Here is a 144,179-nt window from a genome sequence, read left to right as displayed (position 1 = left end):
GGTAGGGAAGACCTGCACTGCTCTCTTTCTTTTGGAGAAATACGTAACTGAAAATAGATGGAAGAACAACATCAGAGTAAGAAAATAGAGGAAAGTTGATGAGTTTAAAATCATAAAGAAAGCATCGTGTTAGGGATGGGTTTGTCTCGACGATTGCTCAAGCGAAGATTAGAGGAATCTAGTTGGTAAGAACCAAGTTACGTATTGATAAGCACCATTGAAATCAGATTCATCTGGCAGTTGTGAAGGTGGAGTTAATAATAGGAATGTCTGGCAGTGTTATTTCAAGTCCTTTGAGTTTTCCAGGAATAATTAGATCGAAATGATAAGACAGTGGCACTGGATTCTCATTCCTTGCTTTTCTTCAACAACAAAATGGGAAGACTGTTTTCCCGTAAAATCCATATTAAAAACAGAATTCTGTGTGAGTCAAGTGCAATCACCTTTGCAACTGTAGCCATGATGAGTCACCCTTCTAAATTACTTGTCAACTCTCAAAACCCTGCAGTTGCTATGAATGACATCGCCTTTCCTGGAGCATGCCTCGGAGATAGTCAGCCCCAAAGAGCACCATTTTCTCCCTGCCTTTGAAGAGGCCAGGCGTTCACAATGCACTTTTCCTTTGTGCACCTGCAGTTTTGAGTCAACAAAATTTGCCAACCCAGAGTGATAAGCTCCATATAAATAATTAATGACACGGAACTAATTACTCCTGCATTAGGCCACCTGCACCCGCAAAGCTCCAGAGTCCCAGGTGTGAAAATTGCAGGGGCCACTAATTGTAAGCTGCATTTCATCAAGTAAACCCTGCAGAGGAGGCCCTGGCTGTTTCTGCTCAGGTCTTTTCAGGGTTCAGTGAGCTGAGCACGGGTGGGACCGGCTGCCGTTGTAACTATCTGAGAAGGCAAACCAGACAACACAGTGACTTGAAAACTGAGCCCTTAGAGGCCACCAGGAGGTAATAGGGATTAGGTTTAATTAGAGGAAAATATGCCTTGAAGGATATGCTTGGAAATTGTCCCTTGAGGTATGTGAAACCTCCTATAACAGCCCTAGGTGAGAAGGCTGCACTAGGAGCTATCAGACTTCTATTCGATTGTCCAAGTAAATCCAACCAGAGGACTTCAGCATTTCAGTCTCCAAATATGAGAATTAAGTGGCATACCTATACATCCGAAGTTTCATAAATGGGCTTCTTCTTGTTGGGGATCTTTGTGTGAGCGCAGTGGTGCTGGGGGTGTGTGTGTGAGAGATGTAGAGTTCTCCAACCAAGATCTTAAAATCTTGTTTGAAAGAAATCTAAAGCAAAGAACTGTACGCTGATTTAAACACCAGGAGAAGTTCTCAGGCTGTCTCGTAGCGTACTCATTATTATTTTGTGTTGGCTTTGGAGTGAGGAAGAAAAGGAAAAATAATGACTGAAGTTACTACCTCTAGCAACTTCAAATTCACTGTTTGGGATTTTGTTTGATACAAAGTATGGTCTGAAGATCCAGCTCCTCGTTTAATGATAGTTTCTTACTATTCTTATTACTATCTCATGGTTTGAAGGTGAGTTGAGGAAAGGACCATTTATGAAATGATAGAATTAAGCATTCTAAAGGTACTTGGAAAAATACTAGTTGAGTTTATCCAACTCTGTATCTTCCCTTCTATATGTGCATGCGCACACACACACGATTTTAGATGAATTAGATCATAGAATGCCTATTGTTTTCATCTTGTAAGCTTAAAAATTAAAAAAAACCACTTTTTTTTGGTTTAGCTCTCTTATCCACTTCTCTTCTGCCTTTTAAACCTGCAACTGAGGTTAACAGCATACAATTTTCTCTGTGCTCATTGTTATATTTAAATTTATGTTTAAATAAATATATAGTAGTCTCTAATCATTTTTTTTAAATTGTAGACTGTTTTTGGGAGCAGTTTTAGGTTTACATAAAAATCGAGTGGAAAGTACAGGGAGATTGCATAAACTCCTCAACTCCCCTCCCCAGTTTACCTGAGTATTAACATCTTGTATATTACATTTGTTACAATTGATGAGCCAGTATTGATATATTGTTATACATTATTATTAACTAAAATCCATAGTTAGTGTTCTCTCTTGTGTTGTCCATTCCATGGGGTTTGACAAATATATAATGACATGTATCCACCATCACAATATCACACAGAAGAGTCTCATTGTCCTAAAATTTCTAATCACGTTTTTACAAAAATTGGATGTGTTTTACATCTTGCTTTTCTCTCAATATCTTCCAGTCAATTGACTGGGTGGATCTACATCATTCCTTCTAATGGCTGTGTTTTCCATGATACAACTATGACACAGTTGATTCAACGTTTCCCCTGTGCACTAGAATTCACATTATACCCTTGTGCATATTATGCTTTTACACCTACAGGATTAACGCCCAGGAGTAGGTCTGCAAGGTCAAAGGCTATGTGTGCTATTAATTTTAATAAGCATTGTCACATGGCTTTTAAAGATAGCTGCATCAAGTGACATTTCCATGAGCAATATGTGAGTACTTTTTTTTATTCCAATCCCCACCAAGAACAGGTGTTGTTTTTTTTTTTTTTAGATTTTATTTTTTTCCTTTTTCTCCCCAAAGCCCCTTGGTACATAGTTGTATATTCTTCGTTGTGGGTCCTTCTAGCTGTGGCATGTGGGATGCCGCCTCAGCGTGGTTTGATGAGCAGTGCCATGTCCGCGCCTGGGATTTGAACCAAAGAAACACTGGGCCGCCTGCAGCGGAGCACACGAACTTAACCACTCAGCCACGGGGCCAGCCCCTACAGGTGTTTTTTTTTAACAGTTGGTATTTTTGAACACTTGGTAATTTTTGTTTGAGAAGGACACATAACACAGTAGTTGCTTATGTTGGCTCTGAATTCTGATTCGGTTGGAGTTCCAGCTCTATCATTTTCTGGTCAGTGACCTCAGGCAAGAAGTTCACTTCCCAGTGCCTCAGTTTCCTAAGAGTAAAATACGTATGGTAATGATTCTATTTGATTGGTGTATTAGACAAAAAATGAAGTTAATAGGCTTAGCCTGTGCCTGACCTAGACTAAGCACTCAATTAATGATAGTTTTTATTATTAGAATGTTACAGATTGATCATCAGACCCTTTGAGCGATATCCAGGAATACTGCTTTGTTGTAATATTCCCGGATGAAGTGCAGAATTCTACCAAATTGGATGATAATTAGGTGAGACACAAAGCCGGTGCAAACAATCCCTTAATGCCAATCCACAGAATATAGTGCCCCCGGAACAGAGGGCCACCTCTGATCATCTTCCTCTGTATATGTGCAAAAAACAATTACATAAAATCCAGGATATTATAGAACTTTGCTCTGTATAAGCATAAACCTTTGGTCAGAGTTGAAGCTACCATCTTGGCGTTTGAAATTTATTCGCGCTATTTCTTCCATATTTAAAAATAAAAGAAAAGCTGTCACTATTAAATTATTAAGTAGCCCCTTTCTCTTCAGAGTTCATTTTAAATCCTATGTCTAGGCAGCCTGGAGACTGGACCTCAGGGCCCATTACATGTTCCCTGTTGTCCTTTGGGCCTAAGACTGTTTCTCTGACTCTCACCCTATGCCATGCTATTTTTGCTACTCGGTCAACAGGCCCTGCCCCTTTGGCCCTTATTTCTGAATCCAGAGTCAGCGCGTGCTGTCTGACATAGGAGTTTTCATTAGCTGCTGAGAGTAAGGCCAAACATTAAAATTTCCAAGACCTTTTCACTATTTTATGGGCTTTGTGGAAGAAAGTAATCAAAATTAGTATTGACTTGAAAAATCAATGAAATGCAGTTTCTGGACAGTAAAATTGACAATAAGTTGTGTTTTTTTAAAACAGAAATTATAGACAATTTGTGTAGGGCTACATACCAAAAAGCAATTTATGCCCTAAATATTTTAAATTATTAGTTCAGTAACACCCACTGAATGCCAATAGTATGTAAAAAATGAGCAACGAAAGTCTAAAAGGCCTGATCTAACTTGCCTCTAAGTTTATCATCCAGAATGGGAAATACAGCACTTGCCAGTAATTTCAACACACATAAAGCTCTGAGCGAGAAGAACTGACCCTAACTGAGTGTGAGAAGAAGAAACAACTTCTGCGTGAAGGTCAGCAACAGCGTCACGTGGGCAGAGAAACGGGGTTCAGGCTGCGAGTGATGGGTACAGATTCCTACATCTTCAGTGAGAGGGAGACTTCCTAAGCAATGATGTGTAGGCTGAGTGTGAGGAATGTTCTAGAAAAAGCGAATAGATTGGTTTGGATCCCAGATGTGTGTGGCCAGACAATTTCAAATATTCCCTTTTGTTGTCTTTTCATCCAAATAAATTTGTGAATCAATAAAAACAAAAACCCCTTGTCACACCATGCGTCTCCACCCTGGACTGGCAAAGTCTGTTCACCCAAATCCAAGAAAAATGGTGGGTAGTAACTCAAATTGTGGAAGGACTCTAATGCTGAGTGTCTTGAACAACAGTTAATAAAAAAAAGACTTCCATTCTCGAGTCCACAGGGAATTATTAAAATGTGTTGAGTAGACATAGTGGTGGAATTGTCAAAGATGAGACAGTCCCCAAGAGATTCAGAGGAAAAACAAGACTTGCAAATCATTTATATGAAAGGGACAATGAAATGGGAGAAACCAGAGAGGAATCTGAGGTTTTGGGTTGTGCGTTGATTGAAAGGTAATACAATGATTAAATGCTTGAGCTGTGGAGTACACAGCTATAGCTTGAATCTCATTTTCTTCACTTCCTAAGAGTGTAATTTTGGTGAAGTTTCCTTATCTTTAAATAGAAATCCTAATAAAACCCGTTTTATAGAGTTGCCTAAACAAATCTGTGCTCCAAAAATTTTGGTTATTTATATTATCAGGAAAATTTTTTAGGCAAGAAAGCCTAGACATTCTCAATGACTGCCCAAGTCTCTTCCATTTGCTGGAGTCAGTATATCAGAGGCAGAAATCAAAATTGGCATGAAATAGTGGATAGGATTTTGCCTTGTTTTCCCTTTTGTAAATTGCCTGTAGAATGCCGAGGATGATTTATAGATGTTCCAGTAGTGAAGGACAGAGAGAAAAAAGGAAGGATTGGAATGGAAGGGTGGGACATCCTGAAGCAAGGCAGAGAATTATTACCAGGAAAATGACGTGTGATGGGGGGATGGGAAGCTGGCAGGAGGAAGCCTGGACCGTGTGTGTACTCATTACACTGCTTATTTTGGAAAAGATGTGGAAAATTGCATGCAGAGCTCGAAAATGACTGTCCCAGCTATGATTCACGAAAGAAGTCACTCTCAGCCTCATCGACCTTGGCATTTTTTCAGAGGTCATGTTTACACATAATTTATAAAGTTAAAACATGCGGTTGAAACTTTCTCTGGCATATTTAGAAATGTCAAGGAGGGCAGGTCTCCCTATTGCACTCTGCCTGCCTTCGGTCTCTGCCTATATTTTAATTCAATAAGTATTTATTGTGCTTAGAGCAAAGAGGGGCTCTGGTTTTGTGTGCTGTGAACTGCAAATCTGGAGCCCTCTGGAGATTTAGTTTCTGTTGTGTCTGTCACTTCGTTCTCACCTGGTCAGTTTTAAACAATGAAGAAATGTCTGTGCCGTGGACTCTGAGAGCATCGTTCATCTGGCCCCTCACATTGCTCCTCTTCATTTTCTGGGTCGTAACTGGGGTGGTTTTTAAAATGCTTTGAAGAAAAGCCATGAGCTCGGGGATAATATGGAATCCCACCTGGCTGCTCCTTTTCCTTGTGGCTTGATACCTTGAAAGGGAGGTCCCTTCTCCAAAGGGCCTGTCTCATTCCTAGGCAGTTCCAGCTGCTAACATGCTCTTCCTTAAAAACCACATCTATTGAATATTCACATATTGCTTCTGGAGCTAATTAGAATAAATCTATTCTCTCTTTTTCATTAAGAGAGGTTAATTTGGAGGCTATCATGTTTCCACATCTCTCCTTGTTTTTTTTTCCTTTTACAAGCCAAGCCTACCCCAGTCTCTTCAATAAATTCTCATGTGACATGGTCAACACTGCTTTATATTTTCTCTTTTTAATATTTGAAGTCTGTTCCATCAGTAACGAACAGTGTAGTATTATGTCTTCAGGATAACGTATTTGATGGGTGTACTAGGATTTCACATAGATGAGCAACGAACTTTTAAAATTAATTTCCCTCTGAAAGATAACACGTTGACTTGTGGAGCCGATAATTTCAATTACTTGACCAATTTCCTAAGGAAAACTCCTTTGGCCTAATTTTGAGGGTTTGCCACTCTGCCTTCCAAGGAAGTGTCTGGTGACCAGGTCAGATTTAGACATGCTTCAAAATTTTTAAGAAGGAGTTTCTAGCTTTGGAGGCAAAATTGTTTCATGTTATTAATTCCTTTACAGCAATATCAAAGTGGGCCCCTTCATTCTTTTGTTTATTAAACATTTACTGAGTGCCTGACACACAGTAGGTTAGAGGTTGTAAAAGATGAATAACATTCTCGCCAGTCATCAAAAGCTCTCCTGATCTTAGTTGGCTTTGCTCTTCCATCAAGAAAGCTCATTCTGGTGTTCAGAGCGCTTTCATGTGCACAATAGTGTTGGGAGTGTGGACTCTGGAATCTGAAGGAGCAGAGAAGCCAGGGCTCTCTCCCTTAGTTGAGAGCTCAGGTACCTCAAGCCCGGAGCGGTAAGTCATTTGACCTTTGTGCCACCCTGTTCACCAGGCTCTGCAAACAGATAAACATAAAGTCACCAAAGCCAACTGGGAATTGAACAACATTGTCCTTACTTTGAAACCAAAAGTGGTGTGAGAAGGTTTAAGAATTACAAAGGAGTTATTTTTCACATTTCTGAGTGGAATATGTTACTCTCCATGGATCTTAGAGACTATTTCTGGTGCTAACTGGAAAAGGAAAGCTCTCAGGGAAATGTTTAGAGGCCATTATTAAACTTCCTGATACCTCTGAGATAATAGCACATATTTATTGTGATTTAGCAACAGATCTATCTCTAGGACTTTTTTCTAGCCACCTCAACTTCGGGAACAAAGACAAAAACCCAGAGGGAATCATAAAAATTCTTTGAGCGCCAAACAGATGTTACAAGTTCTATAATTGAGTTTTAACAAGAGGATTTTAGAAATTCAAGAAATAGCTAGATGTTGTTTATACATTATCTTTAGGATGGCAGGGAAGAATTTAATCAACTTTAGAAAGATGGCTAACAGATATACCTTTTAATGACATCAAAAGTGGAAATCTTCAATTATGCGGAAAAATTACTAGCGTGGAATGATATTGGATACATGAGATATTACTATGAGCTGTTTAGCGGAGCACAAAATGTTGGATTTGAAATTGAAGGCGATTTTGGAAAGACAGCGATTAACACAGGCCCAGGAGGTTTTTTTTTCTTTAGGTAATATTGTTAAGTAAAAGGATATTTGAACGTAAGCCTTGAGAATGTTCCCCAACCCTTTGAAGCTGTGATTTCGGCTCGCGGCTATGTGATGCATGTCTTTTACCTCCATTTCATTACCGTCTTTGGACCCCATCATTAAGCACATTATTTAGCAGTGTAGGTCAAATTCTTCTCAAACAAATGGCACTAAAATGCAAAAAAGATTCCCAAATGTCACTAATTTTACATGGCATTGCATACAATAAAATTCCAGAACTATAAAATAACTTGGTTAAACTTGAGAGCTTATTGTATAAGAGAACTTGGACTGTGCCCAAGTTATCTGAAGTGTAATACTGTTATCCACCTGGGTTGAGCCTGACTTCCCATGAGCTTTGGCACTGAGGTAGGGGGTCTTGAGCTAATTAGTCACTTCTTGCCAGAGGCCAGGGATTAAATCATGTTTCCTGGAAACTGTATAGTTGTATAGATCTGTTTTCAAAGTCTTGTACTTCTCAACAGTGTCACCCATCTGCAAAGTTTCATGGTATTTTTCCACCAGTATTTGACTGTCTGGGTGTAAAAGGAGAGAAAGCGTATGGTTGGATTGATCTAGGGTTTGAGGGGCAGTAAAAGGGCAAGACAATAAGGAGTTAAAAGGTAAAGTAGAAGCTGAAACGACAAACCAGGATGGCTAGACTGCTTACAAAAGGAAGCCAGGAGGAGGATCCTGGAATGGAGGGCAAGGGAGGCAGCTAGGTCTGGAGGACTTAGTGAGGGAAGGAATGAACGACTGAGGAAGACGGAAGAATGTGCTCAGAAGGAAGGGTATTTGGAACTAAAATGTCAGAAGTGGAACAATCCTGAAATTCAGGATATGGCCAAGGAAGTAGATTAGCAATAGCAGTAGAAATTTTAGTGATTGGGGTCAGGCAGACAAAGCATCATAGGTATCTGATAATGGCTGCATTGTTTACTTGGTTGTTGCGTGTTGGCAAGAGCTATAGTGATTCAAGAAGGCTGTGATCCAAGTACCAAAGTCTTCAGGGGTTGGAGGGAGTGTTCTAGGAGTGAAAGGTATCAACCCTGTGGAGGGACAGAGAATGATGGAGTTAGGTGTCATAAGGCTTCATGGAAAGGGGGTGTTACAGGAGGTTGGAAGGTAATGAGGAGCAAGAAGAATGCTGCTGTTGAACTCGTCCACGCGTGGTGGGAGAATGAACAGTCTGCGCTTAGGAAAGTTGCAAAGGGGAAAGGAGCGAACTTAGGAAAGGGCTGGTTTGGGTTAGCAGGGGACACAGTTTGATCTCCAGCTTGCTTAATCCATGAAACTCTTAGGATCCACCACATTAGGTTTCTCACCATCCTCTATGGCAGAGTGGGCAGTGCTTCAACCTGCACATGGAGAGATCTGGTGGCTTGGTTTTAACACCTTGTTTGAAAATCAGCAGCCTGAATCTGCAAGCCTCATCCTCCCCCTGTACTATCCCACAGCTGTGAATTCTCCAGTTAATTATATGTTGGGTAATGAGGATTGCTTTTATCTGTACTAAAGTTCAGTTTTAAGCTTTATTAATGGGCTTTCATTTTGGCACTTGTGGGAAAAGGGCAGTGAAGAGACCTATTAAATTTTCTCTTGGGTTTTTATATATCTTCCTTCCTTCAAGATAGAATAGTAAAAATTTGCTTCTTTTCTTCTCCTGTAACATTCTCTTCATCTATTTTAACCCAGACACCCCCTCCACCATTTCTGAATCCCAGGTGTGCCACTTATTAGTGCTTGAGCTTCTCTGTGCCTCAGTTTCCTCATTTGTAAATTGATGATAATAATTTTATTTACCTGAAAGATTTGTTATGAGGTATAAGTAAAGCAACATTTGCAAAGCAATAAGGACAGTGTCTGGCAATAACAAGCCTGATAAAAAGTGTTTGTTAGATAAAAATACTGCGTGTATGTGTGATGTTTTTTGGTAATTGTTTAGTAGTAAAACTTGCTGTGAAATCGGCCGCAGAAAACAGCAGCATAAAGCTATTCACTAAAGTTGTCCTCTTTTAAAGATGAACTTTTTCCCGGAGCTTCCCCTGTGGTTCTGCAGACTTGTATATCTGTAGTAGAATCTCGTGAATAGACACATCCTCAGGAACAACTTCATAACTTCCTCTGCCTCTATCACCACGGGCCATTTATCTCTCTGCTGTCTCACACTTGTTCCAGCCAAAGATTAGGACTTTCAATCAAAGCCTTAGCAGTGGATTAGAAAAGCCTTCTTCTGCTTTGGTGCGCTATTCCTCTCAAGGCAAGTGGTTGGGCCATTAAAAGGCCTGAGCTGAACTTAATTGTCAGCCCACTTCCTAACCAAACCTCTAACTCAATTAGCACTTATTTGACTGTCTAAATCTTCGGCTTGAAGCACCCTGCCAGTTTGGGTGGGAGCTTTTGGTATGAAAGACACCCTTTTCCTGGGAACTCAGCCCAGACTAACCAATTCATTTCACACTTCTTTCCAACCGCCTACAAATGGAAAGCAAATCTTCATCCCAGTTCATCTATCGGGCTTGCAGCCAGCAAGCTGATAGATCCCCTCGGCCCGTCTCTTAGGTTACCTGCTCTTTTCATACTTAGAATGGCTTTTGAGTGATACCTTTGCTTTGAATAATCATTCATTGACAGGCTTCTTGTGCTCACTGGCAGTTTCTTTGAGGAGAGCATCATTTTTTAAGATGATATTTGTGTCCCTCCTAATGCCATTTTATAGCTTGAGCGTTAAAGATTGTTAAGCAAACAAGTACAGCCTTCGGTTTTGTACTAACATTTTATGACTGGTGAATTCAGTGACCTTCTACTTCGGCTTTGATCTTAATTATTTTAAATATCATAGGGTCTGATTCACAAGGCAGTAACGGCAGGTCATTATTCCTGGCATGATTAGTCTAGGTTAGAAATTAGCTTTGAGGCCCCCGGCACTATGCTCTAATACTTTCTGAAATGGAACACCTGTGTAATGGCTGCACAAATCATTTGGTTAAATCAGTCTCTAATTTAATGAGCTCTGACTTCACATTTGTGTTGTGATCTTTAAGAGTTAAATATGTGTACATAGTTTTGAATTTGCCATGTTATACAATTATATGCATGCTCAACTCGTGTATCTTACTGCTACTAATTTGTGTAAGAAACCTGTGCATAGATAAGCATCTGTAAATTGAAAATCAGCCTTTACTTTAAAAAGAACAGAATAGAAATCTATAGCAGTCTATCTCCATGTAAACCTACTTGCCAAAATGTAAAGAGCAGCAATGGAATGTCTTTATGACTTATCCTCAGAAACTTTGGATGAAGTCAAAAGTGAATATGAGATTTTTAGTATCTACACCAGAGGTTCAAGATTGTACATGACCAATTGCTATTTAGGAAGTTACTCTTTCATTCTGTGGTCTCTGGACCATCACATCACCTGGGAACATAGAAATGCAGAATCTCAGGCCCCAACCCAGGTCTACTCAATCAGAGTCTGCATTTTAACAAGATGCTCAAACGATTTGTAGGTACAATGAAGTTTGAGAAGCACTAATTAGCTCACTCTCCTTAAGCTGATATTGAATTCTTCCCCCATTGTTGGTAGTTAGGGGCAAACTTCCTAGAGAGATCAAGTCAAACAACATAACCAGGCTAATATGATGTGGATTTCCAGCAACATTAGGAAATCCTGAATCCAGTCACATCTCACCAAGGCCACCCTACCATCCTTTTCTAAGCCCCATCACCTCTTGCCCAGATTATTGCAAGAACCTCCTAATTACTCTTCCTGCTTCTACCCTACCCCTGCAACTCCCTCCAACTTCACCACTTCATCATAATCTGTTCTCCACACTGCAGAGTAATTCTTTTAAAACTTGAGTTAGATCCATCCTTCTCTGCCTGAAACTTTCCATTGGCTTCCCACGTCACTCAGAGTAAAAGCTGCTGTTACACGTAGATATGGTCTGCTCAAGCATTTTGAGCCAATGAACACTCTTAGAGTCATGTGAATTCTTCCTGGAGTGGGTGGATACTGGGCATCATAGGGTGTCCACTTCTCTAATCATATTTCAATATAGTCACTTTTCACTTCCCTAAATCTTTGAAACCACAAGGATTTATGTCACTGAGCTTCCTTCACTGAACAAGGGAAGGGATTGCTAGTGGCTGACCAATTCTCCGTGCTCAGAATTCTAGGAAATCAGGCTTGTGGGAAGGGAATGTGGCATGCTGAAAGAGACTGTGTTGGAGATGTGATGTCTGAAATTTGGAAGCTGCTCAAAAAACGACCTTGTGTTTTGCTGATAAAATTGCCCATCTTGCCCTTCCCTCTTGCTGCCTTTCTTTCCTTCCCTCTTGCTGTATAATTTCTCTTTCTTCTCATTTTCTGTCTTTATTTTTCTTCTTCTCCACTTTCCTTCATACCTTCCTCATGTTCCTTTGACAACTGAATCATACTATGAATTGCTGACTTTCAATTCAAATGTCTTCATATTCAAATATCTTCATATTCCTTTTCTGATTTTAAAGATAAATTGAATTGTTATTGTTCATATTTCTTTAAATATATCCTCCAGCACTCAGAGATCAAAAATTTTTATGGAGCATTTTAATGGATCTCAAAAGAGGAAAACCCATACCTCAGCTCTGAATGTTCATCTGCATTTGAGCAACACTATTCAATTAGTTCACCTGGAAATACCTCTCTGTGGCTGATACTTTTTACCGGCCAAACTTTTGCAATCTGTTTCATGGAAATCATTTGAAATTTGTGCAGATTGTATTTTTCTAGGTGGCAGCTATGAGATCTCCATCCCACATGTTCTGGAATCTTGACAATCTGTCATCAAGCGCTAAAATCTATATCCACTCTCCTTGAACCTAGATGGGCCGTTGTAATTGTCTCAACAAATAAAGTAAAACGAAAGTAAGCACTATGTGACTTCTGAGGCTAGGTCATAAAAATGTGTACTTCAGACCATCTGGAATGTTCATGCTGTGAGGAAGCCCAAGCTGCCCATGGTGAGGCCATTTTGAGAGGAACCACAGCCCCCAGCCCCTAGCCCCAGCTAAACTCACAGCCAACATCTAGCACAAAGTGAGCCAGCCATGGGAGCCAGCCATCTCAAAAATGGGTCCCCCAGGCCCTAGTTGAGTCACATGGAGCAGAGATGAGCAGTCCCCTCATCTCAAATCTTTAATTCATGAGCAAAATAAATAATTGTTATTATCTTAAGCTACCAAATTTTAGAGTGACTTGTGATGTAGAAATAGATAACTAACCTATATACAGTTTAGAAATTCATTTTTGGATTTAGCCAAAGAGTTTGAAAAACATTTAATGATCAAATGGTACAACCACCTTTTTTAAAACCGGGACCATCTACAGTGAATAGTCATTGTCTTACCTTTTCTGAAGCTTTTACTTTGTCCCTGGGCCATGATTTGAATACAAAAAATCTTTGGAACTCTGCCCAGGATTAGTTTAATTTTCTAACAACTTATCATATTAGGAAATGACATGCTACTATTCTTGGGCCTATTTCAGACTTCTAGAAACAGCGATGGATGAATCCTGAGAGGTTTCACATCAGGAATGAAAGCAGCAAGTGTGAATTCCATGTTTAATCACAACCATCATTTGGGAAGCCTTCGCTTTGTCAAGGGGCAGGAAGTGCCTTAAATAAGATGTGATGTAAAAAGGAGTGAGTTTCCAAGGAGGGGTAAGATTGAGGCTAGCAGGACTGAGCTGCTCTCCAGGGCTGGCCCCTAAAGAACTTGGACAGCAACTTATTTGAGAGAAGGGTGGTATTTTAAGAACCATCTTGACAGTCCTTAGTAGCCCAGGGATCCAACCTACCAGGTGTGGATGTAGTGTTGGGACCATCTGGGCAGAGGGAGTGCTCAGTGCCAGGCAACGGTAAGCAGAGTCCCTCCACGTAAAGGCAATGCCCTCCCCAGTGTCTGCAGTCCCCCTTTTGTTGGAGAGGGGCCACCAGGGTCAGGCAGCCTGTCTGCGCTGTGGGTCAGAACAGCACTCTCGGTGCGAAGGCGAACTGGATCGCCAGCCAGTGAGGAGGCTGGACAGAACTGGCTTCCCCACAGGGGCTACTTGTACTATTGTTGGTCTGTTTATTGCATAACACTGTTCAGAATATTTCTCAGGTGATGAAAAGCAAAATGGAGATGTATATTGGTCCATAACATTGTCAGCTATTTCCCAAGATGTTTGCCTTGACTGTCAACATTTTTCTTAGCGTTCTGCTGATTTCAACACAAGCTCTCAATCACTTATTTGGCCCAGCAAATTGCATAGACCCATCTTAATTATGGATCCACAAAAACTTGAGAGAGGTCATCCCTGGGGTAAATGGGCCCTTCTGCCAGTTCACAGAGGTGGTGATGGGGAGGCAGCAGGCAAGAAGCAGGGTGCTGAAAAGAGGATTACCTGTGATTTTATGGCAGGAAGAGTCATGGGAAGGGGGCCTGAGAACACCAGGCAAACCCTACAATGGCAATTTAGGGCAGTGTGGTTCTCCTGTAGAAGAAAATAAAAATTAAAAAAAAGTTCATACAGGCCAATCCTGTGCCATAGTGGTTAAGTCCGTGTGCTCTGCTCAGGCGGCCTGGGGTTCATGGGTTTGCATCCTGGGTGCGGACCTACACACCACTGACCATGCCATGCTGTTGTGGTGTCCCACATACAAAATAGAGGAAGACTGGCACAGATGTTAGCTCAGGGACAATCTTCCTCACCAAAAAAAAAAAAAAAAAGAAAAAGAAAAAGAAGAAGCTCATGTATGTATTTGTTTTATTTACTGTTGTAGCTCCAGAAATTAGGGAACTCCTGGCATGTAGTAAATATTCAAAAATATTTCCTGCAAGAAACACAAACACACAAACTCTACAGCTCCCCCAGCACATCTCTGGGGTAAACACAGGCCATTGTCCCTAAGTTTTCAGCCCCTGCAACCATCTTCCAGAGTCTCTTTTGCTTCTTCCTTTAAAATTACTAATGATGATAGAAGAGCAAAGCCCTTTTTTTCAGAGTCTTGTCAATCTTAGGGAAGAATAAATGCCTTTGACTGTCCTCTGATTCATTAATTGGATCTTCCAAATGCAATGGGGTGAAGACTACATATTCTAAGGCATAAAAATCAGACAAATGTTCCCAGCTCCCTGCCTCTCCCAGAAAGCCCTTTTATTTCCTGCTGAAAGTAATGCCAGTTATAATCAGGCACTATTGATGTGGGATCCTTAGCCTTTGCTGGGGAGGCGTCTTCCTCTTGTTTTAAATGTCCAAAGAGTAGAGACCTGTCCCACCCCTCCCCCTCTTAAATAAAGAAAAACAGAAGTTAATTCACCGGAGAGATCTGTGGCCATGGCCAGGTTACAGCTTCCCGGGGGCAAGGAAACCTGAGTCTCTCTTTAATAAGCAGATGGTTGACCTTGGTGACATCCACTTACCACTTTTCCTTTCTCATTTGAGGCCCTGGGAGGTGGGCTTCCTCTCTTCTCTAACAGACACATTATGAAATTCCAAGCATACACAATTTCAGGACACAGAGTCAGGTATTGAAATGAAGCAGAGCGTTCTACGCTTCAGGTTCTTTTACACGTTGTAATATTTACAGATCATCTCCTTGAATGAAATGGCCCTGGCCTTATGGTCCCAGATTCCAGGAATAAGAGTGTCTGTTTATCAAGCTCCTTTTACCCCAGGTCCAGGGAGATTCTAATGTGTAGGAGTTAGTGTCGTACCTCACACCGCATTCCCTCTGAAGACCTTGATTTCAGCTGTAGCACATTCTGAGCCGTTCATCCAAGGGTCCCCATCAGATGGAACCCTCCATTGCCCACAGTGGAAACAGACCAATTCTCCTTTTAAGTGGCTTTCCCTCGTTCCTTATTTCATTCTCCTGGAATCATTCCAGCTTCCTATGGAATCACCTTTCAGAGAGGCTCCCTGCACCTAAGTCCTTATCTCAGGCTGTTCTTTTGGGAGAACCCGAACTAAGACAAACTGTCACATGTAAGGGCACAGACAATATTGCAACTTTTATATGACCCACACAGACAGTGGTGTGCTGGTTATCAGCTCTCTCAAAGAGAAACTCCTGATTTGTAGCATTTGCTGATTTCTGTGGTGTAAATACTCCCAGGATGGCCAATTTGAAGCTACCAACATGATATTACTAACCTCAGAATGAGATGAGATATGCGCCACCAGCTCTCCGAGTGCAAGCTGGCTCCATCCAGCACGTCACTGCCAGAGCCCAGATCAATACACTTCACATAACTGAAGATCAAGAAATATCAATTAAGAGTGTAGGTACTATTAACGTTCTCTTTTCTTTTAGGTGCCCTAACACATTGCACTGCATATTGCTTTGTTTATTTTAATCATTAAAAATGCATATTTTTGTCCACATACTTCTATTCAGAATGCAAGTCACTGATATTTGGAACTGTCTTTGTGTAATCATGTTGCAAAAAAGCAGTTCCCATCTCCCCAGAGGTAAACAGGGGGCACGCTCATATTGGGATAATTTGAGGAGAGTTTAGTAATAGAGCTATTTACCAAGGAGTAGGCAAGGTGCAGAAAAAGTAGGACTTGTGCAGTATCTCTGGGTCTATGTTATTAATCCTAGGCCTGGGGGTGCAAAGGGAAGCTATAGTTATCAGAACTGAGGACAGAGAGGGCTGTGAGGGACAGGCCAGCCAACAGGAGTTAAAAGTTTGCAAAAGCCATAGCCTGCCCGCCGTAACCTGCCAGGAGGCTGCAGTGTTAATTATCCCGGCAGCTCTCTTCTCCTTCCTTCCAACCTCCTATTCAGGGAACCCATCGGCAAAACTCTCTCTGCCCTCGAGAAGCTTACAGTCCACTTCTAGCAGGGTCTGTACACTCGTATGAGCCTCAGAAGTTTCACTATGTTGGCATAAGAACATGTTTTCACAAAATGAACTAATTGAGGCCATAAAGAATTAGGTTCTAATAAAGGTACGTTGCAAAATGAAATAATAGTAGCACTCGCGCTGCTTGGAATGATGAGGGGAAGTGGAATCAAATGTGGTGCTGATCTGTTTGCTGGGAAAGCTGTACTTTAACTAATGAAAGTACCACAATCGAAGTTGGAAGAGTGGAAATTTACGAGTCAAGTATGCCAGGGAACGTTCTGAAGGAAATCCAAGGGAAAGGTGTCTAGACAATATTAAGGAGTGGCTGGACAACGCCGTCAGTTGGTGACACAAATAACTATCTGTAAAGTTAGCAGCTCAAAATGGTTGCCATAGATACCCCTGGAATGGAACAATAGGGTTTCTAGCAATGCTTTCTTTCCAACATATTAAAATGTTTGAAGGAAATCTCCTTGATTTTATTTTTTAATTCTTAACTATTGACCTGTCCATGTGGAAAGCCCCAGGTTTTAGAATATGGGCCTGGGAGCAATATTCTACCCTGACCTAGATTTTGACCTCATTTTCCTTTTCGATCTTTGGTCAACAGGTTTCAGAGAAATTACGAAGTCCAAGACTTGGATTTTGATCTTCAGCATTGCTTTCCACTAGTAAGAATTTGGGGGTAGGGCGAGGTGGAGGAAGAGTGGCTTATGGGAAGAATTTTTCGGAAGACATTCAAAGAAATGAACTAGTGCTAGTGATCTTTAACTTGGAGTCACTGGACTCCTGGCAGCTGAGGTTTCTATTTGAGCTTCCATCAGTGTTGCTTATAGGACATACAACATCCTGCAGCTTGAACGATGCATGCTTCGCTGTCATACTGCACAGCCTCTCCTTCCTGGGACCACAGCGTTGGTATGACATTTTTCTGGGGGGCACTCAGAATGTGGTTTAAGCTCATCTTTATAACAAAGAAGGAAGGGAAGAGATGGTTATGTGCTGAACGAAAGAGCAAGAGAGATTATCAGCATGCTTTGGCTTGCAATTAAGAGAAGACCCAACCTAAACTGGCTTCAACAACATGGAGTTGTCTTGGTTTCTACATCTGGAAAGATCACAAGCCTAAAGCCTGGTTTGTTTAGAGTTCAGACTCCTCTTCTCAGTGAGTTTCTCACTTCAGCCTTCTTCTGTGTGCTGTTTTTGTTGCTCGGGGTACCAAAAGAGCTACCATGGCACCACATTCACAGCCTATACCACCCAGAGCATAAGAGTCACTGTCCCAGAATCCTTAGGGAATTCCCAGAAGTCACTATGATTAGATGGACTTAGTTCACACATCCACCCCAGATTAACTCTATGCTAGGAGCAATAGAGAGAGTGTATCTTCTCCATCCTCAGTCTGTGCTTCTGGAACCACATTCACACGAAGGGAGGCATGGAAGGACGACAGAGAGATGACCATGGTACCCACTGCAAAGAGTGAATGTGGGAGAGAGAAGAAAGAAAGGCTTAAAGGAGAGTTTGACAGTAACAAGGCTAATTTTATTCTGCAGCTGACTCAGCCTACATCAAAACTGTTTGAATCAAAGTGAGTATCACTGAAATAAGTTAAGTGGTTGCATCAAACAAGAGGAAAAATTGTAGTCCCGTCACCCCTACTCTATCTGGTTTTGGGTGGGTTGGTTTATTTTTCTCTCAATTTTTTTAACTATATGATATGGATAATAATTACTATTGTGCAGGGTTGTGTTGATAATTAACTAAGATGTGTTTCTCAAGTCTTTACTATAGGACGGTGCCTAAAATAGGCACAAAATATTTAGTAGAATTAATGGCCAAAATTATACCAATAATTTATTGCTACTAAATTTAGTTCATTTTATGTACTCTCAAGGTGGTAGTTACTATATTTTAGAGTTGTTTTGATAATTATAAAAGATACTGTTGCTAAAGGATTTGGAATAAGTGGAGAGAGAGTTAATATTAGAATTAATAATTAATAAATAATAAAATTAATATTTTATTTATTATATAACATAATTATTATCTATCCATAATAATTTATTACTAATTTTATGTTTTCTATAATTCCAAGGTGCTAATTTGAAGGACAGCACTCTCTTGAATATTTAAATTTAATAATAGTAGCTTATAAGATTTGTCTTCTTACTACATGGCTCCATATCATAGTCATTGCAAAAGGCCAACAAATAAAAATGCTGTAGTGGTGGTCATGATTCATTATTATTATTCACTAGTAGTTATTATTAAAAGGTTAACTCTTAATATGTATTCATTTGTTTACAATGCCATATAATTTACCCCTTTTGATAGTCAACACCTAGAGTGTTCAATGATACCATTTTGAGAAAACAAGGTACAGTTGGCTATGACTGGATTCAGGGGGCGAGGTCGACTGATGGCCATGCCTTGCTGGGTTGTACTTTGTTATATTTCCAATGGCTTATCTCCAGCAATCTTGTTCTCATAAGCTGCTTTTACAAACTCAGGAGTCTTAAGCAGCAGATCAGATGAAAGCTGTGCATCCTGGCAGCATTTAATGTATTTATGTTTTGAATTGTTTTGCCTTGCAACACTCAAAGCGGTAACATATTTCTCAAATTATACTCTTCCATATTCACTACCGCTTGTTGATTATTCATCTCTGGTACTTTTCTTGTTTAATTCCTATGGTAATCTTGTTTTTAGTAACAACTGCTGTCTTCCTTCGAAGGTTTTTATCATAATCAGTGGTTAATTTCAGTCTTATGATCCATGTGATTTTTCCTAATCATTTCCTAATCTTTTCCTAATCTTTCCTGAGCATTTCTTTCTTGACTTCTCTGGGTTCTTTTCCAAGTTTCAACCATTTTAATACATCCTAAAACATTTAACCTTTGCTTAAGTCTCAAAAACACATACAATTATTTGATGAAGTAACTAAATGATTAGAAAGTCATAGGATTCTTAAAAATATCTTATGTGCTATATTAAATGTCAAATGAGAGACACTAGTTTGCTATTAGACAATATGAGAAATTCTAAATTACTTTCAAAGATTGAGTAAATAAATCTTCAGAAATGCATACAATTCTTATTAAAGGCCATTACCTGTCACCTTTAAGCATTGGCATTTATCAATTAATAGACTTGTTTTATCAATCAATCACTATGTACTTGGACATTGTTTTGCTGGCATCGTCAGGTGAAGATCACTCCTACTGAATCTTAAGGACACATACATACGTGTACACACATTCCCCTTATAGGTCATAGATGAGAGGAGAGATGATTTGCATTTAGAGATGCACCATCAAGTGCATTTACTTTTCTTGGAATTTGATCACCAGTTAAATGAAACTTTGGGGCTTTTTGATACTAGGAAGTAATAAAATGTGTTATCAAAGGATGATAAGTTCCTTGCAGAGGGTAAATTTTAGAGTGGGGTATGCCTTACAAAGCTGTAAAATTTAATTCTAGGAGAAGTAAAAACATCCTAGTGCTGATGAAATGGTGGCTGCAAAAAGCATAAGTGCTTTAAACATGACTAACCACAAATTATTTACAATTAGGAAAAAAAGGGACTAGTAGGAAAAAATTCTTTGGTCAAGGCCTCCAAACTTACGGAGGAGGACCAGGTTTTTACCTAAAAAAATCTGTAAAGACTCCACTTTGAATCTGATGCATTTGATGAAGGATACGCTTTTATTCTCAAATTTATTTCAGTAAAATTGGAGCAATATAGAAAGTAAAGTATTAATAAAATTAAAATAAAATAATTGAAATAAAATTAAAATAGCCTTTATCTAGCATATCATGTATATTACATGATATACAATTTCATATACTTGAAACCAGAACTGTCTTGTTTAATCAATTTAGATGCATCTGGGGCTGGCCCCGTGGCCGAGTGGTTAAGTTCGCGCGCTCTGCTGCAGGCGGCCCAGTGTTTCGTTGGTTCGAATCCTGGGCGTGGACATGGCACTGCTCATCAAACCACCCTGAGGCAGTGTCCCACATGCCACAACTAGAAGGACCCAGAATGAAGAATATACAACTATGTACTGGGGGTTCTGGGGAGAAAAAGGAAACTAAAATCTTTAAAAAAAATTTAGATGCATCTTAAAATGTTTTATACTTAGAGCACATAAGTACCATATTTATGGCTGGTGGCATTTGGCATCAGACCCCTTACTACACTAGTGTTTGATGGGAAAATAAATTATGAATTACAAGCTCACTCTGCTGAGTACCATTTTAAGGAATACAATGCGCCTTGGGTAACAGGATTGTATTTATTCATTCACATCCACTGCTATCAGATGTGTGTTGACCAATTTGTAAATATTAAGGAGAAGTTTTGTCTCTATGAGCTTGACATAAACTACAGTACTTAAGTGGTAGGTTTGTGGAAATCTCATGTTCTTTCTTCCATTTGCCAATGGATTGAGTAGAAAGACTACTAAAGGGTTCTGTGTTTTTTGCTGTGTGACTGTGGCCAATCGCTTTGCCTCTCTGAATCTCAGTCACTTCATCTGTAAAACGAAAGGGTTGAAGTAGATCATCTTTAAAATGTCCTTCTATTTCAAATTTTAATCTCACAGGGTGAATTAGCCAAGTAGAAGTTACTCAATGGTGGCACATTCATATGGGACAGGTAACGAATATGGGACCCAACTGTGTACCTCTTGTCTCAATCCAGCGCATGGAGATGCAATTCCTTTGGTTTGTAGGTAATTACTGGCCATGAAGGAGCACAACTCAGGTAAGCCTACACGGAATTAGAAGACAGTAAGCTCTAGGTTCTTTCTGGAGCTTTCTCCAAGTGGAATGATATATCTGAGTCTCCCGGTGAGCCAGTAACAATAAGGACAGAAAACCCAATTAACTTTGAACTCTCCATCCTCAGACAACCTTCACTCAGCAAAGCATAATCACCGTAGGTATTTGACCGAAATTTTACAAACGTCCATAGAGTTTTAGAACTTTTCTTCAATGTTAACCTCAGCTTTCATTTATGTATTTCTGCCCAAACTTTTTATATATAAATTATTCCTATGGGAACCTTGCCCTCAATTTTTATTCTTCCCAGAACATTCCTGAGGATTTTTCCTACCAATTTTTCTTTATCCCAATCCTGGCTCTTTTTCTTTTACAATGTTTGCATTTGTTTCGTTTCGGTGTTTTCACTCATTTTTTTCAGTTTTCCCCATTAGAAAAGAATTTCCATGAAGACAGAACCTTTGCTGTCTCGTTATTCTTATATACCCAGGGCCTGACACTTAAAGAAGCATAATAAACATTTGGTGAATGAATGAAATAAAGTTTATTGTGTGCAGTGTCCCAGGAGAACAGTGTGTTAAGGATTGTCTATGTCCTCCCATAATTTTGAGGTAGGTTAAGTTATGATCTCCTTTTTGACAGATGAATGGACTAAGATCCAGAATAAATGCAGATAGATTAAACTCTCCTATAAAAAATTATTAGCTTGGATATTTAAAACAAGTATATAACTAGAATAAAAAACAACCAAGTTTGTAATATTTTATGAGAGACAAACTTTAAGCAAAACGATGAAACAGGTTGAAAAGCTGAGAAATGGAAAAACATCCCCCGGAAACTACAAGAAAAGAATCCACAATCACGAAAGGATATTTTTCTGCACTTCTCGCAGAAACTGACAAATCAAACCAGCAGAAGATTATTATGGATACAAAATTTTCAACAATTATCAAGCTTGATATTAACTTTACCCTCCAACTTGGTTGTGGCTTCTTCTCTGTTATTCTCTTTCTTTAAATAGATTTTATTGAAGTGTATTTTCCTAGGGTAAAATGCATAGATCTTAACTGCACTGTTTGATGCACTTTGACAAATGTATACACACAAGTAACAATCGCCCCAATTAAGATTAGAGTATTTCCATTGCCAGAATGTTCTCTTGTGACACCTTCCAGTCAACTCTCAAACCCAACCCTCCAGAGGCAACCCTGGTCTGATTTCTATCAATAAAGATTAGATTTTCTGTTCTTGAGCTTCATATAAATGAACTCATATAGTATATTCTTTTACCAACTGGGCTCCTTTCACTAAGCATAGTTTTTGAGATCATCGATGTTGTACATATCAGTGGTTCCTTCCCTTTTATGGCTTGGTAGACTAGTACGGATTTACTACAGTTTGTTTCTTTCTTCACTTATTGATCAATACTTACGTTGTTTCTAGGTCTTGGCTATTAGGAATGTCTCTATGAACATATAAATACTAGTCTTTTCGTAGACATATGTTTTCACTTCTTCTGGGTGAAGACCTAGGAGGGAAGTTGCTGGATCATATGACAAGTGTAAGCTTAACATTATAAGAAACTGCCCAACTGTTTTTCAAAGCGATTGTGTTATTTTACATTCTGACCAGCAATACATGAGAATTCCAGTTGTTCTACATTCTTACCAGCCTTCTTTTAACCATTATAGTGGGTGTGAAGTAGTATCTTACTATAGTTTTAATTTGCCTTTCTCTAATGGTGAATGATTTTGACGATGTTTCCATGTGCTCATTCAAATGTTGTATCAAAATATTCAATTTTCCCCTTTAGAAAAAAACTGGGTTGTTTGTCTTATTATTTAGTAGCATGGGATTTTCATATATTCTGGATGTAAGTCTATGGCAGGCAGAATGGCTCCCCAAAGATGTCCATGCCCTAATTCCTGGATTCTATGCATATGTTACTCTATGGCAAAAGGGATTTTTCGTACAGAATTAAGGTTAGGGACCTGAAAATAGGGAGATTACTTTAGATTATTTGCGTGGACCCAATCTCATCTAGGAACCCTTAAAAGCAGAGAACTTTCTCTGTCTGGAAGTGAAGAGATGAGGCAGAAGGAAAAGTCAGATTGATTTGAAGCGTGAGAAGGATTTGACACATCATTGCTGGCTTAAATATAAAGGGGACAATGTGACAAAGAATACAGGTGACCTAAAGTTGTTGAAAGAGGCTCCTGGCTGACAGCCAGCAAGGAAATGAGGACTTCAGTTTAAAAGTCTCAAGGAACTCAATGCTGCCAACAACCCGAATGAGTTTGGAAGTGGATTCTTCCCGAGAGCCTCCAGTAAGAGCCCAGGATGGCCGACACCTTGATTTTGGCCTTCTGAGACCCGGAGCAAAGGAACGGGTCCAGCCCACCTGGACTTCCAGCCTGCAGAGCTGCGCTGTAACACATTTGCGTTGCTTTAAGTAACTAAGTTTGTGGCAATTTGTTAAAGCGCCAATAGAAAACTAATGCAAGACTCGATATTTGTCAGATAAATGCATGGTGATTATTTTCATGAGGTCCTTGGTTTGGCTTTTCATTTTCTTCATGGTGTCTTTTGATGAGCAGTTTTAAATTCAGGTGAAGTCTAATTTTTATCGTTTTTTCCCTTTCATCCCCAGTGCTCCTTACTTTGTTCTCAGGAACTTATCTCTTATATCAGGTTTCCTTTTTCAGAGGGCTTTGGACGTTCTCAAAGTTGTTAAGGTTCGTCCTGCAGCTCCCAGTATTTCCCAAGAACAATGAAAATATGTCAGATCATTGGTTAACCGGGATTCTAAATATCACACCCACATTTATGGGCCAAAGGTTCCCTATATACAGAATCATTCATTCTTATTTCATTCAATTGATTTTGATCCATTTTCCCCAAACCATTATCTTCCCCTATAATTTCATAATGAGCTGTTTCAATTCTAGTGGAACGTAAACTATCTTCAGTGCTTGTTTTCCTTAGCTCCCATTTACTGAGCCCCGTGATGTGGCAGGTCCCTACTGGGAACATGATATCTCTCCAATCTTCACAAGGACCCTGCAAGGTAGGTATTATTGACGCCACTTTTAAAAATAATATTCAGCTTTGCATTTAAAGGAAAACACTAACATTCTGAAAATCTATCGCTTTGGGTTTTGTCATTTTTCAACTCTGATCCCCATTAGGATATTAATCTATGTCCATAAACTTCCATTCAGAGTAGAAGTTTACAAGTTTTTACTCTGTAAGTAATATCATTCTGATAACATTTCGTTTTGGATGGACTCTAAGATCTTTGTGTTTGAATATTGAAGCACAAAAGATATCAGGAAGTTTAATGAGGAGGAGGAGGGTAGTAACATGGTCTTAAAGTGCCCCCCTTTTAGACAGGGAGAAAAATATTCAGTACATAGTGGAGAAATCAGTTAACACCTTAGTGTGTGATCACAAGTAACCTTTTAGGGGCCGGCCCAGTGGCGCAGTGGCGAAGTTCGCACATTCTGCTTCAACGGCCCCGGGTTCACCAGTTCAGATCCCGGGTGCTGACATGGCACCACTTGGCATGCCATGCTGTGGTAGGCGTCCCACATATAAAGTAGAGGAAGATGGGCATGGATGTTAGTTCAGGGCCAGGCTTCCTCAGCGAAAAGAGGAGCGTTGGCAGCAGTTAGCTCAGGGCTAATCTTACTCAGAAAAAAAAAAACCAAAAACCTTGTAAATGCGGGTGGATGGACAGTGTATGTCCTCCGGGTGTGATAGTCTGAGAAAGACGCACACCGTCTGCAATATTCCAAGTGGGAACACATAAACTGCATGTAAACACGAAGGAATATCAGACAAACCCCCAATGAGGAACGTGAATTTTTTCAAACAAAGAAAAATATTCCTTAAAAACGTCAATATCCTAAAAGATAAAGACAGACTGAGGGACTGTTCCAGATTAAAGCAGACTAAAGAGACTGGCAGTCAGCTTGCACTGTTTTGCAACAGCCAATTTTGCATATCTTTTTCCAGCCGCACATTCAGTGATATCATTTTGATAGCTTGAAATTGGTTACAGTGAGAGTATTTACATCACAGAAATGACAAATATTACAAATGGGGATATTTGTCGACTGGAGCACTGATTGTTAAACATTTACCAGCACACCACTGGAGACTTGATAACTAGGCACAATACGTGACCTAGATTGGATCCTGAATTGGAGGGGAAAATATGCTATAAAGGACATTACTGGGTCAACTGACAAAATTGGAATATAGATGGTAGAGGAGGAGGGGTATTGTATCAACGTTAAATTTACTCAAGTTGGTAATTGACTGTGGTTACTTAAAAGAATATTTTTGTATTTTTCTTCTTAGGAAATACACATTGAAGTGTTTAGGAGTAAAGGGCTGTGATGTATGCAACTTACACTGATGTATTTTAGAAAAAAAGTATATAAAAGAGCAAATAATAAAGCAAATGAGACAAAATACTAACAATATATAAAATGGATAAAGAGTATATGGTTTTTCTTCTAACTCTTCTTGCAACTTTTCTATAGGCTTAAACTTATTTTTAAATAAAAGTTAAACATCCTAAAACATAAAAAAAAGCTCCACGTTGAGAATGCATTTAAAAATCAGAGGACCTGCATATACATTTTATTTCATACCATTCTTTTTTAAGACAAGGCATTATTCTCCTGAGCCACACATGTAAAAGAAAGGGAATTTTGCCACCTGGAAGTTTTACCTCCCTTTGTACGTTCCTTCTTTTGGCAAGATTAGGATCTCCTGAGCTACGTGCCCTGGCTGTTGTGGTTTTCGTATATCTATACCACCTGGATCAAAGATGGCTCAGAATCTCACCTGCGTTGGGCAAACACTGCTACATGAAACTCAATCCACTGTAACTCATTCTCTTGAAATCTTTATAAAGAAGTCGCAAGGGAAATGCATGGATAATTACTGTTTATGCTCAAGGACCAAATTTACCCCTTTCATTGGATTTGAAGGAGATGATAATGAGCTTCTTTTGTGCCCCTGCCATTCACCAGAAGACAGCTCTTTCAAGCTGAAGGCCGCTGTAATTCTTTCTCACTGAATAGCATTTCAGTTGGGGTGCCAGGGGTATTTTATTTTTGTTATTTTTTCAGTAAAAGTATTACACGCAAATGTTAAAAAAATCAAAGTGTACAGAAAGGAACAATATGAAAAATAGCAATTACATTCCACTCCCTGCACCCTTAACCCCATAGCCATTATTAACTCTTTCTTGTATATTTCTGGGGAAGAGGATATACACACATACCCAAACGCATGCTCTTTGAAATATACAAATAATTCCTTACTCTATACAGTACTTCGCATTTTTTCTCTATAATAATATATCTTACTTTTCTCCCCCCTAATAATATATCTGAGACATCTTTTCTATTAGGCTGAACTATAGGAAATTGCTGTTTTGGTGGTTTGATCTAATATCTCAGGATACAGATGTCGCTTATTCTCTGGACCAGTGCTATAGAGGTCTCTCGTACAACAGATAAACAAAAGTGTGTTTAGTCAGTCCCTCTTACTGGACATTCAATTTACCTACATTTTTTTCCTATTATATACAATGATAAAATGAATATATCTTGGGATACTTTTGTGACTTTATCTGTTTGATAAATTCTTAGTAGGAGAATTTCTAGGTTGAAGAGAATGTAAATTTTTAACCTCAATTTTGTCACATTTCCCTCCAAAACTGTTGTATCATTCACAGGGACCCCAGCAGGGCAGGACTTCGTGTAAACACTGTGGCAACTGACGAATTTTAATTTTTGTCAATCTTATTGGTAAAAATTTTATTTTTGTTTCGTTGTTTTGATTGACTTTTTTACGATAAATGGTTTTGAACATCTTCTAGTTTAATTTGCTTTTTGTATTTCTTTTTCTACAAAAGTTGCTCTTTTTGTATCTTTTAAAGGTCATTGTTTGGCTCATTTCCATTGATTTGTGGTGACTGTGTAAATTCAGGAAATTATTTGTCATGTTTTGCGAGTATTGAATGCTAGTGAGGAGCATGAATAAAATGATACCATGGTAAAAGTAATTTTGAGGCTATGTCACAGCTTACATATAGGAGTTTTTTCTTTCTTTTTTGCAGTTCAATTTTAATTTTTTAACTAAAATTCTGTTAATTTTTTAAACATTTTTAAATTGTTTATCAGCTTTAACAATGTTTTTCTTTGTGGCTTCTGTATTCTTTGTCTGACTTAGAATGCTTTCCTGCTCCAAAATTATTTAAAAAATCACACCTATTTGTTCTAAAATTTCTAGGATTTCCTTGTTTACCTCCAAAGAAGTGCATCTGTCTCTGTTCTGATGATAAATATTCCATCTTAGTATCAGATAGGTCACCAGAATTAAATTTAGAAAAAGTACAACTATTTCCAGTAACTCTAGTTACTACAACATAGCTGTGTCATGCTCTGCATTGATTAAGCATCTCTCAAAACTGTTTGTACTTGTTCCTCCAGCTCCTTCCTGGCTCATGCTCCCAAAACAACTTTCCAATCATTATTTCGGTTTTCTGGAAGGTAACACTCTGCAGTAGGAAGGTAGCTAGGATCCCACCTGCACAGAATGAATGTATTCTCATGTGAAGCAACGTTTTCTGAAAGCCAGATTTCCCCTTAACATTCCAGACTTGCCAAGATGAGACCCAGCTCACGCTGGAAGCTGGAGGAAGAGTGACTTGGAATTACAGGTTAAGGAAGGGGTAAGAGCCTGTTCCTAATTTAGGTTCCCATCTGAAAGATGGCTCAGATACTTGACCCATACATAAGCCAAAAAACAGTGTCCAGGTAACAAGACCTTCCCCAGGGCAAGAAAAGGGAAACAGAGTCCGGGGGTGGGGGCGCCCAATGTTGTTGTTTTTGTGTGTTTTGTTGTTTGCTGACTTGTCTTTTCCAGGAGTTCGCTGGACCTCGGCAGTTCAGCTTTCATTTAAAGAAAGGTTTGTGGGCGTCCTGTGGGCTTCGCTTCATAAGCCTCTGCACTCCATCTATGACTTGCAAAAACAACCATGTGGGATGCTAATTCAGTCTTTGGTTTCTTTTTCATATCAAATACTGCCAACTTGGCCTTAAATGTGTGCCAGATGCGCTATGGTTTTATGATGTGATACCGTTAGGAAGTCTGGGTTAAGTATGGATGTGAGCTGGCTTCTGCTCCTGGAGCAGTTCCTGTCGCTGATGGCGACAGCACAAGCTTGGAAGTCCAAGAGCTTTGCTAGGTACCTTGGCGCGAGTGCCTGGCAGTGAACAGTTGTCGAGTCCTTGGTGACAACTGCAAGTTCTCTGGTTTGTTCTCTCCTCTCTGATGGCCGGATTTTTGAGTCCTATGAGGACTTGCAGCATTCTTGCCTGTGAGAGAGCTTCAAAAGCCTCACTGGAGTGCAATACACATTGTCAAAGCTTGTCACAAATATCCCTGGGTAACCTCCTGCTATGCACAGCTAGGGCACTGTCGCCTTTCCAATGTATATATGTGTATTTGTTTTTTGCAGGGAAAGATTGGCCCTGAGCTAACATCTGTTGCCAATCTTCCTCTTTTATTTTTCCTCCCCAAAGCCCCAGTACATGGCTGTATATCCTAGTTGTAAGTCCTTCTAGTTCTTCTATGCGAGCCGCCACCAAAGCATGGCAACTGACAGATAGATGGTGTGATTCTGAAACCGGGAAATGAACCTGGGCCACCAAAGTGGTGAGAACACTGAACTTTAACCATGAGGCCATCCAGGCTGGCTCTCCAATGAACATTTAAAGGATGTTGTCATTGCTGATGGGCAGGGAAACTGGAACATATTGAATTTTTGAGTAGGAATTGAAAACATGAAGAGAGAGAGAGAGACCCACTGGAAAAAAAAAATATAACTAGGAATTTTAAGGAGAAAGATGATTTGAATTGAAATGGACTCTTGGAGACTGAAATATATGGAGAATTTTCCCAGTTCTATACATACATTTTACAGAAGACGTATTTCAGACAAATGTGACTGTACATTATTATCATTCACATTTTTCCTTTTCCTTCTATTGCTCACAGTCAGGTGAAACAATGGCTACAGTTTGGTACTTTGTTTCTGATTTTGACCAAACCTGATCTCTCTCATGCCTAACTGATCAAAGATGTACTACTGAGTGGCGTTAAAATATTGTACTCTTAGAAAACTAACCAATGTTAGGAATCAATGAAATTTTAACATTTTTAAATCTTGAAAATCCAAGGGTAACTTGCAGGTTCTACTGGTCACTAGGCAGACTTGGATGTTGTATTTCTGAAACCCATTTGCTTACTCTGCCTGTATTCAGAGTAAATTAGAGTGACCAGAATATTTAGTGGTACTGATAATAGTAATCACAAATGCAAGGAAATCATAGAAGAAGGCAGTGATGTATCTTGGACGTTATTTCCATAATAAGATATTTACAAAATGCAGAGCAATGAGGGGGATTTTTACATTGAGTCAAAATGAGGTACCAAAGACCAATTTGTTTTCAGGATGTGGCAGGCAGCGACTCCCATTTCCTGTAATAGGGTCATAACCTCTTGCTAACAGCCTACCTTCTCTCACACCTTGTAGCTCCAAAGAGATTTATGATCTTTGCTGTGCAGAGTCGTATTTAGTGAGGGCAGCATGTACTTGTAAACTTCGAGTAGAGGCAAAGAAGATAATCCATTCCCTTCATTTCCCTCTCCATTTTTTATAACACTTGTCCTAGGGCAGAGCTGTCCAATAAAACTTTCTGAGATGATGGAAATATGATATAATATGATATAGTATAATATGTATATAATATAGAATAGGTAATATGATATTTATATAATAATATATAATATAGATATTATCATATCTAATATGATAGCCAGTGGCCACATGTGGCTATTGGGCACTTGAAATGTGGCTAATGTGACCAAAATTTAGATAGGCACCTCTGGCTAGTAGCTGCTGCTTTGGATAGTGTAGCCCTAGACTAGAGCTTAAATAATTTTCCCAGTGAGGATTGACTTGGGGAAGACAGCACTAGCCAGCACCTCCTAAATAACAGCACAGGTGAAAAAAATTGAAGTAAATGTTTACATTTTCCAGAATTTAACTTACGCAAGATTTCATAGGACCCCAGTTCTCCTTCAAGGGTTTAGGGAAAAGTCATTGATTATATAAAAAAAGAAGCTCCAATACCAATTTCTAAAATATTCAAACAAAAATGCACAATTTGATATATAAAATCTATCTCTTGGATCTTTCGGATTTTCTTCCTCTCTGAAATATGTTATATTGTTCCAAAGTGACTTACGTCAGGTTAGTGTAAATTTCGAAGCCTCTTGTATTTATCCTAAATGATAGGATAAATTTCTCAATAGAAATCTTATGTGATAGCATTTAGAGAGGAACACCTTTCTTTCTACACTTTGGTGCTCTGTGCTTGTCTTCTTTTAAATCATGGGGGAGTGAGGAATGCATGAAATTACTCTAAGAAAAATATTCTGCAACTGGATTTGCTTCATAGCTCTGGGGAGAGCAAAGTTTTGTTTCTGTATGATCCCAGATGACTGATATCTTCCCAAACAGTGTATCACCCAACGTAAGCCTTCTATTCCCAAATGAGTGATTTTTAAATATGTAAACCAGCAGTCACAAGGAGCATGATCTGTGCTGTGATTTTCCTATAAGGGACATGATATGATAAAAGGTGATACCAAGTCTTGGCAGAGAGGTTAAGAGATAGTGAGCATCTGGGAGCAAAGGTACAGGCAATAAATTTAATTTGACTTTCTGGGCACTGATTTTGTTCATTAACATACCTTGTCATACAGACATGTTCTTACTTCTTTATTGGGAAATGTCTGGGCAGGAAAGAGAGATTTAGGAATAATGCTGGCAAGTTATCCACATATGAGCAATGATGGACTAGGACCATCGACTTGTAAAAGAAGTCAAAGGAAAAGGAGCCCAGGAAGGATACAGAGAAGGAATAGGTGGTGGTGGTTGGGGCAGAGGAGAGAAGGAGGGGGAACTAGAGTATAGCCTCATGGATAGGAAAGAGGTAGTTTCCAGAAGTCATCATGGTAAACATGGAAGATAGTGGAGATGGAAAACATCCAGTAGACTATTTATATTACACATGATGAGCGTCTCGACCCTCCGTTGACTGTTTTTCCCTATCTTTGACTCCTCTCCACGCTATACCCCTGCAGATTCTCCTACGCATCCCTTAAAACTTAGAGGCATTGCCGCCTTAAAGGCAGGCAAACTTTCCTGACTCGATGCCCCATGCATCTACACTACAGGAGGAACTTCTCCATTTGCCTCTATGGCTCTAGTGCCGACCTCTGTCGTTGTATGGACAGTCCCTACATGTTTACTTCCTTCTCTATACTGAAAGCTCTTCAAAGTCATTGTGGTAGACTGATTTGCATTAAGGACTCCACTTTTTCATGTTTCTCTGTATCTGTTCCCTTTGGTAGTGCCCTTGCATACTTGGACTTGACTATGTGTCTTATTTGGGCCAATGGAATAGTAGCAAACTTGAGGTGAACAGCGGCTTGAAAAGAACTTATGTATTTTCACTTCCTCAGATTCCTGCTCCCACAGGGCTAACCCGCTGGAGGAAGAAAGTTTCCTTGGAACAGAAACAAGTCATCCTAACCAAAGCCATCCTGTACCATCCAACCCCTATCCGACTCTACCTGAATTCACAAGTGCAAAGTTTTGGGGTGATTTGTTACACAGCAATGCCTGACATGATTAAAAATTGTGCCTTACACATCTTTTTTATTCTCGCACATTAACTGCATTCTTAACACATAGTGAGTGGTCTGGAAATATATGTTGAACTGAAAAGCATAGAAGAAATGGAATGAAAATTTCAATCTGTTGCAAAGCATTTTTTCTCTCCTCTCTTTCTACCAAATGTCATGACTACGCCCCCAACTTTGTCCCTTACTCTTACCTCCGAGATCTCAGGAGCTAAGACGGTAGGGGTGGCTGTGGGAATTCCAGCATGCACTGTGTGGTTTGAAATCCACAGACGAGGGAGCATGGCTTCCTTCCTTGGCCTGCTGCCCCCACGCGCGGTGAGCAGAGCAGCCAAGCCAAAGTGGCAGCCGCAGTGTGGGAGCCCAGCTCTGCTGCCATAAATTACCCAGGGACAGGAAGGAGCAGTGAGAGTCAGCGGTTTCAACTACCTAGTAGTTCATTTTTGTTCTTGTTTTTCAGTTAGCAATCTGTAAAATTTATTGCAGAATTAAGCTCCCTGCTCCAGAGTCAATAATATTCCTGGTGCCAGGTGGTGTAATAATTCACAGAAAGGGCAGGAGTTGGAGGGAATGAGACTGATTTAGGAAGTAGACTTCCAAGCCTTATTTGCTGCTGCCTCCTCCCTGCTGCTAAAGGTCAGGTAAGTAGAGGGCTAAGATTACAGCCTCATAATATCCTTGGAGGTCTAGAATTTCTATTGGGTTTGAAATTTAAAACAAAAACTGTTTCTTTTGCATGATGGATTCCTTTCATCTTTCCCACCTCTGTTTCCATTTTAGCATAAAAATAGAAACGTTCAATTTCAGATTTTGTTTCTGGCATCTCATGGTAGAGGTACTGTAAAAAAACTTGGCCCTATGCAGGCTTCTTATAGTGCTTTCTAATATCCTAAGTAACATCAATCTCTCTGAACTGGAGGGGCCACTGGAGAGACCCTATTGTTGCATCTTCATTTATAGACGCAAACACTAAGTCTCGATGTAATTAATGATTGTTCATGTCCTGCCCAGCTACCCACCTGGGACTAGAATCTAGTTCTGATTCCCAGGTCAGGCCCCAGCTGCTTCATGCGACATTCTGCCACCGAGAGGACTTCAGTTTATCACTTTAGTCTTTACTGATTATGCATAATTCTTTAAAAAGTCGTATCTTCATCTCCTAGCATTTCTTTTTTTTTTTTAAAATGATCACTACAATGTCTCGTTACTATCATTACAATATTGTTATTATAAGTTGTATTATTTCTTAAAGAGTCTAAATCATGTGTCTGATTATCCAAAGGGATCAGAAAGCCGCATTTTCATTCCAGCTGCAAGGCACAAGCTGTTATCATTAATTTGCTTTTAGTTAGTTATCTTTACAAAGTAACTCCCTGAAAGACAATGATTGAAATGTTATATGTGGTTATTCCTCATGGTGTTTTCCATGAAATGCCTACAAAATCATCTTTGCAATCTGGGGTGCAAGTTTGGTATTTCTTAGGGGACATTTAGCAATTGGGAATTGTATCCTACAGGTTAGGTGTCTATGAATTTCTTGTTCAACATCCCCATCTACTCTTTTAGAAAATTTCGATGGAATTTCTTTCTTTTGAATCCTCTGTTCTTCTTTATTGGTGTCGGAGCTTTAGCCCCTGCTCGGGACTGGCTATAAGGCTTAGATTGGAAGGAATTGCTTTGATGTTTTTCAAAGTCAAGAAAGAATTTTACACCTCTGCGAATATCCCTTGACTGCAGGTAAAGAATGTACCTCTCTGGAGAGGTACCAATTAGAGCTAATTGTATATGACCTGATTGATCCATGGAGCGCTTAGAGTTTCTAATTGAATTTGCTATTGTCTTCATAAAATGAAGATTTGGTTTAGGACAAGTTGTGGATTGGAAAAACTGCTGCATTCTCTCTCTAACCGCAATGATACTGTGGACACAATGACCTAAAGGGGGCTGTGCAAATCCACCCTTGTCACAAAATTCCTCCCCTATTACCCTTGTAAATCAAACATGGTGTAGGAGAGCTGGTTCCCGGCATCTGCATCTGGGAGGGAATGCCAGTCCCACCTCTCAAGAGCTGACACTTTTTCCCAGATACTTGCCTGTGGGGTAGGGGTGGGAGGGGTATGGAAACTCCACTGTGTGAAACTTTTGTAACCTGACCTGGGACTGAGCAAGAGGAGCCTGGCTTCAAGCTTCACCAAGACCTTGAACCTTAGCCCAAGCTGATTAAAACTCTCAAGGTTGTGAGTCTTTTCAAGTGCACTAATTTTGTTACGTTGTGGATGGAAACCATGAAAATGGGTGTTTTGAAAGTCTCCAGCCTGGGGTGAATTTTACTTCTAAGATGACTAAACATCTGTTCAATTCTGAGATTTGGGTCAAAAATCAAGTAAATGAACAGTTGGAAAACAAATTAAACAGGCATAAGCAGTCAATAAAATGAATATACACTCTCGTGACATTTATTCTCATCGAGTTATAATTAAATGCTTAAAATTGGTATCATGTTTTCAATTCTATCCACTGGTATGTTCAAAACATAACTGAATGGTTTTTTTAAAAGTTGGATATGATACTTACTGGATATTTCAAGTCGTTTCAAAATAGGAATTGCCGGTACTTAAACTTTCTTAAGTTTACTTTTTCTTTGTACTATATATCTAGTGAGCATTCTATGATCTTCCATTGGAAACAAAATTAAATGTAAGTTTATCATCCCCCCTTTGCAAAAGAGTGTTTAAAATTTCAAACTCAATTGCCTTCCTTACCTCACACCCACAGACACACTTCATCCATCCATCTACCAAGCACCCTAGACATTAAGTTTCCAAGTGTCAGCTTTCTAAAATCCATGTTACACAATCAAGCACAAAAAAGGGAAAAAGGAAGCATTTCTTTAACCAACCATTTTTCCCTCCATTTGCATAACAACAAATTATCTACAATTGATAGTACCTGGAGTAGACGCACAGGCAGTGTATAAAGTTGTGGTGAAAGGTGTGTACTTTGAAACTAGACTGCCGAGCTCAGATTCCTGCTCTGCCACTTATTAGCTATACGACTTAGGGCAAATTATTTAAACTGTTTGAGGCCCAGTTGGCTCATCTACAAAGTAGGATAATAATTCCACGTATCTCAAAGGATGTGAGTGAAACAAATCAATCTACACATCATTTTTAAAATAGTACCTGGGTGCTATTACACTTACATATGCAGTATACATGTTTCTTTTGTAACACCCTAAATGTCTTAGGAATCTCGTATTTGTGAATTCAAGCAGTCATGAAGTAGGTTATCGTTCAGTTATGCAAGATGTGCCTAATTAAAGTGCTCCAATTTGAGGTCATTTGGAATCCACATGTCACTCTTCCCTTGAAATCAAGGATGTTTTGCTTGTGGCTCAGAGCCCTTCTGCTTGTAAAATACACATATTAGTAATTTAAAAGCCTCTGAGTACACCTTTGGAGATTTTTAAATAGTTTCTTTTCCTTCTTTTTCTCAAGCTTATAAAAATTTTATTATTCTTTTTATTTTGTTTTTGGTGAGGTAGATTGGTCCTGAACTAACATCCATTGTCAATCTTCCTCTTTTTGCTTGAGGCATATTGTCCTTGAGCTAACCTCTGTGCCACTCTTCCTCTATTTTGTGTGTGAGATACTGCCACAGCATGGCTTGATGAGCAGTGTGTAGGTCTGTGCCCAGGATCCGAACCCACGAATCCCAGGCCACCAAAACACAGTGTGCGGACTTAACCACTATGCCACTGGGCCAGCCCTAAAATTTCATCATTCTTATTGTCATGAAGAAGAAAAGCTGATGGGGATGGAATAGTTTTAGTTAGGGAGTGAATGGAAATCAACTGGCTTTAGCTGACTTCACTCTCTGGCTTCTGCTCACCCTCCATACAACCACTTAAATAGTAAAATGCTACTTTTCTAGAGTCCTTCTTATTGGGAAAAGTTTTTAAAGACCTTCTTGGAAGCTCATGGTGCTCAGGGTGCTGAGGTTTTCCTGGTTTAGGGATTTGTTTCAGGTTGTGACATAAGTCAACAAGCGTACTGCTTTCTCTGTTCCTCTTCATGGTCCTGATGGCGCCTGAGCCATTCCTTAACTTGAAGTTTATATAAGATACAAAAGAAAGGAAAGGAAAGGAAAAGAAAATAAGGGAACAGAAACTAAGCCCTCAGATTTTAAGGAAACCCATCTACTTACTCAGGCTCTATTCTCCAGGCTCTCTCTAGAACAGATGAACTTGATTAAGGTGCCTCTCTGTCAGGCAACAGGCTGAATAAATGCTCAGGTTTTCATGTCACAGGACTTTTATTCTTTCATATAATGCAAAATGGATGAATGGCCTCCTAATCCTTTTTTGGAGGTGTGAACTTTTCAATTTTGACCTAAAACATGGTTTTTCTTCTTGTACAGATCCTGGCTCCATTTGTTGACTCTGTTTTGAAGTTTGTCCTCTGTAAAGCCAGGTATGTGTAATTGTTTCTACTTTACTTCAATAGCCTTTGGTAACGTCATCAATTTGCTGGATGGCAGCTCTAAGGATACATGAAATATATGCCAAAAGAATTCAGATAAGAGTCTGTTAATCCTTGTTTGCTTTCGCTTCTACTGCACAAAGCTAGAAACTTCTCATCAAGATAGTGTCAAAACATCACTAGGTCTGAGATAACCAGTCATTAATAATGATAGTTCAAGAAGAGACCATTGACATGCATAAGAAGAGACACATTATTTGTGTAAGAAGAAAGTATTTTAAAAGAGTTTATAACGTCTTACCCCAACAGACATCCTGTCTAAAATTTCTTAATCTTTCCCTGACTCTGACTATGGGTCATTCTTTCCCAGAAGCTAGAGAGAAATTCCCAATGGCTGCTGACTTATCAGACAATATGCTTTTCCATTGCTTGAGTCTTGATTTCCTGAAAGCAGTCCCATCCTAAAGAGCCAAAATAATCTATGTGTGGAACACATTTGCAGAAAGTCATCTGGCTTTATGCCTCATCACTGGGTAGCCCATTAGTGGAGTCATTCTATAATTTATCATTAAAACCAGGGCATTTTTTAGAGTGAAAGGAAGAGCTACTAATAATTATTCAGGACAGAATAAACTGGGATTATCTCACACAAATTGGGCTGAATTGTTAAGGAGTAACTGGACAGCAAATAAAAACTTACTCAGTGATTGATTTTTGAAAAGAAAAAGGGAAAATCAAAGTCGGATTTTTTTCTTGCTATAATGTTTAGAAACTGTACTGTGTATTTAATATCCATTAACCCATTACAGTAACTCGGTTAGAGGGCTATCATTATTCTTATTTTATGGATGAGAAAACCAAGGCTCTAGGAAGTACAGTCATTTGCCCAAGGCCACAGCATATTACATGTGAGGGGTAGCATTGACTTTAGAGAAGTTAGAAATTATGAAAGTGACTGACTGACTGAATAAATAAATAAAATAATAAAAACAGCCCAGCATAACTCACTCATGAGATGAAAAGAATCCTGTGCATATTACCATCTGGGTTTTCAGAAATCTGCCAATTTGAAAATATTCTTAGCTATTGTACACTTCCTGCACCTATTTTACTTTTACAGCATCATAAAGTTGGTAGCAAGTCCCAGCAAGTGAGAAAGCTCAGGACCATTGCTGTGGATAATTTCTCCAAATGGGAAAACAGAAATACCTTGCCAGTCATAGATCTGACTAGCTGAAAAGAGTTCTTACAATTTTACTTAGCAATTGCACTTCTAATCATGTATTTTGTGGAAATAGAGCTGGGCCTCCATACCCCTTGCAAGCACCAGACGTTGGATGCAGGCTGCCCTGAGGTGGGGTTGAGACCCGCAGCTGGAGGCTTTGTTCAGCCTAGAGCAATCGCTAGACAGGGACTCAGGAAGCTGTATGACTTTGAGCAAATTACTTTATCCTCTCTGGTTCTCTGCTCTCTCATGTTAATAATAACCACTTTGTTTACTGTGCATGATAGTTATCGTGTGAATCAATGAAATGTCACTGTATCTCAAAGCACCTCAAAACATAAAACGTGAAATATGAGACGTGTTGTCAGTCCTATAGCCATGAATGAATTTTGTCTTCCAGTTGGACTGTTTGTGAGGACCTGATCTTTTTAAAGACGGTCCTTCAGTGTCACACTTTATCTTTGGAAAAGGCAGGCCATGTTGAACATATTTCTTCTCTTTATGTTCTGTGAGACACTATTTTTAGAAAGGTAAATGTGATTGGTGACTATCCATCATAAATTGGATGTGACAAACAGATTCTGAAATGGCTACCAATTATCTCCACCTCCTGGTCTTCATGCCCACATGTAATTCCCTTCCCTTGATTGTAGATAGGAACTGTGATTTGCTCCTAACCAATAGAATTGGGGAAAGAGGACGGTTTGTCACTTATGTGATTATGTTACATTATACTGTAACTTCCATGTTGTTAGCAGACTTTCTCCGTTGACTCTCTTCCTTGCTGGCTTGATGAAGTAAGCTGCGATGTTGGGGAAGGCCACATAGCAAGAAACTGAGGACAGCCACTGTCCAATAGACAGCAAGAAACTGAAGCCCTAAGTCTGATAGTCTACAGGGAGCTTAATTCTGCCAAGAAGCATGTGAGTTTAGAAGCAGATCCTTCCCCAGTTGAACCTCAGATGAGAATGCAGCCCTAGCTGCTGCCTTGATTGAGCCTTGCTAGATGCCCCAGTTAAGCTATGGATTTCTGACCAATAGAAACTGAGATAATAAATATGTGTTGTTTTAAGATGCTGAGTTTGTGATAATATGATTAAATAGCAATAGATAACTAGAGGCTGGCCCTGTGGCCGAGTGGTTAATTTTCCCGTGCTCTGTTTCGGCGGCCCAGGGTTTCACCAGTTCAGATCCTGGGCACGGACATGGCACCACTTGTCAAACCATGCTGAGGCGGCATCCCACATAACACAACCAGAGGCACTCACAACTGGAACATACAACTGTGTACTGGGGGAGAGGGGGCGCACTTTGGGGAGAAGAAGAAAAAAAAAGAAGATTGGCAACAGGTGTTAGCTCAGGTGCCAATCTTTAAAAAAAGAACAGATAACTAATACTCTAGCTAATAATTATTATACGCTTTCAGAGGCATATATTCCTGAGTTATTCCTCAGAAATAGGCATTTTATAAACTAAGCCAATTATTTATTCCCTCTCAAATTGTGCCCACATCACTGACCACTAGTACAAGAAAGTTCACTCCCACAGTTTTGGGGAAAGATGCAGTGAAGTCACACCTGGGAATGAATTCCATCTACAGTACTTCTTAGCTGTGTATCTCTGAGAAAGTCGCATAACCATTCTGGGCTATAGCTGCTTTATATTTATTGTGAGATAAGATTTACCTTACAGGATTTTGTAAGAATCAAATGACACGATGCATGTAAAGTGTCTGACATAGTGGTCCTCAATAGATTCCAGTTTCTTACATTTCTTTCAAAGGTTGAATGGAATTTAAGTGAACTGACACACCCTTGATAGACATGGCAGAGAAGAGCGTTCATTCATGAAACTGAGAGAAACTAACATCAGGAGAGGATGATATTGCCCTTATTTCATTGTGATTAGATTAGTCAAGTTAGCTGGACACTGGCTAAGTTGGTCTTGTCTACTAAAACTAGGTATTGCTAATAAAAGTGATAAATGGCTTGGAAATAAAATTCTAGGGGCCATTCAGGCTTCTGAAAGGTCTAAAGGGATGCCATGCTAGTGACTCCAATGTGAAAGTTGTCTATATAGAAAGTGTTTTTAGTCATTTAACAAATATTTGTTGGGTAGCTTTTACATGCCAGGCACTCTCTGTGATGTTAAAATTTTAATTTTATTTGCATATCTGGATATATAACTCTTCATTAAAGATCAACAGATTTAAACCTTGAGGGACAGGCATTCATTAGCCTGTGTTTCATGAGATCACTTTTTTAAAGTCGGGATTTTTGAGGTATGTATATAGAATGGTATACTATTCAGCAGTGAAAAGAAGAAACCAGTGATATATGCAACAACCTGGATGAATCTCAACATTATTATGCTAAGGGAAAGAAGCCAGACAACAGGTGGTACATTTTGTATGGTTCCATTTATATAAAATGCCATAAAGTGCAAGCTAACCGGTAATGGGTGCCCAAGAATGAGGGTGGAGAGAGATAGATAGAACGGAGATTGAAGAAATTTTGGAAAGTGGTGGAAATATTTGGTATCTTGATTGTGGTGATGGCTTCACAGATGTATAGATATGTCAAAATTCATCAGATTTTACGCTTTATCTATGTAGTTTATCGTTATCAATAATGCCTCAATAAATTTGTAAAAATGTTTCTGGAGCCCTTGAGGGCTATGTGAAATAAGGTTCCTTAAGTTACCTGATACATAATCTATATCTAATCTTATCTAATACTATTCTTATAGTGGGATTTTAGCAGAATCTAGGACAGGGAAGGAAAACACAATATTTCTTTTTGACTGCAAATCGTGGAAACTGCTAAGAGATTTGCTGTGAACACAGTGTGCAGAATTACCAAAAGACACGAAATATTCTTACTGGGGGACAGATGTTTCTCATGGACATTTAAAATGTTTCTCTTGATTTTAGGAAATGAAATGTCCTACCATCAAAGTTTGGCTGGCGACTGAATGCAGAAACGTAAGCAGGGTGATTTCGTAGAATCTATAGTAATTATAAACCAATTTTAAATCTTTCTATTCTACCATGATTTCTCTTGAGGATTCATGAAAAAACAAAAAGCAACACCTTTTTGTGTCCCATTCAGGAAAGTCTTCTTTCACTGAACATGTTTTGAGTTTACAGTTGAGATTAAAAAGATGTGTGAACATCTGAGTGAGCTGATAAACTTAACCTAGCGAAGGCAAAGCGTGGGCATGAAAAATTTAAATAGTCTTCATTCACATGTTTTGGAATAAATTTATAGTTCTACTTTTGCATACTTGCTTTTCTTTAGATGACAGATGAGTAATATTTTATAGAAATCTTTTTACAATAGAGAAATAACTTATGTGATGTGACCACTTGACTTCAGAAAAGAAACCATCAAAATAACTTAGAAGTGATTATTGTTCATTATCTATACCCTTCAGAATGACTTACTTTTTCCCACCTGTTTTTTTTATGCTTTCCATTTCTTTATCCTTCCCTTTATGTTATGAGAAAACATCTCATGATTATCTTCTAATTCAGTTAATTGATTTTCTGCAATATCCAACCTGCTTTTCACTGTTTCCAATGACTTTTGGTCAGTTTCATTTCTCATCCTGAAGGACCCTCTACTGTCTTCAGAGTGATACCTTTACATGACTGCTGGTTCTTGTCTGACGGATATATTACTCTTGGCAATACAATTAGGTTATAAGTTCGAGAGCTTTAAGATTTTCTCCCTTTATTGCACTGTGTTTCATAAAGTGATAATTATTCTACCTTCTTGGCTTCATCCTTTCCCTTCTACATCCGAGTTATTTCTTCTCAGTCTGTTCTATGAATATTACACAAGTTATTTCTCCATTCTACTATTAGTGGACCTTTGAGTTTCTTCTAGTGTGGGGCTGTTACAATGATGGTACTATGGCTATTCTTTTAATGACTATTCTGGTTCACGTAAACTAGCTTATCTTGGTTATATAAAAGGGAGTAGGACTGTGGGATCATGTGTATGCACATCTTCAACCGTGCTAGATAATGCCCATTGATTTTCCAAAGCAGTTGTGCTATGCTACAGTCATACCAGTAATATATGTCTTCAACTGGCAGACTCTGTAGCAGACATTGTTGGTGCCCCACCCACACACTCTGGCACTCACCATTTTCATGCATGACCAAATCAAGGGCTTTGAACTGCAAACACCTGCAACTCTTTGCCTGAAGGCTTTCTTTTACTGCCAGAGCCCACTTAGCTCACAAGTGGAGCAGTCTGGAAATACCCAGGAGTTAACTTTCTCCCCCACACACCCCTGGAAGCTGCCCTCAACAAAGCACTAACTAAAATTGTGTATAATAACTCCAAGTCTCTCTTCCCACTACTGGGATAACTCTGAGAGGTGTTTACTACCTCCTGGTGATTTTCAGGGGATCAATCTCTATTTGCTCACAGTGATAACTTGCTCTATGGTAATACTTTATTGGCTTTCTTCTCTTTCCTATCTCACTTCTCCACTACCATGTTAATGTTTCCTAGGATCATCTCCTAAATGAACTATTTGAACTTGAATCTTTACGGACACTTCTCACGTTTGTGGAATGAGCCTCCCTCCTGTCTTCCCACACAGCCTTGAGGCCTCACTGTAAACACTTGTCACCCTGCATTGTCTTCCATGAGGAATGTAAGCTCAATGAGGGCAGGGACTTGACTGTTTTCTCCGTTGCTAATATCTAGCACAGTTCCTGGTATAGAAGGTGCTCGGTATTTCCTAGAGGAATGACTGTCTCCAACAGTAATGGGGCCGTGAGGAAGCAGGGAAAGGTGACAGTGAATATAAGGAGGTGGTGGCGTTGAAACATCTTAGAGAATATCTCTAAGGAGGAACATTTGACTTCAGTGAAGCATACGAGCAAGTTGTGCAGATATCCGGGGGGAAAGCATTCCAGAAGATTGTGTGCAAAGGTTCTGAAATGGAAACATGCTTGACACATTTGAGAATAAGCTTATAAGCTCATGTGGCTAGAGCAGAATAAGGCGAGAGTGATAGGAAACGAGGTCGGAGAAGCAGTCAGTGATAAATATAAAGTGATAAATGAATGAATAAATGAATAAACAAATGCACAGGATAAATATCTGAATGGATATATGTGTGATAGGCAGGAAGGTACAGTGAAAAGATCATAGATTTGAATTAGACAGACTTAGCTCTTCTTGTGAATAAATTTCTTAATTTGTAATGTGAGAATATTAATGTTTAACATAGAGGGGTTGAGCTTGTTGCCTAGTTAGAATAGGCTCTCAGTGAGAATTTAGTAGCAGTAGCAGCAGCAATAGAAGAAGCAATAGAAGAAGTAGCAGTGACCATTCTCGTGCAGAGGTAGTGTTAATGTTCTCTGGTAATTGTGGCAGGAATAGCTAATTTTCCCAAGCAAAAGGAGGGTCAAAGGCACCTACTGAGAGCAGCTAATATTTTAGCCCAGTCATAAGGAATAAAAAGAAATTGTGAAAATATACTGGCCAAAAAAGAAGAATGGCATTCTAGAGATTAAATTTTGCCCTTGTAAACAGTTAAAATCATTTCTGTTTTCCTCATTGGTACTGATGAATCACTTTGATTCCATGAGCCAGCCTTGGATGTGTCAAATATATGTGCTTAAGTTAATTTAAGTCGGAATCCAATATTTTCAACATAATAACCTAGATAATGTATACGGTTTACAACAGAAATTCAGGAAGAGAAATTCACAAATAAAGTACAACATAGTAGGCCCTTTGAAAAAATTATCCAGAAATGTAAAAAATGTTCGATAACATTGGGGTGAAATATTTTATATAAATTGCTCAGAAAATTAGAATCTCTGTCTTTCCTACTAATCTCTTCTGCCTGCCTCCATTATAGCCACTCCAACACGTGGATTATATAAACATTTCACTCCAAGTATTACCTTTGCACTGCACACATGTTATTAATATTGTTAAGGTGAGCTGAGTGTTATCTGCTAGTTCTGAATGCCTACCTGCATTTGGGGCTCTTTGCCGGCTCACAAGTACATTGACACAGAATGCCAAATGAAAACCACTTGGCGCTTGAGTAGAAGAGAGACAGGCTGATGAATTATGTATAAGTTAATTCTTCAGGAGTCCATATATCACCAAACCGATGGCATATGGAAGACATCACTATTCTACAAGTTTAAAAAATCCTGCATCCATCCTTAGCTATTGTTTACAAAATGCAATTAACATATGAGTGAAAAAATTAGCTGCACAGGTGATGGAAGAGCCAAGAAGCTAAACGTTGGATGTTGAGATAACTCAGACAGTAGCAACAACAGGAAGCCATTACCACCCCAATGGCTGGAAGAGCAAAGAGAGGAGGTGATACTACCAGAACCCAGAGACGAGGTTCCCACAATAGAAGCTAGAACCATGGTGGGCTTGCCTGATAGGGGCTGGAGTCATGAAGGAGATATAGCCACTGCCATAGATGTCACCTGAGGCAGGAGAAGTGGGCATGGCCAAGGAGAGAGACTGCTTTCTCCATCACATTCCACCCTCTCCCCCCCATTCTTCCATCAGTGCCTCCTATTGGCTGAACCCAGAAAGAAAAGTGCTGATATGGAAGCCTTGGAAATAGAGTTCACAGAGATCAGACCCACCATAGTGCAGAGCAGAGCAGAGAAAGAGCAAGGAATGGATCTGAAGACAAGCCAAGGACCAGCACACTATGGAATAGTTGAACAAAGTTCAAAGACCTTAGAGCGAGGGATCTTCTTTCAAGAACTCTGCTACTAATAACTTTCAAGCCCCAATTATAAGTCACTGTGCCTCATGAGTGCATTTTCAAGAGAGAGAATCTAATTTGTTGCTATTCTTCACCCTGATTCAATTGACCATGTTCTAAGAGAAGGATCAGTTCATACAAATGTGGCAGACTGGCGCTTAACCCCTGTGGATTTCATTTCCAAGAAAGGAGTGGCTCAAGGTCTTGGCACACACACCATACCTTGCCTAGCTTTGCTAGATTTCAAATAGCTAATACCTTCTTTAGGGTTTTTGAATTTGTATTCTTTTTTAAAAAATTCTAAATTTTTTTTAATTGCAGTAACATTGGATTATAACAATATATACCTTTCAGATATACATCGTAATGTATTTTGAGTTCTGTGTAGATTACATCATGCTCAGCACCCAAAAACTAATTACAGTCCATACCCTCACATGTGAGCCTAATCACCCCTTTTGCCCTCCCCCTCCCTTCCCCTATGGTAACCACCAATCCAATCTCTGTTCCTATGTGTTTGTTTGTCGTTGTTTTTATCTTCTACTTATGAGTGAGATCATACGGTATTTGACTTTCTCCCTCTGACTTATTTCACTCAGCATAATACCCTCGAGGACCATCCATGTTGTCACAGATGTCTGGATTTCATAATTTCTTATGGCTGAGTAGTATTCCATTATGTATAAATACCACATCTTCTTTATCCATTTGTCCCTTCATGGGCACCTAGGTTGCTTCCAAGTCTTGGCTATTGTGTATAATGCTTCAATGAACATAAGGGTGCATGTATCTTTATGCCTTTGCGTTTTCAAGTTCTTTGGATAAATACCCAGCAGTGGGATAGCTGGATCACATGGTAGATCTATTCTTAATTTTCTGAGGACACTCCATACTGCTTTCCATAGTGACTGCACAAGTTTGCACTCCCACCAGCAGTGTACGAGGGTTCCCTTCTCTCCACATCCTCTCCAACACTTGTTGTTTCCTGTCTTGTTAATTATAGCCATTCTGACCGGAGTGAGGTGATACCTCATTGTAGGTTTGATTTGAATTTGCACGCACTTATGGACAGCTAATATTTGACAAGGGAGCCAAGAGCATACAAAGGAGAAAGGAGAGTGTCTTCAATAAATGGTGTTGGGAGAACTGAACAGCTACATGCAAAAGAATGAAAGTAGACCATTCCCTTACACCATGCACAAAAGTCAACTCAAAATGGATTAAAGACTCGAATGTAAGACCCCAAACCATGAAACTTCTAGAAGAAAACATAGCAGTACACTCTTTGACGTAAGTCTTAGTAGCATATTTTCAAGTACCATGTCTGACCGAGCAAGGGAAACAAAAGAAAAAATGAACAAATGGGACTAGATCAAACTAAAAATCTGCACAGCAAAGGAAACCGTCAACAAAATGAAAAGACAACCTAACAATTGGGAGAAGATATTTGCCAACCATATATCAGATAAGGGGTTAATAGTCAAAATATACAAAGAACTCATACATCTCAACAATAAGAAAACCAACAACCCAATTTAAAAAATGGCCAGAACATGTGAATTTGTATTCTTAAGTGAGATTGGCCTATTCTCGGCTACATTTGTCAGATTTGGATATCCATATTATGCTAGCAGTATGACATTAATTGGCTAGCTTTGCATAATTTTCGAATAGATGATACAGTGTAGGAATTATTTTTTCCTATAATTGTTTAACAGAATTCAACAGTGAAATATCTCATAAGAACCCCATCTTAGAAGTAAGACTTTTATAACTCATCAATTTTACTCTTATTATTGGTCCTTCATTTGCCAACATTTTTTACCTCTTCAAAAATAATTTATCATATAAATATTTTCAAATTTTACACATGATTGTGTGCATTCTCTTTTAAATTAAAAAATTATTCTCTCAGTTATATCTTTTTCATTTTTCCAAGATTTAACATTTATTTAGAGTTTCTAAAGTTAAAAAGAAGTGAATTCTACAATTTTTTCTACTTACTAGCTGACTAAAATTTATGCACCAAGTTTTTCTTCCTGCCTAGGCATTTGTTTGACTTTTTTGTTTACTTTGCAATTTAAAAATTTGCCAGGACATGTCTATGTATTGGCTGGTCTCTCTTTACTAAACTTGGTTCAGTTTCAATTTGCTTGCTTACTTTTTTCCCCCTAAACCTGCGAATTTTTTAATGCTTTTGTGATTACTTGTGTTTTAATTTTACTGATTTTCCTGTTGAGAATACACTTAAGTCATTGATTGGGTCATCTTTCCCTCATTTTTCATTTCTTTGTTTCTTGCCGTCCACACTGAGGAAAAATATGCAAATTTGTCTTCCCCTCGGCTGACCGGCTGTCCTTGTTTGACCTGGATTGACAGGTTTCCCGAGATATGGAAGGTTCAGGACCAGAACTGGGAAAGTCCTGGGCAAACTGAGCCATTTTCGTTACCCTAACTACATATCACTTAGTTTCTTACAGCATCATCCCAGTGCTTTACTCCTTCCAACCTTGCAATATGGATTTTAACTATCTTATTTTAAAAAAATATTTTCCTCCTGTTGTCCCTTACCTCAATGCCCTCCCTTTCCATTATATGCTATATTATTTGACTTCAGTCTGTCAAATTCTTTTTGTCTCTTCTTCCATCTAGTAGAGATGCCACCGGTTTTATTAAAATGCTATTTTAATTTCCATAGTAACTAATTTTCATGGATGGTATCTTTTGAAATTCCAGCCTGATGTTTCTTTTCTATAAACGTCAATCATTCAAACTTACCACTTTTAAGACCAAAACTGGTCAAATATCCAAATTTCTGTAAGATTCATTACAAATATTACTGTGTAGTCATTTTCTTGGACTCTGTTTATTCCTTTTATTCATCTGAGATAGGTGCAATTAATGTTTGCTCTCACCAAAGACAAGGAATGTGGATTTCCCTTGACTTTACCCACTGCCTATTTGGGTGCTGTCCGTTCTGAGATGCAAAGGCGGAGAACGGGTTCATATGCACACAGTCCAGGCCACGCTCCTGTGCTTCCTCTTCCCACGGTCTAGGCTCTGCCATATTGCTCCGTCTCTTCCATGACCCGCAGAAGAAATTGTAACCCAGCATGGAGTCCCTCCAGAGCCTCTAATAACTTATTTTTGTGAACCACCTTTCTGCCTTCCTTCTTTATCTTCCCCTTCTATCCACCCCTTTATACTAACTTCTGTTTTGTTTTCTGGGAAAGGGGAAATAAATGCAGAAATGTAAGGGCTGTGCTAAACTTAGTCTAGCCTTCTCAAGCATCAACAGCAATGTAGCAACAACAATAATAATAAAAGCAGCAACATTCATGAGCACTTGCTATTTGTTAGGCATCGTGGTAAATGCCTCAGATATGCTATCACCTTATGCACGGAGCGGCCCAACTTTCTTTTTAGTAAAGCGCCTATATCTCTAAATGAGAGACAGAGAGTAAAGCAGGGTAAAATGGATTCTTATCTTTTTATCAGGTAAGCATTTATTCCTTTCATCTAACCAACTCCATCAACATTCTAATTAGTGACAGTTCCTTCTACCTTCTAACAGCAGGTTGCTCATCAATTTTCCCTCACCTGTAGCCTTGTTCTCAGACTTGCTTCTCTAAGGTTGGCAAATTTGTGTATTAAACTCTGAACATAAGTCATGCAGAAAGAAAGTGTTGTTCTGTCAAACCCTTGAAAAAATGTCTTAAGCTGCGTTCTACTTCTCCCACTCCTGAATTACTCTTTGTTTCTGGGACGGATCACCCAGGGTTACCCTGGGACCATAGCGGCAGTGAGTCCTTCCCAAACCTCCTGGCTGCTACGCATGGAAGGCAGGGGGAGGGGACGGGTTCCCAGGAAGACAAGTTCATGGTTCCAGATTCATCCACATTCTCTCAAAAGTAGGAAACATACCACAATCACGAAGGCCATGCTTCCCCTTTCTGAAACAAATATCCAGTCGGTGATTTGCACTTGAAAACTTTTATTAAAATGTTGTTGGGGTGAGAATATTTTCTGTGATTTGGAAAACACCTCCTCTTCTGACTTTGAGGATTCAATTCTTCCTTCTCCGGGAAGTCTCACCTCTTCAAGGCCCCTTTCTTCATCTCACCAAATCATATAATGAAGTAACTCATATTGCTTATTTTCTATCTTGCTTATTTTAAAATTTAGGATATTTACTATATGTCTCTGTACTGTTAATGGGTAGACAAGACATCATCTCTCACCCTGTTCTCACTAAAGCTCTGCATGACTGTTTGGTGTGTTATCCTTATCTTTCCTATTAAATTAAAAGTGTATAGTACATAGGAAGTGAATCTGATAGATACTCTCATCCCTCAGCACGTTTTGTGTCATGCACATAGTGTATGCTTAATAAAAACCCATTAAATGAAAGAAATAAAAATATTCCACTGGAATGGAAGAATTTGCTCCAACACAATCACTACCTACATAAGAGTCTCCTATCTACTCTCTCATCTCCATCCAAATTACATACTCAGCCTTATCTCTTCCCTCTAATTACACCCCCTCTTGACCTGTAAATGATGGGAGTACATCGCTGACCTTTGCTGAACTGGTTTTAAGTTTCTCTCCTGTTTGCAAATCTAATGCATTGGATGTTTTTTCTCTGTAAACTCTTGGAGGGCTGTGTCAAAGTCTATATCCTTTGAGTTATAATATACCTAGGATGATATTAAGCCCAATTCGGTTCATAAAAATTGGTTTATGATTATATGGTTATTTATTATTTATATGGTGTGATTATATAGTGTGGCTCTGAATAAAGTCACATAAAGTGGAAGTACATAATATCAAGGAATGCATCTTAAAAAAACCTGAATTAATTTGAACCTTATGGAAAAGAACAGAAATACAGAGGGTACTAAATTAGGGGAATTTAAACGCAGTTCAATGTTTTTGAAAGGAAAAACAAATTCTTCCTCTTCCTATACACTGTATATGTACACATCTATACCATTGTTGATTAAAAACAAACAGAAATTATATTCAGACATGAATATTTTTGCATGCTTATAAAAAGTTATCTCGGTCCTGAAACTAGTCTTCCATTTCAAATTGGAAAGATCTATGTGTTTTTATTAAAGTTTTTAAATACTCCGGAATAATAAATAGCATTTTTTGAGATTGATTTAATCTTTTTACTTTTACTCCCGTAGCAACAAGATTGTTGATTTGCAATCGTCATCACTTTTCCCCCCTTGCCCAAAGGACCTCTCCTAAATTATTCCGGTGTATTTTAGAAAGGCAGGCTATAATATGAAGTGTGCTGACTGTCTTCTCTTCCATTCCCTTAAGGGCAAAATGCAATGAAACCAAATGAAATTAAATTACATAAAGGAGTTAAACTATGACTAAGTAAAAACTTCTCATATTTGTCGGAATGTTGAGATGAATGAGAAACTACAATGGTTTAAGCAGTCCAAAGGAGATGTTAGCATTCTGAATTTAAGAGAGTTGAATTCTCTTCAATTCTGAAGGGCCAACCAATTAAGTGTTAACCTAAAACAGAAGAAACAATTTAAATAGAAGCTGGCTAATTGTCAACTCTGGCACTATCTCTAAATGTTGGATGGGGGGATGACGATGTATTTTTTATTTCAGATTCTAACAATGTGGGTTTTTAAAAAATCAGCCAATTTCTATCAAAACTGCTTGGAGCTAAACTGGAATTGATTACCTAATAGATCAGACAGCTCACATGCAAATGAAACTGACAAGCTATCCAGTTGCAAGGACAGTGTTAACACTCTGAACATGGCAAGCTGATGCTTGGCGTCAAGGAATGGAGTAATCGCGGAAATGCTATTTCTTGCAGATCTGCTCTTCTGTGGCTAAACTAAAAAATATTGAGCTCAACTTAATTTCTTATGCCCTCTGAAATGGTATTAATTAGACAAAGTCCAGGGCATAAGCCATGTACAATGTGGCAGTTAATTTCACTTTATTCTCAAACCACAAAATGAATTCCCAGACTTGGTCTTTCAAATGTTAATTTGAAACAGTGGAGTGTGCAAATCTACTACTGTTGGGTTTTTCTTGAAACTTGAAGTCCACAATATGGATCACTAAGGTTCATGTAGATTTAATAGTTTAAGTAATATTTTTATGTAATTATCAGTCAGCTGATTCCCTGGGGTGGTAGGGGGCTGTGGATATGGGGAACGCAGAATACGTACCACTGTCTAAAGAATGCCCCTTATCAATTGGGGAGGTTAATTTCTCAATTTAATGAGTTTTAGTGGGAGAAAAATAGGCAAAGTTTTGAGAGAGGAAAAGAAGTCTGTTACCAGCCACAGAGTATTAACAATGAACAACATTTATCCTGCATTTAGTTGCTCCAAACAATGTGCGTTATATGTGTTAGTCCTCATAGCCCTTTGGCTGAGGAATAGTAGATAACCCATTTTGTGGAGGCAGAAATTGGGTCATAGATTGTCCAAGGCTACAGAATTAGTACCTGGCAGAGATGGGATTCAGACCCAGGTTGTCTGGTTCCAGAACCTTTTCCTTATATGCTGGTTTTCCAGTAAAGGCTGCTTTATTTTCAAGGAATGGAATCTACACTAACTTATACAAGGGCAGAATCCCAGCTGGGGTTCATTGGAAACTAAAACAGAGAGCTGGAAAGCTATTAGGAGCCCAAATCTTTCATCATATCAGGGATCTCTCTCCAGCTCTTTCTTCATTCTTACTTTCTTCAGTTGTTTTTCTCTGCTTTCAAATTTCCACATGGTAGTGCATTAGCTAACAACAGTCTATGTGTTTCTTAATTAAAATTCTTAGGAGATGTAACCCCAGTTGATTCAGCTCATCACTAATAAGTTGCTGGATGGACAATGACTTGTCTTGTTAAGATGCATAATCTCAATCCATAAATGAAAGAGAGCAAGAGACACATAGACTAGACCAGAGTAGCCATTGACTAGGCTAAGGATAGAGACACTGCAGCCTACAGCCAGCCATCCCCTTATCATCAGGCCATTGGCCAGTGGCCTATAAGAAGCATTCACAGACGTCAGTCAACTCCTGATGCCTCAGTTCTCGGCAACTTGAGCGTTGTTCACATGAACTGTATATGGACTAGAGCCAAGGAAGGAGCCATCTAAGGCCCAGTTCACTTCTCTGAGTATGATAGGGGCTCGTTAAATGTTATACTGCCTAGGACTACAGTCACTTTTATTTCGTTAGTCTTGGCAAGAGAGAAGTCCTGTTCCCATTATTTGGTTCTTTACATTTGGGTGAGGGAGCTGGGCCTGGAAGGTGAGTGGAAGTGGAAAGAATAGCTCTTCAACCTTTCAGTGAGAGAAGGAATTTCTTGCTGGATTCCTACCTGGGGATTCCAGAGGATCCAAGTATTGCAATGTGATCTCTTGCCCTCTTACTCTATCCCTTGCCTTTTTTCGTTGTGGGGGAGGGCTCCACTCACCTTCCTGCTAAGGCAATACCCCCTCAGGGGGATTTCTCAGGGGGACTCACACTTCTACGTTTGTCATTGTCTTTCTTCAGAGAAGCCTTTTCCAATTTCCAAGAGTTCTCTGCTATTCTAGAACCACCATTGCCTCAAAAGTGTGAGCTTAAAAGTTCCTGTTCACTTTTGCTGGCATCAGGATGAAATCATTCCTATGTTGTTTAGATTTCCCCATGCACAACATTATTGTGGTATAGTTCTGAAAATTAGCCTCTAGGTCTTCATTCTGGTATAAGGCTTTGCTGGCAGAAAAATACTGGTAACATTATAGGTCCTTAACATTCTTTATACTTAGTAGAGAAAATTATGGAATAACTCCTTTGTCACCTTTGGTTAGCTTCCTTAAGTTGGCTTCAGAATTTGTTAGCTTGGCCTCTGAAGAATGAGGAGTTGGGAAAATTTAACCTCACCTACAATTAACTTTCTCAGTGCACAGGGTTTAAAACTAGACCCCTGCTCCTTGCTGCAGTCCCCTCAGCTGGCTCATGGACCAGTGGAAGCACCAGTTTTTGCGAGGAAAAGCCAACTCTTGACATAGAAAGGTCAGAGCTAGGATCCTAGGAAGTAAGTTTGGCTGCACACGGTCCCTCTAATTTCAAAGCAAAGCAATGCAAGGAGACAGCTTGGTAGTTGTTTTATTTTCTCTAGAGTGGACTTATGTTGTCAATGGCAGAAAGCCATGAACCACGAAGATAAAATAATGCTAACCAGAGTGCTAAGTAAAGAAAACAAAGATGGCTCCACAATTAGTAGCTTTATATATGTTAGTGCTAAGTAACAACAGATGTGTCTACAGGGAGTGAAGCATTCTTTGCAATCCATCAGAAACTAAAGCCCTCTGACACCACAAGCCATTACGGCTTGGAGGAATGATGGCTGAGTCCATTGGGTTGGCAAAGAGGGGATGCTGTTGAGGGTGTTCCAATCTACCTGTGTCATCCTTACCGTGCTGCACACTTGTGCTGAGTTAACAGGGCGATGTGCGCTGTAAAATCCAGTTCTGTAAAGACATGCACTAGCCATGAGTCATTAGCAAGCATGCGGAGCTAATTGGCAAAATACTCATAAAAGATTTTGAAGGTGGGTTAATTACAATTCATTACACCGTAAACTGTCCCCAGGCTATTGTTAAAAAATGCAGGAGTTTCAGGGCCCATTATTTTATGATTCATTTTGCCATGTTGTGAAAAACAGACTCTAAATCAAACTACATTTATTATAGGTCAGACCACAAAATCTTTATTGGTTTTTCCAACATTCCACCCCTTGTTATATGAATTCATATGGACTGCACATTTCTGTCAATTGGCAAGAAAGCATGAAATAAAATTTATGATATTTTCTTACCTTATCCTCAGTGCAGCCTTAAAAATCACAAGATCTAATTGCTTCCCCTATTTCCCCAAGTTCATGAGAAAAATAAGTGTTTTGAAATCAACCTTAAAGTTCTGATGATTGGAAGCGACTAAAGGAAAACGAAGTCTGTCTTCCAAAGGAACCATTTAAAAAAATAATCTAAGAAGCATTACCTACCTAGAAAAATGCCTAGAATGAACTTTTCATTTGGGGGGTAATTTTAAGTTCATTGGCTTCCTAAGCATTAATCTTGGTCTCCTCATCTCCAACTTCAAAAGTCTCTCTTTTTTTTTTTTTTTAACAAATCAGAAAAAAAAATGATACCATTTATTTCTCAAAAAACTGTGATAGAATTGTGTGCCTCCTGTTATTACCACAGACAGACTTCGTCAGAATCATGTAAGGTCTGATAAGTAGTCATTCTGTACCATTATATGTAATTGTTTGTTAGTTAATGCTTTCAATTATGTCGATTTTCACTTTGTGACCCAAACCACCTTGACAGCGACAGCCTGGTATAGTCATTACTGGGGATGACCAAGAACAAAATGCTGGGTTTGCTTCCAGCCCTGAAGAGTTCAGTAGCTCATTTGAACCTTATCTGAACTATCAAAAGTTTTGACTCTGCAGAAACCCATGTTTGAGCAAGGGGAGGGAACGTGTGGCACGAGGAAGGCTTGGGGGTGGATTGGGGGGGTTGTTGTTGGAAATTGTGCAAGAACGAGTTTCCTTGTGAGTGATCCAGTACTTCCTGATTCTGGCTGAGCCAGAAATACCACAAAAGTCTTTCTTGAAGCTTCCAAGATCTTTGGAAGGTCTTTCTCCAAGCAGCTTGCCACTTCTGCATGCCTGGGTTTGGCCAGGGCTGGAGACAGAAGTACGTGCAAAGGGAAACAGTTTAATAGAAAGTTACCTGGATACTTGAGAGTTGTCAAAAAACGTTTACCTCTAATGGAATAAAACCTGAATGGTTTGCCCAGGGTCAATGCTCTTAACCACTCCCATCCCTTACAGAAAGATGAAGCTGGAAGGTGATATTAGAAATTACGTAGAGTAACCTGCTTATTTTATAGAGGAAGTCAAGATGTTTGGAGGAGCTATGTGACTGAACCTATACAGATGTGGACCAGAGTGAAGTCTGGAGAGCCATGTGAGAAGTAAGAAGGAAGAAGGAGTGCGCCAAGCAGACTTATAGAAGCTTGAGTTCTGTCTTTACTCTGCCACTAATTAGTGGTATCACCTTTGGCAAGTCATTTCACTTCTCTGACCCTCTGTGGATCGTCTCAACCACAAAGTACTAAATTAAATATTTCTGTATGATGAGAGTGCTAAATAAAGGTGATTTGGAAGCTAGACCCAGCTGGATGAGAAGAGTGTCAAGTAGGGAAGAGAAAGCATGGTACCCAGCAAAGGCTGATGAATAACGAGAAAATTGAATGAAGGCAGAAGGAACTTGATGAGGAGTGTTTATTTTGTATTGAGTAACAGGCAGATAATTATTTTAAAAAAGCTTGGAGAGGAAATAAAATGGTTTGATGTCACTCTTAAAGAAGTCATAATAACCTAAAGTTGTGTGAAATAAACAAAACTATCTGAAGAGAGAGGTATGAAAGGAAGAAGTGTCCCAAAGAGGGAGTCACTAGGACAAATGAGTTTCTTGAACCTTGCTTTGTGGGGCATAAGGTAAAAAGCCTGGAGTATTCCCCTACTTCCTCAACCAGAGCCATCCCTAGTTTATCTCTTGAGAGTAAGTTTTTGTTTAAAGAAGATTTTCTGAGGCTAAAAAGAAGCTTGCGAATCACTGAGCTTGCAAAGTCATGAAAATTAGTGGCTCTTTCACGAGTTCATTTACTGTGGCTCTTTTAAAAGATAAAATTCCAAGGCCTTGTGTGGATGAAGTTCTGAAGTGGCTATCTTGTATAAAATGAAAATGAAATTTGCAACGTGGCCATTCTGATTGGCAGGTAGCTTTGGAACTAGAAATCTCTGAGCTGGACTCTCCAAAGGGGAGGAACCAGCCTTCTTACAGGGACTGACACTCCAGTTTGGGTCATGGTCTCTTAACCAAGGGTGTTGAGTGTATCAGAGGGAAAGTCCACTGCCCTCCTACCTGCCCTGCAGTAACGTTGGCCTCCGGAGGAATCTGATTACAGTGGAGGAATTGGGAAAAGGCAACCATAATCAGTAGCTTAAGCGGGTAAACACTGAGAAGGAAGAACATCCAGGAACACAGAAACAACTAAGAAATGCAAATGGCATGAGAGAGAATCATGGATACTGATCACTGCAAAATTACTGGTCTGATGGGGGTGACATTGACACTGGCGTCTGGTGGACAAGACTTCCCATATTGATTTAGTAACTACATGCTGGGAGCAGGAGAGAAGGTATCCCTGCGCCTGGCACCACTAACATTAAGATGCTTCTCTTTGCCAGGCATAGAGATCACTGTTTTGAGCATTAAGTGACAAGAACCTCCATCTTTTCTTTCTCTTCTACTCAAAGGGCCTTCCCAGTTCCAGCTGCAGAATTGCTTCCTCAATAAGCTCTTACTATGAGGCATGAAGGCTTTAGCTGGTACCTCAACTTGCTGCCTGCTGGGGATGCCTCAGCTGAATAGAGCCGAGAGGCTTGCTGATTTCAGAGCCAAGTGCAGAAAACAGCTGGTTCCCAACTTGTTGTCCAAGGGAGCCAAACAGAGCAGAGCTGACGATTGCCCTGGCAGGTGGAAGCCAGAGCCAGGCACTTGTCAAGTGCTGAGCTGCTCACTTCCCTGTGCCCCCCTCCCCAGCGCGCCTGCTCTAAGAATGGCAGTTCACACCACCACCTTCTCCCTCCATGGAAAGCCAGCTGTCAGCATCCCTCTAAATTCCTTCTGCAGCAAATATTTTGACCCCCTAAGCAAGTTTGTTTGTCTCTCGATCTCTTACTCTTTTTTTGGCAGAAAAAAGATGCCCAAAAGGGAAAATGATGATGTCTTTATTTTCTTCTTAAATGAGGCTATTGAGCACAGCATGTCCATTTTTTGTTGTTCTTGGGGAGGAGGGGAGGCACATAGGATCTATCTTACTGTGTGTGTGAGGTGTGCTGAGGGAAGGGATTCAAATGCATATCTGTCATCCGGATTTTGAAACCTGCAATCTGCATCCGGAAGGACTAGCCCTCTTCTCTCCTCAGTCCTGAGTTAAAATTGTTAGTAAATGCTGTGTAGATTCTTTAATTTAATTTCTGGGTGTGCTACGTCTGGGTTGATCCCAGTGAGAGGGCATTGAAGAATGGACCCCAAAGCTCTGGGCATGAATTGAAATGGACATTTCAGAAGTCCACGTCGAAGAGGCTTAGCAGGTCTGGCTTGGTCTGCCTTAGGAAACATTGCCCACTGGATTGGGAATTCACTTGGGATATAGGCACTGGCTTGGGAATCAAAAGAACTAAGTTCAAGATCGACTCTGTTGTTAACTCGCTTGGGCCTCCAGCAAGTTTTTTTCCTCTGCTGAGTTTCAGTGCCCTCATTTGTAAAATGAGAGGGTTAGACACCACCTCCAAAATGCTATGATTTTCATGAATTTGGCCATACTTACTTTGTGGAGCCAGCGACCCTAACCTGAAGCCTATGAACCAAGTAGATCTAGTTCAAGTCAGTTTCTTTCTTCGCAGAGGAAATAAAAAGAGCACAGACTTGCAAAGAGCCCAGGGACTAGGTCTTGTTTTTAGAGGAGAGCCTTGAGATGACAGCAGCATGCATGCCGGGCACATTCCTTCACCATAACCACAAAGAGCCTGCATATATTTGTTGTTGTTGTTTTTAATTGCAAACTTTTCTAACAATCTGCCCTTTAGAAGTGATTGCCCCTCTCTGAGGATCAGATCACAGCCCAGCCAGTTCTCAGAGAAAATTAAACGAAGAATGCTGAGCCTGGAATCTATGATTAGGATGCCTGGCTAAGTAAAGATGATCATGTACTTTCCCAAATGGGTCAGCGATGGCCCCGGATATCCACAACAGGGCGGCCTATGACTCACACTGCCTTGATAGCCTCTTTAATGCTGGATTTACAGCAGGATTTAGGGCTAAATGTTGGAGGTAAATCTCAAGGCGCAGAAAGGAGCTAGGGAGGGAATTGGGAGTCAAGGGAATTTCCATCAAAGCATTTCAGAAGTAGAAATCCATTCTACCTTTGTCGATGACTGTGGTTTGCTAGGATCAAGATCAAAGGAATCATCGTGGGCAGAGCCATGACAAATGTGAGGCTCAGTCTGGTGAAACCTAGCATTAGCCCCTCTCTTAGGCTGCCGTCTAGACTGGAAGTGGGTGCTCATGCCAGACCTGGCTGAGTGTGTAGTCAGGGTGCTCTTCATGATGGGAAAAGGAGGTGCAAAGCCCTTCTTGATTCCCACAGGCAAGTCCACAGCCAGGGCCAGCCCAGAGAGGCACAACGTGGCTACAGCTCCAGTCAGAAGAGTAGCTTCGTGGGAAAATGAGGGACATGGAGTAAGCATGGAGCTAAATGGTTGACGGAGACGCAGAACTATGTGCTAGTAAAATCCAGCTGCCTTGAGTTGAGTGTCTTCCCCTCCCCTCCTCGATGGCTTTAGAAGGCTCCTCCCAAACTCTGCTAAAAACCTGTTTGTTTGCAGCCCTAAGACATTTATAGACATTTGAACTGACATTCACCAAATAGAACAGCTATTGGGAACTTCTTTTTTTATTTTGAGGAACATTAACCCTGAGCTAACATCTGCTGCCAATCCCCTTTTTGCTAAGGAAGATTGTCCCTGAGCTAATATCTGTGCCCATCTTCCTCTATTTTGTGTGTGAGATGCCTGCCACAGCATGGCTTGATAAGCGGTGCATAGGTCCGTGCCTGGGATCAGAACCAGTGAATCTCGGGATGCTGAAGGAGAGCATGAAAATTTAATTGCTACACCACCAGGCCATCCTGGGACGTTTTTTTTGATGGTCCATGTGGGAGCAGAGCTTCAACTAATGTTGTAAGACAACCCAAGTAGATCATGAGGGGATCTTCTGGACTCTCAATGGCAATACCACTTTCTGCATTGTCTGCTACATAGCACAGCAGCACCAACCACTATTTAAATCTTTATTTGCCTCTTGAGAACCTTAGCATAGAACATCAACAAAGAACCCCAAAATAAGTAGACAACAATGAATCTTTTCAAGTTTTAGCACATGCATTATCTCGTGTGGCACTTACGTCAACCCAGTGAGATGGACAGGAGATATCCTGCTGCACATTTTGAGAGTGGTGCCAAGAGAGCTAGATGAGGAGTCAGGAACCAAGGTTTCAATGCTGCTTCTCACAAAAGTTCAAGAATCATTCAAAGCAAATCTCACTTTCCTTTCTGTTAACTTGTCTTTAAATTGAGAGTTCCGGGGGTGGGGTAATAGTGTACTAATCCCCAAAATGATTATGCCCATCATGGGGTAGGCACCAGACAGAATAATTTGCAGCCTTGAAAAATGATGGTTATGGATATAGTGCAAAAACGATCATGATATAATGCTAGATAAAATGTTAAATAGGAGCTTATTTACATACTGAGTTTACAGCAAAATGCTGTATGGGGGAAGAAGAAAAGGAAAAAATGCAAATCATAGCTAGAGTTACAGTAGGATAATTTCTCAGGTATTTTCATATTATCTATAATATGAATAGCTGTATCATTTCTTACAGATAGAAATGTAAATGAATCTGTGACTTGAAAAAGAGAGACAGCCTCCCCTCACCCCCCGACTAACAATTCCTGGCCTTACAAAGGTATTTACCAATTACTAAAGTCTTGAGCAAGTTACCAACTCTGAGCTTCAGTTTCCTTAACCATAAGAAGACTATAAAGATCTTAACCTATATGTATTAACTCCTTACTTTGTGCCAAACAATTATCCTCAGAATTTTCACTTGTACTAACACATTTAATCCTCATAACCCAAGAAGTAGGTCTTATGATTATCCACATTTTACAGATAAGGGAACTGAGGCACAGAGAGGTTAAATTAGGTCATCCATCTGTGGGTGGAAGATCTCAGAGTAAATCAGAAGAGAATAATTCCAAAGCCCATAGTGTGACCACTGAGCCAGGTTACTTTAAGGGATGGTTAGAAGATTGAATCTTATTTCTTGGGAAAACCCCTATTGCAGAACGGGCACATAACAGGCAGTAAATAGATCAAGTTCTTTCTTGGATACATTTCTTTCTAAGGCTCACACATCCATCTATTAAGTTACAAAGCTGAAGACTAAACCACTGGTTGCTAAAAACATAAGCATAAATTCATCATTCGGTTGCTAACTTCATTGGGGTTAATCAACTGGGTTAGTGTTCGCCAAGAGGTACTTTTGGGAAACACATGGCTAAACTTTGAAATATGTGTTTTTGTCTAAAGCAAAGTCACGCTGAACATGTTTTGATATTATCTAATATTTTTATTTTTTTCACAAACATCTAGGGCTCAAAGAAGACCCAAGCCCACCGTGCCCAGAAGCTCTTTTTCAATCTTTCTCCCAATAGTCTCTCCTTTTAGGACTTGGGGTGGTGGGGACAGAGAGGAGTCACTATACCAAGAAAACTGAATCCACATAGTTCTGATTCCTTTCCTTGCAAAATGTTGTTTTGTGTGAGCTGTTTGATGCCCACAGAACCTTGTGAGCCCTTGTACATGAGTTCTCCAGACCTCCTCAATGACTTAGGTACTGCATGCTTAGAAGCTGCATGTTGCCAAGCTAACTCTTAACAACCTAAGGCCAAGTGAAATCTCCAAACCCAATTGGGAACAAGTTTCAGCTACCTGAATGGCTAGTGTAGCTGGCCAGCAGGCACCACCTTCCATTCAGTTAGGCATCTTGATATTTAAGTTTGTTTGAGGACCATTTCCAACTGATCATGTGAATTTTGGCAAATTGTTGAACTTCTGTGGACCTCTTATCCCTCTGGAAATGGAGTAGATTCTGTTGATTGAGCAGGAAGCTTCCTCCTTTGGAAACTCCTAAGATGAGGTTAAATTATTCTCATTCAGGTAGAAAGAGTATTGCTGTCACCCATTTAAAAATAATCACTATGTTGTACTCAACAGCAAAGTGGGAGGTGGGCTGGTTGTTCCCTAGGGTGTCTTCCATAGTACAAGTCTGTGATTTCACAATTCCTGCTTCTGGTGCTTCTCTCTCCTCTCTTTGACGGATTTTAAACTGGAGAACAAGAGTTTAGGTACTCAACTATGTAATAAACAGGTGTTGGAATGTCAAATAGATACAGTCCCACCTTCTTGGCGGGAAAGAGGAAACCTTCATGAAGGGTCAGAAGTGGAAACCGTACCTGGTACAAGTCTTGTTAACTAAACATTGCCCTGTTAGGTTCCCTTAATTATCTGAAAAGTCCTCTTCCTCCTCACTCCGGCTTCCTTCCCTTTAGATTGAACCTCCCATGAATTTTACAACTCATCCAGTCATTTTCTATCTAAATGATTAAAGCAAGTGTTGGCACCCTCTCAGGACCAGCCTGCTAAGTGTTCATTTATTCACCGTAATTTAAAGCTTCCTCTGCCAGGAGTAATAACCCTTCTCCTCCCTCAGACCACTCTGGCTGCAGAACCTTGATACCAGCCTGGGGCAAGGGAAGGGAAAGAAGGAGAGCATCCAGAGGAATATAATTGCTTATAGATTTGTTAATATTTTTCTGTGGTGGATTTTGACACTTGGAAAAGGTGCATTGACTTTCAGACCATTCTTTAGGGAAGGTAATCCTGGAAAAAGAAAGGAAGATTTGTGGTTTTGAAGCATCTCTGCATGAAAAAATAGAAAAAGGGTTTTAAAAAAACAAACAACTGAAGAAAAGCAGGAGCAGTTGAGGAAGAGACCTAGATGAAAGCGTCCATCAGGAAAGACGAGGAGGGGCTGTTCCTTTCTCCTTCTATACTCTTTCTTTCCCTTTTCTTTATTGTCAATCTTCATTGAATAAATGAATAAATGGATTAGGAAATAGTGAATAAGTAAATTTTTGAATGAATAAATGAATGAATGAATCATAGGTCAGTGTTTCCTAAGTCTGGCTCATCTTCAGAACCAACTGGGAGCCCTTTTTATAATACAAATCCCTGGGCTATTCCCCTGGAGATTCTGATTGATTGGGTCACAAATGGAGCCGGGATCTGTATTTTTCAACTGCTTCTCAAGGTCAGCCAGGTTTGGGAACCCAAGGCCTAGAGCCCAGCTATAATCTCACTCCTGCTATGATTGGCCCCATATGGAATTTAGTTGCAGATTGACATTAATCGGTTGTTATTCCTTCCTCGAGCAAACTAGCTGATTCGCCTGCTTGCCATGCTCGTATGTTGCCAATGAAACTTGGTGATATTTTGCAAGAATTTGCCTTTAGAAACTTTTAAATTAAAATAATCGGAAGATTCCCTGTCCTCTTCTATCTCAACTGTTCTGGAATTGTCCATTCACAAGCAAACTAAGAGTCCCTTGCTTTGCTTGTTCATTTTTGTTTCGAAATGAGAACGCTTCTAAAATCCATGGGTTTTAGAAATGCCTGAACTCATCTCCCTCTCCCTACTTACTCGTTTATATTTATTCAATAAATATGTATGGAACATCTCTAGTTTGCTAGGAACACTGGAGATACAGAGAAGAAAGATACCATCGTGTCCTTCCTTATGGAGTTCACAGACCAATGGGTAAGTTGGCTAAGAAAATGACTATTCTACAATCCAGGTATGGTAGAGATATACATATGTTAGGGAAGTTGGAGTATACGTTAGATCAGGGAGATGATAAATCTTGATGAGAAAGCAAAAACCAAGATTTAGATGATGAAAGGAGGACTAAAGCATTATGTCTACAGCCATGAAGGGGATGCCCTGAGAAGCTTGGAGAAGTAAAAGCAGAGCTGTATGTGTTGGAGGGGGTGTTGGAGATGTGGACAGAGACCAGATTCTGAATTACCTTGAACGTCTTCCTAAAATTTTGGATTTTAGACTGAAACAATAGGAATTCTGTAAGGGCCTTGAGCACGAGATGGACATAAACAGACACATATGTTTGAAAAAATGCTCTCTCATCATTGTGTGGGGTTTGTCTGACCAGAAATTTGCCAGACTGGAGGTTTCAAGACCATGGAGGAAGTGATAAAAACCTAAAGAAGTCACCCCCAGGGGATCTGAAGCGAGAGGAAAGAGGGGAAAAATGAAGCAGTAGAAATAATTGATAAGCCTTGGTGATACATGAGTGTGTTTGTATGTGGCAGGGGTAGCAGTGACAAAGTAGGGGGACATTAGAAGGATTCTCATGCTTTTAAAACTTGACCACCTAGAGAATGGTGATGTGACTCATGGAAGCAATTGTTTGACTGATTTGTATTCATTTTTCTGTGGTATCCAAGGAAATCCTGACAGCATCACAATGTGAGGACCCAAATCCAAGCACTTGAGCAAGTGGCGTTTTTTTCTGACTTCTTATCAAGGCTGAAAAATCTTCTAAGCACACATGAAAGAAACAGCAGGGCCAAGACTACTTTGAACTTACTACACATGATTCCTTTCATATAAGATGTGCTTGACAAACATTAATTAAGTCTCCCAGCACCTCTTTGAAGTAATGTAGGAAATATGTACAGGTGGGTAAACTGAGGCCCCGGCAACTGGAAGGAGAGCCTGAGGACATCCTAGGGCAGGTGCAGCATTTGAAAAGACCCTCATATGAGGCCCCTGTTTCTCTGATGAGGCCAGATGTAGGCGTTTGTTTCCAAGCAGAGGTCTTCCAGCAAGTTCTCTAAACCAGGCAGGATGGGGCAGGCTGGGTATTTACTTCAGTGACCACATTCTCTGACCTCAGCCCTGGCAGCCGTGAGTCTCATAGCACATCCTGACTACTCCTAATCCAGACCCACTATCTCATTCCAGAAATCTACAGCTCTGTCATACTCCTTCTGGTCCTTGCTTTGTCCTTGTAGCTGACTGGTGGTCATGACAGTCAGAAGGTGAGGGTGCTTGACATCATGGCCAAAAGAAGTAACCTGAGTCATTTTTGTACCCAAGTTTCTGCTTTTTAGCTTTTCTGTTTTTCGTAGGTTGACCTCTTTGGTTTAGGGTGCAGGCTATTTATTAGTAGGAGTGGGCATGTAGAAGAGTTGAGCTGTGAGGCAGACCTGTCAGCAGCTTTGACCAAGCTTATGGGGGATTCTGGAGCTAAAATGGCCCTTTGGAATTGTCCCAAGTTGATTATGATGGCTGGGTCTTTGCACTTCCACACTGATCAGTCATTTGATGTGGCTGCTTGGACGGACTGCTACTGAGCCAGCCTCTGAAACGGCTGACAGCTGAAGTCTGTGCACAATGTGTGTTAAGAACCTCATCTTCTGCTTGCTGAACTAGATGCATCCAAAAAGATGAGCCTTGATCTGTCGAATCTGCTGCCTAACTATTGATTCATTCATTCTCAATTATTCTATCTATCTATTGCACCTATACTGCTTATAATGCTGGAAATGATATTAGGTGCTCTAATGATAAAAGATTAAGTCCCTGTGCTTAGCAAGCTCTTCATCTAGTGAGGGAGACACAACATAAAGAGACAAACAGGAAAAAAATCAGCTCAGAAACAGCTAAATGCTTAAGGAAGTAAAAGAATCAGATAGGAAATACCAAAAAATAAACATATGCACATATATTGTTGAAGAGAAAAAGACGAGAAAGACTTTTGTTCTCATCCAGTGGGATAAAAGGTCTTCATGATAATCCAACAAGATACGCAGTTCACCAGCAATCGAAGAGGTTACGAAGTTAATAAACTTGCTTAAAACTTATGGTAAGTAATTGAAAACTTATTTTTATAGTACAATTGGGCTTCTTTTTGGCAAAGGGAATGAATTAAAAATCATTACTCAGAGAAAACAACATTTTTTTTAAAAGTAAGATTCGAAGTTAGTGGGATTGTAAACAATGAGATTTCTGCATAACATCAGTAACATCAAGTGACCATTTTTACCCTTCCTCACTGACTCTCCCTTCTTATTTCTGATATAGTCTTCTGAATCCATTGTCCTTTTTTTCTTATTAGAAGTTTCAAATTTTTTCCAGAAGCATTTCTCAAAGAAATCATTGACTACAAACATATTCAGTTGCCTTGCTGAATGTAAAGGCCCCTTAAAAATACTGATCCAGTTAAAATTTCTAAGGAATCTATTCAGAGATGAGAGGCATCTAGACATTTCCTTCATTGGTTTGGTTAACCATTGGTTTTCCAGTTTATTTGCTACATTTCCCTTTTTCTCTATGATTTAGCTCTCTAAAACATTTGGGCGGTTTGCATGAAAGGGGCTATATCATAAATGCTTTTAAGGTCTATATGATTTATACATACAGCGCTCATGACTCATGTCTCAAATGGCCATATTGGTGGAGTTTTTTAATTAAATTCTTGATTTATGTGAAATAGATAAATACACGGATCATTCAGAACAAGGGTGTCTGTGTCTGGGGGTGGAGAGGAGCAGGCCGGCGGGGATTGGGGCACATGAATAACTCCCTATTGGTCCTAATGGGATTTGCACAAGGAAGACTCCTGTATTCCAAGATACAATCTTTCTTCATCCTAACATGTGGTTAGGTATATGCTATTGATATCATAACTTTAATTTCCGAGCCATGTTAAATCGATATTTGTTTTAGATGACCCCCGTACGGAATGAAACATAAAAGAATATGCCTTTTTTCTTCTCCCTCTCCCCATGTTTTATTTGGCAAATTACCTTAGCATTCTAAAATGTCTTATCTACCTCTGACTTTAAATTTCTTGAGGGTTGCACGTTGGTCTTTCTCTGTATTATGTACAATCCCTTACGTTTAATCAGCATTTACCATCATAATAGCAGAAAATGGAACCAAGAATACTTCTTAACAATGGGAGCGTTTCATAAAAGATGATACTTAAATCAGGTTTCCTGTAAAACATTTTCAAGCTCAGTCTCAGCTGAAGAAAGGAAGTTTTACCCTGCTCAGAGCTGGAGTTGTGGGAGAAAGTGTGCGTATGCGTGTTTCACCAAACCAATAAGTCCTATTTCTCTCCTTATTACAATCAAGGGAACAACCATTCTAATAAAGTTGTGTTCAACAGTTCCTCTATAAACTCTCTCCCTCATCCTAGCCCCACCTGGCATAATATAAAATGTAATATACTTTGGAGGCATTTTTAATAAAACTTTTTCAGATGACTCTATGTGGCAACACAATTCATTTATAGTTTCCTATTAGTTCATCTTTATAGCCGTTTTAGTCTTTCCTATCTCATGGGGTAAAAAACTCACTTTTTTTTGGTAACCAACGTGTATTTCTGTTGATTTAATTTCTCCATTTCTTAGTGTTTCACATAGAAGAACAAGGTTGGGGAAAGGGGAGACATAAGCTTACTCAAATCCCTGTGATATTATGATTTATATTTTATATAAATCTTACCTTGTCCTATGAGATATGATTTTTTTAATTGTAAGGTCCTATATTAACTTTATTATTTATGAAGGTGGAAAAAGTGGAAGGAGGAGCGAATTCGTGATTTGTTCTTATTAAAATAACTGCACAATCATTCTGTGTTATCCTCAGGGTCAAAATGACGTGGAGGTAAGATGATTCAGGGATGGTGAGAATTCGGAATGACTTCATGGCAAGAAAGGCTTGTGTGAAGCATGACGTGAGTGTAGGAGAAGTGCGTATCCAAATTAAGAAGGATCGCTTTCAGCAATTGGCTGAAACGCAACTGCAGACATTTTGAGTTTCACTCCCTTCTATTCTTTAAGGCCATGGCATAGTCCAAGAGAGGGGAAACTGAGATCTCCAGGGAGGCTCATTTCTTCTTAGAGTTTCTACCAACTCCTCTGTTTTTAGCCTCACCCTCAACCCAGAGTTAGTGGGGCTGAATTTGCATGGAGGTACCATTGGATCTGTTTGCTGCATGATCATGCTTCAATTCTTATCTTAATATCCTGCTTCTTGGGCTTGTGGAGTCTTGTAGGTGAGAGCCAGCAGACTGCGAAGTGACTCTCTGCATAATGAAGAATCCCCCAAAAGCTAAGAATTGGACACACTAGATACCTCCATAAGCCTGGCTATATAGTCTGTAGGACTCAGCAGAAAATGCAAGAGCAGGGCCTCTTGTTAAAAAATTATTAAGGACTTAAAGACGGTGACGGTAGAGCATTAAGCCAAGCATGGAGACCTGAGTGTGGGGCCTTACATGTCTGCACAGGTTGCACACTCATGAAGCTGGCACTGCCTTCAGATCCCTATATATGTGAGAGCTAAAGAAGGTTAAACATAGAAATTTTGGCTAAACATCTATTTAAGGAAAAGTCATATACAAGATTTCCATTTCTGCTCTACATATTTGGGCTGCTGTCCCTCTCCGTTCCTAGCAGAGGGCTGAAGTTAAACATTCAGAATTATGGCCTTCAATATCCTGCTAATTTGCTGCATGCAATTGAATCGGTAAATTTATTTCTCTAAGCTCCAGATTCTTCATTTCTAAATTAACAGTTTAAAGTAGATTTCCAAGATACTTAAAAACTAAGTTTAATATTCATAAAACTATTCAAAACAAGACAAAAATTTTCAAAAATAATTATTGTATGGTTTAAGGTAGCTTCTTGGAAAATTTTGGGCAAGAAGAGGTTCTTGGAATAACTGATCATTAACATTTTTCTCTAATGATGGTTATGATTTCCCTTAAAAGGTAGCAGTGCATTGACATAGAGCAAGGCAGTTTGGAACATTCTGAGATGAGGCATATCTGAGATGAATGCAGGCTCTGTCCCATATTAGCTGTGTGATCTTGGGCAAGCAACTTACTCCACGGAGCCTCCTATAAAATGTGGTCAGTAATAGAACTTATATCAGAGAGTTGTTGATGATTCCATGAGATAACACATGAATGGTACTTTTCAGGGTGCCTGGAGTGTAGAAAGCATTGAATAAATATGATTGGATGTGGATAATGAAGAAAAAGAAGACGACATTGGTGGTAGTGGAGATGCAAACCATAGTTGTTAAAAAGGTGGGACCTGAATTGAAGGCAATCTGTGCTGGAATCTCCCCACCACTGTCTCTGAGAACTTGGGCAACTAACTTAACCTCTTAGTGCCTGTATCAGTCAGCTATCACTGAGTAACAAACCAATCAAAAACTCAGTGACTTAAAATAACTATTATTTATTTTTGCTCATGTGACTACACGAGGGTCAGCTGATACAGGCTGGACATCTGTGCTTCAAATTGAAGCTCTAACCAGCCTGGGTTACTTGCTGGCAGTTTGGCTCAGGTCTGCTTTCCATTTCTGTTATCCTGCTTGGATTAGCAGTCTGGCTGGAGCATATTATTTTCACGGTAATGGTGGAAGCACAAGAGAAAAAGCTCCCTGTGCAAATCCATTTCAAGACTTTGCCCCCTTATGGCTACAAACATCCCATTGGCCAAAGCAAGTCACATGGCTGAGCCTAAAGACAACAGGCAAAGAAACACAATCCACTCCTCTAGTGGGAAGAGCTCATATGGCCCAAGGTTTGGAGACAGAAAGGGAAAAGATCTAGGGCCAATAATTCAATTTCCTTATATGTAATATGGGGTTAATAAAATGACCTCCCTCATAGACTTGTTTTGAGGATTAAATGAGATAATCCATGTAAAGCATTTAGCACAGTTCAGGCACATAATTAGCACTTAATAAATGTCAGCTATGCTTGTAATGATGACTCTGATCACTCTATGACCCAACTCTAATGAAAGATTTTAGACAAGAAGGGCAGGCGTGGGCAGGGGTACTTGGAAAAGATTTAGTGGTGAAGTTTTTAGCTAGGCCACAGAAGCTGGACAGAATTTGCAAGAAAGGAAGTGGGGAGGGTGTTCCTGGATAGGCAAGAACAAAAGCAAAACAGCAAAACAATGTGGACTTACAACGTTGATTGTGCTTACAGTTTTAGGTGGATTAAACACCCTTCATTTCCATCACTTTTCTTTTAAAATCCTTGAGGTGAATTGTCATTCCCAATCCTGCTGTTGGTGTGGAGAAAGAACAGAGCATGTGTGTATAAAAAAACCAACTGTAAACCCGTGTTCTCTGCTCGGAACTTCCTTGAGCTTTTCCCTTCCTTGGGCAGGTGCCGCTTCCCACGGGTCTGCTTCCATCCTGACTCCAAGGCTTGTCCACAGGAATCCAGGATGCCAGAAATTGTGAACTACTCTTTGAGGGCTCAATCCTGCATTGTAGCCTTTGAGTATGGCTATTGCTTATGTGCAAGGCTCCAGGGAGGGCCTTGAGTCTCTGTGAATTCTGTTGTTCTCCATGAGCAGTGGGAATTTGGGGCCGATGACCTCGTGAAAAATTAATATTATAATCTCTTCTATTCAAGCTTTCAGCATATGCCATGCCCGGTCCTCCCAGCCCCACCATCCGGCTGCCTTGACCACACTGTGGTGTACTGGTGAACTAAGAGGGGCAGAGAGCCTGCTGGTAACACAGCTAAAGTTGTCCAGGCCTTTTAGCATCCCCCTCAATAGCCACAGCCTGAAGAAAGATGAGGGGCCTCCCTCCCCTCCTAGGTAACATATGTGCACTCTAAGGGTGTTCTTTTGAAGACAAACCTTTAGAAAAATTATACGTAGGATGAAGTCAAGCACGGAGCTAGAGCCTGGATCTCTTCCAGCTTTGACACTATCCTCACGTCTTTCTCTTTATCTTACCCCACCTCACTCTAAGAAGTGTGGTTTGGAAACCTCTCTTCAACTACCTTTTGGGTTTTATCCCTACCCTGGCAAATCAAGTTTGAGAAATGCTTATGCAAAAAGTCATTTTATCCAGTTATCTCAGTTGATATCGGTGCTCTCCAAAGTTGTTGTGCCCTTACGCTCCTTAAGAGATGCAAATTAAAGGAGCTGGTGGTGGCAGCCCACAGCTATTTAATAAATACTCAGTGTCGTGGATACTGTGGTGTGCCGCCTAGATTCCCCTCCAGGACTGAGGCACTCATTCCCCCAAGTGCTGGGCCTGTTGGCAGCCAACATCTCTCAGCTGCATATCTCTCTGGTCTTTTCGCCCTCAGCTAGAGGGAAGCCTCACATCCAAAGATAGGTCCCCTTCCTGGGGCAGCCCACATCCATGACTGGTCGATATCAGTGTATAACAGACAGCCCCTTTGCCTCCTAGTGGGACAACTCAGAAGGGTTGTTTCAGATTCCGAGCTGCTCTTGGCGTTGGCTGAGGCTTTTGTTGCAACTTATGCCTCTGCTCGGTCTTCTTTCTCTCGCTCCCCCACATGTGTTAATACTGAGAACACTCCTCAATAACTTCTTTACACAGATCTCTATCTTAGAGAAGATTTTCTCGGAAATCTGACCTGTGACATCTGCTATGTGCCAGTCGTGGCTCTTGGCACTTTTCACACCTTACTTCATTTAGTTTCCACAATCACCATCTTTAGCAGTTGAAGAAACTGAGGTTGGACGGGCTAAGTAAATTGCCCAAGATTTCCCTCTTGGTAAATGGCAAAAATGTCCACCTTTCTTCAAAGTCCATAATCTGTATGCTGCCTCATAATTAAAAAGAGCACAGGCAGCTTAAAGTATATTAAACATGTGGACCATTTGTTGAGTGAATGGATAAATGAATGAGATATCAAAGCAGACAGAAAGGAGGGTGGTCAATTGCACCCAATGAAACCTCTCTCTGTAGGACTGTCAGGGATGGGTACCAGTGACTCTGCCCTGGGACTCATGTTTCCTGGTGTGTCTGATGTGCTGATAAATCTACAGCCATGGGTTAAATCAGAGCCCTGTGAAGGAGCTACACACTTGGACCCACCAGGGTGAGGGTGGGAAGAGGAAGAGATGGCAGACTCACATGGGGGATATTTGAGGAACATCTAGAGAAGGGACTATTCACAAAGATGTGGCCAGATTTAAAAAGACCAGCAAGGAATGGCAAAGATCCTTAGGTCCAACAACAGCAGGGAGCCATTGCCACCTGTAAGACTTAAGGGGCAAGGTGGGGGAGCAGCTGCTGTGTTGAGCAACTGATGTGGTAGGAGATGACTGTCTGATGGAGCCGCTGGTGGAGGACTGAATTCCAACCACAGATGGACCAAAAGAGAGGCAGGGGAAGAAATACGCAGACTTCTCTCCTCTCCTGCCCTCCCATATCCCATTGACCAAGGAGTACAAGCCAGAGGGCATGGGAGTTAGTTTATGCAGTCCGTACATGCTACCTCTTGGGGGACAAAGCAGGGTGGGCTGTGGAGAAGGAGTCTGGTGGGGCAGGGGGACGGTTCTGGCACAGCACTGAAATGAGGGAGCTAGTTTGAGAGACATTGAGACAAGGACACCAAGCAATGCTTATTTGATGGTCAGATGCCAAAAGGTGGCCCGAAGTTGGGGAAGGGACATCCTCTCCACTTCAAATAAGAACATGGCCTGAAAGCGGATGAAAGAGACAGCAGCCTTGCCACAGTGTCTGAGGGTTGGCAAGGTAGGGAGCATTAAGAAGCTTCACCCTTGGCATGAATATCAGCTTCAGCAGAAGCCGCTAGTCATGACACACAAGTGGCTTCTCAAGTCACATTTATCAATAAGGCAGGGCCAAGAAGGAAGAAAAGTTTAGTACTATTTCTGAGTTCACATGAAACAAATTTGGAGACTCAGAAATGACAGAGAAAAACTTGAGATGGAGTCTGCAATATACTGGGTTGCACTTGGGCACGGGAATTAGCCAGTAACATGAGATATTACAATTAAGGGAACACTTTTGTACCCCCAGGCTGTAAAATCTGGCGTACCATTTAAACATAAAATCATGGAAATTTAGAGGAAGAGAATCTGAAGTCCAGGCCAGAAGTTCATTCATTCAGCACACAGGAGGAGAAACAGCCCACTCTGGAAACATGTTTGAACACATGTAAGACAAGCACATGTGGCTTGTGCTTCTCCACCTGGGGTCTACTGAACTCAAGGGGCCTCTGGGTATAATTCATGGCGCCATGGACTGAGAAGAAAAAATCACACATTTATTTTCACTAACCTCTACCTGAGACTTAGTATTGTTTTCTTCAATTATAAAAGTAGACCAAAAAAACACACTAGGAGTCGTATTAGGATATATTACATTATGATTATTTGTTAACATTATTGTTTATATTCATCACTACTTGAAAAATGGTAGCTTGGTCAATATATACTTAAAGAAGTATATATATTGCAATGTCACAGTTTTTGGGAAATATTTTCATAATTATATATCAATATAACTTGTTCCCTTTGTAATCCCATGCATTTTATTTTATGCATTTAAAACATTATTTAGAGAAGGGGTATGTGGCTTCACCAGATTGTCAAATGGGTTCATGGCACAGAAAACATTAAGAACCCCTATGCAAGGTACTGAGGGCACTGTATCTACTTTCAAGGGGTTTTCTTTGACTGTGGGGAGACAGCCAGAATTATGCACATGGCACACTGGGGACACAAAGCATGGCAGGTTAACTTACCTGAGGGGTAGGGAACGACTTCATAGAGGAGGTGCTATCTAAACTGGGCTTTAGAAGACAAGCTCATGCCCATAGGTGGGCAAAGGGGTGGGGTAGGGGCAGGAGAGGGCCAGGGAGGGAGGAGTAGAGCAAAGAAAAGGCAGGCTCTCAGTGGAGGAAGTAAGGTACCGAGAAATGATTGGGCATCCTGTGGGACAGAGAGGTGGAGGGGGTGCAGAGAGAGCTGGGCAGGAGCCAGGTGAGTGAGATTGAAGTATTTCTGTAAGTCCCTGGAGAGCCATCAAAGGACTCCATGCTGGGCAGGACATGATCACATCCACATACCACGTGCTGAATCATCCTCCGGGCTGCAGTGTGGAGAGTTAAGGGGAAGTGCAAGGAGGGGAGATAAGGAGACATTAGGGTCCTTCTGCCAGAATCTAGGGCCTGATGTCATGAAGGCCTGAGGTAAGGGTACAGCAGACCAGTGTGCTTGGCCCACTTGGAAGTTACTGATTAAATTTCCAGAACACACCAAAGCATTCTTGAAACCTTCTTCCTAAAGGAGTTCTCTGGCAGAAGGAGGATGCTTGGCCCGTGTGGGGATTCTGAAGGCACTAAAATAACATCCCAGGAGCAACCCTGAGCAATGAGGGATGGGAGCTGGACGAAAGATATTCCAGCTCCCTGACCCCCAGGCAGACACTTCTGAGATGTGTTCAGCACAGCCTCTCAGAGGGGCCAATGCGACTGAGCTCCAGTGGCCACAGTGGTAACTCGCTGTCCTCCCCCACACTCTCACTGTTCTTCATGGGATCACCTCTCAAACCACTTGCACCTAAGCCTGGTCTCAAGGTTTGCTTTGAGAGAAACCCAAACTGAGACTGAGAGTTCACTGGGTCTGGAGAGATGAGAACATAGAAGAAAAAAAGAGAGAACTACAGAACGTAGTCATTCATTGAACATGAAAGTGAAAGAACAGGAGGTCTCAAAGATGATGTTAGTTTTCCCTTGTGCCTTGTGTGGCTAATAGAAAGATCTGTGGTTCTCCGAGATGGGGATGACAAGAGGAAGAACAAGTTGGGGGAAGAACATAATGAATTCAGTATGGACATGATGACTTTGAAATACTCATGGGATACTGGCCAGAGATGTCTCATAGGCAGTTGGAAATGCAGAGGTGGGGTTCATAAAGAGAGAGTCGGGCTGTTGTGCCTTACTTGGAGTTATCAAGGATTTGGATGACATTTTCCAGAGAAAATTTAGGGAACTTGAACCTAGGCCTTTTGAACAGGACATTGGTGGAAGCTGCTGTCTTCCAAGTTGGCCTTCTTCCTCCCCTAATTCCGACTCTGTCACACACCCCTAAGCACCGCTTGCTCTGACTTAGTGGAAAGCAGTCTCCTGCCTAAAATTCCTTCCAGTACGAGAAAGTCAAAATTTTGGGGTTTTCTGGAAGATGATCAACTGTGGATGTGCTGACAAGAATGTGTACTTTCCTGTTCCTTGTTTCAATTTCTGCAAAGGCAAGTATTATTTGCAGAGTGATCATATTATTCATCAACTAAATCAAGCCACTTTTGAGAGTAAAAGGAGGCACTGTGTATAATTATACCTGGGCAGTAGGCATAAGTGGGGACTGCCTTAGGCAAATGAAGATTTATGTCTGCACTAATTATTTGCTTAAAGGAGTAGACCACCTCAAATCTTTCTGGAAGTATGTGAATGCAGAAATGAGAGACAAGAACAGAGAAGGACAGAGAGAAGCAGAGGAGAAAAGAGGAGGAGAGGGAATGAGAGAGAGAGAATGATGATAAGTCATGTTATCTGTTATCCCTTGTGACCCACCTCTACCTGCAACCTTTTTTCCCTTTTCTGCCTGTTTCTTTTGTATGCATGCAGGGTATATATTTTACCTTATTAAGCTTGTTTAATCTGCAGCCTATAGTCCAGTGCCTAGTACACGGCAGACAGTTAGTAAATGATTTTTAAATACATGAATGAACACATTTCTCTTTTAAAATACTTCTAAAAATTCCATTTCCCAACCACTCTGGCCCACCTAGAATTTTTCCTCCAGTGAAGTCCTATGTCATCTCTAGTTTTAATCTCTCAATTAAATATTTGATGAAATACTTTCCTGCTCTGTTGGTTGGTTTAGGCTTGGAAATTTGATCTGTACTACTCTATTATACTGATCATGTTAAAATGTCCCAAATATGGTATTTTCTTCTGAAACTAGGCATAATTATAGTGCCCAAGTCATAAAATTATTGTGAGGATTAAATGAGCTAATAAATACAAAGAGCCTGGCCCATAATAAGGGCTCACTTCATGTTAGTCATTATTGTTGTTGTTTTTATTATCTCTTCTAGGACAGAGATGAGGCCATTGCACGTGTTACTATTTGAGTGAAAAAGTAGATACTCCATTGAGTAACTTAAAAATACGTTAATGGTAAAATGGTTTCACTGAATTAACTCAATTCTTAATATTTGGTACACTCATGAATGGCATTCAATGAGTGGTGATATCAGATTTAAAAACTATTTTTTTTCCTGAAACATGAATTTCACTGTTTGAAGCTATGGTTCTGGGATATTCAGTTATCTCTTCCCCTTAATATGAGAGTACATTGACTATAGCAAGGTGGGTAGGAAGAAATGCCTGGAATTTAAATCAAAAACTTCATCCAAACTTCATCTGTGAGTCTTCTGAGAGAGAGAAAAACTCTTTTCATCATCATTTTTAAGGTTCTTTTCTGGGTTTCATAGCATAAGTGTTAAAATTAAAATGTGTCTTTCAACAGGTAGTATTGGCAGAATTTCTAACTTATCCAGAAATAGGAAGCATAGCTGATCTTAGGCAAGTAAGTCAAAAGGACATCTTAGTGGGGGTTATCTGCCTGCTTGAAGAAACCCTCTCCCCGCATGTCGGAGCTTGAACTGAAAGACCTTGCATTCCGTGGTTGCTAGTTGACAGTTCCTCAATCCAACTTTCTGCCCTTTCCTCTTGGAAACATTCCGAAGCACATTCGTCACTTGCGCCAATCCTCTCATCCGTAATGGAGGCAAATGCCATATTCTGTCTTCATTCTGACCCTTGTCCTCCTCTCTCCTCCCTCATGACTTCCTCACCTAGAATGTGGGCTGTATTTTAATACCTGGGACATTACTTCACTTTGGTTCACTTAATCATGGCTTCTCATCAACACAGGATTCTCTTAGACTAGTGTCCAACAGAACTATTCTACAGTGATGGAAACATTCTGCGTTTACAGTGTCCAAAACGGTAGCCACTAGGCACATGTGCTACTGAGCATGTGAAATATGGTTAGTGCAACTGAAAGTTGAATTTTTAACCTAATTTTATTTTAACTTACTTAATTCAAATAACTATAGGTGGTTAGTGACTACCATGTTGGACTGCAAACTTAGAGCATCATTTTCTTTAAAGATTTCATTTAAATTATAGTTTCTGGGAAAACAAAAATCCTATTTATTTACAGTCACAGTCGTTGTCTAAACCTTGTTTCTAGATAACCACAAAGAGAAATTGACTGAAATTGTGAGGTACACTGGGACTTTGGATTAATTCAATTTCCCCTTGACTTTGGTGATGCTGTTAAGCTGTTGCTTTTCCTTCTACTTCTCTCGTCTCTCCTTAGGTAAATACTGCTAAGTCTTTTAATGTTGGAAGTCTTCAGGAATGAGTCAAAGACTCTCCATTTTGGCTCCATATTCTGTGTCTAGGTTATCTTATCTATGCTTATAACTTTAATAACCTCTACAACAGTGACTCCCAACTTCATATCTCCAATGAGCACTTCTCTTTGAGACTTTCTTAAATATAACATGTTCAAAACTGAATGTGTGACTCTTTCCACAATCTAGGTATTCTTTACATCATTGAATGGCACCAATCTAGTCGGCCAAGCCAGAAATCCAAAAACCATCCTTGACACCTTCATCTCCTTGCATTAATTCCCCCATCTCAGCCATCTTCCAGTCTAATTGATTTAACTTGGAAAATAGCTTTCAAATTCATTCAGCTCCCTTCATCTCCACTGATGCCACCATGACCCAAGTTACCGTCAACTTTTGCCTGGACATTCTGCTAGAGGTTTCTACATGGCCATAGTCACACAGACCTTCTTTTAAGTTTTATAAATATGTCATGCCTCCTTCAATCGTGGAGCCATTACAATGTCTCCAGAATTCATACTGCTTGGAATGCTTCCCGACTACACCTCCCAGCCACCTTGTCCTGCTCAATACCTGGTTGATCTCCTTAAGGTTTTATTCAGACATGAGTCTAAACGTCGCTTCCTTAAGGATATCTTTCCTGATACCCTAGACCATATCTGGACTCCATGATGCATTTTTGTATCACCCGGTACTTCCCCTTCTGAGCATTTACCACAATTGAAATTAATTCTCCTTAGTGTTGTCTTTGCTGCTAAAAAAGTAACTTCCATGAGCGCAGGAACCTGTTAGTCTTATTCATCACTCCATTCTTGGTGCTTGACTCATATATGCACATAGTAGGTGCTCAATCAATGTATGTGTAGTCGTTACTTACTTAACTAGTAGTTAAATGTACACTCTTGTTGCCTGGGGTTAGTGAGCTGAACCACAACTTAATATCTGGATCAGGAAATTGTGGGGAAATGAGTTTAGTAACTTGTCATTTGCATGGGATCTCAGTTCTCAAAACAGTGAATTTCTCTGTGAGTAAAACAATAAGTTACTGGAATCTTGGAGTTTTCAAAACAAACTTTTTATGTAAACCTTTACACTTCTGTTATTGCAAACTTTCCAGCTGTTCTGTAATATTTTAAATGTGTTTCAAATTATTCATTTACTACTTTGAGTATTTCTACCTGAATACATTCTTGTTTTTTAAAAAATTGTCAATTAGCTTACTGTTATTACTCTAATTATTATTATTTTGTAGAACAATGCTCTTCCAAGACTTCTTGACAAAGACTCTCACCAATGCCGTTAACTGGCCACGGTTACCGATTGCCAAAGAGTCATCCATGCTTCAGGAATAACTTTTAGAATAGTTGTCTTTATTTATCTGGCATGACACCAATCCACTAACTGTGTTATTTGAAAGTGGCACCTTTTCTATTCCCTTTGTTTTTGTTCCCAAACATGGATTTGACAATTTCCACACAGGAAGGGAGAATGAACGCTTCTAGACTTGTATGAGACTTTTTGTCTTTGCCTATTAATTGCTCAACTGACCTTGTAACTAGCTTCCCCTCTTTGATCTGATACTTTCTTATTTCACACTTGCAGATGTTTAAGATGTTCCAAATTTCCCCCCCGGGTAAACTGGATGCTTTGTGGTAGCTGCTGACGTAGTTTGCTTGGCCACCATGGCTTCATCTGATAACTTTCCTAGCAAGTAGGACATTTAGGTTGAAGCTGAGCAGGATTACCAGACTGCACTGATCTAAATTTGCAATAGTCTTCCCTGGATCGCCTGATTAGCGAGTAAAAAAATTTGTTTTTGACAGAAAGAGATTGCTGTGTATAGCCAGCAAAACTCCTGACTTTACAAGTTCTCGAGAAATATTTGTACAAATTAAAGCTGTTTAAATATATATTACTTAAAGGAACTACAGGGTTTTAAAGATTCAGAAAATTGATTTAAAAAATTTAAAAGTTCACTTTCTTCAGAATATTTGAGACAAGTCACACCAACGTTTGAAAAGTTAACCATGTAGTAAACATCAAAGAAATTACTAAAGTATATTCATTTTATTGAATTTAATAATTAAAATTGAAAAAAATGTCGTGAAATATTTACATTCCTCTATGATCAATAACTATCTTGAATAATCACTTTCTAAGGCCATAGAAACTTATGTTTCTCATTAATTAACTAATTAATTTAACTATAATGTTTAACTTTTGTTTTTAGAAACACACCTTGTTTTTAATTTCCTAAAGCAAATTGTCATTTATTATAATTCTGCCAATTGTCAAACTTTAATTATCGCCATTAAGGAACAACTGAGAAATTTAATAAAATGATCTTTTTGAATTGAGGAACAACTATTTACAGATGATAATAACAGCAATAACAAACTAACAGTCATATATACCTTCTGTTAGCAGAAGAAAAAATGTGAAAATAAGACCAAATTATATCTAAAGCAAAGATACAGGTTTTACATGTGCGTGCGAAATAAAGAACTTCCCAGATGCCGGTCCAAATGCAGACTAAAGTCATAATCAAACTGGCTGGAATATTTCAGTGCGAAGGTGGGAGAAGGGGCGGGGGGAGTCACTACAGGGTGCAGACACTCCAGGGCCCTCTCTGGAGGTGGGTATCAGATATTAAAGCTGTATACCCCAAAAGAATAATTACTAAATTCAGAAATTGACAGGAGGAGCCATTCAAGTTCTACGCCATTATAACTACAGCTGTTGTGAATTATTGAATGGCCATAAAAAGTAAGTTCTAACTTTTTTTCTCCACCGGATCAGTGTCTCAAGGCATACCTTTTCCCATTCTGCCATCCTGTGTCCTACCGCATACCTGTCAGGAAGGCCTGCTCTTCAGCATGGGGATAGAGAACTCAGCTCTGTGCCGCAGGTGACATCCTGGCCTTGTCCCTTATTACCTTGGGCCATGTCACTTAGCCTCTCTGAAGTTTAGTTTCCCCCTCTGTAAACCATAAACATAATTACACCTAATTCTTCAGAGTCTTATGTGGATTAAATGAGATAATACATCCAAGTGCACTGAGAGTGTTCAATAAATGTTAACATTTGTTAGTTCTATTATTCCGTCCATGGACTTTAGGTGAGCTTTCTTGGTCAGGCCTTGAAGCCTTTACATCTCTTATTGCAATATTATCATCAGAAGGGGTGTAGTGTTATCTTCAATAAATTTGCATTTACTAGTGTAAGGGTCCTGCATGCAGGGCACCTGGATTTCTCAGAAGAAAAGCCACTAGAAGCAGATTTGCTGCTTCTGACAACAGAAGGTAACCACTTTAACTTCATTAGCACAGCCCTGCAAATGGCTTTTCCAGTGGTCCGGACAGTAAAAGTTCTATTCAGCTTGGGGCTATTTTGCATTATCTCCAAGGGACACTTTTCTCCCTGGAGAGGCCACCTGCGTCTTATAACTTGAGAGGGTCTCTGCCGAGTCCTGGAGCTTCCACACAGCTGCCGAAGGCAGACACACATTCCTCACCTTTGGCATCACAAAGGGAGCTTAAAGGCAAGGACCTTGCTCGTTTGGTCAACTCCTTGCCTATTTTTCCCCAGCCTTCCTCCAAATTTCTACTAGGCCTGAAGCTGAAACCAGGAAGCACAACACAATCAGAATGTGCAATAGTCTTTGTTTTAAATTAAACTTTTTATTTGAGGGGATCGCAGATTCAAATGCAGTGGTAAGAAATAAGATACAGAAATCCTATGTACTGCATAACCTGTAAACCTTACCCAGTTTCCCCCAATGGTAACATCTTGAAAACTAAAGTGTGATATCCGAAATATTGACGTTGATACAGTCAAGATACAGAACAATTCCATCGCCACAAAGATTCCTCTTGTTGACATACTATACCACATCCAGCTTCCCATTTCACCCCTCCCCCATCGCTGATCCCTGGCAACCACTAATCTATTTTCCATTTCTCTAATTTTGTTATTTTAACATGCTATATAAATGGAAGCATACAGTATATAACATTTTGGCATTGTTTTTTTCCATTTAGTGTAATGCCCTGGAGATTGATCCAAGATGTTGTATGTATCGATAGTTTGTTCCTTTTTACCACTGAATAATATTCCACAGTATGAATGTATCACAGTTTGTTTAACCCTTCACCCACTGAAGAACATCTGGGTTGTTTCCTATTTTATGCTAATATGAATAAATCTATGAATAGGCATGTGCAGGTTTTTGTATGAGCCTGTTTTCATTTCTCTGCAATACACGTGCATGAGTGCAATTGTGGGGTTGTATTGTAGATGCATGTTTAGTTTTATAAGAAACTGCCAAACTGTTTTCCAGAGGCACTGTACCATGTTATAGTCTACAAACAATGTAGGAAGCATCCAGCTTATCTTCATCTTCTCCAGCATTTGGTGTTGCCAATATTTATCTTAGCTATTGTGCCAGGTGTGTAGTGATATCTTATTGTTTTAATTTGCATTAAGAATTGCAAATTAAAGAATGGCTAAAGAAGGTGGATATCTTTTGCAACAGTCTTTTGCAGATGGTATAATTTAAGAGCTGGAAAGGATTGGAGGAGCCCATTGCAATGATTGAGCCCGAAATTAATTTGTTTGGATGGGAGCCGGGTCCCAGCTAGAAAGAGAGACAGAAGTAGTTCACTCTGTACTGAGGTCTCCTAAATCCTGGCTCAGTGACGTTTACACCAGATCCTACCTCTAGTACACATCAGGGATGATTTTCTTTCTCTGATTGGGTGGTAAGGTAGAACAGAATTGGATGGTAAGGCTGATTAAGAATGTACATAAGTAATCCTGTGTAATATTTAGCACATGTCTGCTACCTACTAGGAACTCAATGAATAATTGAATATTTTTGCATAGATTAAAGCAGTGTGATATGTATATATATAACATTCTCCTAGGAGCTAACGTTTTTCCTTTCTTTTAAGTAGACACATTAGAGGTTTGTCTCACCCTTTCAGAGCCAAGAATAAAGAAAATAGTCTTTTTATCATTTCAAATATTGTCAAAAAAAGAGAAAAAAGGAAAGCCCTGTCTGTTCAATCAGTGCCATAGGTGTGCGAGTGTCATTACATATTTCTAGGGTTAGGAATGGAGGGGGCCTTGTGGACAAGGGAGCTCATCCTCCTGCTTTGCAGATGAGGAAACAGAAGCTCACAGAAATGAAGTGCCCTCCCAGGCGCTGCTCAGGACGGCATTGGAGGAGCTGGGGCTGATGGCATTTTCTGAGAGGGGAGCCTGCTGCTCCTAAGTGAACTCCTGCCAGGTTCACGCACAGGATGGGGGCACCGGAAGTCAAGGATTCTGTTCCCAGTGAGGGCCTTTGCGGAGGTGGGAGGAGTTTGAGGAGAGCTAGAAAATTGCACCCACTCCTGGGTGTCAAAATTTCTATGTGAAGCTTGACTCCTTATTCTAGCCCAAAGGATGTCATAACTTCTTTGACTCTGCTGAGAGATCAGTTCTTTCAGTTTGGACATAAAACTGGTCAGCAGTCTGATGACCACCTCCAAAGCCAGCTGCCACCCTGACCCCAGGCTGTCCAGACCCAGGTGGCTGATGGAGTAAAAGGAATTGAAAAATGTGCTTAAGATAGAAAGGAGTGAACAACGTATGCATCTAATTCAGAAACAAGGTGTTTCAAAGGTAGGAGGTGACTTGGCCAGGAAAAGACACAGTTACAAGGTGAAATAGTTACTATGTAAAATGTACCCGAGGAGATATAATCCCAAGGAAGACAGGATGTTCATAACTTCCAGACTCTTGGGGTAGCTAACTTTTTAACCCCAAAATGGTGAGACTACACTGGTGGTTCCTGCAGGGTACAGACAACCCTTAGTATGTTCTTGTGTATCACAGGTCGGTGGGCACCCAATAAATGGGGCCTGCAGGTCCTTTAGGTGCTGACCTGAGAGTAGGGCCGCCGTGCTGAACATGGTGGCTAACGCAATTTATTCAACATTTTGCTGCTTAAATAGAACTTCCATAGGCTTTCTCAAATACCTTTCACACAACCCCTCAAGTAGACTATATTAAGAGAGGCAAGCTTGAACCCCATCTCTAGACTTGTCAGTGCTCTTTCCAGCCCAAGGTGAGGTCAGACTTTCAGAGATGATCTCTATATGCTGCTACCTGCTTTACACAGAGAGGGCAAAGGCCAGCAAGAGGGGCCCTTGAAGATAGACCAAACGGGTTGCCACCACTGGAATACAGGATCCTATAGAAACTGGTGTCACATGGCCATTGGAAGCAAGGACATTTCCAATCTAAATAGTGGGAGGAGTAAATAAAGATCCACATTCAATTGTTCAGCAAATGGTTATTGACCATTTATTGTGTACCAGGCACAGTGCTGGGCAGCAGGATATAAGCTGACTAATACAGAGGTAGATCTTGTACTCCTGGTGCTTATAATTTGGGGGTGGAAATAGGTATCAAGTAACATGTGGAGTGGATTCTAAAGGAGAAGCCCAGAATGCCTTGGGGGAATAACAGAGGTCCAGCCCTGCCCAGGGGACCCAGAGAGGCTTTCTGGAGGAAGCAAGATAGAAGGCTCTGGTGGGGCTATGACAGGAGAGAAAGGTTTTCAGGTACAGGGAACAGCAAGGGAAGGTGTGCAGTCATGCAACCTGAAAGGATGAAATGTGGCTGAAGCATCGCGAGGACACTGATGTTAGGGGACCTCTAAAACTTCCCTCTCCCTCCCAACCACACACACACACACACACACACACACGCACACTCTCTGTGTCCATTCAGATTTCCCAGAAATCCCATTAACAGGAATCTTGCACAATTATTCCCAAAATAAGTCTTGAAATGATCAATTCTGCCCAATTTTTAGCAGAGAGAAGTGCTCAGACTAAATTGGGATCTCAGGCAGTGGTACCAAGCATGGGTATTGTTTAAAACTTTCCAGGTGATTCTACAGTACAGTCAAGTTTGAAACCCACTGACTTAGAGCCCCTTTAAATCCCTTCTTGACCAGCCAGCTATGGCACTGGGTGCAGCTGAGGGGAACACTGAGGGGACAAGCCTCCTTCAGAAGCAACAACAACTCAAGCTGAGTGAGGGATTTCCAGAGGTGGGGGAAACGTCCTTGTTTGAGGTCTCTGAAAGATTTAATTTTGAGCATCTGCATCTAACCATGAAAAGAATCATGAGCTCAGCGTTCAAGAAGCCAATGCTGACTTTCTCTGTGCTATTGCTGGAGGAGGAGGCAAGGAGCGGATGGCGTGAGCACGGAGCATCTCTTTCCATCACCAGCTTCCTGGAGAAAACAGTATGGCAAAGCTCTTCTTCTGCACAATTCATTCCTTGATAACAATTGTGTTTGTTACTTCGTGGCCTGAAGCAAAACTAGCAGATGTAATCGCTGTCGGAAAAAAAAAAATTAACTGGCATGATGACTGATTTATAGCTTCGTCATAACATCAATTATAACAGGAGATGGAGGGAAGGGCTTTTTGGAAGCACCGCTTTTCCGCAGAAGTGTAAAGCCCTTGCTTCTTTTCCAGCAATTGTTAGATTGCTAAAAATAGGGTCTATGGAATATGTAAGCATCACCCCCTCAGTATAAAACGGAATTATTCAGATCCTAGGGGCGGGAAAGAGTCAGATATTGGCATAAGGGCTTAAGTTCACGTCCCCGACAGGCTCCGAGATTGTCAAAACTGCTCTTCAATCACCTTGCTAATAGTATGGTGTGCTTCAGTAACTGAACTGGTCACGTAATTAGAAGCATACTCCTCTGACTGGGAAAAAAATCTGCCAGTCCACTCCAAATTAAAGAAAAGGGACTAGTTGTGCCAGGTTATATAATTTAATGAAGAAACTGTAGAAGGAGCCCTTTAAAAAGTGTGATGGTGCATTCATTTTTGGTATAATACTAAGCACTCAAACAGAACATTTCTCTTTTAACTCCCAGCCAAGGCTCATCGCTCTTGTGTAAATAAAGTCAATGCAGCCAAAAGCGCCATCTGGTTGACAGGACAAAGTCAAATGGGACCTGAATGCGTGGGGTCTATGTGCACTTGCCTTGTCGCATCTTGAGCAAACCGGCACTGACGTCCAACGTGAGGGGCGAACATTTCTGCTTTCATCATAGTTATAAGCCCGATTTTTCTTTTTTAACCTCTTCTCTATTTACTCTTTAAACAACAACAAAAATCTGGTGGTAGATGGATTTGACCTCATTGAGTCCAAAACGGCGTCTCCGTCTCCTCGTTCTTTCTCTCTGGCCTCTCCTTTATTTTTCTTCTTCTCTTTTTCTCTTTCATCTGGCTTCTCCACCCAAAAAGCCAAGGGAAGTGAGGTAACAATAACTTTGTTGCATTTCACCTGGCCCACCCAGCGAAAAGCTATTTCTAGGCAAAATGCGGAAAACCCAAACCTTGTGGAAGGCAACTGGCCCTTTAATCTAACATCCTCTGTGTGCTGCGGAGTCTAATGCTCAATTTGAAAAACAATCTGAAAATAGCATGAAAGGAAACGTGGAATTTGCATAGCTATATATATATGTTTAAGATAGTCATAGTCGTTTTCAAAAACACTGTGTTTGAGAGCTGACCCTTTACTTGAAGTTGCCCGAATTTCGTGGACTCCTCCGAGATAAGGAGTGTAATTTTCACTTGAGTGGTGGTTGCTTTTCTGCACAGTCCTCTTGGTATTAAGGAGCCAGATCTCAAACTGTCTCCCTGGAAAACGGAATGCTCATATTCAGAGCTGTTTGACTGCCTAAAGCTCCAGGAACAATGACGATTTGTTCATTTCTGTTAAATTGTCACACTTTTGAGAGTCTTATTAAAATCTTCTGTTTTCTCTTTCTTTCTGTATACTTCTACTTTCTCTTCCTCTCTCTCTTTTTGTCCTTACCATTTCTTGGCCTTTATCTTTTTCCTTTTAAAAAAAAACCTTTTTCTCTGTCTTCTTTCTTTTCAAAGTTTAAATTACACTGACACCTTACTTTTTGTAGGTAAAGGCTCAGTTGGGTTTATTCTGGCTGCCTACAGATGGGCTTTTTTCTTCATCAAGGCCTTTGGAGGCTGACTTTTATTTCCAAAGCTCTAAATTTAATAGCTGGAGAATACTAACACAAATCTCTCTCATTTCAGGTTTCCTAGAGGTTCAATTATATTCAAGGTGCCTTTTCAAACAGCCTTACTGACAGGTGCTAGAAATCCAGGTATGAAACGTAAGCTCCTCACTTACAGAGGGTTGCTCTGCAGGTCAAGGATGCACGGCAGAGAGGGTGCAGAGCTCATGAGGTGAAAAAATTGAAGGAAGATTTATAAGCAGTATTTAGATCTTTACAAAAAGGATTCTTATCTTGAGATGTCCAAGGGGATCCATGGATAGAAGTCAGGGTGTCCAGGAACTTAGATAGGAAAAAAGTTACTTCTTTGTATTTCTTATGCTTTAGTAGAAAGGTAGCTTTCCCATCAATTATAAACATGGACAAAGACCCATTGTAATATCAGCACTCTCTCATATGTCACATTACAGTTGTTGTTGGCATCTCAAAATGTCCTTTATCCTCACTACTACTTCGAAATCGTGGTAAATATTAGATCCACCACTAGCTCTTTCTATTTAAAGCTTTAATAAAGGAGCACATATATTACTTTCAGACAATTTAAAATGTTATAACTATTCCGATGTAATTGTTTTCCTTAACAATCACATACATTTTATTAAATGCACTTAAAATCATGATTCTGAGAAGGAGTCAGCGGCCTTCACTGGATTGTCAGAGTCCGTGGCATGATAAAGTTGAAGAATCTTGGTCTGGAGATTAAATGAATCTTCCAGCTAGACATTTTGTGGTTCCTTGACTTGGGGGAAGTGGAGCGGCGTAGAAGAGGAGAGAGGGGACCCTGGAGTTTGTCTTGGGCCTAGCAGAGCTTCTGCTTGTTTCTGTTGGCCCTGTGTCTGGAGCTAAACATCCGAATAACCCTCACAAAAGGTAGACAGAAAGATAAAAGCCCATGCTAGACAGAAGCATCTAGGGAAGTAACAAAACAAACAAAACAAAACTTAAACCCACTGAAAATCCTACAGCACAAAGAGTTTCTTATCATTTCTTCTCACTTTTTATATGTATTTTTCCTGGCGCCAATCCCCAAACTCCCTTTCTTTAAGCAGTTCTGTATTCTAGAAGATACTCACCGCTTCGATGTCACTTTGCAGAAGCACTTGTAGGCGAAGCTGCTGGTCCATTGACTGAGCCCTTTTCCTGAACCTGTGCACACTTACAAGCTGTCCTGCCTGACTCTGGTATTACAGCAAGAACAGAAGGCCAACTCGCTACTAGAGTTAGGATTATCTGTGGGGGAAGTTGGTTTACTTGTAAGCCCTACATCAGCAGGGCCTAGGGATGTAAGCTGATAGCCATTGTATGTGTTAAATTAACCTGGGGAGTTAATAATTGACATCAAGTGGGTCTAATGAGATGTAATGTACCCCCAGAGTTTCTGTTAGAATATCCTCATTAGAATAATATTGAGAAGAAGAGGCCTTGTCAGGAAAAGCTATTTTTTTCCTTCTATGATATATTCTGATTCTGCAAAGTGGTGGGAAGGAGAAAGGAAGGGAGGAGGAAAGTGGGCAGTGAAGTTTATAGGGAGTGGGGGACAGGAACAGACTTTGCAGTCAAACAGAGCTGGGTTCTAATCCCAGTTCTGCAACTTGCCTGGCTCTGCAGTCTTAGGCACGTCCCTCAGCTTCTCTGAGCTTCAGTTCTACGTCTATAAAACAGACACAATAACAGTACTAATTTACAGAGACATCGTGAAAATTCAGTGACATATGATGTGCAAGATGTTTGGCACAGTGCCTGGTGCCATGTAATAAGAACTTAATAGAGTATGGCTCCTGCAGGGGTAGTGCTGAGACCCGGTGAATATGTCAGCAGGAAGAGGCAAGCATGCAAGCAGCTGCTATCTTGACCCATCTGCTGGGTTTGTCCCTGTGGTCAACCAGCCAATCCTGCTCCACTGGGAAGAGGCTGCTGTCTACACTGGGCTGCCAGCAACCTGGCTTCCTTCCTTTACTCTTAGTAATCTTGGTTGCTTTATTGACTTAGTGGCTTGTCTCCGTTTTTCTAACTAAAAAATCAGAGTCTTAATGACAGTTAATACCTACCTATCTCAAAAGCTAGATTAACTAGTGTGTATGTGAAGTCATGTTATTTCTCAAAGTCAAGATAGCGACTCCACTACTCTCATAATGAGGGTGTGAGCACTAAGGTAAATGTGTATAGAGATGCATATCTGTACCCGGGCTTTTTTTCTATGTAGACTGCCTAGTTAATGTTTTAAATGGGGTAATCGTTTAACTGATAAATAAGATAATTCATGTGAAAGTCTTGTAAACAGAAAACATTATTAAAAGCTAAGCTTTATTTTTATTATTATTGTTCAAAATAAAAATATTTTGGTCATCGGGAAATTGCACTTCTGGAATCCTTTAGCCCACTCTCAAGGAAGAAGTTAAGTTCCGTGGAGGGTGTAAGATCTATAGGCTTTAGCCCCGGATGATCACCAAGGAACCAGGGAAGTTCCTGAATTATTTAGAATCTCATCTTGCTCTTCTGTGGGACAAGAATATCCTGGACTTGACCCGTGGTCAGCCTTTTTATAACTGTTCTTGGAGAATGATGTTAAAAAGTGGTTGATGGAGAGTATGGCAGGTGAAATTTTGAGTGGTCCTGCAAATACCCTCTTGCTTCTTCCAATAATTGATGATCTAAATCTCCTTCATAAAACAACACCTTTCTTAAATCTATTCATATCTTAGTAAGGACTTTTCAAGAAGTTCAGAGAGTGGTTGAAAACCCCCATAATGGTCTCCAGTTTTCTTCCATGGTACTGTTTGGACCTGGACTAAAGTGAAAATGAAGGCTGCCTTGCTTTGAATTGACTGTGTGCTTGTTTAAACCAATAAATATATTTTACATGTTATTATTTATAGCTTAGATTAAGCTGTTTCCTATTTCTTAAAAGAGTTCAACAACAAAAAACATAGTTCAACTACTCTTGGACTGAGACGTTTCAACTTGTTTGATTGTGAGCAGAGAAATCTCATAGGGAGATTCATTTTGCCATAGTATTGTGTACAAAACTGACTGAATAAGATCCTGGAAGGAAAACAAAGAGAATTAAGATGTGATTCTGCCTTTAGGAATAAAATGATCAACCATTGTCTAAAAGGCTGTCAGGGCCTGCTCAAACCAGTGAAAAGAAACTGACTGGCTCCCGAATATGTGATTTTCACCTACCTGTATCTGTACTGGCAGCCGAAGGGGCAGCAGGGCAGATGTATCCACGCCTGCAGGATGATTCACCCAGGACTAGTTTCACGATGGTTATTATTAATAGTACTGGCTAGTTTGCATTGACACTTCCTGATTCAAAGTGATGCTGTGCTTGCTTTAAAAATAGTTAGGAGTGATAACTTATTGGCAGAGTACCTCTTGAGAAATCACAAAGACAGAGCTCTTTACCAAATTGGTGGCCAACATCCAGGCTTGGTTTGAAAACTGTGCTTTGAGGGAGGCTCATTTCTTGTGCTTGGCCAGAACAGCTCAGAGATTTTGAATTACGATTTGCTGCTTTTTAATCCAAGATTTGGCTATGCATTTAGGTTAGTTTATGCTAAACTGGCAGAATTCTAGGTTGATTTCTAGCTTTTTTTAGTGCCTAGATTTGATCATTTCCCTCTGGTTAGTGTGGAGAGAACTAAAGCCTTCTGTTCTGACCAAACAACCACAACCCAAATAGGCCAAGACACTAGGAAAATACTAGGGCAAGTGAAACGAGGAGTGCCATTTAGGGCAGCCAGGCTGAGGCATAGAGTGTAAAACCAATGTTAGGGCATGCCTAAGAGATTTCTTAAGAGGCTTGATGGCACTTCTTATATGAAGCTCGAACGTTGGGGCTGTTTACATTAAATCGGAAAAAATTTCAAATACTGTATAGCTCTATCTTTTATGTTCTTCAGTTACTTTTGCCTCTGTGCATCATTTTGGTAACTGGGTCTTAATTTTTCCCTGGGGACCGAGTCCTTTTTCACTTTCAGTCCCCGAGGTTTGGATGGGACTGACTCACTTTCTTTCCACCTCCACTTGCTCCAGTCAGTGTCACATAGCCCATACCTGACCAATTAGATCTCTAATCAGATCAGTCATGATCTACCATCCAATCAGGGTGAATTAGCCCCAGGGTTTTTGCTAGAGATTTTAGGAAAAGGATGCTGTCCTTCTTCTAGGGTAGATATACTGATAGAATGCAAACCTAGCACTCCCAGAGATCATCTCTGTCACCACGTGGAGGGAGCTTGTCTGAGAATGAAGCCAACACAGAGGAAATCAGAGTTGAGAGACAGTGAGAGGTGTACTCCTGATAACACCATTTGTATCATATTAAATGAGGATCTCAGTCCAGCTTTGCCTACAGCCAGTGGTGTAGTTCATTGATTTGTTTTTATGTAGGCCTGTTTGAGTTGGTTACTTGCAGTGGAAAGTGCTCTGAATAATATACCGTCTTTTATAAAGCCTGTGTATCAGTCAGCCATTGCCACAATAATGTTGCGTAACAAAATACTAAAAAGCTTAGAAGCATCTGAGAAAGGTCATTTCTTTCTTTCTTACATATTTGTGAGTTAGCTGGGATGGGGTTAGTCTGAGGTGGGTTCGACTGGGCTTGGTGCCAAGCTTCCGGTTGGGATTGGGTCACGTCTACTCCATGTGTCTCTTATCCTCCTTGGATAGGTGGCTATTTGGGGCATATTGCTCTTTCCATAGTGACTTTCAGGAATGCCAGATGGTGATACCAACATACAAGCATAGTTCAAGCTTTTGCTTATGTCATGTTCGCTAGCACTGCATTGGCCAAAACAAGTAATTTGGTCAAGTCCAATATCAAAGGAGTGGGGAAAGGCAACTTCCATGGAGGTGGGGAGAAAGGAGTGAATATTTGGTGAACAATAATCGAATCTACCACAGTCCGAATTTAAACCAAAGGAAATAAAAACTACTTATTATCAAATCATGTAATTTTAAATCTACAGGGCTATAAATATAGTGATAAATAATGTAAAGTGTTTTAAACAAACCATGCAAAATATTTTAAACAAGTTAATGTAACAATGACAACTGATTTTTTTTTAGCCCTGAGAACTGTGTATTCCTGAAAGATTCAAGCTTCTGACTTGTTTCTAATATGAATAATGTTGAAATTAGTTTTGAAATAAGTCGAACATCATATAGGTTCCTCTTTCTGACTAAGGAATTATTTCAGTCATATGAAAGATATAGCTATCAATGATGTAGGCATTCAATAAGAATTTGTTTAATTTGAAATTTTTGTATCACAGTCTGCAAATATTGTAAATACCACTCAGTATATAACTAAAGGAGAATATCTGAATGCATAAATAATAATGGCTGTCGTTCTTTCAAGTGTCTCCTGTGTTTCAGTTACTGTGCTAAATGAGGCTCTGTGATATTACGTAATGTGGCCAAATTCCCAAATTCTGGTAAGGACCAGAGAAAGGACGTCAACCTGAGTTGGTCATGTGTCAAAAATAGGGTCTTGTGAGACTCACCTGGGGTCACTTTTCTGTCACTTACAGGGGAAGACAGTTGTCCTGCGCTATGGATCCATTGTGAGGAGTTAATGCATTACTGCATGAAAAGATCTCTAGACAGCCTGTGGCTGAGGGAGCACAGTTGTAAAGTTCAACTAAAACAAAAACAGACTAGCTGCCCGTCCTGGCGATCCTGTAACTGAACTGTCTAAAACAGAGGCTGAATCGGGTAATCTCTTGAAATCACTTTTGACCTCTAGCTTTTGGGGTGGTTTAGATTTGGAGACTTTTCTAATCACTTGAAAAAATAGATTTTAAAGGGTGGCACTGTTCTTGGCTTTGTGTGCATTCCGACAGTTGGTATCCAGGCTGCCTAAATGATCACAATTAAGCAGAAAAACTTCTTGAGCAAGCAGCAGCATTAAGATTGGAATTCTACTTGAATTCATGTATCTGGATGCAGAGTTCTGTAGTTAAAATCTTCGGATGGAAAAGAGGATTTTTTAACTTTTACTTTGAATTGAGGTAACGTTGGACTGAGGGATGAGTGGAAAGTAGCTGGAGGTAGTAATATAGTCTCCTCCCACTCAGAGAAACGAAGAGTGAAAATAGCTTCTCAGAATTTGTCATGTCTCTGTTCTACTATATAACAATTTATGAGTGATAATGTGGATGACAGCCATGATAACATCTATAATACAGTTAATACACGAATGTGATTCTGTTTATAAGACACTTTTCAAACCAGGTAAGCACAACTTGAAAATAATTGCTTGGGAAGGATAATTCCAGACACGTGGAGGCACGATTCTGCATTCTAATTTGAGGGTGGAGGCAAGTAGATTTAAACCATGTGCCCACTTTTCCTGGGCTATGAAGGGGAGAGTAATCTTGATATATTTTTGTAAATCTCCTTTTCCTCTTCTATTTTTAGGATGGGAGGGTTGCTTCACTGCTGTGTGAAGACACTGAACAAACACACAGGTTGAGAACAATAAAAAGCCCAGAAAACTGAGTCAGGCACCTCCCTCTGGAAAAGTCCCGAGTGAATAGATGGATGCCCTGAGTGGCAGCAAGCAGGGGATCTGTCAGAACACGAAATGAGAAGAATCCTGAAGTTATGGCCTTGCTGGGAGAATATCCTGCCTCCCACTTTTAAAGATTCATTCTGAAGATCAAGGAGAGCATTGTGTTACTCCTGAGAGATCTCCTTAAACCAGAGAACGGTGGTTCAGAATCTCAACTATTTTGAGTTTCATAGGCAGAGTGATGTGACCCAGTCATGCTATTATTTTTGTGACTTGAGCAACTCTTTTAACCCGTCTTTCTCTCTGCTTTTTCATTTGAAGAAATATAAATGGTGGGTCAAATCAGGAGCTTTATAACTGTGAGCCTTGGAGGTCTTTCAGTCCTTAGGAACCTTAGAAGATCTCCCTGGTCCCCACAGAATTGGTAGACAAATAGGGCAAGTGAGAAGGACTCTGCTCCCTATACCCCACCTCACTGAGAATTCTTTCCTGTTTTGGGTTTTGGTGTAGGACTCTGAACAGCAACTTCTGCACTTAACCTTTTTGGAAGCTAGTGTACTATATGGCCTTGAAACTCTCCTCTGGATCTATTATCCTTGGAGGTCCTGAGTGCCAGACCCAGGTTCAGAGCTTATTCATTCCCAGAAGAAGAAACACAGTCCAGTATTATGAGTATCACGTTAGGCCCTAGGGATAAAGGAATGAAAAGATATGATCCCTGCCCTCAAGGATTTTATAGTCAAATGAAGAGAAAGGCAGGCAAATCCATCATTGTGCTGCAACAAGGCTATTGATTAAATGGAGGTCTATGCCAAGAAGAGAGAGAACATGGGGAGTAGATTGCTCAAGTCTGGCTGAGAGAGGGAGAGGAAGCTTCAAAGAGAAGGAGGCCCCTGAGCTGGAACTTGACCGACAAAGAGGAGTTGTATGGGCAGGTGTGTATGGTTTAAAAGTACAATTCAGATCTGTCAGTCCTCTGCTTGAAGTACTCCCAGTGCTTCCCTAACACATCCCAGAATAAATCTAAACCATTTAGAATGGCTACAAGGCCATTATGCTGTGGCCCTCTGCCTTCCTCAGACACCTTCTCCTTTTCTCCTCCATGTTCATTATCCCCTCAACTCCATTCTTTGACACTCTATGCTCATTCTCACCTGTCTGTGGCTTTTATCTTCACTGCTCCCTCTGGCTGGAATGCTTTTCCCTCAGAGTCTTCAATAATAACTCATCCTCATCACTCTGGTGTCAGAATAAATGCAGCAGCCACTTGCAAATATTTCCAATTTTCCTCCTTCTGACTTCAAAGGGGAGATACCAACTTGCTGGCCCCTTGATGTTAGGGAACGTTAGATGACATGCTTTGGTGAATGTAGTATAAGTGGAACTAACACATCTGATTTCCAGGTAGAAGCATTTACTTTACAGTGTGAAACTGTACAATGTTTTCTTCTTCTGTCATTGGGACACCGGAAGTCTCTGCTGACATGGAGGAACAATGCTGAGCCCTCACATAGCAGGAAAGTCACCGAGTCTCCCAGACTCATAGGGGACTCTGCCTAAGTAAGACATAAACATTCACTGATTTCAGCCATTGAAATTTTAGGGATTGTTTGTTACACAGTATGTTAGCCTATCCTGACTGATACAGATTCTCTCTAACTCCTGATCTTAAAGTTGCCACTCCCCGTTGACTACAAATTACTTTATTGTTTTTAAAGATTGGCACCTGAGCTAACAACTGTTGCCAATCTTCTTTTATTTTTTTTCTGTTTTTTCTCCCCAAATCCCCCCAGTATGTAGTTGTATATTTTACTTGTGGGTCCTTCTAGTTGTGGTATGTGGGATGCTGCCTCAGCATGGCCTAGTGAGCGGCACCATGTCTGTGCCAAGGATTGGAACCAGCAAAACCCTGGGCCGCCAAAGCGGAGTGTGTGAACTTAACCACTCACCCACGGGGCTGGCCCCACAAATTATATCTATATTTACTTTTCTCATTGCACTTATCTGAAATTATATTGCTTGTGCATTTATTCTCTCTCTCTATGAAAATATAAACTTCGTGAGAACAGCTATCTTATGTCTTGTTCTATATCTCCATTCATTAGACAAGTCCCTGGTTCAAAGTAGGCACTCAAGAAAGGTTGGACAAACATTGGGCAAAGTGTACTTGTGCCACATGAAATGGTGTGGCTCATTTCCAGAGAAAGGACTTGTGTTTAGCAAGGCATGCATGAGAAAGTTTGAATCAGTACCCTCCCACCCAAATTAGGAAAACAAGTATAAGGAACGTAAGTTATTTACACAATCTTTCTCAATCTCAATTTTCTAAGTCTTAGGCTCCAAAATGTAACAATTATGAAATAATGTGGAGTTTACCATTTTCAATAAAATCTTATAGATTATTTATTGGTAAAGAAGTTAGATGTAAATTTTGTCTGAGTTTACAATCTAGAATTCCAGTGTTATAGTGAACAACAGTGCTTTTTGTTGTTTGTTTTGAAAATGAGCTTTATTAAAGTTTTCTACTCTAGATAGTGTGGCAGAAAAACTGTGATGGTGCCAGGGTCATATATGATTTTTCTTTAAGGTCTGAGAATTGAAAACTAGGTCTTATGTTTGTTTCATTTGTGTTGGCATTTTTACCTCCAATATATTTCTTGAAAAATGAAATATAAAAACACGTAAAATAGAAGAGCTGAGTTCAGTTGGGTAAAATGTTGATTATAATTTCAAAATTAATTGAGTAACCTATAGATGTAGGAGAAAATTTATTTTAAGAAGAAGTGGTAAATTGTCTATATGACAAGAAAATGAAAATTATTTTGAAATAAAGTATTTTGTTCAGATGGTATTGAATTGCTAACTTTTCTGAAACTACAGTGGCACTTTGAAGCCTATGGAGTCTGTTAAGATCATTAGAACTTGTAATGCAGCACAAAATTGTTTCCAAAAGAAAGCTCTAGCTTATTTCTCAATAGCAAGTTTTGGATGAAGATCTTAAAGATGACTTTTCCCTCTTAGGAAGGTGTACTGGAGTTGTTAATTTTGGACTTACATACTTTACAAGTGGAGCTCCTTTTAGAATTAGATCCTTATCCATTTGGGGGCTTACAACATAAGATACTATCTGTTTCCACCTATATTAAGAAATTTCGAGATGATTAAAACCTTGTGGAATCAATGAAATTAAATCATTTACATCATTGCTCAGTGAAAGCAATATTATTAAGATGATTCTCTTAACAGGAAGAGAATTGTGGAAAGCCAGTATTAAGAAGGATGTTATTCTACTTTTCATTGCAAGCACTGCCAAGTGAATTCCTTTGTTCCAGTACAAACTTTGGGCATCTTTGGCATGTATTTTCTCTCATAACATCATCCTCATTTGCCAACAAGGAGCAGTACAACATGGCACTGTTGTCAATTTCTGTTAGTAGCCGGACCTGCTTGTATTTGTACCCATAACAGAGGTAAACTATGGAAACAATCACCACTTTGCTTATCTGATCTTCTGCACTAGTGAGAATTCCAGTCTTTCTTTCCATCAAATGTGTAACTCACTGCTGAAAGAATGAAATTATCCACAAGCACTATGAAATATCCAAGGGCATGGGGAAGGTCCATGTGCATATTGACAGGAATGGACTCAGGGTTTGGCTCAAAGTCAGTCATCAAACTGTTTTTATTCTTTCTTTTATAGGATTCTTTATGTGAAGGTACTGTTTTTCTTTAAGATGATCTTTGCAGCACATAGTAGAGAACAGAAATAGTGCCCAAGGGAACTGAGGCTAGGAGAACTTCACAAGAGAGTAGGTAGCCATGCGTATGGTAATTACACAGGCTGTGCAGAGCGTAGGCAGATCGTTTCATGAGACTATTGCCTTGTTTTTGAAGGCAGGAATGGATGTTCACTGTGGTAACCTGGCAACCAAAGAGATAAAGTGGTGGTAAAACACAGGCTAGTTATGGTGGCAGAGGGTGTTATAGTCGTAGACACATTTGAAATTTTCCCAGGCTTTGTTCTGTTCTTTGGAGGTGCCACAAAGCCCCTGCTGAAGAGATAAGCCTATGTGGACATGTTCATGTCAGATGACCTTGCTCTAATAGCTAACGTTAATTGGACCAAAAAGGACCTATGATCCAAGCTGAGCCAATCACATTCTTGCTCAAATTTGAACAAAGATACACAGAAACCAAAAGTGGTGAATATTAGATGCTGTCATATGCTATCCAAAACCATGGGACCATGATCACTGCAGGCTGGAAGCATCAGGCAATTGATGTCCCCAGGAAGCGCTCTTGACCAATGACCTACAGGCATTGGCGTATCAACACCCCGGCTTTTTTGCCCCTTGCCTGGGGGCAACTTTGAGGTGCATGTTTTACACTGATTCCTAGAGTTTCCTAGCAAGATTAAGTTCTAGTTACCCACAGTGGTAACTGTCTTGATAATGCACATTTTATTGGTTATCTTCTCTTCCCTATCTTACTTCCCCACATCCTTATGAGTATATTCTGGGATCTCATCTCAGATAAAATACTTGTGCTCGAATCTCCTTGGTGAAGCTCTCTAGTAGATCTTTCCTGAAACCAGCTGATATGACAGATTGTTCTCTTTGTCAGCTCTTTTCCTCTTTTGTCTATCCCATGCCCCCTCCCCAACACCTCCATCTTATTGGAATTTAAAATTTTTTCAAAATTTTTCCAAGGATAACATTTAATAATTTTTTCCTTTAGAATACACAAATGGATTAAAAAACCTTTCAAAGAGAATTAAATTAAGGGGGTTCTGATAAATAGTCCTATTGGTTTACCACATGAGGGTAGAAAGAGGAAAAGAAAGAGAGTGACGAGGGCTACTTTTGGTATCTGATGTCAGTTAGCCAAATGCTGCAGCCAACCTTATGTCTTAAGAAGAAAAGGAGGAAGCAATACTTTCCTTTTTTTAAGAGTTCATTATGAAATAAGTATTTATTCACAGGAAGTTGTAAAGAAATGTACAGGAGGGGGTCCTGAGCACCCTATCCCAGCCTCTCTCAATGTTAACATCTTGTGTAACTATAGTAAACACCAAAATCAGGAAATTGACATCCCACCAGTTACACATTCACTCATTTGCGTGTGTGTTTGTGTGTGTGTGTCAATGTGGAGTTCTATAACACATGTAGCTTCTTGTAACCACCATCACAATCAAGACATACAAGGCTCCCTCGTGCTACCCCTTTATAGTCATTTCCTCAACCCACATTCCAAACCCCTGGCAACATCTAATCTGTTCTTCATTTCTATAATTTTGTTATTTCAAGAACATTGTATAAACGGAACCGTATAGTAATTAACCTTTCTGTGACTGATTGTTTGCACTCAGTATAATTTCCTGAGGTCCATCCAAATTGTTGGTTGTATCAATAGTATGTGTTCCTTTTTTATTGCTAAGTAGTATTCTATAATATGGATGTACCACAATTTGTTTAACCATTCACCAACAGAAACATATCTAGGTTGTTTCCAGTTTTCAGCTGTTATGAATAAAGTTGCTAAGAACTTTCATGTATAAGTTTCTGCATGAACATAATTATAATTTTTCATTTCTCTGGGATAAATATTCAAGATTGCAATTGCTTTGGTACATAGTAAGACCATTGTTAGTTTTATAAGAAACTTCTAAACTCTTTTCCAGAGTAGCTGTATCATTTTATATTCCCATGGGAATGTATTCCCCACATTTAGTGGTGTTGCTATATTTTATTTTAGCCATTCTAACAGATGTTGTTGATATCTCATTATAGTTTTAATTTGCATTTATCTAATGGCTAAAGATGTTGAACATTCTTTTCATGTCCATATTTGCTATCTGTATATGCCTTCATATAAAATATCTGTTCATGTCTTCTACCCATTTTCTAATTGGGTTGTTTGGTTTTGAATATTTTACTTAAAAAAATTTTTTTCATAAATTTACCATTCTTTGTGTCCATTTTCCCCTTTTATTTTACATTCAACTACCTGATAAAATGAGCAAGTATTTTTGTCCTCACTTTAAAAATAAAGAGATTGAGGGCAAGCCCCAGTGCCTAGTGGTAAAGTTTGGTGCACTCTGCTTCAGACCTGGGATCAGATCCTGGGTGTGGACCCACACCACTCATCTGTTAGTGTCCATGCTGAGGTGGCAGCTCATATAAAAGAAAAAAAAAGAGGAAGATTGGCAATGGATGTTAGCTCAAGGTGAAATCTTCCTTAGCAAAAACAATAAATAAATAAATACAAAATAAAGAGATTAACCCCAAATAACCTTCTTTGTGTATTAAGAATTGTGATGTAATAAAGAATTAAAAAGGGATCCATGTTGTTTACAGAATTTATTCAAATTCCAGTTTTTCACTAAACAAGGAATGTCTAAAATTAATTGGATATGCTAGATTGAAAACTAAATGACAAAGAATAACAGTATAGTTGATGAAAACAAGCAATACATTTTGAAGTATCTCTTGTAAAAAATTTATAGATATATGTGAAAAAATACATTCTGAAATATTTACCTTTGACAGGGATGTATAATCCGGTTTCGTTTTTATTGATTGCTATTATATTTGGACTAACTTCTACCAACTGCTGTTAAATTTTCCCTTTAATTTGAATATTCTTTGTTATTTCTTGATTTCTATCAGATTAACTGAGATTTCTTCATTAATTTTTTTTTCCAGAATGTAATACTTTTTTTTTTTTACTGCCACAGCATGGCTATACACTTAGTGTGGTTCTGTGCCCAGGAATTGGCCTGGGCCGCTAAGTGGAGTGTACCAAACTTTAACCACTAGGCCATCACGGCTGGCCCTCTTCATTAATTTTTTTTTTTATCAATTTCTTTATTTTATTTTTTCTTCCTTTAGTTTGGATATTATGCATTATTTGTTTTTATTTGCTGTGGTCACTCTTTTATTTTAAACATGTTTTATTCATGTGACAAAGTCTAGAGTTAATCAATATCTCAGTACTCCTACAAAACAAAGAAAGGAACTAAAAATAATGCTGATGAACTCACTCCCATCCTCCTTAATTTTGTTGCTTAATTTCTCCTTGATTTCAAGCACACTTAAATTAGTAAATATACAATGATTGCTGTTTACATCGTTGTATGTCTACCAATTTGTATCTTATGTCCTACTTTTTATGAGTTCATTTTCCTTTTTTATTTCTAGAATTTCCATTTAGTGCTTCTTAAAGTATGTGTATTCTTTATTTGTAGAATTTCTTTTTTCAGTATATTTTCTATTTCTACTTTTAGCTCTTTAAACATTTTAAACACATTTATTTTGTAGACTTTTAGATTGTTTTATAATTTCTCGTTTTTAGGATGCTAATTGTCCTGATTGTTACATGTAATAACTCTCTAATGGTGGTTTTCCTCTTATGATTTGTGATTTTTAATAGTGAACCTATCTTTGAGAGAGGCGATGGGTTGTGATTGTGTTCCTGTGTCAGCCCAGGACCCAGCAGCTTCATGGTTGGGACGAATACCATGGATTGAGATTCTCCCAATTTGCCTGGGATATAAATTCAAATCTCACACACGTGTCCTAGACTTATGGTTTTCAGATCACTTTGAGGTTTGATTTCTGCCAAAAGCCCAAGATAGAACAAAAATTACCATCTTTTTAGGCCAACAGACAGAATTCTTCATTTCAAAAGATGATTAATGAATGTCACTCATCATAGTGTGCTTATGAGGACAGATATGAAAATAAATGATAGACATTTCAGTAATATCTTGTATTTACATAACATTTATTTAGCAGGCTGTAAGCTCCCAAAGGTCACACGCAAGATCTTATTTTCTTTGTGTAGAAAAAATTATTACCAGTCGAGGACTTATTTTATTTCACATATTGTTCTGAGCACATTAAGTACACTGATGTTCACCTTTATATCATAAACTCAAGGTGGTTATTATTCTCTCCATTTAACAGATAAAAGTTTAAAACTCAGAAGGTCATATACCATGCCTATGTTCACATACTTTGCTCACTTCTCACAGAAAAGGGACTGAGCAAGTTAATTAATGGAAACAACATATCGCAGTATTTTAAGTAATAATTTATCATACATTATTTTACTTTGGATTATGCAACTGAATTTCTACAGAATATGAATTCTGGAAGATGCTGTATAAAAAAAAATGACTCTATGTTCAAAAAAGTATGGGAAGGCTGAAACTTCCATTATTTGTTTTATCTTCCAAATTCTGATCCCTCCTTTATATATTTCAGATCTACGCCAGGACATTAAATGCACCAAACCAAAATTTCCTAATTATTATTTTTTAAATGTAACACCTCTAACATCCCCTGAAACTAACACTTTGAAGAACTCATTTTTTGAAATGCTACGTTTTCCCCATTTTTTCTATTCTCAAAACTATCCAGTGATATTAAAAGGACAAGCTGATATTCGGTAGACAAATTGTAAAAGTCAGAGTGAGAGATGCAAGATTAGACAGTGATAGTTCTTGAATGAATATCCAGGGCTCCAGACAGCTAACTCAGTGCTACTTCTGCCACCTAATGCTCATTGACATGTTTAGTGAGTGTATGACACAAAAATATTAGCTTGCTTGAAAATATTCCACTGTGCATTCCTTACATATTGTGAGGATTTAGGATAGAAGTGAGGAGTTACAGATTAAAGTTTAAAGGAGTTGATTGTATCTCTACGTGTGGTTGATTGTATTTCTACATGTGGCCATCATCACCTCTCTTATCCCACATGCTATTCTTATAATGTGACTTTGATACTCTTTCCATAGAGCACTGGGATCTGTTTCCTCCCTTTGAATCTGTGAGCATACGACTATGGCAGAAATGATCATTCGTGACTTCTAAGGCTAGATCATAAAAGGGGATAGAACTTTCTCCTGGCTCCTTTGGGATGCTGCCTCTTGTATTCCAGCCACCATGCTGTGAGGAAGCCCAGGCCACATGGGGAGGCCATGTGTAGATTTGTGGTCAATAACTCCCGGCTGACAGCCAGCATCAACTGCTAGACATGTGAGTGAGGGAGGCTTGGGAATGACTCCAGCCCTAGCCACCATCTGACCACGACAGCCTGGGAAACCCTGAGCAGAAACTGCCTACTGAGCAGTCAACTCCCTGAACTGTGAGAGAATAATAAAATGATTTTTGCTGTTTTCTGCTACTGTGTTTGGGATATTTTGTTACACAGCAATAGATAGCTGATGCAGAGATAGAAATCTTCAATGTAGAGGACTGAATAGATGAACTGAGAAGCCACTCTACTATGACCAAGATACCATTTAGGACCTTGAGAAATAGGAAGCATAAAAGTAGATTATAGAATTAAATAAGACATTTTCAAACTTTTCCCTCTTGATTCTAAAAATGGTACATATTCAGCATAGAAGATAGATACAAAAAGTTTAGGAATGTACACAAAGGAATTTTTAAAAAATTTAAATTTAGACGGTGTTGAGATATTGGTTTGTATTGTGCTTTCCTCATTTATTTCTTTGGTCTTCAATAATCTCCTACAGTATCAGATTTAATGACTCTTCATGTTTAAAAAGGTCCTGTAATGGCAATATCATGCTTAATATTCTTGTTTTGTAGATTTATTCTTTCAATAAACATTTTCTGAACCCTTTCCTTGGGGCAGATTATAGTATAGACACAAGGCACATCGTAGTGAATATGGTCCTGGGCATCACGGAGATGTTAGCTCTTGGGAGGAATTGGGCAATAAACACTCAAATAAACCCAAAAATATGCACTTACAATGGGCAAAAATATGGTGAAGTGAGTGCACTGCATGCTGGTTTGGATAATTAATGGGAAAGATGTAAGGTGATATAAACCTGAGATTTGAAGGATGAGAGGAGTGTCTATACAAATTAATGGGGCAGAGCGTTTGAGAATGGGGTATTTGGAACTGTGAAGGGGTCTAAAATTGGCCAGTGAAGTGGATGGAAGTTGGAGAGAGCCAAGAGTAGCTAAGTAGCAAGGAGGGGTCAGCGGGGGCTTATAGCATAGTAGAGTTAACAAATCCCGTTTAGCTGGACGTCTTGGTTGTTTCTTGTTTCTCACTATTATAAACAATCCTGTAGGAAACATTATACATACATTATGAATATATTTTCTACATATTCTTATTTCTATAGAATAAATTACTGGAAGTGAAACTGATTAGCCAAAGAGTTTGCCTTTTTTATGAATTTGATGCATAAGATCTTCTAGAACTTTTAACCAAATTTAACTTTAGCTTCTTTCCCTCCCTCTTTCCTTACCTTCACTCATTCTTTCCTTCCTTTCTCTTTCTTCCTCCTCTTCTTCTTTCTCTTCTTTATTATCTCTTTTTTGTTTAGTCTTCATTAGAGGAAAATTTAATAAGAAAATTAAATGTAATAATAAATTTAACAAATAAATTTAATAGGAAGAAATGAGGTTTGATTGTCCATCACAGCAATGTTGGCATCTTTTAACTTACCTCCTTTAAAATACCAGTCCCATGTTTAACATATATGAAATGTATCTACTGATGTCCTTGGACCTTTCTCCTACTTTTTTTGTCTTTGTCTTCGTTTTCGTTTCTCCAGATTTATTTCCTGTCTACAATGAAGTGTTGGATGCCTTTGAATATAAGCAGCTTGGGGACTTTGGTCGTTGTAGATTCTCAATGTCCCATACATGGACTTGGGTTGTGCTTTTTCAAAACTGATCCCTAGATGTTAGTGGGTCTGTAAGCCTCATACACATTTTTGGAGATGCACTGGACAACCCTGCCTGTGCACAGGATATATAATTGCATCTTACAGGCCCCACAAGAATATTTGCTAAAACCCCAGACAGAAACATTTCCAGGAGATGGAATTGAGGAACAGGAGGCTTTTGAGTCACCATTGATCTGTGGGCTTGTTTGCAAAATTGTCTGCTATCTACCTAAGCTTCCTCTCAAACAAATAATTGCTTCCCCACAAAGAATGGGATAAACATTTTCACATTGGAAATGTTTGTAGGCAAAACAAAGAACCCTTGGAAGGGAATAGACAAACTTAGAGACTGCTGGAATGTTTGAGAAGCATTTGCCATTGTAGGCAAATTCGGTGTCTGACCTGTATCGTTGATTCTTGTGAGCAAACAGGGGAAGAAGAGAGGTTTTTATACTAAACTAAAAAACAAAAACGGGAGATAAGTAGTCTAGTGAGCATTGCACATGTGTTACGGGTTCCTTCAAGATTAATTACTTAATTCGGAGGTGAAGTCTTTTTATTTCTTCAAAAATAAATGTAGGAGTTGTATGTCAGTGTGAAAATTCCTACTGTTTCCTATGATTATATAGTGGGATTTATTAATAAATAGTGTTTTCATTTGATGAAAAAATAGACTTAATTCTTAGATGTGAAAAATGTTAAAGTACATTATGGCCTGTTCTTTGCTTAAAATTCAGTCCATTGAGAAATCTTATGGGTCACCAGTGCCCTAGGCCAAATGCATGAATTAGAAATTGGAGCCTTTTCCTCAAGAAGCTTTACTGCCATCTGCCAGAAAATCGTCATAGTGAAAATACAAACCAATGATGACCATGCCACAGATGGCACCCTAGATGGTTGTGCAGAGTGTAACTTGTGTGATCATACACAGTGGCCCTGTAGGGGTTGTTACCAGGCTTAATCAAATCATCTGGTATAGGTTGACCTTTAAGAAATAGTGAGTGCTGGTAATACTGTCTATTGATAGGCCTTTTCAACCTAGACGGTTGACATTTTGAACTGAGAGAGTTGGATTTCCCCACTGATCCAGGCTGGAGGTAACATCATTCCATTTTGTGGGATGCTAATGATTTGAGGTGAATTGCTCACAATTTTTCCATCTTCAAATATTGACTTATATGAAAACTACTGTGGGAAAGAGAAAAGGATTATTGGGAGTCAGAGAGGGATCATCTTTGTCAACACCCCTGCGGAAGCCTTGGGTTGTGTTGGCCAGCATCTGTGCTAATAATATATCAACTGCAGGGTTGGCAGCAGGATGGGAAATCTCTAGAAGACAGCCTCAGCTAACCACTTCTTTTTCATTGACCAAATGCTGGGCTGTAGGTGAATGTGTAGATCTGAAAAACGGAGGCTGGTTTAATTAGGCAGAACTTTCAGGAAGCCCAGTAACAAATGACAGCTTAATTAAATATAATTAAAACATGTCAGACCTTCTTGAGGCCTCTTTCCACAGGTCGATGATTGCAGCATGGAGGAAGGCCATAGGAAAAGAGAGCAAGGTGCTTTCATTTTCCTTTTTCTGACTTTTTGGTCTCAGCTACTTTTTCTCTTCCCTATTAGAAATGCAGCTGGATCCTATTTATAATCCATTTTCACATTTGTTTGAATTAAAATCCCAGATTGTTGTGCTTTCAAGGTTGAACGTGCACGGCGGCCAACGTTTATCCAGCCCTTTCAGGAGTTACTGGGTAACTGGGCTCCAGGAAGGGAAACTACGCCACGCGTTTGAGCCGCAGGGAGGAGAGCAAGAGAAAACAGACCCAAACCGAAAACCTCTGACATCATTGTTGTTGGGAGACAGATTGTTCTGCTCAGAACATGTGCTGCCTACTTAAGACTCTAATTATCCTAAATTACTTAAATTGGCTCTAATACCTATGTTTTATTATTTGATATTAAAGAACAAACCATTTTAAAAAGAAATTCATAATGCAATCAAAATATTGGCAACAAATTCTCTCAGTAGAAAGCTTAGGCTTGGAAATACCAATGTTCTCTACTCTACCACCTGAATTCTAATCTGAGAGCTGCCGTGTGCTCTCCCCAAGTCTTTTCCAGTATCCTGTTTATGTCTAAATCCAATAGTCCAGCCATGCCAGCTTGTTACTACATGGAAAACTCCATTGCTCAGAAAAAGTTATGAATCCCTATATTCTTTATGCTTTGAGATCCACCATGACATCTCCAAGTAATTGCCAGGTAAACCTACCAGATGGTTTTTGGGGGATGAGGAATAGACTAATAATTTCCATTAGCATAATATTGTTATTATAAAGAGTTAATGACCTCACCGATGTGGTGTCCTGTCCTGGTGGAAAGTTTATGAGCCAGAATTAAAATAATACTTATGGGTACCCATGAGGCCATTTGAGAGAAGTACCAGAGAGATTAATGAGATCTCAGGTCTCTTCAGCTCCTAAGAGGAAGGTTCTCCTTTGAGCTGAGCTATGGGTTCTGGGATGGGACGTGGGAGATGCAAGAGAGACTGAACAGGGAGAGAGGGAAGTTCCTTTCTAGTCCCAGCTCTGCTGCTACACTTCAAGTTATAAGTGGGGCTCTGATCTGGTTTCAGAATGCCTGGGCCTCAGTTCTGGCTCCATTCTTCACTGGCTGGAGGACCCTGGGCATGTCACTTGAGCTTTCTGCGCTCCGGTTTTTTCATCTGCAAAATGGATGTAATAACAGAACCTCAAGCAATGGTTGTCGTGAGGGATGAGGCAATCCTCACAAAAGTGCTTAGAACAGTGCCAGTGACATAGTAAACATGCAGCGAATACTAACAATGATTATTTTTATTATGACGGTTATCGTGTTTCAAACAAGCCATCTGACAGTGCTGGAGCTCAGTTTCCTTAACAGCCAAATGAAAGGGGTTGGTTTAACCCTGGAATCCTGTGATTCTATGAGCTAGAATCTTGATATAATTAAAAACCACTCTATTTTGAAATTTGAATGTGAATTTTGTTCTTTGATGCCTATTACAAGACTTTGGAAACCAGGTGGATTGCACAATAGGTATGAAATATTTGAACGAGTTCAGAAAAAAGGCCGTTGAGAGGAAGAGGCTCCTATGTCGGGGACAGAAGGGGTGGTGGGTCTCTTTGGTTTGTACTAACCTGCTTGGGTGGTTGTTAGGTCTTCCTCTCTGGGGGTTGTGGAGAGGAGATGAGGTGATGAGTTTTTACTTAAAAGAGGCTTAAAAATGTATTGTTTAAGTTGGTCATCTTTAGTCATCAGATGGAAGAACGCATCCTTCTCTGACATGGAAACAGCATCCTTCATCCTTCATTTTGCTCTTTTTTTTTTTTTTTTGCTGAGGAAGATTTGCCCTGAGCTAACATCTGTGCCAATCTTCCTCTATTTTGTACGTGGGTTGCTGCCACAGCATGGCTGACAATGAGTGGTGTAGGTCCATGTCCAGGAACCAAACCAGGGTGGCCAAAGTGGAATGCACTGAATTTAACCACTATGCCACAGGGCCAGCCCCTTTTATTTTGCTCTTTTGTCTACAGAGAAGGAGAGGACCTTTTAGAAATACAGGGAAGTGAATCAGATGGTTGCTCCTCCTGGGCTGGATAACTCTCTTGGGCCCTGCCAGTTGCCTGTGTCTTGTGGTACAAGCAACATATGCCCCTTGTTTTTACAAGGATTATTTTGGTTTCTAGTTGCCTGACCATAATAAATCAATGTAGTTAATTATGCTCTGGGGATACAATTGAACAATCCATTAGGCCATTGACTCCTCTGTCTTCTACCCACAGAGTAATTATTCTTTTCTCCCTTAAGGAAGAGAAAAGGTCATTTCACGTCCCATGTGGCTTCAATACACAAGTTCTCTGTCCTGTTATCTGTAGTTACCCTGGTGAAGAATACAAATGCTCTTGTGCTTTGCATGAGGGCAGCCATCTTGAGGAAAACTTTGAGCTATGAACCTTATTCTGTTGGGATAGAGGAGCCAAACTCCTTTTGCAAAACAGTCTCTTATTTTGGAGTAAAACCACATATCCCTGTTCTCTCTCACAAATGCCCTTTTCCTTTTGCCCTGTGGTCTGAGTCTGCAGGGACCTGGTGTGTTCACAGCTAACACAGATAGAACTTCCTTCCAAAACCCAAATTCTCAGGAAAGCAACACATTAATAAATGAAGGCAAGGGTCATTAAAGTTTCTTTTAAGCATACTGCCTGATTTCCTAAGGGACCATGTTGATTTTTTTCTTATTTTATTTATAAGCCACGTGTAATTCATGTGGATAACTTACATATCTTTAAGCCAGCTGACTTGGTATAAATAGCATTTCTGTCTTTAGCTACAAGTGCAGGACTCAAGAATCTCCTATTTTGAGTCACCGTTAGCATTTCAGTATTTGCAGTTAGTCCATGTGATTCCATTCAGGTGAAACACTCAGCCCCATGAAATTCAAGCAGTTTATTTCCTATTCAAACAAGTTAAATACAAGAGACAAAATGAAGATAAATTCCTCAATGGCCCAAGATAAAGCTGGCTGGATAATGGTAAAGATAATTAGTCAGTCCTAAGCCAGCTCTGATTCTTCCAGGGTTTATCTTTGCAGCTCTTGGTGATGGACCCTCTGTCTGTGAAGTTGAGTGATTTCTATCTTTCTCCCACACCTGGGGCATTTCAGCATGGAGGAGGTCATCGATAGCTGTGATTGCCCCCCTAATAATCTTTTCATTGTGTGCGTGCCCTTGGGTATGTCGCGAGGCAGGGCCAGAGGTGTGGAAGGGATGGCCTTAGAGAGCAGCAGGGTGGGGTTCATCGTGAGAAAACACTAACAGGAAGTGTTTCTTACTGAAATGCTTATTGGGAAGCAGACTTACAACTGACACCCCTCTATAAGTTCCACATGAGGCGATTGGTACATAGGTTTTGGAGGGTGGTAGTAAATCAACCCCTCTTTTCTAATGTATAGTTGTAAATCCAAAGCCAGTGTGAGGTTTCTATATTCAGTTCTGTTCTCCCTGAGTGCCCTGCTCCATTTATCTCCCAGGCTTTTTATTCATTCTCTTTTCTCATCCCAAACGCTATCCTCATCCTGTCTGATAAAGACCAGAAACCTACAACTTTGGTCTACAGACATCCCTGAAAGGTCAGCAGACTACTTGCTAGGCAAAGTGTGTTTGTGGCCCAGTGGCATTGACATCACCTCCTGGAAGTTTGTTAGAAATGCAGAATCTCAGGCCTCACCCCAGACCTCTGGCATCAGAATCTGTATTTTGAAGATCCCCACGTGATCTGTATGCACATTGAAGTTTTATTCTCCTTGAGTCATCACCGGCTGATGGTTGCAGTATTTGACATCTAACAGTCCTCGGATCCTTGGTGTCAAATTCTGGCATTTGAAGAAATAGTAGACTGCAATAAGTTGCTGAGCATAGCAAAAATACACTGAATGTAGATTTGGGAGAGGTGATTTCTATTCTTCTCTGTGTCTCCAATCAGCTGGTGGCCTTGGGGAAGTCGCTTAACCTCTTTAGGTCTCAGGGTCTTGATACCGATGATTCCTGATGAGTCTGACTATAACATTTGATGGTTGTGTGAATATAGGACTCGGTGTTTGTGGAGCAAGAGAAGTTCACATGAGAATTGGTTGCGCATCATGCAATACTAAGCATATGGGGCGAGGACTCTTCCTGTCAATAAATTTCAACTCATGACTCCCTGCTTTTTCATGTTATGCAACCAAATCTTCAAGTGTAGAGGGGCCATGTCGTTGACTTGCAAGAATGGTCCAAATGATTGAAGAATTAGAAACTCCAGCCAGAGTGTCTAGTCTCCTCAAAGAGTGACTCAAGACCAGGACATTGAAAATGTTTTTGTTTCCAGAAGGGCTGTTGAAGTGCAAGTGAACATAATAAAAACATGGTAAAATTTGAAATACTTAGGTCTGGATAATTAAATACTTTCCGGAACCAGAGGCCTGAGGCTTCCAGGTGAATCTTTCATATATTTTGCATATAATGTAACTTGTAATAAGGCATAAAGTCTTGTGTTTCCATATATAGAAACGTTTGCAAGTTTTATATATTTATAGTTATGTAATTATATATATAAATATATATGCACCCATACATATATGTATATGTATAATTACATTTTTCTAATATCAAAACACTTTTATCCTTTATTCAAATGATCTTCAGCAGAATTCTTTTTCGCTTGTTAAAATGCATATTATTTTACAACCCAACTAAATGATATTTCATCTATGAAAACTTCCCTAAACCTGTTGAGCTGTGTTCTCCTTTTTGCTTCTAACAAAGCATTCCTCTTAGTCTGATTAGCAGAATGATGAGTCATTTCTTAGTTATCTTGCTCATTGGCTTGTAAATTCTTCAAGTGCAGGGAAATTGCTTTTTTAATCTTTGCATTACTAATCTGGTATAGTCTCTGAAACATTGAGAGTATATGGCAAATATTTATTAAGTTAAATGGAGCTAGTATTATATAATCTCTGGTTCTTATTGTTGTTTTAATTAATTTTTATATGCTCCCGTATTTTCATTGATAAAACTGACTAAACTACATTTTAGAATAATGGAAATGGAGTAGGATCTAGAAGACTCAGAAATAGTGCGAACCTCTGAAAACAATCTCCTGCATGTACAGAAGAAAATTTCAGGAAATTTGCTTCCTCTATAGAATCTAGGAAGACATGATTTCCATGAAGCTGGCATATAGCCTGATAACGAAAAGGTAACTCTTACAAGGAAAAGGAGGTATCTAAAGTAGCACAAACGGACCAAACACAACATCAGAAACAAATTTTAACTTGTGCAGTGGAGGTGATGCTAAGAAATATCTTTGAACTTGTGGATGAATAAATTTGAGAAGCTTGTTGAGAAGTTAGAGACAAAGGGCACAAAATGAAAATGATGAGAAAATAAGCGATCAATAAGGAGAATAGTGAATAGAAAGACGACTTCTGGAAAATGTGAGTTCCCGAATGAACCACTGGGGATAATAACCAGAAGCAATAATCAAAGGGATATGAGTTGAAGATGGAGTTTTGCAGAACTATAGAAATCATCATTTTCCTTCTCATGAATAACTATGATGTTCTGGGCAAAATCAGTGCAAAGAGAGCCTGCACCTAATCTCGTCCTGGCAAACATAAGAGGACTTTAAAGAATTTTGCAAACATCCAGACATGGGAAAGGTACAGAAGGACACCTGAGGAAATTATAAAAGTCAAGGTGATCTCAGGCATCTTATTGATACATTAAATGCCAGAAGATAATTGTGGGCAATGGATGGCTTATAAAAGAAGAAGGGTCATTTTATGACTAGATCTATCATTACTTTATAATAATCAAAGAACTTAAAAACAAAGTAAATAAACTGTAGTACAGTCTAATATATACACAGAAGAGAGAAAAACAATGTTGAGATTTTTAAAAGCTTTTTGCAGCACAAAAGCCATTTATGTGAAAATTGAAAACATAAATTAGTACAATATATGGTTTTGAATTCATATACATAAGGTAAAATAGAAAAACGTACATCAAAGACACACTAATTTACAACTATACTTGCATGTGGAAAGGAGAGAGACGCAGAGAGGAGTGAGGAGGGTAGTATAAAAGACCTTATTTTTAATTGCAACGTTTTATTTTAAAAATATCTAAAGCACGTATGACCCAATTTTGTTTATTTTGGGATGGCAGATAAATAGCATTTTTTATATTATTTTTTGTAGTTTTCTATACTTGCTTTTAATTTTAGAAAGAGAAGCAATTACAATAAAATTGAGATACCTATCACACAGCAGGCTAACAGTATACATGTGTGTGTGTACGAATATGTATATATGTATGTGAAACGCATTTATATACATCTTTTATATATATCACAATTTCTTTATCCATTCTTCCATCAATGCACATTCAAGTTGTTTCCATATCTTGACTATTGTGATTAACATTTCAGCATTGTATGAAACAGCAAAAGCTAAAGACAGCATAAATATTCATTGATTAATGGATTCATTAAATACCATCCACATAATAGAATGTTTTGCAACAATTCAAAGAATGAGGTAGCTCAATATAAAGTGATATGGAAGTGAAAAAAAGGGAAGATACAGAACAATACATTTCTGATGATATATATTTTTTCATTTATGCTTAAGTATGTGCATGGAAGCATTCATACAAATCTGTGTTTTTGATGGAGGTGAGGTAAAGAGATTTTAGACTTTTCATTTTATCCTATATGGTATTGTTAAATTTAGTTTTTATTCCATAGTTTATGATTAGAAGCTTTTAAAATATATTTGAAAAATAATCTGAAATAAAAAATACTATTAGTCTTTCTCTTCCCATGTGTGATGACTTATATCTATGCATTTCATTTAAACTATAAATAATACTAAAATTTCATTCAAAGTTCTCTTGCAGTTAACCTTATTTATATAATCTGTATATTATAATCTGTATAATCAACATTTTGAGACAGCAATCAGCATAACAATCATAAGGATAACTGATGCCTTTTCTTTCTGAAATACAAGGATAGGAACTATTTACAAATCTGAATAATCTATGGACACCCTTATTCCCTTTGCTCCTCATTGAGACAAGTGTAGTACCTTTTGAAAAACTGATTTCTTCAACACTTCGGGGCAAAATTTATCAGAAAATTCTGTTTACCTCACTCCTTAGCAACTTGTACATAGCAGAGTGTGCAAACTAGAAATCTTTGGGCCATATATAGCTTACGTAGGCTCTACTTTTTGACTCACCACAGTGCTTAACATAAAACTGAAAAAAAAAATGTAATTCATTGCCAATGAACTAACATTTTAAAATTGGGAGATTTCTCATAAAAGTCTAGTGTCTTATCTCATCTTGAAAAATTAGAAGATCTTATAATATTGGACCTACATTCCCACTGGGAAACAGTTGGCTGGAGCTGAAGAGCAGTTGTTTCCTTTAGTTTGGACATGCAAACGACTCTCTTATTTTCCATAGTCTCCACCACTCCCTATTACTTAAGCCTTGTCAGCATCACTTACTTGTGTTGCCTTCTTGGCCCTATACACACCCAAGTTTATAGTCTATGGATTAAAAGAAGAATCTGGACCCAAGGGGGAAGTAGCCCTACCAAGAGTTAAAAATATACTATAAAGTTTATAAAATTAAAACAATGTGGTACTGAAGCATGAATAGACAAATTAATCAGTGGAATATAACATTAAGCATGAAATAGACTCAAGTATATATGGAAATTTAGCACATGATAAAAGTAGCATCTCAAACCACTGGGGCAAAAATTAACTTTTTGATCTATGGTGTAAGGACAATTGGTCATGGATAAATTTCTTCTTAACCTCAGCTTAGGGAAAAAAGACTTTCTAACCAAGGCTCAAAATCCAGATGTAATAAAAGAAAAGATTGATCAATTTGACTACATAAAAGTTGCATTAAAAAATGATGCACTTGTCCAGGGGCTGCCCCTGTGGCATAGTGGCAAGTTTGGCGTGCTCTGCTTTGGTGGCCAGGGTTTGCGGGTTCAGATCCCGGGCACAGACCTACACCACTCAACAGCCATGCTATGGCAGCAACCCACATATAAAGTGGAGGAAGATTGGCACAGATGTTAGCTCAGGGCTAATCTTCTTCAGGAAAAAAAAATCATGAACTAGTCAAAAGACAAGTGAAACCTGGAATAGACATAGAGTTTATATTCCTAGTATATAAAGAACTCTTAAAAATTGAAGTTCAGAGAGCTAAAAACCTGATAGAAAAATGAGAAATAGACATAAACAGACAATTAAAAAAAATGGAAAATAAAAGTGGCTTTTAAACACACACAAAAAATGTTTATACTCACTCATAATTAGGAAAGCACAAATTAAAACAATACTTTTTCTTACCTATTGGACTGATGAAAATTTAAAACTAGGGCAACACATTGTGTTGGCAAAACTGTAGGGAAAGAGGCATTCCCCTATACTGCTGGTAGGAATGCAAACTAGAAGAACCTTCTGGAACGAATCTTGGCAGTACTAACAAAACTATATGTACCCTCATTTCTCGACCCAGGAGTTCTGCCACAAGGAGACACACTTCCAATGACATAAAAATAATTGCAAAGAAGGATATTCATTCTCGCATCGTTTATAATTTTAAAATATTGTAAATCAAAGTGCCCATTTATAATAGTTGAGTAAACTACAGTACAGCCCCACAATGGAGGACTGTGGAGCTGTGAGGAAGAATGAGACTCTCTCAAAACTTCTGTAGAGTGATTTGCAGGATACGCCATTAAGCGAAGAAGGCAAAGCACGGAGGAGACCTGGAGGGTGCTCACCTTCACATAAGAAAGAGAGGGATGTTAGAAAATATGCACATATCTACTCATTTGCACCAAAAAAAGACATATAAAGGATAAACCAGAAAATAAAAAGGCTGGTTACCTATGACATACGTGTGTCTGTATGTGTGCGTGCATGAAAGGAGTGGAGAAAATGGGATAGCACAGGGGATAAGTGACACTTCTCTGAGTTTATCTTGTTGTACAACTCTGACTCTAAACCATGATAATGCTTGCATGATCAAAAAATACATGAATGATTAAAATTATCGGGGTGTGTGTGTGTGTATGTGAATACAAACAATAACAAATGAACCTAACTATTACAAATGGATAACAGAATCATGCAGAAGGGGTGGAGAAGAAAAGAGCTAAGTAACTTTAAAAAGGCAATGTTTTGTCTGTATACTTAAGGTAAAACACAAAAAGAACTATCCACAAATATTGTCACTCTAGTTAGTAAATTTGTTTCTGATGTATGTATAGGTTAGCAGCTCTGAAACTACTTTATGTGTATACTAAGATTGAACAAATAAATAAATAAATTGATAGTGAGAGCTAGATTTCTCACCGGCAGAGAAAGGAGCCACAAACAAGGAAATAGGGACTAGAATGAACATTGTGGTGGTGGGTTGAAATCAGAGGTATCAGTATAAATTCATGGTTTTACATATACATGTACAGAAGGATAGATACAGAAATAAATATACATGGTTGTATATATGTGGGTTAGTATGCATATATATTTTTCCTACGTAGCAATAAACATATCTTCCATCAATATTTTAGTTTCTAAATATCGTTTCCAATAAAGGAAGAAAGGCTCCTTGGTTGATTCCAGGGTTGGGGTAGAGAAAATACAAGATGAACGCTGAATCAGCCGGTGCCAGAAAGTTAGGAAGTGGTGAAAAAATGATGGCAGCCTGTCAAAAAGACGGGATCTACTTTTTGGCCAAGAGCTCCTACAGGATCCTTGTAGGAGCTCTTCACCAAAACTGGGACTAATCTGAGCCAAAAGCATGATAGTATTGAATTATAATCCATAGAATAAAATAAATATCCATGCATCAGATATAAATAATAATTGAATAACAAATAAAAAGAGAGAAGGGACAGCACTTTCTTACAGTAGAATTCCAATCAACAAATAGAGAAAGAGTGAGGGAAATAGAAAATCAGTATTAAGCAACCATAATAATAATTATTGCAGGCAAGAATGACTGATGGATGCTAAAATTAGTGGGCAGAAATATGATGAGAAATAAGATATTTACATAGTCTGAAAGTATCTCCCTACAAAATATTTATTAATTACAAAGAGAAAGGCAGTACCTTTACAATGGAGAAATCCAGCAGACACAAAGTAGTGAAACACTCAAGGTTTACGTGACCAGTTACATGTATGTTACATGACCGGTAATGACACATATTGACATCATGCACCTTCTGATATGATGCACTGAGAAGGGCACCATATCACTTCTGTGATATTCTTGCCAAATATGCATAACGTCAACTTAATCCTGAGAAAACGTCACATAAATTCACACTGAGAGACATTCTGTGAAATAACTGCCTGTAAAACAGTCAAAGTCAAGAAAGCTAAGGAAAGATGGAGCAACTGTCACAGACCTGTGATGTCGAAGGAAACACCACAAACAAATGTAACGTGGGCTCTTGAATTGGTCCTGGACAGAAAAAAACCTTCACAGAAAAACTGGTGAAATCTGAATAAATTCTGTAGACTAGTTAATACGATTAACAATATTAATTTCCTCAGAATGAGATAAGTTGTTAAGATTTGGGAAAGCTGTGTGAAGGATATGTAAGAACTATCTTCACTATTTTTGCAACTTTTTAAAAACCTAAAATTATTGCAAAATAAAAAATTGAAAACCACTCCTAAATTAATAGACTCTAGGAAGTCGATTTCTTAGAATAGGTTTAAAAAATTCAGGAAAAGAATTATTGAAGGGAAATGATAATATAAAATCAGAAAGAATGCACTGTTGGTATTTTCAAAAACGGATAAGTTGAAACTATCTTTCAAATCACAAGGGAAAATAATTGATATATTTAAATGAAAACAGGTGGAGAAAGGGAGAGCCAGAGAAAAGACTAGAATATTAAGTTCTCAAGTTGAAAAGGGATTAAAAAATTGGTGTAAATGTGGCCGATTTGAAGGATTTATTTTGAAAAATAAAGTTCGGCCAGGCTGCAGAAACTGGTTTCAATATTTTCCAAAATGCTGTCTTGTCATCTCTCTTATTGAAGAGGACATAAAGCTAAATAAAAATAAAGACCAGTGTTTGTTTGATAAAATTCCAAAACGGCTGCTGGAGTCCAGAAACCACATGGTATTTTAAAGATGTCAGAGTTTGGCCCTCATGCATGGCAGTCGGCTGTGAATGTTCACCTTTAACTCTGGGGCTGTAATTAGATCATGAAGTTCATTTTTATTGTTTAAATTTCTTTCTTTCCTCTGTTGCTGCCCAATTGTGTGAGTAAAGCAGGTTTTATCACACTTTGCAAGTTCATCACTTTTAATTCTATTCCTACCACGCTAGATTAAATTTAAGGGTCACTGAAGTCAGGAGCCACTGACCTTTGCCCTCTTAATGGTTCTCACCATTAATACTTGACCCCAAAAGCTATGTATACAATAAACCATATTTATAGGTGTGGAGGGAAGGGTAAAGCAGAAACAAAGTGGGTCGAGTGATTATTTATTTTGCTGTGCTCTTCAGAGATTAGGAATGTTCGCACAGTCTACGCCTCAGCTGCTGAACTTGGACCGGCTGCCTTTTATGGTGTCTGAACAGAATGCTAGGATGGCATTACATTTGAAGGTAATAATACTCAAAATGACACCCTAGCTTGTCTCTGTCACTCAGGGGTTGCTGACATTGCATCTTCACTGTGCCCTAACTTGAGATCTCTCTTTCTGGTTTTCTTTGAATATGAAAGAAAGAAAATAAAGGCTATATGCTATCTTTAAGATTATCCTTCCGAGAAGGAACAAAATAGTCAAACAGTTTATTTTCAAAGATTAGAATTGTGGAAATTTCTGAGAAAACGATATAGGAATTTTGTAAAATGTCTTTCATCATTCCATCTGACGGAAGAGAACAACAAAAAAAAAGTCTTCATGAATTGAAATAGCCAGCATTCTGTTCCCATAAACTTTTGATGTTTTTCTCCACTCAGTAGTTTCTAAAGTTAGTTTTCTTTTCCTTAAAATTTGGGAAAATTGAGCAATTTGGTTTGCTTCTTTTGCTTTCTTTCCTTTGCTTCTTAACATATCTAGTTTCCAGGGCATTTCATTATTTGCATGATCAATTAAAGCTGTTTGCTTCTTTATTGGTGAACACTTCTAGGCTGGGCAAGGGGATTCATTTCCTGGGAACAGAATTTTCAGGGCATCTAGGCTGCCCTTCAATTCTTAGATTTATGGGAAGCTTGACTTTCTTTCTTTTTTTTTTTTTTTAGATTTTATTTTTTCCTTTTTCTCCCCAAAGCCCCCCGGTACATAGTTGTGTATTCTTCGTTGTGGGTTCTTCTAGTTGTGGCATGTGGGACGCTGCCTCAGCGTGGTCTGATGAGCAGTGCCATGTCCGCGCCCAGGATTTGAACTGACGAAACACTGGGCCGCCTGCAGCGGAGCGCGCGAACTTAACCACTCGGCCACGGGGCCAGCCCCGGGAAGCTTGACTTTCAATGGCCTGTGTGTGCGCACGTGTGTGTGCACACGTACCCATAAAATAGTACATTATTAAGGGTTGCTCAAAAATACACATGCAAATATTGGAAAAGAGGACAAAGTTCATTATTAATTTACACGTTGAAGCATTCTACTTCCCAAATGTTATAACTTTTCGGGGAATGACTAGACAAAATCTTTTCTTAAGCCTGGGATAATTATTTTGGCAATATAAGAGCTATCCAAAAGGAATGTATGGTGATTAAGGCAAAGAATTTCTCTTGGTCACAGATTGACTGAGAGTCCTGGGCTTATAAAATACTCTATTTCCTCCATTAATTGTGTCCGTGTGGAGTTGTAACCAAGTAGCTGAAACAAATAAAACTTAAGTAATATTGTTTCCTTTTAAAATATTTCACTTAATTTGTGGAAGAGGTTTGAACTCATTAAACACGCACAGTCCCCACTCCCTCCAGAGAGTTCCTCCCCTCCTCCACAAGCCCGTCCTCCCAAAGCATTGCAGCCATGCCCATAGCAACACCGTCCCTTCTTCCCAGTGAGAGACGTTCCTTTAGCCACCCTCTAATTTGGGAGTGTAGGTGGAAAGGAAAGCAGAGAGTGCAGAGTTAGCCTGGGGCCCTGCGAACCTCTTCTTTTACCTGAACTGAAGCTAATAGTGGATTCTTTCTTACTGTAGTCTCTGTGGTCATTCTCATTTGTGTGTGCCTCTGAATACTTTGGGGAGAATTCCTAAGGCTTTGAGTAGGACTCTCTGTAGGAAAACATGAGGTGGTTTTATGAGGGTATGCTTCCCTCACAGTAAAGCAGCAATCAGTGGATTAGCACAGAAAAGCTATGCAGCGAGCAGAGAGAGGAAAACCTGCAAAGAGAGAGGGAGTGTATGTGTGCCCGTGTGCGTATGTGAGTGAAGGGTTTGGCCATTGCTTGTGCTGGTGTCTGGCCCCTATCCATGCCCTAGAGTGGAAGGCACGCCAGAGTTAACACATAGAAGCCTGCTCTGAAGGAAATCCCCTCAAACCACGTACGCATAAAGCAAAGCTGTCTGTCTACTTTCTTCTTTCTCTTTCCCGTTTTGTGAGAGAAGCCACAGGAATGGATAATTACTGTACCCCTTCCTGGGGACACAAAAGTATACTGGGAGATGAAACAGTGCGTAGACCAGTTTTAGTAAATTAGTTTCTCCTGTCGTTGTCTACTTTGTACAGCCAAACTAAGTCAAGAGACATGTGCTTATTTAGGGCCTTCGAGCAGTGTTCTTTAGACAAAGCAAGCTAACAAACTTGCCTATGAGTAGCATTACTTTTGGGTCTTATAAATTCTCGTTGGAAATTGTTTAATAATATACTTCTTAAATATCAATATGCATATATTCAACTCCTCAAAATATCAATATTGCGATGGATTCATTCATCTTTTCCTTTCATTGTAATTTTCTTAATAATTGTGTTCCTTTCATCGTTTTCATCTATTAGTGTGAGTTCATCCCCCATCTGTTCTTCTCTTCTACGGATCAACATCAAGGATTTGCCCCAAACACCTCCTGCAGGAGTCAGGGCTTTGAGTTTTAATGAGTCAGGCTTTTCCTGTTAGGCTGAGTCAAACTTTATTTTCGTCTGTCACCACTAGGAAGTGTAAAGCTATGATATAGTCCTTTGGGTTTAGCTCTTCAAATTTAAGGATGCGTGGAAAATAAGAAAGGTTATTAACTTTCAATGCGATTCATTTCTAAAGTTTTTCTCTCTTTTTTTTTCTTTCTCTCTCTTCCTTTCCAATGAGCTGTGAGAGAAGAACACAGCTATAAATGTATTATAGACAGTACATACTGAATGAATCTATTTTTAGGGTATAATTTTCCCTCTTCGTGGTAACATTATAATTTAAATGTACAGAGAGCAAGCAAGTCAACTGTGTGAGGTAGGTCATGATTTCTTTATTCAGGGAAGAGCTGAGCTTTTTAACCTGAAGTATCTCAGCCATGTATACATATATGCCCAGAATTTAAGAAAATAACAAGATTATGAATTAGAGGATATTATTATTATTATTATTATTTTGAGGAAGATTAGCCCTGAGCAAACATCTGCTGCCAACACTCCTCTTTTTTCTGAGGAAGATTGGCCCTGAGCTAACATCTGTGCCCATCTTCCTCTATTTTATATGTGGGATGCCTGCCACAGCATGGCTTGACAAGCATTGCATGGGTCCACATCCAGGATCCGAACCCGCAAATCCCAGGCCACTGAAGTGGAGTGCGCAAACTTAACAGCTATGCCACCGGGCCACCCCCTAGAGGATATTATTTTGATTAATTCAGAAGGAGTCTTTGAAAAAACATTAACAATTGATTCTTTTTTATTTTATTTTTTTTGAGGAAGATTAGCCCTGAGCTAACTACTGTCAATCCTCCTCTTTTCGCTGAGGAAGACTGGCCCTGAGCTAACATCCATGCCCATCTTCCCCTACTTCATATGTGGGACACCTACCACAGCATGGCTTTTGCCAAGTGGTGCCATGTCTGAACCCGGGATCGGAACCGGGGAACACTGGGCCCCCGAGAAGCAGAACGTGCGAACTTAACTGCTGTGCCACGGGGCTGGCCCCGGGATTCTTTTTTATTTTTATTGTGGTAAAATATATAAAATGGTAATATAAAATTCACCATTTTAGCCATTTTTAAGTGTACAATTCAGTAGCATTAAACTACATTCACAATGTTCTGCAACCATCACCACTATCCATTTCCAGAACATCTTTGTCATTTCCAAACAGAAACTCTGTACCCATTAAAGAATGACTCCTTATCCCCATCCCCCAACCCCTGTCAACCACCATTCTACTTTCTCTCTCTATGAATATGCCCATTCTTATACAAATTACTGTATAATTGGAATCATACAGTATTTTGTCCTTTTGTGTCTGGCCTATTTCACTTAGCATAATATTTTCAAGATTCATCCATCTTGTACATGTATCAGAACTTCATTCCTTTTTATGCCTAAATAATATTCCATTATATGTTGAATATTTGAGCTGTTCTTACCTTTTGGCTGTTGTGAATACTGCTGATAGGAACATTGATGTGTAAGTATCTGTTTCAGTCCCTACTTTAAATTCTTTTGAGTATATACCCCAAAGAAGAATTGTTGTATCATATAATAATTCTACGTTTAAATTTTTGATGAACCACTAAACTGTTCTTGACAGAAGCTGCACCATTTTACGTTGCTACCAGCAGTGTCTAAGTGTCCCGATTTCTCCACATCTTCAGTTTTTGTTTTTATAATAGCTATCTTAATGGGTGTGAAATAGTGTCTCATTGTGGGTTTTTTTTGCATTTCCCTAATAACTAGAGATGAGGAACATCTTCTCATGTGCTTCTTGACCATTTGTATATCATCTTTGGAGAACTATCTTTGCAGATCCTTTGCTCATTTTTGAATTGGGTTGTTTGTTTCTTTTTTTGTTGTGTTGTGGGAGTTCTTTATATATTCTGACCATTGATTCTTTTTAGTCAGATATTTCTATGCTACCTCTAAAAGAATTTCTTTAAAGAAATTATTTTACTATGTTATTAAGTTATTTTGTATATGTATGTGTGTAGGTAAATTTTATGTATATATCTGTGTATATGTATGCATATACATATGTACAATTATATACATATATGTATTTTTATGTATATGCATAATATATACATATGTATATGCATGTATTATATGCATATGTATTATATGTATGTATATGCATATGTATTATATGTACGTGATATTATATGTGTATATACACAATTATAACAGAATTTGTGTAGTTTTAAGCTTAAATAATTGCACACAACCCAAAACATCATTTGGACACTTAGTTATTTAATTTATACCTATTTATTTTCATGAATGTTAGAAAATTAATTTTAAATTTATTTTTTTGTTTCATTTTACTATCCTCCATTAAAGAGACTAAAAGAAAAGTACATAAACAACAAAAAGCAAATTGCCCCTTTCTTGGATTATTTAATTCTTGGACATTTCCAGTATATTCCAAAGTGAAAAGGGAAGTGATTTGTGTTAACATTAATGCAACTGGAACTCAGTAATTAATCTCTTGGTCTAAGCAGCAGCCTGCCTGGGTTGGAATGACACTGCCACTTACTGGCTATGTGATTTTGGCTTGTTTAAACTCTCTACAAATTCCTCACCTTCCTCATCTGAAAATTGGGATAATAGATAATAACAGGATGTTGTGAGGATGAAATGAACAAACCTAGTGAAGTGATCTGTGTAGTTCTTAGCCCTGAAGAAGAACTCAGTTAGTGTTGGAGCATGCTCTGATTAGCAAAGGAAAGTCACAGCCCCCATGGATGACATCCTAGACTTGAGGATGGATGGCATAGCTTGGCTTTTATCAACATACTGCTGAGCGATCATTGGAACACCTCAGAGGGCAAGAAATGGATAAGCAATTTGCATGGTTTGAGGTTCCTTGTACATTTAAAAATGAGGCAATGCCAATTCATGGTCATAAAGATTACGAGATGTTTTAATGTTTGTGTTTAACAAATTAACACCACATACGTACATGGGCACGCACATACAACACACACACGTGGGTTATATAAGACCTCACTTTGCCATAACATCATAAGTCTAAATTTATAGGCTTGAGTGAAGGAGAGGCTTAGACCACGGGCCAGCCTGAAAGCTCCTCTTGCCCACCTCCAGCGTCCCATGAAACTCCCCAGTAACGACACAGAACTGAAAGATCGGGGCAGGTTGAGGCTTAAAGAAACACAGATATTATTTAGTTCAGTGGATTTTATGCTCTGATACTCACATCAGAAAACAGATGAAAGTGGACCTTTCCTGGTTGAGGTAAGGGGTGGATATTGAGACTACCTAGCTCACCAGCCTCATGTCTAGGAGGCTTTCCAGACCCAAGAATAATACAAATGGCTTCGTACAACAAGTTTGGAGACCATTGCTTTAGTCTGATCTTGTTTTATAGATGTCTTCCTCCATCTGATACTCTGAGAAATGGGTATTGGGAAGGAGTGGTCCAAAAAGGTAGGAAATGTGAATGAATGACAACAGACACCATGCAGCCCTAGAGAATAAATTGAAATTAACTTTAAAACCCTATGTACAGAGAGCGACCACTTCTATTGCCGTATGTAAATTAATTGTAAAGCATATCTAAAGTCAAATATGTCTGGAAGAATTAACACATAAACACACAAATAGGTCTATATTACACAATTATTTTAAATTGTTTTTTTTCCATTTCCTTCTCCTTCTTCTCCTCCTCCCCACCTCTCCTTCTCTTCTTTCCTCTTTTCTTCTTCCTCTTTCTTTAAATATTCTTTTACAAACTATAGAGGTGAGCTCAGATTTTATTCCCTTTAGCTAAAGGTAATTGTAAGAATGAAGAGCAAAGAGCAAATATATCTATCTTCTTGCTGTGTAATAGCATGTGTAAATATACAGCACATCATAAGAAATTCTACAGATGGAGTTATCACAGCAGTGAAAAACTGCACAGATTATGCTCTCCTTAGGCATTTATTCATTTTTGTATGATGAATGGATGTGAGAAGTCATCATTAGAGAGCATAATGGTCTCTGATGATGTATTTATGACATGGAAAGATGTCATGTGATGAAGTGTTTACAACATGTAATGAGGTTGTGTAACAATCTCTTTACAGCCCGCAATTACATTGACTAATTCCTTATAAAAATACTCAACAAAATGCTCTCCCTGTGCACGTGCTTGATATCACAGCAGTTTAGTAACTGACGCCTCTAAACTACAGAATCAAGCAGCTTGGGTGACTCAATGCTGTTTCCTATCCAAGGCACATAAAAGATCCTGGGTGTTTAGTTAGTACACTTCATGAATTGTCTCTTATTGGAGGTGACTGAGGAAACTAATATAACATATACATGTCAAATATCCTTATGGGTTGGAGAACTTTAGAGGCAGCTTTACACCTGAAATAACCATTCTTAATAGTCATATACTCTTTTGTTGTAGTGAGGGGAGAAGTATACACTCTTGTTCTCTGACATCCAGGGCAATGTTTGTACCTGATCCTCTACTTCAGTCCTTTAATTCTCTAGAATTTATTCCTTGTCTTATTTCACTAATTAGTGGGGAATATGACTCAAATGAGGTCCCCCCAATGTTAAATATGGGTCAGAAATCACCTTCCATGTGAAGTCGTGAATAGTCTATGTTACATGTGACTACAAAGATGAATTAGGCATCTGGGGCGCAGGAGCCGTTAAGGGACTAAGGGGTTGAGGTGCAGAACATGAAATGAGAGCTTGAACTTCTTGCCAGGAAATGAGCTCTGAGATGTAAGTGAGAAAATGCTGGATCCATCCTTAGATGTGTGAGAATATGAGGGAAAATGAGGAAATAGGATGATGAATGGATAGAGAAAGAAAAACGTGATGTAGAAATATCGTGTACTGAATTTTTATCAGACTACAAATGAACAGTTGACAGGGTTCTAATGTGAGGAAAATGAATGGGTTCTTAGACCCATAGAAATATCAGCCTAAGAACATTGAACAAAAGGAAAGACAAAGCATAGTTGAACTATTTAGTTAGTAAATACTTTTTTAAGCGTGTTGTAGAGACTAATTGGAGAATGAGTAAACTATACAAAATTAGATTAAATGTCATCATTCTCAAAAAAGGGCTTGCTTCTTTCAGATACTGAATTCTAACAGAACTTTAGCATCACACAGAAAATGGCTAATCCCTCTTAATAAGGCTAAATAATTTAGCATTTACAGGAAGTGAATATGGCCCGGTGATATATAATTTCTTGCATTTACACAAATCTTTATAATTTCCAAACCACTTTACATAACTCAATCAAATTTCAGACCCGTCCAGCACATAGGCTGGAGGAAATGCTTTTGCTTTCTCTTTTTCAAAGTTAGAAAGTAAGACCCTGAGAAGTTAAATGATCACTTCAAGGACTTAGAATGAATTAATGGGAAGGTCGTGGACCCTCTTTCCTCATCCCAAACTATTCCTGAGAAAAATCACCATTTCCTCATGTGCGGTGGAGGTACCAAGTAGCCTATGGCCAACCTAACATGCCAGCTGGAGGCGGTTAACTCCACAAACACAGAGAAGCCGTGACACGGAGGGTGATGGCTTTTGTTTTTCTCAACTTGCTCTACAGCCAAAACAGTTAATGTTTTGAAAGAGAAGACCCACCATCAAAATGACATTGAAGCTGAGTGCCAGGATCAAGAGCCTGCCAGCTACGCATGTCCTTCAGCATGGTTTCAAGGAACAGAAACTTCTTGTTAGCATCGTCACTTGACACAAGGTTTCTTAAGTCTTTTCCAGGAAAGAATTTATTTCAATAATGCCAGAGATATAATTGATTGTTTAAAGAGTGATTATCCTACTCCTCATGTCCTGCTGGTTCCCTCTGGTCCCAGAGCTCCGAAGAACTTCAAAAAGAACTCTGCATAAAGACGAACAATTAGATTCTAACAGATAAATTGTATTTGAAGACTAGCAAGTTTCTGGTCAGTGATACATTAGGGTAATTTAGTTGAAATGCTATGGGTATTATTTGTCTTTTTCTTCTGTGAAGGTTTTATTAAGTCATTTTACTTTGGTTAGTTCCAAGAAATGAGCAATAGGGTTTTCACAGAAGGAACCACAGAACAGTGTCCACTGATGGCTCTGTGAACCAGTTGCCATGATATATTTTACTCCAGCTTTGTGCACTACTCATTTCTGAGTTATATGCTTCCCAGTAAAGGAGTGGATGAATTTTAGTGGGTCTTACAATAAGGTGGGTCTTACGATAAGGTACGGAAGGAAGGGATGCTGGTGGTCCAGACTTAGATTTTCATTCCTGGTAATCCAGGTCACAAGAATAGGATCAGCCATTGGTTTGCTGAGAGGAAGCAAGAATTTTTAATTAGTTGCTTTCCTTCTGTTGACAAACAATGAGGAGCAGTGAGATTTTCTGCAGTGACCAATTATCCAAGGAGAAGGACAAATGTGGTGGTCGAGAAGACATTATAAAGAGAAGAGAAATACGAAATTCAAATAGCATTAACATATCTGTGGTTAGCAGGGCAATGGAGGGAAAAGATTCACTGATATATACATTGACAAAGCCCATTCCAGAAATAATTCCTTTCCAGCAAAGATTCAAGCAGTTTCTTCCTGATTTTAAATGTTATCTCAAATTTGTGTTTTATTTTTCATTTGAAACTCAAAGGAAATTAAGGACATTTCTCTTTTTCCATTTATATTGCAGTAGAAGAAATTTTAAAAAATACATCTGACGTTGACTTTTGACTGTCACCCTCACCTCAAACTTAAGAGGGACATTCAATTTCCTCTTCAAAGCCAACATCCATTTCTAACAATTGCAGAATGTTTCACTAGTGCTGCACCGTATCCAGGAAGAATTCTGGAATTTTGAGTTATGGAGACAACAGTTTTCTATAGTTATGCTTGTAGCACCCTGAAAAGGAATAAATGTGGCAAAACTTTTAACCTGTAGGAATTATGACAGTCTCAGATATGGCCCTGACTTGAGAACGTCCAGATAGAAAGCAGAACAGAGAGAGAGAGAAAAACAGATGGCTCGAATAAATAGAAATTAGTGTTAAAAAACACAGAATATTTAGGAATAGATTTTAATTTGTCCCAAATATTCATTAAGAATCTTTTTATAGATGATAGATGCCTATTTTTTTTTTTTAACAATTGGCACTTGAGCTAACAACTGTTGCCAATCTTTTGCTTTTTTTCTTCTTCTCCTCCCCAAATCCCCCGGTACATAGTTGTGTATTTTTAGTTGTGGGTCCTTCTAGTTGTGGCGTGTGGGATGCTGCCTCAGCATGGCCTGACGAGTGGTGCCTTGTCGGTTCCCAGGATCCAAACCAGTGAAACCCTGGGCCACTGAAGCAGAGCGCACGAACTTAATCACTTGGTCACAGGGCTGGCCCTGAAAGATGGCTATTAAAAACAATCAAAAAGCAATCTTTGAGACCTGCAGTCTATATTCCCAATACATGGGGAAATATGATTACTTCATTTATTTTTTCTCCACCTAGACCAATATAGACCAAGATCCACTTCTTTACCTCTATGGTCCCTCCAAAGTCAAACTGGGTATCGAGCAACTTCTGTAATTTACTTAAGAATCCAGCCCATAAATCAGTGTTTTCATGACAGACACAAGAAGAGTCTATTTCGTCTTGACTTTGAAGAGCGAAGTGTACCTTCACGAGATTTTAAATCATCCTCCATTGTCAGGGCCTCCCTGGTTGGGCTCATGACAAACAATTCCAGCAAATAACATTCTTACGCTGCTTTACCACAGTGTAAAAAATGAAAAATACTTTTCTCATTATCTTATTTTATAACCATTTTTGTTATCTCCTTCTTATGGATGCATAAACTGAGGTTCAAAAATGGTAAGTAACCTCCTTAAAGATTCACAGTTGATGACTGGGAGACCTGGGAATGGAGTGTGTTTTGCTTTTGAGCTTTCTATCACACCTCATTGCATGCAGATAATACAAATGTACTCCACACCTTATGCTCTACTTCAGCTTGCTCTCATTTATTTTTTATTATTCACCTTACTGAGAAAAGCGTTGTTGAGAAATAGGCAACAGCAACATTGTTGTGGGTGGAAAGTTTGAGTGACCAAAGAAGTAATGTTAAAGTTATCTTAACTGAACCTTGAACTGATGACCTGTACTATACAGATGTTTTCCTTGGAAGAGGTTTCAGAATTTAAAAACTCATTTTTGACTTTTCACATATAGGTGTCTAGAATAGTTTGGAGGGTTTCCTTTCTTTTGTTTGTCATAAAGTCAATAAAATTGTATTCTATTGTGTTTTTTTCTCTTATCCCTGAAAAAAACATCAGAGTTAAAAAAAAGAAATGGTTGTGTTTCAAAGAAGAATAAAAACTTGGATCTTAGAGCAGATTAAACCCCCAACACTGTTGAAGGGCAGGGATCTTCTCACCCCTGGTGGACCTTGTTTGTCAGCCTTATTTCCCAACCTCGTGGCACAACCTCTTGATGTGACCTGCTGAAGATGAGGGCAGTGGGAGAGAGACAGGCCAGTGGGCAGAGAAATCACACAGCAGTCAGTCCCAGGTCGTGAAGTCAAAAGAAGTCTTCGAAGTCCAAGGGTTTGCCTTTTTACAAGTCACTGAGCCCAGGGCAATTGCCACAAGAAAAATAAGATTTGCATCAGGCACAACTTCAGTATTTCTAATTAAGAAAAAAGAAAAGAAAAGAAAAAAGAGGCTAGAATCCACATTTCTGAGTAGCAGCAAGTGTGCAATTTGATAGGTTTTTTTAGTTTAAAATGTTCATGCATTATATTTTAAGTTTAATGTTTATGGGAGTGAGTACTTAAAAGTGTTATCACATTTAGTGTCCATCAGTCCACAAAAATAGTTAAAAACTCATCAAGATTTTTGCAAGACAATTCAGGCAAACTTAGTTTGGAATGACTCTCTGATTTATTTATTACTTTTGAGGAAGTCGATTTTAGAATCATGCAGGTATTACCCTAATAGAAAGAAATATATACCAGTGGAGCATGAAAAGGATAACTTTTTTGGTTTTCCCAGGCTTTATTGAAATAATTGGATTTACCATAATCAATAAAATGTGTGAGCCAAGTTTATTGAAGTGTCAATTTCCCATTGCATAATTTCCCTAGGGAACTTTAATTTTTAATTCAAAAAGAAAAGTGGAAGATTTGTCGTACAGATGCCAATGAATGTGTGAGGTTAAGGAAAGCACAAGACTCCTTACAGAAATCAAAGTGGGCTTCTAACAATTCCCTTACCACTCCTTCTCACATCCCTTGGCTCACCATTAATTTTCCAGGAGAATGAGATCTTGAAATGGTCAAGATATAGATCTCTTTGCCTAGATTGTGGAAAGATATATTGGACGGTAAGATGTGATGACGTTTAGTTCATTGTCTCCAACAGTAGAGAGCCCTTAGGGATGGGGAATATTATGCTTGTCTTACTAAGATTGAACAATCAAAGGATGTGAGTCCATGAGTTTGGCTATGGGCATAATTTACAACCATATGTACACCAGTATTTGGAATGGAATGTGAGTCCTCATGGACTTAAAATATGAGACTGGAGGCCCCACTAATGAAGATGAAGACATTTATTGGCAGCATGCAGATTTTTTTTGTAATGGTTATATGATGCATGGGGTAGATTGATTGTAAAAATATCCCAGATTCTCCACCCTTCCCTACAAGCCCTTTGCAATATGTACTTGTAGCTCCACCCATAGAGAGAGGAGTTTATTTTCCCACGCCTTGAGTCTGGATTGACTTTGTGACTTGTTTTGGCTGAAAGAAGGCAATAGAAGTGATGACCTGCCAATTCCTAGCCTAGGCCTTGAAAGACCTTGTGCACTTTCACAAAATGAACTATTACATTACAGTATTCACCAGGTTCAAGGGCCAGGGAGAATCTTAGAGATGTCAAAATAGGGCTATGATGACATTTCTTCAGGGCTCATGGAGTCTTATCCTTAAGAAGCACATGCACCTTTCCCCACATGCTCGCTTCCTGTTCTGAGGTCACTTAGTTGACATATCATTAGAGCTGGAAGAGATCGTGAAGGTGATCTAATCTAACCCAACACCCTCATTTTACAGATGAGGAAATAGATGCAGCTCATTTATAAAGTTTTCTTAAGTTCACGTGAAAAGTGTTGTTGTTGTTTTCTTTTGGCTATGTCAGTGCACCTGCGCATTGCACACGTGCGTGTGTGTGTATATGAGTGATATGAAGTATGAGATCTTGCTAGATTAAAATATACAAAACAAAACCCTAATCCTCTTAGAGTTGCTGATCTAGTCTATCCTGAATTTTGCTCAACATGAGGTGGTATCTTATCTAGAATGTCAAGTCTTAGATATTGAGTCTAACTTCCTTCTTTGGCAAAAATGGAAATAGAGAGTTAGTTCCAATGGTATCCTGATTGCTAATGCCATAGCCCTCTCGTACTGCTCAGAGGAGAGTCCAGCCTGTATATTGCCCATTTACAGAAGATACCAGAGTCCGGCAGCTCCCATTTCCACCCACTTCCACTGTGATACATTATTTTTTGTTTCTACTCCTGTTTCCCATTTCTTTTTCCAAGGGGAAAAGGATCACCTGCTTACTGATCACTATGGGGACAGTCCTTTAGGGAATAGAGGTTTTCAGATTTCTTTCACTATTTTCTTCTTCAAGCTAAGAGGGACAAGCTGGTCATGTTATTCTTTCTTGTTTAAAGTTACATTCTCGGTAGCATCTCTCTAATGTTGATGTGGGTGGGAATCAGCAAGAATTAGATAAGAATCTGACTTACACCAAGTACATTCCAAAGATTGTTTCACAATTCCTATATGTTCCTTCTAATAAGCTGACTCTTTCTTTTTAATATGGCTGACATACATTCCAGTCATAGAAATACTTTTTACTTTTGTACCTAAAAGATGGGTCCATGAATTTAGGACATCGTTGTGGTTTGTATCTATAAATAATTTCTTCCTCTGTTTTTTTCCAACTAGTTCTTTTCTTTTCACCACTATAGATCTTATTTATTGTTAAAATGAAAATTTATGAGCTTTTGTTGCTTACTATCAATAAAGACTCAACTTAAAAGTCATTTTAAATTTAATTCTTTGTAAAGATAATAAAGAAATTCATTGGTTTTTTTCATGTCCTGAATCAAAGGCATGCATAGTTTTTGCCTAGCTGTAATCATGCTTTCATTTTAAAAACTATCAGAGAGAAGGATGTTTTCCTCCTCTGGTGGTAGGGAAATAGGGATCTCAAGCTAGTTTCACTGAGTGCCCAGTATCCTCAAGTGGAGGTAGAGAGGCTTTTCCTTCCACGTTCCGTCTCTTACTCTACAGGCTCAAGGTTCTAATATTGAGTACAGGCCACATGGCATGCTGGTCTCTGTCAAAGAGGGGTTCTCACTTGGCATCCGTGAAAATTCAGCAGGACCAGGTACCGGTGAGAAGTACCACTCACAAATCCCTGGAGCACAGATCATGGACCTGTGGATACTGATTCATTTCTCCCATACATCCTGGAGTCTTGAACAATGCTGTCTCATCAATATTTTATTTTAACATATATGAAATATTTCTTAACAATATAGACAAGTAAGAGGCAGCATCAATACATTGGTAACAGTTGAGAAAGCAAAAAGAAGAAATTAATGGAAAATGAATGGCACGTATATAACATAGATCCAGGAATGAGTCTAATTTAATAAAATGCAATTAGCTTTTTCCCAAATGCAAAGCAATTGATCTAGAAAATAACAGTTCTTCCTAATACGTATCCAAAAAAGAATTGTCTTGAGAGTCCTCAAAAAGAGGTTCAACTGCCCAATTTCAAGAATAACATCATCTCATATAGACTCTTGTTGCCCAAATTGTCCTTGTACCAACAGCACTGGCCTCACCGCAGGGCTTGTTAAAAATGCAGAATCTCATGCTTCACCCCAGCCCTCCTGAACCAGAATCAGCACATTAACAAGATCCCCCAGGGAATTTGTGCACCTCACATTCTAGGGTGAGATGCCCTGAACTAGAGCATTCCTAGGTTAGACGCACTTTTTCCTGAGGCTCGATTCTCTCAGCATCTCTCAGAGAACTATGCTGATGGATGCTTCACGAAAATCACTTCATGAATTTTGTTGATGTGGCCTTAACCCAGAGATAGATGTCAAACATTATCCACTCACATGAATGGTCTACTCATCCTTCAGACAATCTCCGCAAATACAGCTTCTCACAGGCAAGAGTTTATATATTGAGCATCAGTGATTTTCCACTTGTATTTTCTGTCAAGGGTCTGGATTGTACTTATACTTTTTGGGGTCCTGAACATAATGGGGGACCTGTTGGGGACATAAGTGTGTACAGAAGGCATTTCCACCTACAGCCCAGAGGTAGGCAGGGCCAAGATTCTTCTTAGAGAAATGTTTTTCAGACTCTGGCTGGGGAACCCTGGATGGTTCATAAAATTAATATAGTGGATCATAACCAGCATGCAAAAATACAGTGGAATAGCTGAGAACAGAAATAAATGGAGTGGAATAGAAAATATGAAAGCAGTACTTGTAGTAAGGCAAAGTTTTATTTTGTTAAACTTATGTTTCAATGATACATATGCATGCATATGTATACCAAGTCCCAAAGCAAAATGCGTTTTTTTGCATTGGCCTCCAGTCAAAAGTTTGAAAGTCATTGCCTTAGAGTATACCTTTGAATATAATCTTACGCAGAGACATAAAGGAGGTTCACTCACTGTGAAATATCATAGGCTATATTTTATATTAGAAGTTTGAGATGAAAATCCATGATATTTATGTGTTACGATTTCTACACAAAAACTATTCACAATTTGTACAAGGATCATAACAGGAAATCCACTATTAGCGCAGTGTTTCCTCAGGCACATGGGTTCCTGGTTTAGTTCTTAGAACTATGGATTTTGAGAACAAAATAGAATTTTGGAAATGTTGATGCTCATGATTCTTGAATTGCAATAGCCATCCATTATTTGGGCATTCTTCTGACAAAAGTATCATGTCAAATTTATAAGAAGAAAGTCAGATTTAAGACTTCATCCAGAAAACTTCTTGGGAATGAAATCTCTCCTACAAGTAACATTTTGTTAGTTGAGTGTGAAAGGATTGGAAATATCCTCATTGGATTTATCATCAAATTCACATGAGCTTGCCACGTTTAATGGCAAGAGGCATTTTGGTTTTTTTCAACCCAAAATTTGTAGAGAATAGTGCAGAGAGTTCCCTTTTACTACAGTGAAGTTCTTCCTCATAAAAATAAGGTGGAGTCATTTGTGCCTACAGCTTTGAATTAATGTTTCAAAACGCCTTATGATATGCAATTATTCAGATTTTCATTCTGTTCTCTTTAGAAGAGCTATTTCACAGAAATATTTATTGGCCAAGAGCCAATATGCTATCATGTTTATAAGTAGGAGCTTGTGCATGAAAAGTTTTTTTAAAAAATAAAGTAATAACGTATTATCAGAATCAGTTATTATGCTCTGACTTACATGAATTAAGATTCATTTGCTGTTCCCTAAGCTATAATATTTGTAGTAGTCATTTTCTTCCCTTTTCTAAAAGCTCGATGCTTTATCTTTGGTGAACATTTATATTAAAATGTATGACTGCATTTTACGTATGTCCTTACACACTTCTAAAATGGTCCCTAAAATAATGTGTACATACTTTCAATTAATCAAAATCAGTAAAGATATTTTATACACTTGATTTTTTTTTAACAGTTTAATAATGTTAGAACAGTTTCCAGAAGATGGATAGATGATATAGTCAAGAAGTTTTTACGTTATACGTTTCAAGGTAACATCAGATAGATTTCTATGGGATATGCACACAAATTATATTACAATTCATATTGGCTGGTTAAACTAAATGCTACTAGAAGGAACTTTCCTTGTGGCACACAGGAGGGAACACTTTGGCTCAACTATTAATGATGCAGAAACACAACCAGTTAAGAAGAAGAACACTAAAACAAACTGATTTGGGGTTTACATGATAGAGAAACAATAAGAGCAAAAATGTATTGCACATCCCAAAATAGAGATTGTCTGATTATCTGGTCACTGTTTAAAATAACTTAAGCTACTTAATAAAACACATGATTCAGAACTTCAGCATCTAGGCAAGGAACATACAAACACTTCTGTCTGTTGGTAGGGCAAAACAAGTTATGGTACTACACAACTCTGTGAAGTCACAGGCCTAAAATAGCCAGCTGTAATCCTTTCTGGTGGATTTGCAAATAAATTATATTTACCATATTAGAAGAAAGATTGCCTTTCTGATTAGAAGTGAAAGGAGTGTTATGCAATAAGTGTGAAGAGTTGACTCAAAGACAAATGCCAGTTGTTTTTAAATGTGTGTGTGAGTATGTGTGTTTTTTAGGGCACCACGCGCTTCTTCTGGGTTTCCCCTAAAAAGAAGTTTAATTTTCTTAAGTGTCTAAGTTAAGTTGGGACGCCTGTACTTCACGGAGCTGTGGAGACTTAATTGTAGCTGGGCCGCGATGGGTGATTTTCAGGTTTAAGTCCCCTTTGAGAGTTTGGACGCGTTGGTGATTATAATTGCTGCTCACAGCTGAAAGGTTGAAAAGTTCCGATGAACAATTCATTCATTGTCTTGTTCACATCTGGGTTAATGTTTCTTTCTTGGAGAACTCTGTACCACGCTGTTCTTTGCTTCTTGCCACAAGATAGCGATGCCAATTTCCCTCTGTTTACTTGGAAGCTCTTGAGCCTGATGTATCGGTGCTAGCCACAAATTAATGGAATTCCTTCCAGCTGCAATGCTTTCAGATATTCAAACAATAAGCCAAAAACACTGAATTGCTTTGGCTGTTTTTCTCTGAACTATGTGCCATTCTCAGAGATGATGTAAACACAATTACTAGTTGAAATGAGCGTAGCACTTAAAATATTTCAAAGACATAGATAAAACTTATGGAAAACAGTGGGTCAAAAAAAATAGGGGTTTGTAATGTGAAGCCAGAGGGCATATCATCTCAGAAAAAGGGAGCACTAGAGAAGGAAAAATACAAGTGTTCACACTTAACAGAATGATATAGACGTCAAGATCGGAAGCTGGGAACACAATTTCCTTCTTGGGTTTATTTCTAGCCTGTGTTGTTAGAACTAGCAGCATTGTCTCACCTCTGCTGTGAGGATAACCTTTAGAAAAAGACTTTGGGTTGAGGAAGTGCTTTGGCAGGCTACCAGTGCCCGTCTTGAAATGGAGGCTGAATCTGGTGCCAGATCACCTGGTTAACTGAGAGGACAGAACATCTGGTTAATTCAACCATTTTATTCAAATTCAAAGGAATCAGAACCTACATGTACAACTGAGGGAGTTTGGGTGTTACGGCCTTAAGTTGAAAAAACGAGTGGACTGATATGGCTGAACAGGTAGACTCTTTGGAATGATCATTTTTGAGTCTCGGGTCTTAAAGTTTGCTGTTGACTCACTCGGTACCTTGTGCCTAATCGGCAATCTCAACACATCTGTTGGATTGAGTTGATGATAAAATTAATTTGACTATCAGTTTGATTTCTTTGAATAAATCAAAACCTTTTCTGTTTTTGGAGAAATCTAGTTTAGGAACTCTGCATTTGACCCTAGAATTGCCCTTTAGAATTGCCTGAGGGGATGTGTAAAATATTCATGGCGGGGTCCCACTCCCACAGATTCAGATTCAATTGCTTTGGGATGAGGATTGCACATGAGAACTTTTTAATAACTTCTCAGATGACACTAATGTCCAGCAAAGATAGAAACTACTGTTCTAAAGAGAAACAGAAAGAACTGAAATACAGGTGTAAATAAAAAGCCATTTAAGGAAAGAACTTTAACTTTCTTTGTGTGTGTATTTTCTTTCAGCCTCCTTTTACATCTTGCCCTCTAAATTCAGCTTTCTGTCAAGGAATATCATAAGATTTAGGTGCAAATGTATCTGGCAAATGATTTTCCCTGTAGGAATAAGTTGAAAACTTTATTAAGAAGTTGAAAATTCAAGATACATAGATAGAAACATTTTAGAAGAGCAAGAAAAATAGAGTGTGCACGAGTTTCTCTAAATTTACCAAGTTGACCAAATTACATAGCTTCGTGCTATATATGTCTGTCAGTAGGGGGAATAGGAAAAAGACACAAAATAAGGATGTGCTCCAGTTGCCGCATTGAAGGAAATGATTAATTTTTTTGCAAGGAGGGTATAAGATATATACATGGAATAATTTGAGATCAAATATAAATCGTCTAGAATAGAGGTGAACCTGTGCCAAAATTTACAGCACAAACAATTTAAAATTTGCCCTTGAGCTCATATTCTTTCCATTAAAGTTATTGATTGAAGAGAGAAGCAAAATGTGCTTGACTCTATGAAAAGCTGGGAGTCTAAAAGTTCAAATTTATGTATTCACAGAAGAAAATAATCACTTATAAAGTTTTCGGAAAAGAAAAAAGAGAGTAGGTACATGAAAAGCATGGATGAATAGGATAGTAGCTGGAAAATGTAGCAATCCTGAAATTTAATGATGTTCAGGAATCTGGTCCTGTCTGAAATATCTGCCTGGCAGAAATTCTCCTCTCAAGCTTGAATTTGATGAAATCATATGGTTATAAATCAAGGCCAGAAATGGAAATCAGTAAATGGACCACATCCTCCCAATGGTTTTGAAAACCTCTATCCTGCCTTTCCCAAGAAGAAATGTCTTGATTATGAGTGATCTGTCATTTTCAAATCAAAAACATTATTCAAATCAATAGTCTTTTCAGTAGCTACCTAAGCTTTTAATGCTGAGTCAAACATTTAATTAAGGACCATGAGAAAGTGGACATTTGATTTACAATTGTTTCCTCAATAGCGTAAACCTAAGATCCTCCACTTCCACTTAGGAAAATATGCTATCCTTTCTTTCCTTGGTACCTTCTCTATTAAGAAAATGTATTGACATAATGATTTTGGTAGCAAGAATTCCATAAACGTATTCAGGTCTTCCTTCGTTCATCGATGTCACTAAAGGTTTCTGAATAACTATGGAAATGTGGGTTGTCCTCCTTTCAACTTGACTTCACTGTTCATTATCTCTACAAAGTATTCCCCTCTACCAGGAACATGTATTTTCACTGCCCTTTCTCCTCCTGGCAAGCTCCCACACATCTTTCCAGATTTAGATCTAATAGAATCTTCTCTATAGTTTCCATAGGACCTGCCCACCCCCAGGCAGAGTTAGGTTCTTTGTACCTGATACATAGCAAACTGTTATGAATCAATTTACACTCTATTTTAACTATTTGTTTCTGTGTCATTGGCAACTGTAATTTTTCTGTTTTAGTTGTAATTAGACTACGATTTCAAGTTCTGTTTCTTTAGTCATATTTTTAATTTAATTTACTTTTATATGACTAGTCCCTGTTCACTGTAGAAAAAATACAAACTAAACAGAAACAAGAAAAATATCACCCATAATCCTACCAACTAGAGATACACTACCTCTAGTATCAGAAATCCATCTGACAATATTGAAGCTAGGCTATTTTCAGATATTTGCTCTTTAAAACAGTATTTGATCAATACCCTTGTATGTACACCTGGGTATACTTATTCAATTATTCTTAAGCTAAATATTGAGATGAAAAGTTGTATCAAATGATGTAACTTTTTTGACATTCTAATTTATATTTGAAGCTAACATCCTGAAATGTTATTTTAATTTACTCTCCCTTGAGTGTATGAAAGCTCCCATGGGCTTTGAAGATATTGTTTATGTTTTATCTTACCTGAAGGGCAGAAAACATTTTTAATTCATTTTGCATTTTCAGTGCCTGTAGCACTAATTGGCCCTGTAGGCCCTCAAGGTTTGTCAGAAGAAGGATGTATGAATGGAAGGATGGGTGGAAGAAAGAAAGGTGAATTTATTTTCACCGTCAAAGCAATGCATTTGATCATAGATTTTCAAATCCGTGCTTACGTAGAAAGCAACCTCTTAGAGAGCAGAATGAATGACTGCTCTATTGTTTTACCTCTCTTGCATCTTCATCTTTTGATTGCCTCATTGAGGATGTAGTACACCTCTCCTCCCTTTGATTTGGGACTCAGCCCTGGCTTTGTCCAATGTCTCGTAGGCCGAAGTGCGCAGCATGCTGTTTCTATCCTAGGCCCTCAGGCTCATGATACTTGCCTCCCTACATTTCTGCCATTGTCATGAGAACCACACCCCCCAAGTCACAGCTGCCCCTTTACTCTGAGATGCAGAATAAACCACAGGGAAAAGATCTGAGCGAGCTGGACTTTCCCCCTGCGGCTGAATCACCTCAGCTGACCTGCCCCATGAAGCAGAATCTCCCCAGACACCACAGCTAAAACCATTTCTGTCCCAACCAGCCTAACCTAGATTAGCCAAGCCCCAGCTGACCTGCAGCCATGTGTGAGCTGTAATAAATTATTCTTGCTTTAAGATTCCGAGCTTCGGGGTGGTTTGTACACAGTATTGTTGTAGTTTTCCTGACGCAATGCTCCCCATGGCTCTAGACATCTCTCAAATCTGTTTTCCTTCCAAGTTACCCAACTGTGAAAAAATGAAGCAGACATTGTGGTGACATTTTCTACTCTGTCATTTGGACTCATGGACTCATGACATCATTCAGATGTCAAGACTCATGGGCTGCACAGTGGAAAGAGCGGTGAGCTTCTTGAAAGATATTGGTTCAAACCCTGCCTCCACCCATTGTAGTTGTGTGACACCACATTTCACTTAATGTGTCTGAATTTTAGTTTTCTCTTCTCTAAAGTGAAGATAATAAGAGCTCTGTCTCATGGTGCTACAGTGAAATCAAAATACATCATACACAAAAAAGCATCCTTGACTACTAGTCAATTCATTTAAATAAGCTTTCCTTGAAATATCTTATTCAGTAACATGTACTTAGTGAATTTACATATTTGCATAATAGGTTAAATCATTTCTCACTCACTCTCTATTTCTTTTTTTAGGACTGTTCCTATGACTCTCTTAGATCTAAGGGCGTTTCCTTGCTTGCATCCTAGAATATTCATCAACTAAAACATCGGTCAAATCTTGGCCATCTGACTTTAGTGACATAGCTTAAAAAATATAAAAGATAAGTTATTGTGATTCTTGCCTTGTGTACTGCTGAGAAACGTGAGTTACTAGTTTAAAATTTCCTTTAAGTGTTGAATGTTCTTAAGGTGTTCAAAAGTAATTACCACCACAACAATGAGACATCTGCAAACAAATTTAAAATCTCATCTTTCATAAAATCACGCCATTTAAAAAAATAGTTAGAAATGCTAAAGTATTCACTTGAGTCCTGAGACAAGTTGGGGGAGAAAAATCTTAAAGTATCAAAATGTATTTAAAATTTCTGAAAGGTGTTAATTTCTAAATGAATTTGTATTAGGGAAAGTGGTTTTCAGAAAACCCAGCTTAGAGCCAGCGTGAAGCCTGCCTCAGGCTATGGTCTGTACAGTTTGTGATAATTCCATAGGCCAGAGGGCAGAAGGGACCTGAGTTCAGGGATCTGCAAGTATCTCAATAGGAGTTGACCATGGAGATTAAGTTGGGGCAAGACAGGAAGTGAAGTTAGAAAAGGAGTTAACATGTTGGAATTCACTTTGAGAGGACTGGGGAACCCTCTGAGCAGTTTTAGGCAGACGAGTAACTGAGTCCATTCTGGCTGTGTGTGGAGTGTGGACCTGAAAAGCAAGTATAGAGGTGGGAGCTGTGGACAAGCTTCTGCCATTGATCGTATTACAGGCAATGGTGCCATGATAAAGGAAGTGGTCTAGAGGAATCCATTCAGGCTGAAAGGGGACCTCTGCTGACTGTTTAAGAACTCTATCAAGAAAGAAGACTATCTGAAAGGGGACCTCAGCTAGTGTAAGGAGCGGGGTCCCACCTCCAAAGAAATGGGGCTGAAAGGAGCTGGATGGGATAATCAATCCCTCATTAAGTACCAGAGGGAAATCCAGAACTGGGGCAGAACTGCCTACATGATGTGAGTCCAAGAAAAAGGCTACACCAGAGACAAATTCCAGGTTGTGCCCACTGGTGGGGAAAGGGGCTCTTGGTATACCACGAGGGCCATGGGTTCTTCTTGGCTTGAGACCAAAGAAGGGCTAAGTAAAGCAGGTTGCAGTCTTCGGGTCTCAGGCTGTTACAGGCAGGCATGAGAGCAATGTGACGGGTCTCCCCCATCTTCTGTGCGAGCGTCTTTCTGAGGTAGCAGGGTTGGTCCAGGCTTCTGGCAGCACTCTGGGGTAGGCATTACTGTGCCGCTGTTAGGTTTAGAGAGGGATGGTCTATGGTACAATCAAGAGCTAACCATACTTAAGGAAGAATCATTTCCATTGTAACATGACTCCTTTATAATTTGAAAATATTATTCTTCCTCTCCTCTTCACATCAAATTTTTAGTTCCTCTGTATTTTTTTTTCTAAGTTTCAACTCAGAGTTTAATAGTAGACCACATTTTCCAAAGATCTGATCCAAACTCTGGCTCGTGCAGGCAATTGAATGATTTTGAGTCCAATGATTTTTATCCAACTATGAAGCTCATGGTATAGTCTTACACTCAACAAATTATTCTTTGGATTCGAATCCTTATAACTGGAAGTGTTCTTTAAAATAGGCACACATTTAATGTAGACTACATGACCAGTTCTGTGTTTTAATGTGGAACCAAATTTAATTACATTTACCCAGTAATGTAATAATTTCAGAGTGTAAACATACAGCATTTAAACTACAGGCATTTTTACAATTAAATTTGCTTTAATTAAAATATATTTAATGTTATAGAATGGGAGTTATAAATATCAGGAAATAGACAATTTTTACTTTTAAGTATCTGGTTGAATGTGAAAATGTCTTGAAGTTTTAAGCTCAGCAATGCCAGGAAGAACATATTATGTGGAAGATCATGTGGCTGATAAACATGAGGTTAAGCCAAGCCCAGATTAATCTCTTAATTCTCTTAGTTCTTTCTACAAATAGTTTTTCTTTTTTTGGGTGAGGAAGATTGGCCCTGAGTGAACATCCGTTGCCAATCTTCCTCTTTTTGCTTGAAGAAGATTGTCCCTAAGCTAACATCTGTGCCCATCTTCCTCTACTTTACGTGTGGGACGCCTGCCACAGCGTGGCTTGATAAGTGTGTGTAGATCTGCGCCTGGGATGTGAACTCACGAACCCCGGGCTGCTGAAGCAGAGTGCGCGAACTTAACCACTGCGCCACTGGGCTGGCCTCAAACTGTCTTTTTAAAAACATATTTTATTATCTCACGCCTCAGTTTGTCCATTCAGAAAATAAAATGACTCCACAATGCTATTGTAGGGCTACTTATAAATCTGCCAAGTAACGACAGCAACCATCAGAACAATTTAATAATATGAAATACTTCTAATTGATTTTAGCTTATTACTGACACTGTGGGACATATAATTTGCCTTATACTATTTCCAAAGCAAAGGATAAAATGCATAATTATGATAGATGGAAACGAAGTTTATTTTTATTGTTAAATAAAATCGATTTATTTATTAGAGTACAAGTCCCAGAAACTTGTACTCAGACCAATTGAGGCCTGTTTGGTTTGCTAGAAATCATTGCGCATCCATACTGTGATGCTCCATTAGGCATTTCTAGAAGTTTAAAATGCCGAGGAAAAATTTGAGGGGATCAGTTTAGAGTTTAATGAGTGACTGGTAAGTCTGGATACACAGTAATCGCTCCCTTTTCTCCACTCCTTTGAGTAACTTGTTGTTAGTCGTATTTTGTTAGTTTTCCTATTTTGAATCCTACAATGAATGTTATTAGGTAAAGGAATAGACGGAATTTATAAAGCGGGGGGAGAGATAAGAGGTAATTTGGAGTAGATGGAGAAAATTCAACTTAATCCTATTCGAGGAAATAAAGAACCAAATATTATTTCACTGTGAGACTTACAGGTTGAAGATGGGATTTTTGAGGAAAAAACTGGTTGTCTAAGAGTTTGGAGATAGTGATGGGCAAGAAAGAAAATAAAGAGTACAACCTGAAAGAGCAGAGAGAAAGGACATGAGCCTGAATGAGAGATGAGAGCTTTTATTTCCAAATGGTGGAATAAATAAAGCATTTTCTGGGTTCTTCTTTAGAGGTTCTCAAAAAGAAAAAAAAAAGAGAGAGTGAGAAACTCAATCTTTGAATAAACTGGGAGATTTCTGGAACCCTGAATATGTAGTAGGCAGAGAAAATGGCAAATATTTGTGTGTAATAGAGAGTAAGTGTGTGAAGTAAGTGGAAATGAGTTAGAAAAGAGGAAAGTTAAACCAAAATGCCTTTGGGGCAAGGCTGGGAGATGGTGATATGGAAATTGATGTCACCTGATCCAGTTTGTTTGCAAGTCAGAAAATGGCTAAGGAATTGGCAAGAGTGAAGAGAGTAGTGTGAATTGTGGAGCTGGAAAGAATAAGATTTCTTTGAAAATCAGTTAAAGGAACAGGCAACTTCTTAGCCCTCATCCCCACCATTTGCAATAAAAAGACAAAATTCTCCCCACTCCCTGTGCCTGCAAGGGCCTGGAAGTTTATTCTCTAGAGAAAGTGAATCAGAAAAATCTCAAAGATTAGGGATAAGAAGCCTAGAGGAAGATGAGCTTGGGGTGTTCTATTGATCATAACAGGGTTAAAGAAAAGTCTGCAAACCAAAAGCTGAGAAATAATCTTCCTGTGTCTTGTCCTGGCCTTAGATATACTCCTTCCCAGAGAGAACCTTGGAGACTCTTTTTGTGGTGAGCCAAAACAATCCCCGGAAAGAAGACCAGCAGATACATGTATCCGGCCTGCCAGATGAGCTAGCCATCTTTTTATCTGATCTCCTCAGAGTCAACCTCACCAATGTCCAAACCCCATAAAAGCCACAAAAAGCTTTTATTCAATTATTTAGTGTTTTGCTGTAAAATGTAAATGGATAACCAAGCAATAGCAGACATTTCAGAAAACCCTACTACAGGAAAGATAAGTACCAAAACAAACAGGAAAAAGGAAATCAGAGGAGGAAGAGGCAATGGAGATAAGAAAATTTCAAAGACATTGTTAATCATCTCAAAAAGATATATGGAGATATTGTAACCATTGCATCTTAAAATGTTGCTAAAAATGGAACAAGCAAAGAATAAGAAAGACCTCATGGAAATTAAAAATATGATAACTGAAATTTTAAAAATTCAGTACAAATGTTGGAAGATAAAACTGAGGAAAATACTCAGAATATAGAAATAAAAAGATAAGGAGATGAGTCACAGGACAGAAGTTATAAGAATATAATCAGATTATTCGAGGTGATGTAATATCCAACTAATAAGCATTTGGGAAAATAAGAGAAAAACCAGTGAGGACATTATTAACCAAATATCACAACGTTTCTCAGAACAAAAGACAGTGAACTATCACTCCAAGTTTTTAGCATAGTGAATAAAAAATCTCACACTAAGGTAACATCCTCATAATATTTTAAGAAATCAGGGATAAAGAAAAAATGGTAAAAGTTTCAAGAGGTGAAAAAAATGAGATCATGTAAAATAATTAGGCATAAGAATGGTATCAGATAACAGTATAATGGAAGCTGAAATGCAATGGAAAAGGCCTTTAATATCGTGAGTGAAAATAATTTTCAAACCATACTACCATACCCAGCAGACCTGTCATTCAAGTGTTAGGACGGAATAAAGTCATTTTTAGACGTGCAGTGTGAAGACAGAGCAAAGAGAGATGCAGTCACAAGCCAAGGAATGCTGGCCACCCCAGAAACTGGAAGAAGCAAGGAATGAATGTTCCACTACAACCTCGAGAGGGAGTGTAGCCTTTCCAACACCTTTTTAAAAATTTTTCTGGCCTCCAGAACTGTGAAAGAATAGACATCTGTTGTTTTAAGCAACAAAAGTTGTGGTAATTCGTTATGACAGCCCTAGGAAACTGATATGCACGATATGCACAATATTCTCTATTGAACACCAATTAAGGATTGACTAATTCTCCCTGGGCCAGGTATGGGGACTCAGGATATTTCACAAAGGTAGTGATGTTCAAATTGAATTGTGAAGGATTTCATTAGCTAGAAAATAAATAAGAAGGGCGTTCAAGAAGAAGAAACAGTACAAGGAAAGGCATAGGAGAGTGAAATGCAATGGCTTCAGGAAACAGAAGGCAGTGCAGTGTCCCTGGATTGTGGACATGGAAAACACTCCTGAATGATGGGCCCAGGAAGTGAGAAGATATGAAGAGGCCTTGAATGCCATGCTAAAACCCTTGATATGGTCTTATAGACAGTGCTGATTAACCAAGGCTCTCTGGACTAGCGATGAATGATGGGGCATAATCATATGGGGCCCTGTAGGGATTGAACTGGGAACTAGGAGGTCACTTAAGAGAAATTTGGAGTAGTCCGGTGAGAAAGAAGAGGGGGTGAGTGGTGGCCATGGCTATAGATTAAGAGTCAGGGTAAGAGACTTTGGTTAGATGTTGGTGGTGAGGGAGAAGAAAGTCAAGAATGACTTGGAAGACTGGTTCCTGGGTCTGGGTGGAGAGAGAACGATGTGGCCAAGAAAGACCGCAAATGTAGGAGAGGGAACCATTTTTGAAGAAACGTAAAGGCATTCCTATCTCACAGTGGGATGGGCAAGGAACTGGGGTGCTGAACAGTGGGCGTCTCTGCAATTTATCAACTCACTGACCTTGAGCACCTCACCTTTATGAACCTCAACCTCCTTTGCTGTAAAATGAGGGGTGAAGGGGGAAGCAATATTATTTATCTTACCAAGATGTTGGGAAGATTTAAAGAGATATGTCTATGAGAGGACTTTCTGAAGAATTTTTTGAAAACCATATGAAGGGGAGCTATTTTATAATGAACTCCCTTCGGGACATGATTATCTTCTGGACATGCAGGTGACTAGTGCCACACAAATCTGGAACCAGGAGAGATGGCAGGGCTGCAGGTCCAGATTTGAGAGTCCTTAGCAGCCAGGCAGGGGGGAAGAAGTCTTCAGATATCCCACAGGAAAGGAAGAGAAGAGGGCTAAGGCAGAGCCCTGAGAGATGCCAGCTCCTATGGGCACTCAGAAAATGAAAGGAAATGAAGAAAAGCAGCACAATGTGGGGGAGACAATCAGAGATGGGTGGAGGGTCTTCAAGAAGGAAGATGGTCACTGAGTCTTTACGTAGTTCTGTTAATAGAGACAGGTGCAATAGGTCTATATAGAAGTAGGCAATTTCGACTACATATGTAAGAAATTGGTGGAAGCCCTGTATTCCTTTTAGAACACAGGCTCTGCAGTTCATTTCTAGGGCAGGTCAGTACTATTTGCAGACTTGCCCTGAGCGGAGCTTGTAAGCTATATGTTCAACAAAGCTGTGCTAAAGATTCAGCGTTATTTTTTTTAATTGAGGTGAAATTCACCTACATAAAATTAACCATTTTAAAATGTACAATTTCAGTGGCATTTATTTAGTGCATTCACACTGTTGTGCAACCATCATCTCTGTCTAGTTCCAAATCATTTTTCTTCCCACAAAAGGAAACCCCACACCCATGAAGCAGTCACTGTCATTCTTCCCTACCCCCAGCCCCTGGCAACCACCAATCTGTTTTCTCTCTCTATGGATTTATCTAGATTATGTACCCAAAAGAACTGAAAACAGGTAATCAAACAAATACTTGTACATGAATGAAGATCCAGTTCTGAAAGGGCAAGTTTGAAGGAGGTCAGGCTATAGGCAATTTACCTTGGAAAGGGAGTCCTATAAAGATGAAGGTTGGATGGCCACAATGCCAAGTGAATTTATTAAGACTGGTTTTTATTTTGTACCTTAGTTCAAACTGCACTAAGAGCAGAATCAGAGGATGATAATGGTTTCTGTAAATTAGCTGAATTAATGTGAAAGGTGAGTTCTAGGTTAGCCATACAATGACTTTCAATAAGGGAAGTGCAGAATCTAAGCTTCATTGTTTTCTGATTTTCTTTTTAACTGTTTTATAATCGGGGAAATTTTGCCCCTAAATGAATACTATTTGTAAATAATCCTCTCTAATTGTAGGCTTAAAATGTCTGGGCAAAACCAGAAATGACTCCCTACCCAAGGTTTAGTAACAGTTAAGGTATTTAAACAGGAGCAGCCTGAAGAATGGTCCTTGGGTTTGATCTTAGTAAACCTATAATTACTCATCTCCTCAGCTAGACTTTCCCTGAGGAACGCAAAGGGCAACCCAAGTGCATTAATCGCTCACTGATGACTCAAGATAAACAGAAACCTTACAATCTCTGTTTCAAATAGTGTGTGTTGTAGATAGAAAAAAAAAATGTCCCTCTTTGGTAATGAATAACAGTTTACCCATCAGATCTTCTCCAGGTCCAAGCTCCACGAACTATGTCAAGCTTTTGAAAACTGCGTATAAAACAAACGAAGCTTTACAAACTTAGTGGAATATTATGAAATACTAATTTTACAGGTGCATAAGAGAAAACTGCAATTCCAAATAGCAGAATGCCATTAAACATAATGCAGTCCGTATGCA

At 39.1% G+C, this 144,179-nt stretch overlaps 2 long non-coding RNA genes across 2 annotated transcripts; one reads left to right on the top strand and one right to left on the bottom strand.

Annotated features, from left to right (window-relative positions):
- The first annotated feature begins 32,317 nt into the window (after positions 1 to 32,317).
- Positions 32,318 to 97,749, top strand: LOC139040306 (uncharacterized). The gene is made up of 5 exons (XR_011494566.1): positions 32,318 to 32,573; positions 36,352 to 36,404; positions 40,571 to 40,621; positions 90,147 to 90,330; positions 91,036 to 97,749. It is a non-coding gene; the product is annotated as an uncharacterized lncRNA (long non-coding RNA).
- On the bottom strand, positions 81,825 to 87,866 carry LOC106823213 (uncharacterized). The gene is made up of 4 exons (XR_011494565.1): positions 87,793 to 87,866; positions 86,206 to 86,260; positions 85,683 to 85,839; positions 81,825 to 82,890 (listed from the first exon to the last, which is right to left on the bottom strand). It is a non-coding gene; the product is annotated as an uncharacterized lncRNA (long non-coding RNA).
- Positions 97,750 to 144,179: the final 46,430 nt, after the last annotated feature.

The sequence above is a fragment of the Equus asinus genome, chromosome 15, assembly GCF_041296235.1.
Source record: "Equus asinus isolate D_3611 breed Donkey chromosome 15, EquAss-T2T_v2, whole genome shotgun sequence".
Taxonomy (NCBI): Eukaryota; Metazoa; Chordata; class Mammalia; order Perissodactyla; family Equidae; genus Equus; species Equus asinus.
Note: the sequence above shows the minus strand (reverse complement) of the source record. Positions and strands in the feature narration are given on the sequence as shown.